The 144,179-nt window shown below is 33.7% G+C and overlaps 5 protein-coding genes across 6 annotated transcripts; 3 read left to right on the forward strand and 2 right to left on the reverse strand.

Annotated features, from left to right (window-relative positions):
* Window positions 1-2,371: 2,371 nt before the first annotated feature.
* On the forward strand, window positions 2,372-21,794 carry LOC105252214. The gene is made up of 6 exons (XM_025406555.1): window positions 2,372-2,741; window positions 6,821-6,965; window positions 11,148-11,329; window positions 13,263-13,352; window positions 19,130-19,217; window positions 21,707-21,794. The coding sequence occupies exons 1-5, from the start codon at window positions 2,372-2,374 to the stop codon at window positions 19,207-19,209; spliced, it is 867 nt and encodes a 288-aa protein (XP_025262340.1). The 3' UTR covers window positions 19,210-19,217; window positions 21,707-21,794.
* Window positions 21,795-49,570: 27,776 nt separating this feature from the next.
* On the forward strand, window positions 49,571-52,281 carry LOC112637260. Of its 2 annotated transcripts, none has more exons than XM_025406557.1 (6): window positions 49,571-49,910; window positions 50,000-50,182; window positions 50,257-50,391; window positions 50,468-50,611; window positions 50,720-50,981; window positions 51,092-52,281. In XM_025406557.1, the coding sequence occupies exons 1-6, from the start codon at window positions 49,846-49,848 to the stop codon at window positions 51,668-51,670; spliced, it is 1,368 nt and encodes a 455-aa protein (XP_025262342.1). In that variant the 5' UTR covers window positions 49,571-49,845; the 3' UTR covers window positions 51,671-52,281. The 2 variants fall into 2 exon arrangements, with proteins under 2 accessions (XP_025262342.1, XP_025262343.1); XM_025406558.1 differs by having other exon boundaries at window positions 50,260-50,391.
* Window positions 52,282-58,887: 6,606 nt separating this feature from the next.
* On the reverse strand, window positions 58,888-70,083 carry LOC105249118 (laccase-15). Its single transcript, XM_025406559.1, has 6 exons — window positions 69,747-70,083; window positions 68,671-68,855; window positions 62,824-63,031; window positions 61,403-61,609; window positions 59,354-59,596; window positions 58,888-59,062 (listed from the first exon to the last, which is right to left on the reverse strand). Exons 1-6 carry the CDS (start codon window positions 70,081-70,083, stop codon window positions 58,923-58,925), a joined length of 1,320 nt encoding a protein of 439 aa, XP_025262344.1. The 3' UTR covers window positions 58,888-58,922.
* A 20,579-nt stretch (window positions 70,084-90,662) lies between these two features.
* Window positions 90,663-91,718, reverse strand: LOC112637261. The gene has a single exon (XM_025406560.1). It carries the CDS (start codon window positions 91,716-91,718, stop codon window positions 90,663-90,665), a length of 1,056 nt encoding a protein of 351 aa, XP_025262345.1.
* A 33,625-nt stretch (window positions 91,719-125,343) lies between these two features.
* On the forward strand, window positions 125,344-126,372 carry LOC105258005 (golgin subfamily A member 6-like protein 2). Its single transcript, XM_011268992.2, has one exon. It carries the CDS (start codon window positions 125,344-125,346, stop codon window positions 126,370-126,372), a length of 1,029 nt encoding a protein of 342 aa, XP_011267294.2.
* The last annotated feature ends 17,807 nt before the right edge of the window (window positions 126,373-144,179 follow it).

Below are 144,179 nucleotides of genomic sequence, written 5' to 3' on the forward strand. Positions count from 1 at the left end.
AAGTAGATTGGCTCAAATTAAGAAGGAAGTCCTATACTATTTTACGACATTTGCAATAATTAACGAAAAATTAATTAAAGAAGATTTCCTGTATAGACATCTTGCATAGATAAAAATATATATTATATATGTGTGTCCTCCTCTACTGTTTTGCGATATTTGCAGTAATTAACGAAAAATTAATTAAAGAAAATCGGCCAATGCGCGTGGCTAGAAGTGCGCAGCGGCGAAGCGGTGATTGGGGAGGGAAGGAGCCTTTGCCATGTGCCTACATTGGGCGTTTTTCAGCAAGCGACACAGAGCATACAGAGTATCACTTTATCCTTGTTGATTGCCGAATGTAAACAAGGATGAAATGATTTACCGTGTTACACTGTTTCCCTCTGTGTTACTTGCTGGAAAACGTCCATACTCATCACTCCTCTCCTCTCCAATCACCACTTCGTCGCGCGCCGCTATTATGTTACAATGAGACCGTCTTTGCCGCCGCGCACTTCTAGTCACATTCGCAGATCTTCTTTAATTAATTTTTCGTTAATTATTGCAAATATCGCAAAACAGAATCTTTTTTCTTAATTTGAGTCAATCTACCTTCATACTTCGGATAAGTGTTCAGTCACCATGTGCGTGCGTGCGTGCGTGCGTGCGTGCGTGCGTGCGTGCGTGCGTGCGTGCGTGCGTGCGTGCGTGCGTGCGTGCGTGCGTGCGTGCGTGCGTGCGTGCGTGCGTGCGTGCGTGCGTGCGTGCGTGCGTGCGTGCGTGCGTGCGTGCGTGCGTGCGTGCGTGCGTGCGTGCGTGCGTGCGTGCGTGCGTGCGTGCGTGCGTGCGTGCGTGCGTGCGTGCGTGCGTGCGTGCGTGCGTGCGTGCGTGCGTGCGTGCGTGCGTGCGTGCGTGCGTGCGTGCGTGCGTGCGTGCGTGCGTGCGTGCGTGCGTGCGTGCGTGCGTGCGTGCGTGCGTGCGTGCGTGCGTGCGTGCGTGCGTGCGTGCGTGCGTGCGTGCGTGCGTGCGTGCGTGCGTGCGTGCGTGCGTGCGTGCGTGCGTGCGTGCGTGCGTGCGTGCGTGCGTGCGTGCGTGGCGTGCGTGCGTGCGTGGCGTGCGTGCGTGCGTGCGTGCGTGCGTGCGTGCGTGCGGTGCGTGCGTGCGTGGCGTGCGTGCGTGCGTGCGTGCGTGCGTGCGTGCGTGGCGTGCGTGCGTGCGTGCGTGCGTGCGTGCGTGCGTGCGTGCGTGCGTGCGTGCGTGCGTGCGTGCGTGTGTGTGTGTACAGGGTGGCAGGGAATTTTTGACCTTAACGAAATAAGGAGATAGATTGGCTCAAATTAAGAAGGAAGGACCTTTATTGTTTTGTGATTATCGCAATAATTAACGAAAAATTAAATAAAGAAGATCGGCCAATGCGTGTGGATAGCAGCACACGACGGCGAAGGCGGTCTGATGAGGGATGAATGTGTAAGCGCATGGCGAAGGCTTCTCCCCTCTCCAATCACCGCTTCGCCGCGCGCCGCCATTATGTTACAGTTAGACTGCCTTCGCCGTCGTGTGCTTCTAGCCACGCGCATTGGCCGATCTTCTTTATTTAATTTTTTGTTAATTATTGCGACAATCACAAAACAATAGAGATCCTTCCTTCTTAATTTGAGCCAATCTACCTTTTTACTTCGTTAAGGTCAAAAATTCCCTGACACCCTGTATATGTATATATACACATTCACATCTTTTTTAATTAAAAATGTATACATAAGCGCAATATATCATGTGATTATTGTTTAATCTAAAATTAATTTATTCTTTTAATAATAGCGAAAAATTTGTTATTTTGTCTTTTAACATATTTTTTTTTATATTTAAGTTTTTTACATCAAACATTTAATATATCAAATACACAGTTTTCGTCAAACACAGATCTTATTCATATAATGCATGTATATATTAATATAATGCATTTAATTTTGAAGTGCCTAGGAAGTTACAAAAGTCTACTAAATCGAGAAAAATAGGATATCTTTTTATATCATTTAACTTTTATTTAAACAAATGGACAATATTTTTTTATATTATAACACAGAAACTATCGCAGACATTTTATTTAGAGCATAAAAAATAAGAGAAAGATTTGTTTTTTTTAATAAATATATTTTTACTATATTTCTATGCAATCGAGCACATGATAAACATAGGCAGAAAGGGAATTAGATAATTGTTAGTATAAAATGATAAATAATAACAAAATTGTCATCGTATACCATTCTTAGACGACATGTCCATTTATATCATTAGAACTTTATCTATTTCTTATAAATAATATAAAGCAATTTAGATAATATAAATAAAATTTCTTGACATTCATTATGATAAATGTTTAGCATGTTTTCATATGTTTACAGAATCTTGGCAACTAATTATCAAGAGTATCAACGTACCAGATATTATAAAAGTCAACAATGATTACATTATTCTTGACTGCGATTATGATCTGGAGAATACATCGAGCCAGGGCCTCGTCGTCAAATGGTTTTTTAATACTAATCGAGTAGTTTACCAATGGATTTATGGCAGACAACCATTAGCAGACGAACCAGCTGCAAAATATGTCGATTTAACATACAAAGCCAGCGATGATCCATATACCGAATACCGAGCCATGAAATTAAATAAACCAGGCATTGACCTTACTGGAGAGTATACATGTGTTATATCTACATTTGAGGATGAAAGAACGGCAAATGCATCAATGATAGTGTACTGTAAGTATATATTAATAACTTTATTTTTAAATACATGTATAATACATAATCATTTATATGAGAGAGAGAGGGGGAGGGAGGGGGAGGGGGGAGGGAGATAGAGGAGGGGGAGGGGAGGGAAGGGATGAGAGGAAGAGGGAGGCTAGGGAGGGAGGGATAAATTTTAGTAAAAGAACAAATAAAAAGTAAATTTTTAATTGTTTTTTAGATAAAATAAAGATGTCAAAGTTATTGTAGTACGATATTTTTAATATTTGTCAGGGCTATCTGTTGCCAAAAAAAAACTCTTGTAGCTTACTTCGAGAGCTTTTCAAAACACTATAATAAAACATTTTTTCATCGAGTACTTTTCGAGTTATGAGCCTTAAAATAATTTCTTAATTTTTACATAAATCATAAAATATCTAATAAAATATTTATTTATTTTTTGATTATCTTACCTTAATACTTTTATGTATAAAATAATGAGAGGAATCAATTTGTCTAATGAAAACACATAATTATTTCGAAAAAAAAATATATAATTGTTAATTGCAAATTACATATTTTTTCTTCGAAACAATTATGTGTTTTCTTTACACCAATTGATTCCTCTCATTATTTTATACATAAAAATATTAAGGTAAGATACTTGATAAAAAAAATTATCTCCAGAAAAGATAGGAAAGAAGTCAGATGTATCTATACGTCCATTTGGTCAACGAGCGACGGAATCCATTTGTTGCAACGACATTGGCGCATATCCTGTGAAGAGAGCATTCACACACTTTTCAGCCCAAGGAATAATTATTAGAAAATAATATTCGTGGACTAGAAAAATATGTGAGGTGCAAGTGACTGGATCGGGAATCGAACCCGAGTCTTTCGCTTTCCGCGCAATTCCTCTAGACCACTGAGCTATCCAGATCTCACACCAAATGCTACTTTTTAACACAATGATATGCAACTCCAGAGCGATGTTGGTATTTTGCTCGATGAATGCAATGCCGATTCTCATGGAGGATCCTTGAAAAGATCGCTCGCTGATCAAATAAGTGCTGGTGAAAGTATTCGCGTATACTGCATACTGACTTCCGACTGGCCTTCCGTAAGAAACGGCACTGACGAGCACAACAAAAGTGACCACATCTTTCAAGATCCCTCTAGTAAATACTAATATCTCCATTGTGCCAATAACAGTGACAGATGGACCTTAAATAGGGTTGTTGCAAACCTCCAAAAATGATAGAATGTATGTGGGAAGCGATCGGACGTGTTTATTTGGTCAACGAGTGACAGAATCACTTTGAAGTGTAACGTTTACAAATACAATTATTTAAACTTTGCAAAAAAACAAACTTTTAGAGAATGAAGATTAACCATATATTAATCGAAAAATTATAAAATTTATACGCTAATTACAAACTTAAAATTTTATTTAAATGTTATTACAACTTTATTATGATAAATATTATAATATTTTATATGAGTAATCAATGACGACGCGTGCGACGGGCATCTAAGTCTCGCGGTAGATGCGCGGCTTGCTAAAAAAGTTTATAATAACGCTACGAATCGAACGTGTGTGTGTGTGCATATTCAGGAAAAAAACATAATATATATTTCAAAAAGTGAAATCTAAGTTCATACTTTAAATATATTGATATTTAAGCTTTTCATAGTCACCTATGAATCTGCTATTTTGAATTTAAATTTTGATCGTAAATTTGGAATCAGCATCCTCCAAAACCTATAAAACTGTCTTCATATGAAACACATCTCTTTTGGGAAAGCTGGAGGTACGAAAGGATTAAACTGGATTCTAAGCATTTGTTTGAATTTAGATTGTATTTAAAAAGATAGAAAAAACTGAAACAATTATTTTATAAAACATTTATTAACTCATAAATTGTTCGAAACTTTGTCCATATTCGATACAGCATTCGACGCGTTTTATAACGTTTCTCATTGTTGTCTGCAGCATTTCTGTTGTAATACCTTCAACAACTCTAATGATCTTATGTCGTAAATCTTCTTCGTTTTCAGGAACAGTTGTAGATAATGTCCTTAATGTAACTTCATCTTTTTTCCATCTTTTCGGATATAATCCAAATTCAAAAATGCTTAAAATCCAGTTTAATACTTATAGATACTAAAGATGCCGATTATCTCGTAAATGATGCGTAGTAGCAATTTTTTACTTGATATGATTTTGATTGCAAATGACTTCTATTATGTAAATATGCTAAAAAGATTATAGATATCTACAAAAAAAACTATGTTGACATTTATTGGGAATATAAATTTACCATGCGACACTAGTGGACGAAACGCAAACTAAAAAATATGGCCGTCGCAAAGGGCGATATAATATATATTATATTACATATTGTTTAGATACGGCAATCAATGTGTTTCTATGAAATAAAAGTGAATAATACATTGAGAAGATTTAGAATAAATAAAAAAATGAAGACACAAGGAAAATAAATAAATTTTTTCACGACTTTGGACCGTTGTAACTTATTACCGCACATGATAATTAAACCAGAATTTATTACAATTTGGCCTTCAATCATATTTCTTGCAGTATTGGTATAGCTACACAAAGTATCTAAACGCAGTGACAACATTTGCGTTTTCTTAACAATTTTTAAAAGTTTATTCTTAAATGTCAAATCGCCCTTTGTGACAGCCATATTTGTTATGCGACACGAGCGCCCCTCTACCCGCGGTTGTAAATTTTTTTTCCCAATAACTCGAAAAGATCACGAGTAAAAGAAAGTTGTTATATACACTTTGTAGTTGACTCAGAGACATGCAAATTTCTCTCGTTAAACTTTTTTGTAACTTCGATCAGTTGCGAGATATTTGGTCGAACATATATGGACAAACACCCCAGTGAGCATTATTGAGAGGAAGAAGTCTTTAAGAGGACTTTTTGAAGACTTCATTAATTTTTTTTTTTTTAATGACATCAGTAAGTTATCTTTTTGTAAGATGTCTTTCAAAAAAGCTCTTTATGATGTCTACTTATAGATGTCTTTAGAGTTCGCTTACTAGAAACTTTAAAGACATCTACACTGAGAAAACGTTTAATTGTACCAACAAGACGTATATGATTGAAGGCATTTTGATTAAATCAAACAAGAATTTCTAGTTATCATGATAAGACTCGATTTTTTATAACTAGAACGTTTAATAGATTTTACTATAAGGATTTAGTTAGTATTTTCTGGTTGGATCTATAAAATTTCTTGTTACATTAATTTCTTTGCTTGCCGCTAGGCGGCGAGTCACTCTTAATTTGACTGGTATTCAATATTTGCCATGAAATGTATACATATAAAGAACTAGTATTAATATTAAATCCAAAGTATATTTTTTTTCTCTTACGGGCAGTAGTGCCAGAAAGAGGACGCTAATTCTCTGATTGTGTGTTTGAGCTGCATCCTCTTCTTGCATCACTGTTTATCAGTTTAATTTCTAACAAACTGAATTTAAAATAAATAATTCTATAAAGACCTAACCTAACCTATAAAGAAAGTCTTAATGTTAACATTTTCTTAACATCTATAATAAGTCAGATTGAAGTATTCTTTTAGATGTCCTGTATGTGATGTCTTTTTTCCTCTAAAATCGACGCATTAGAGGACTTATTGATATCATAATGTTATCATCTAGACAGAGTCGGATGTCTAACTCTTGAATCTGAGTGCTTTAAGAATTCTTTCTGATAGCTTATTGCTCACTCGGACCTTGTATACATATACATATATATATGTATATATATATATATATTTCCTATATATATATATATATATATATACACATATATTCCTAAATATATTTATTACAATTCAATTATGCAATAAAAATTCCTACGTATTAATGTCTTTGCAACTTTTTATAGATAGATATAAATTATGGAGATTTAAAAATACAGTCATTTGATACTTAAATAACCCTATTTTTGGCAATTTAAAAAATAATCTGTACATTATTGTTCAACAAAAATATTATATGTGTATTAATCATAAATACATAAATATTAATCATAAATAAATATTAATCATAAACGTATTTAATTTGTATTGCAGCGACAGAAGAAAAATTCGATCTTTTATACAGGAGAAAGACTGTAGATAACAAAGATGGAGTCGAAATAACATGTCTAGCTGAAGGACTTTACCCCCAACCAACTTTAGATATCTCTATCGAGAATCTATCGACTTACTCTATCGAGTAAGTGCTTTTCGTAATCTATTATATTTTGATATAACATAAAGTCTTATAAATGTCTATTTTTTTTATATATTCACATATAAAATTCACATACAAGAAAAAGCCTTTTTTAAACAAAAGAAAAAGAATAATTTTTTAGATTGTAGTTTTTTTGCTGAATATGATTATAATTTGAAATTGTTCCACCATATCACAGTTTTAAGAAATTTACTATTAAAGTAATTAAAAACTATTTTGATGTATTTAATGATGTTATGTACAACTATGATATATGATGTGTTAGAGGAATTTTGAATAAATGTTGACATTTATGAAGAGTATATAATTTCAAGTAGAATATTAATTTTGCTAGAAAAAAAAACAAGTGATCTTTTAAATTATATAGTTAGTATTTATTAAATTATTTATAAAAGTTTTTAAATAATTTATAGAAAAAACACTTATTATTTTATGATAGTTTTTTTTACAATATTTATTTGTTTACAACATTTATTTACTTACAAATTTTTCTCTAACTATAATTTTGAAAATATTGTAGCTAATTTTTATTAATTTTTTTAATATAGGAAAATAACAAAAATTGGAACATTATTAATTTAACCAGCATTTTGCCTGAATCCAAAAATATTTTACAATTTTTTCTCCAATAAATAATTATCGAGATAACTAGAGAAATTTGACTAGAATTTACAAACTTTAATACGGTATATTAGGTATTTGTCTCGAATGCGTACATTTAGAGGCAGTTTCTTACACACATGTCTTCCTACTATTTCCACCGATAACGAGAACAACTTCTAATAATAAATTTATGTATAAATTTGTAACTTGTATCATTCCGTTATAAAAAAAGTAAAATAACAATAATACAACAACAAAATTAAACCTTGAAAAATTATATTGATAGTATAGTTTTGATAATAGTATAATTTTGTATGAAGCAAAATGCAGCAAGATTATTGCAACAATAAAATCAAATTTTGAAATATCAGTATAGTTTTGTATGAAATATTTTATTATGTTTCATAAATTTATAGATAAAGAAAATGTTCCATAAAAGATGAATAAAATTTATTCATGTATTTCGTCGTTTCAAAAACAGCATGCTCTGAAAAAAATCAATTTGAGAACATAATTAATATTGAAATATTGAATAAAGTTAATTTAAGGCATATAATATTGTAATTAATATTGGAATTTATGGAAAAGCAATTTATCAGTTGCATATCATGTCTAGTTCTGCTCAAAATGTCACTTATCCATTTTAATATAAACCTCACCTCATTATAATAGCTGAATCCACACATTAGCCAATATTTAATCATTACAATTGTCGCAATTCTTACTATCGCTTTTTTTCTAATAAATCTGATCATATAAACAATATCTTTCTAAAGAATCCTAAAAATATTCATCATGATTCTAGATATCTATAAAGAAAGAAAATAGCAAAATATTAAATTAAATAATATTAAAAATTAAAAATTCATTCTAATAATAACAAATTAAAAATTGATAAATAAGAGTCAAGGCGCAGTAATTGAGCGCAAGGAAAAAAACAAAAACACTTTCTTTTTTCTTTTAGTTATTACTAATCAAAATATTTGTTACAACACATGCATTAAACACAAACATTTCGGATCATTTTTTAGTCCATCTTCAGGTTGTAATTATTCAGGAATGTGTTCGCCAGATTACTGAGGTATATAACATTATAGTCTATCTGCATGTTGATTGTGGAATGATTAATAGTTTCATATGTTATTATCTGAGATATTTTGTAACGCTTAATATTAATGTCACGTTGAAAATGGATCAAAAAATCTGAAACGTTTGTGTTTAATGTATATATTGTAACGACTATTTTGAAATTTACTGATAACTAAAAGAAAAAAGATGTTCCTCTTCTTCCTGACGTTCTATTATAGTTACCGTGTTTTGGTCTCTTATTTGTCAATTTGTAATTTTTTAATTAAATAATACTAAATTTGTTATATTCTTTTGATTCGATAATTTCTTTGTCAGAGATAATTTCTTTGCAACATTAATCGTCCATCGTTGATAAAAGATAAAGAAAGTTACATAATAGTTTCTTATATAATAAGACATTTACTAACACGTTTTATAACTCATTAATAAAATATATAAACGTATAATCATAGAATGGAAATGTATACTGATAATCATTCAAATTTCCTTTAATTTCTTCTAAACAAATAGAAATTTTAATGTAAAAGAAGCAATACATCCAAAAATAAAAAAATATCTCTGTCAAACTTTCCTGCGGAAGTAAAAAATAAATATATAAGAAAATTAGCGAAATAATCAGCAAAATTGCCAGTAAATAATCAGTAAACTTGCCAGTAAATAATTAATAATATTGCCAGTGAAATATTTGATTAGCTTTTTATCATCAATAAACAACAAGAATCCAATTACAGCAATAAAAAAATTGCTAAAAGAAGACATTTTTTTTTAAATTTTCCTACAATCTCTGAAAATTTGTTAATTGAATTTTCGAACACCCTGTATATATATTATATATATATATATAAAATATATTAACTTTTCTTGTATAAATAACGATATAAATAACAATATTAATATCATCAACAAAAGAATCCGTAGGAAATAAGTAACTTGCGTAATTATTATTAATCATAAGACGATATTAAAATTACCGATTATTAAAATTACAGATATTAAAATTACCGATATTAAAATTACTGATTATTAAAATTACAGATTATTAAACAAACAAAATTTAATGAAATACAAGAATCGTCAATCATCAAATAAGAACACTTCTAATACATCAACAAAATTTAAAATGAACAGATTCCCATCTCTAAAAAACTAGAATATATCTCCAAAAAAGAAAAACAAAATCTCTATGAAAATTCGACACATTTATTTAATTCTTCAATATAGCTCTATACAGTTATACAGTTTTATCTTGCTTCAGCATTTTGTGAGTATTCTCGCGACTTTTGACCAGACCCAATGTCCAGGCCCAAGCTTCAGATCAAACATCTCATTTATTTCAACTGAATCTTGTTGTCAAAGACCAATTCTTATTGACTCTACTGAAATAGTAACTCAATCGAATTTCTAGTCATCTTAAACAACTCTCAGCTCATTTTTTAGCAAATCAGCACAAGTTTGTACGACATTGCGCCGTTAAAAAATCTCCTTTCATTTAGTAAAAAAAATTAATTTAAAAAAAATTGATACACAAAAATAATAATATATAAAAAAATTATTTTGTAATATATTTATTCTATAAATGGTAAATTGTGTTAATAATTAAAAAGGATAAACTGACAAGGAACCGGAAATTGTAAAGATTGATTAAGAACTTATTTAAAAGAATAAAATTTAAAAAATTTAGTATTTTCGAATTTTTTTACTTGCATTAAATTATGCTAGACAAACATACAACTTTTCTTAATGATAAAATGTCATTAGACCAATTTCTGATATGCAATTAGATAGAAAGTAGGGACTAAGAATTAGGAATTAGATTTTTGAAATAAAAGTTTTGAAATAAAAGTTATAATTTGAAAAGTTTAAGACTAGCACAAATTTCATTTTTCTTCTTCAATTTTTTGAAATACGGTTTGAATTGAGCTTTTTTATTGAGCTGCAATTTGTAAAACATAAACCAGCACAAACATAATACAATGCAATATAATTAATAAAAATAAGAAATTTGAAAAGTATGGAGCTAATTTCTTACACAAGTCTTTCAATTAAATTCTTTAATCTGTAATTTATATTATCTCAATAACTATTTATCGAAGAAAAAATATTTATTCAGCTTAACTTGGTTAAAAAAATACTCTGTTAAAGTACATACGCACGTATACACATATAAATGTACATATATTTTATAGATTTATAATTATTGTTTCAGCAAAATAAATTAAATAAATAGAATTATTGTCCATAATTGTAAATATATTTGTTATAATGATCAAGAAAGATTTATTCTTAATTATTTAAGGAATATATATAATATATATAATATCAAATATATATATAATATATATAATATATATAATATCAAATATATATAATATATTGTATATAATATATATAATATCAAATATATATAATATCAAAAGACATGAAAATTGAATTTTGATTTAATTGTTTATTATTGCATTCGCATCATTACAGAGATACTCTAGAGAAGCAAATTGGGAGCCCCAGCGTAAGACTGCGTGACGATGGATTATATAATATTTTATCACGCGTTGCCTTACTGGATGAAGATTTATTGGAAGCAACGATTGTTAAATGTTTACTCAGCATACCGAAAGCGGCATACAATGTGTCTCGCAAAACTGTCTATTATATTGGTTAGTGATAAATACAAACACGCGCACCATACATAAGATTATTTTATCTAATAAAGATGATTATTTTTATAAATACACTGAGAAAAATCACTTGATTAATTAACAAGACGTATCTGATAGAAGAAGGCATTTTGGTTAAACCAAGCAGAATTTCTAGTTAATCACGATAAGACTCGATTTTTTATAACTAGAACTTTAGTAGACTTTACTATAAGAATTTGATTAGTATTTCGTAGTTGAATCTATAAAACTTCTTGTTATGTTAGTTAAATATAGAAACAGTATAGCATTTTTTGTTTGTAAATTTAATATTATTACTAAGAAAATTTGATAAATTTAAAGGAAGAATTTAATCTCATCTCTTCTGATAATTCCTAAAGAAATTCTGATTTGTCCATTTTCTAACAGATATACTGTGTGATTGAATCCAGATTTCTAATAGATGTAACCAGATTTTTTTCTTGTGTATAAATAATGTATTGTATTAATTAAATTTTTATCGTTTATTTTCAGCATTATCGCTTATTTAGATAAATTACAATATTGGGATTATATATAATAATATACTATATTGGGATCATATACAGAGTGATTCTGAACAAACGTGCGTCTTTAAAATATCAAATTATTGAATGAATTCTAAGACGATTTTTCCTTTACCAAAATTTTCTACGAGGCTTAGTTTTTAAATTATTAAATAAAATAATTTTCGAATTACGGAACAAGTACAAGAGGTAGACAGGGACGGCGCAACTCACCGTCCGATACAGGCGATCATGCGGGGCGCTCAACGCGATCAGCTGATTGCTGCACACGATGAATGTAACAATCTGTGTGTGTGTGTGTGTATGTGTGTGTGTTTGCGTGCGTGTGCGTGCGTGCGTGCGTGCGTGCGTGCGTGCGTGCGTGCGTGCGTGCGTGCGTGCGTGCGTGCGTGTGTGTGTGTGTGTGTGTGTGTGTGTGTGTGTGTGTGCTGTTAACACGTTTCTTTAATCGAGTGTGTAATTAATAATTAAATGTGTTAACCGTTTATTAAATTCGTATCGTAACCGTTGATTCCTCCTTTTATCAATCGTAAGTGATTAAGTGCGCGAGTATTTGTAAAAGTGTCAGACTGCATGTTGAAGAAACGACGTCTCGTCGACGACGATTATTATCATACACTGGGCACTGCTATTTGTCAGCAGTATGAAGAATGTCAAGTATTAAGGTAAGAATAAGTGAATGAGTGAGTGAGTGAGAGTGAGAGAGAAAGAGGGAGAGAGAGAGAACGGTGCATGTGTGGATACGCGTGCATAAATACACCACACGCGCGCGCGCGCGCGCGCACACACACACACACACACACACTGATTGTTACACTCATCGTGTCATCAGCTGATCGCGTCGAGCGCCCCGCATGATCGCTTGTATCGGACGGTGAGTTGCGCCGTCCCTGTCTACCTCTTGTACTCGTTCCGTAATTCGAAAACTATTTTATTTAATAATTTAAAAACTAAGCCTCATAGAAAATTTTGGTAAAAGAAAAATCATCTTAGAATTCATTCAAGAATTTGATATTTTAAAGACGCACGCTTTCAGAATCACCCTGTATAATAATATATATTGAGGTTATATAAGGTGTTTCTGATATTTGCAACAAACTTAAAGGGACGATAAATCATCCCCTTAAGTTTGCAAATGTCCGGAAATATCCTCTATATAATAAGAATAAGATAATGGACAAATTTTCTTTTAAACCCACGTACTGCCATCCGCGTCTGGTTCTTATTAGCTCGAAAAATTTAAATTTGGATTTTATATGAGAGCTTAATTTCTTAGTTGTTAAATTTATAATTTGTTGAGATATTTTTGACTTTATTGATAAAATTATAAAATTATTTAAATTTTAAATTAATAAATATGATATAAAATATTCTTCTTTGTTGTGCAGGGACGTTTACTACTACTTCAACTACTACAACGAAATTGCATCGTAAAATGGAAATCCAGGCCTTAGACAAATCAGAATCTGGTAATAATGGTAAGAGAAAAGATTTTTTAAACATCTTTATAATATAATTTTTAAAGATGGAATCAAGTTCATATATATCCTCCTAAAAAAACTTTATAAAGGTAAAAAAAATACGCCAAGTACATAAAAAATATTCTATTAAATATTTCTATTAAATATTTCCTTGTATGCATTTTTAATAAAAAAATTCCTTCAAAATAATTTACAGTAATTTTCCCTCAAAAATCATTTTTCTAAGAAACAAAACCTCAACAAATAATTTTTATAAAAAAATATTATAAAATAAAATACCAAAACTAAATATGAAATCAATAATTACTAGCCAGGTACTTAAGAGCAATTTCTAAATTTGATATAATATTTACCATAAAATATCAATTTTATACAGTAGAAATATTATACATAAATTCTCCCTAAGAAATTAAAATGCATTTTATATTTATTCAGAGAAAATTGATTTTTAAAATATTTAATGAAAATTAGGATTCTTTTAATTTAGGATTCTTTTAATCTTAAAACATTTTTTATAATATATATAATTTAAAAAAAAAGTTCTACAAGTTCTAAAAGTTCACAAGTTTTAAATTGCAGTCTTTAAATCGAAGTAAGTTATGAAAACTTGGCGTACCCGGATTGTTTATATTATAAACAAATATATCTCCAATAAAATGTAAAATATTAGACATTATGTAATTAAATATTTAATCTGTATTTGATTACGATCCGGGTACGCCAAGTTTTCATAACTTTTGAGGGAAAATTATTGTAAATTATTTTTAGGAATTCTTTTATTAAACATGCATACAAGCTAGAATATTTTTTATGTATTTGGCGTATTTTTTTACCTTTGTAAGGTTTTTTATAGAAAGATTTCACACCTTTATGTAAAATTTTATACTCTTTCTGCAAATTATATTTGTGGAAAAATATTTACATATTATTTTTAAGGATATTTTTTATTTTTAAAAATTGTTACTGCACAGTGAATTAGTCTTTCTATAAGTCTTATCTGACAGCAACCACAGAAATATATTTTATATTTCTGTGGTACACCGTTTCTGAAACATTAGATTTCATTCCCAAGGAGTGGTTTTTAAAAATTGTTATTATACGCTTAACTAGTTTTTCTATATGTCATAACTAACAGTATAGATTTTATATTTTTATGATGTTCGAATTCTGAAATATAAGATTTTATCCTCAAGGGGTGGTTTCTAAAAATTGTTATTATACGATAAATTAGTCTGTTTACAAGTCTTATCTAACGGCATAGATTTTATATTTTTATGATACTCCGTTTCTGAAATATTAGATTTCCCCAAGGGGTTGGTTTTAAAAATTATTATTATACGTTAAATTAGTTTTTCTACAAGTCATAACTAACGGCACAGGTTTTATACTTTTATGATACTCTGTTTCTAAAATATTAAATTTCACCACTAAGGATTGGTTTTTAAAAATTGTTATTATACGCTTATTAGTCTTTCTACAAGTCATAACTAACAGTACAGGTTTTATATTTTTGTGGCACATCGTTTCTGAGATATTAGATTTCACCCCTAACAGGTAGTTTTTAAAAATTATTATTATATGCTAAATTAGTCTTTTTAAGAAACCTTAATTAATGGCGTGAGTCCAATATTTCTACGATGCATCATTTTCGAGATATTATTTTTCATTCTCAAGGGGTGGTTTTGGAAATTTGCTTTTACAAGAGATGGTTTTTGAAAATTGTTATTATACGATAAATTACTTTTTTTTTAAATTTTATTTAACAGCAGAAGTTACGTATTTTTAGCTCCGTTTCTAAGATATTAAATTCCACCCCGAAAGGGTAATTTTGAAAATTATTACTGTACGATAAATTAATCTCTCTCACGTACACACATACATATACATATCAGACGTATGCACGCATATGATTTTGTCTCTTAAAGCATTGTACATATCGAAGCAATAATCGTATACGCACGCTGTGGACGCCGCTTGAGGGACAAACTCGCTTTGCGTGTGTGCATGCGAGCATATGTACGTGAGTCTGAACCTGGAGAAAAATGAAAAATGTCACAATTCTGATATTCGATCATCATTTCTCAGGATTGACTGCATCGATTTTATTCAAACAGGTCGCAATCGAAAGCTTATATTCATATTATATAATAAAAGTGTCCTTAGATTTCTTCTTAAGATCTTAGTTTCCGAAATATCTTAATCGAAAGTTTATATGATGTGAAATTCCGGATAAGTTATTTGGTAGTGCCGTGTCGAGAGCAGTGACTCTCAATAATCGGATTCTGTTTTTTATGTATTTGGCGTCGCGACGCTACCGCGTCGCTTGATATATATATATATATATATATATATATATATATATATATACAGGGTGATTCATTTTAATCTTAACGGGCAAATATTTTGAAAAATATGCGAGATACGAAAAAATGTTTCAGACAAAAGTTATATGGTTTTAAAGGAGACATAAAATGGTATCATTAATTTGATCTTAAATAGTTACATGAAGGTCACCCTCAATTTTTTAAATGGAACTGCCTATTTTTTATTACATATTCTTGTAGCTTATCTCAAGAGCTTTCCAAAATACTATAATTAAGTTAGTTTTCATTAAATACTTTCCAAGTTATGGGGCTTGAAATCGTTTCTTAATTTTACCTAAACCGTAAAATATTTTGGAAAATATTCATTTTTCGGTTACATCACCTTAATATTTTTATGTACAAATAATAAGAGAAATCAATTGTTGTAAAGAAAACATATATTACTACATATTTTAAAAAAAAAATAACTATGTGTTTTCTTTATACCAATTAATTTCTTTCATTATTAATTATTGAAATCGGACGAATGAGAGAAGCGCTCGAGCGCTCGAGCTATAGCACGGCCCACCGTGTCAGACATTGCCTGCCGGCACGCGGCGAGAGGAGGGACAGCGCGCCGCTACCCGTGGTATAGTTCGAAGTTCGATGGGCCGTGCTATAGCTCGAGCGCTCGAGCGCTCCTCTCATTCGTCCGATTTCAATAATTAATATTTCGATTGTTATTACAAAAATCGTTACAAAGAATAGGATATCTTTATTTAATTTACTTATATCTTTATTTAATTTACTGTGTTCTATCTTCTTACAAGTGAGTGAGCACATGCTCACATGGACACCCTGTATATATATATATATATATATATATATATATATATATACATATACAGGGTGTATCTGAAATAATGCAATAAATTTTAGGAGCGTGTTCTAGAGATCAAAATAAGACTTTTTTTTTTATGAACATGGGTCTGCAAATAAACCTTCGCTCCGAGCTAAAAGCCCCTAAAGTTTGGAAAAAAATTGAAAATTGGCTGTTTTAGATGTATGCACAGGGTGTTCCATTTTAAATAATACGCTCAAATATCTCCGAAACGGTGCGTTAAATAAAAAAATGTATCAAACAAAAGTTATATGGCTTGAAGGGGATCTGGAGGTAATGATTTGCAATTAACAATTACATATTTTTTTTTTAAACAACTATATTTTTTCTTCACACCAATTGATTCCTCTCATTATTTTGTACATAAAAGTATTAAGATAATCGAAAATTGAATATTTTACTAGATATTATATGGTTTATGTATTGAAGTCCGTGCGGATTTTTAAGCAAAATTCGAATGAAAAAATTTTGTTGTTAAAAGTTATTTCATTCTGTGATATATGCACCATTATTTTGCACAATACTTTTCCATCTTTCGGGTAATTTCATAATTCCTCTCTCATAGAAGTCTTGGGTTTTTTCGGCGAAGAAGCTGTCCAAGTAGTTTTTGAGGAGTTGCAAAGAAGCAAAGTTCAAACCATTAATTGAGTTTTGTAGCGACCGAAATAAATGAAAATCCGAGGGTGCAATGTCGGGGGAATACGGTGGATGAGGCAAAACATCCCAGCCAAACGCCAATAATTTTTGGCGAATCTGCAAACTTGCATGAGGTCTGGCGTTATCATGATGAAAAACGACGCCTTTCCTATTGATCAATTCCGGACACTTTTTGGCGATTTCTATCTTCAATTTATCCAACTGTGAACAGTACTTGTCCGAATCGATGGTTTCGTTGTCCGGTAGTAGCTCATAATATACTATCCCCTTCCAATTCCACCAAATGCAGAGCATTACCTTTTTCGGATGTAAGCCTGCCTTCGAAGTGGTTAATGGCGGTTCACCTCGCTTGCTCCACGACCTTTTACGCTCGACATTATTATAAATTATCCACTTTTCGTCGCTTGTTATGATGCGTTTTAAAAATGAATCGTATTCATTGCGTTTGTATAGCAAATCGCTGATGGAAATGCGGTCAATACGATTTTTCTCAGTTAAGTCGTGCGGCACCCAAACATCAAGCTTTTTTACCATCTGGAGCTTGTTTAAATGTTCGGAAACAGTTGATTTGCCAATGTTTAACCTCGCTGCGATTTCCCGAACTGTGATCTGCCGCTCGGAATCGATTAAAGCTGTTATTTGGTCGACATCAGTGGTGACTGGCCGACCAGAGCGAGGAGCATCTTCAATATTCATTTCTCCTGAACGAAATTTAGCAAACCACTTCTGACACATGCGATCACTTACGGCATCTTCCCCGTATACGGCACATATTTTTTTTCGAGTTTGTGTCGCGTTCTTTCCTTTACGGAAATAAAAAAGCATTATGCATCGAAAAAACACGTTATTTCCTTCCATCTCTAAACTAATGTCAAGTAAAAAGTTTTTAATTTATTGGGATAATTAATATCACTAAGTATGCGTTGAAATGTCACTAATCAAAACACGAAAGCATTTGACATATCACATCGACATAAACTTGTAAAATTCGCCTTTGAACGACATCTATTGAGAAATCCGCACGAACTTTCCGGACAACCCAATATAATGACCTTCTTGAAATTATGCAACTTTCGTATGAAACATTTTTTTATAAAACATATAATTTACAAATTATTTAAGATATGCAAATTAAAAATGCCTCAATTTGTGTGAATACATATAGTTTGGATATTCTATATGATATAAATTTAATTAGCAATGGGAAATAGAAGCTATTTAACATAGAATTGGAATTATTTAACTCTTCATAAAGTAAGTAATAAAAATAGGTCAATAAAAACCGAGCACAGATCATTATGCAAGATAAGTGCAAAATAATTAATAATTTATCAATTGGAAATATTACTTTTATTGTAATATATATTTATTGTAATATACATTTCAACTTACATTGGATAATCTTTGTTAAAAAAGTGTTAAAAGAACAAATTAAAGGCTTGAAAGCAACAATTATAGTGTTAGAATTATAATTAAAATTATAATATTAGAGTTAGTGCATAAAACACACAATAAACAAATAAAAAATGAAAGTATATACAAAATAAAAAGTTAGTACATTAATTTCTGCGTATAATCACAAACCAAAATTTCTTACATCAGTAACAATCGAAGCTTTACGCTGTGATTTGAATTATAGTAAAAAGATCATTCTCTTTTTACATTTTCTTTAATTATTATAATTCGAGGCATAAGATTTGAACAAGTTACATTTATATATTTTTTTTCTTTTTATTTTAAACTTTATATTTATACCTTCTAAAATACACAATTTAAAAAATCGTTATTATATAATTTAAAAAACTATATAAACAATATATATATATATATATATATATATATATATATATATTTGCTATATTTAATCAATTATTACAAATTAAATCCTAATAAATAATTTTATTTAATTTCAGATAATTCTGCTGGCTACGTGTCAATTAATCTTCCATTATTATTTATACAATTAACAATTTTCAATGCGTTTCATCAATAACTCAATAAGTAAGTTTAATACAATGGAATCTCGAAGTAGCGCACATATGGGATTTTGGCATGCTATAACGAAGTTACTCCCCTTTCGTTAAATTGAGAACCGTATGAGACTTGTAACATATCCTTGAAAACATATCCTTTAAAGTATGCACTGGGAGAGAGCATTGCGTCCACAGAACTGCGTGTTGCTGCACGATTGGATTGTTACTCCTTACACTACTCGGGAGTATCTAGCATGTATGAAAAGGATGTTGCGTGCTCTTTTGAGGTGCTCTATTTCGAAGTTCCATTATACTATATTACGTATTAATTTTATACGTTGTATATTTTATCATAATAAATTGAGTTCTATGTATATATAATATTCTGCAACCATCATACAATACTTTTTCAACGATATATTTTGCAGATTAGATCAGTTAAAAAATCTGAGAAAACATGAAAAACTGAAAGACTAGTTTCTGAATTATAGATGATCAAATTTAATTAAGGATATACACACATGTGAAAAAATTTGTGTTAGGATTTTTAATTGCATTTACTTAAGATCAGAATTATTATAATCATGAACTCTATTTAAAAGAAAGAAATTAATTTGTGTAAGCCTTGTATAGTCTTATATAGTCTTGTAATTTATTACAAAATCGAGAAAAAAAGAGATACTTTTATATAATGCATTTAAAAATGTCATAAATGAAAAATTTGTAAGCGAAGAAGAAGCTCATGAGTTTGCAATTTTTCGTACAAAAAATGTCCAGTTGATATTATTCACAAGTTGAAGAAAATGTTTCAAGCTATTTAATTTATGATTTGAATTCTAAATATCTAAACACGGACTTTGGACCATTCATGACAAAAACGAATAATTATATAATTTCATAGATTTTCAATTTTTGACGTAAAGCGAACTTTACTCCACATCATCTATTCTTAAACAAAACAATATGTATATTGTATAATTGCACGCAAATTGCGAATTTTTGCATAAAAAGGGCTTTATTCCACGCACATTGTTCTATATTTAAAAATCTTTCCTTTTTTATTATTTGACTTTAATCTGAAAGTATTGAACAATATGGGATTATCTTATTTCGTGCAAAAAGTTTGCAAATATATATAAAAACATATAATTATAGATCATATTTTGTATCATAAGTATCAGGCAACTTATAAATGAGAAAATAAAAAAATAAAGAGAAATGAAAATATATAAAGAAAAACAATTGATAAAAAAAGAGTGATAATAGAAGGGAAAAACAGAAACATAAAATCAATTGAAATAAGCGGGGAAAAAAAGAAAGATAATAATGGCGATAATGCGCATTTAAAAAAGCAGGAAGCTAAAAAGATCACCGGAAATGAAGGAGAAAGGAAGGTGAAAAAGATAAAAAAATAATTAGTATGCGAAGTGGCACAATAAAGCCAAAGAATGGAAGAAAAGAAATAGAATATTATTACAATTTACGTTCTTCGTGCGTAAAGACTTGAAAAAAAATAGAGACATGCGCAAAGGAAAGAAGAGTGAAATAAAGTATAATAGTAGGGAACAATTTTAAAGTAAAATAGTATAATAGTAGGGAACAATTTTAAAGTAAAAATGGGAAAGAGAGAGAGAGAGGGAGAGAGAGAGGGAGAGAGAGAGAGAGAGAGAGAGAGAGGGGAGGTAGAGAGAGAGGAATAAAGGGGATAAAGGAGATTACTAGAATGGCGGATTACTAGAGATGGCGAACAAATAAGAAAAAAAATAAAAAGATTAAAAGATAAAATGATAAATAAAAAAGACATATTATTATTGAAAATGCTGAAAGAGGAAAGATGGGCTATGATAAATAATGCGAAAAGAGGCGACAAAAAATATAATTTATACATGCTGAGAGAATTGGTTAGGTTCGGAATATAATCGGAATCGATTATAGATTATGTAATAGAAAATACAATTTAGGAGATTTCTCTTTCGGGGACTTAGCAAGCAATAGAAAGCTAGAGATGAAAATTAAAATAGAAATATCAACTACATATCAATTAAAAGGATAAAGCCAAATAAAAAATAATAGTGAAAGAAAAAGAAATAAGAAGAAAAAAAAATTAGTCGAAAAAAGAAAGGGTACATGATGAGAGGCTAAGGGAAAAAAAGATCATAAAAGAATTGAAAAATTAAGTAGAACAATAGAGAAATCAATAAAAAAAGAAAGGTAGTAAAGAAATGAGACTAAAAGGCAGGTAAAAATTAATGGTAGAATGAAGATATTAATATTTATCTTATATATTATTTATAATTACTTTTCGATTATATTATTAAAGTATTGTCAAATGATTGCAGAATTTTGTATATCCATAGTTCAACAGTTACATTGTTCTAATCTATTTTGTCAACAAATATCTTTAACATCTAATTTTAAGCTCTAATTCTCAACTTAAAGAAGTTCCTTAAAATCGAAAGTTGAAATATTCCATAAAATATTTTTTAATTTATAAATAAAATTTATAAATTATTACAGATTACACCGACATAAGATGCGAGTGCGGCACGTATGAAGAAAATTATATGGATTCTACATTGAACTATTATGAACACATACACACACATACATTTACATGTATATATATATATATATATATATATATATATATATATATATATATATATTAGAGATATGTTTGCAATCATTAGAGCAGATGAAAAATTTATATCATCTCTCATTTTCGTTCTTCATTTATAAGAGAACATCAGAGTTATAAATTGTAATTACATATGATTACTAACAATTGGCGATAGTTAAAGCAATTAATAAATTGTGAATAATAAATGATAAAATAACTATAAATATTTTCTTTTATTTTAAAATATTTTTCTAAATTTTTTGATCAAAATTTTATTGTAATGAAATACGCGTCTTATGATTATGTGTTTTGATTTCATACATTGATTACCTTATTAATTAACAATAAATTTAATTTTAAATTAAGGCTTATACATTATATGAGAAATAAAACTGTATTCAGCATTATTTCTAGCATATATGTTGTTTGTGTGTGTCGTGAGCGTGTGTCATTTTTAATTAATTTAAATCGTTTAATTTCTATTTACATTCAGAAAAAAAAATATGATGCTTATCTTTCTTAATATTTGTTAATAAGAATAATTAAAAATTTTATAATAATTTTAAAAATCTTATATGTAATAATCTGTTTAAAATATTGTTATACATATATCATACAGATTATCAAACAAGTATAGAATATAATATAATATAAATCAATTAAAAATAATAAAAAAGTTATTAGTAAAAATATTAATTTATGGCATTATTTGCAAGCGCGCAGATATGTGTATAAAATGAATATATGTGTATGTACGTACGTGTATGCGTGCGTGCATGCATGCGTGCGTACGTACGTGCGTGCGCGCGTGCGTGCGTATGTATGTGTGTGCGTATGTATGTGTATGCTTACAGTTTGTATAAACAAATATTTTTATTTAAATTTAAAAAATTAAGAAATTATATGCGACATTTTAAAATTTGCTACAAAATTCATATTAATTTATAAATAGTAATATATTACTATATGGCACGTATTTATAGTCCATTCCTATATTTCAGATCAACTTAAATATGGTTCTAAGTCGTTTTAATATTCCATCCAGCCAATAAGATGGCCGTATTACATTTTTAGAGCTTACTTAAAACGATTTTAAATATAATATAAGAATGAACTATGAATATGGATTTATGAGACATTTTTGATATTAAGTAAACGTATAACCAGTAAGCAAATTGCATTCAATCTGTTAACAAATCGACAGTAAATTCAATCAAAAGTTTGTAGTAGATTGGCATCAACTGTTCGCATTAAACTTGTGTTTTGATAACAGAGCCTACTAACATGTTTAACAACAAATTGATAATAGAAATCAAGCGAGAACAATGCATACGCAATTTAATGGTAGACAGCAAAAACCGAGCAGGACTTACAGCTCTTATCCATTTAAATAGAATAATAACATAGATCGATATTCATATGCGAAAACTTAATTTAATTCGATTTCAGTGATATTAAGCTACATTAATATTATAGTAATTATATTAATATCATAATAATATTTAGTACAATAAAATTGAATATTACAAGCTCATAAATATTACAAGAGAATAAACAATAAATTAATTGTAACTTTTCTTTGATAAATATAATATATAATGTATATTATATTTCAATTATATTCCATATCACGAACGGTCGATTCAATTTAAATAAATAATAAAATAATTATAAAAATAATTAAATTAAATTAATAAAAGTCCAGATATATAATTTATATAAAAATTAAACTTCTATTTTGTACTTCAAATAGTATAAATGATTATTTATTTCTACCGTCGATTTTCCAATCAATTTAATATCCTGAATTTTCGATTTATATCAGAAATCAGAAATTAATATAAATATTTAATCTATATTATTAATTAGTGCCTTGTAGACTTTATATTCATTTTTACTACAAAAATTTAAATACGAAAGAATAGAAAGTGCATAGCAAGAAGCAAAGGAATTAAATCAAATATTATAAGCTCTTCAATACAGATCTACATTTATTTTAATGAAAAATAAGAAAATACAAATTCTGTTCGATTTTTGCTACCAATTTGCCATTATATTGCATGCATGCATATCTTGTTTGGTTTTTTACTAATTTAGCGTCAAGTCATATTTTCAAATCCTGCCCGATTTCTGCCAATCTAACATCAGATCATGTTAACAGATCTTGTTCGGTTTCTGCGGCCAATCTTTCCACTTAATGGATAATATAGCTCTTATCAAATGTGTATCAAATGTGTAGCTTATTGGTAACAACAAACACTTGTAATGTAATACTTGTAACAAACAACTACTAAAATCTGTTTGAACAGATTTGACCTACTGGGTAAAAGCTTTTAAATCTCTTATAATAAATATTTAATTTTTCAAATAAAAGTTAATAACTGTTAATAAATGTGAGAATTAAAGTATAATTTAATCATGTATGTATATATAGCATATGTATGCATGTATAAGTATATGCATAAATGTGTATATATTGCGTATGTAGTTTATATAATAAGAGCTAAAACTAAAATTGTATATAATAAATGTACATAATAATTGTATATACAATTAGATATACTAAAATTGTAACTTGTTTGTCTCAAAACCTGCGGTAAGTGACCAAAATTTAGAATAACAGTGTAACAATTATAGCGCATCAATTACTAAGATTAAACTTGTTAAAATATATAAAAGTAATTGATAAAGTTACACTGGAATCTCTTAATAATAATATATTTCAAAAGAAGATATTGCATCCTTTCCATGTGCTAAATAACATAAAAAAAGGGTAATGACAGCGCAACACAGAGTTACGGACGCAATGTCCTCTCTCAATGGCATAGAAAGGACGTATTCATGCAAGTCTAATGATAAATAATGAACCATGTGAAACGATACTTTTTACGGGCCTAAGTAACTTAATGAAGTAAAGATAATCTCGTTATAGTGTATTAGATCTATATATGATCTATTTCCAATAAGTTCCAGTGTATATCTAATGATCATTATAAGCATTTGTCATTTAATGGCAGTAATAAAAAGTATATACTTATTTGATACTAAGAAATCTTCTTTTTTTGTAAAAATATACTATTTGTATCACTAACAATAAATATAAGCGATATAAATGTTTTAATGAAATATGTGACAAATGGATTTAAAATTGCACAAAAAAGAGTAATCTAAGAGTACATTAAATATGTTTTGATAAAGTCAACATCTTTGATGTAATTATAGATGGTTATATATTCTTAAGCCACATGCTTATTTTATAATTAATTATAGCAATAAAAAATAATTATAATAAAACAAAAATAGATTATTTCGTTGCGCCAAATCTTTTACTTTTACAAAGTGTAACTTTGTTACCGTTGTTTTTTCCTATTGGTTTTTTGTGAAAAGATCGTTTAAGAATTAAAAACATTTTAATAAGATAACAAAACTCATCATAAAAACTCATCATATATATTCATATAACTATAATTAATACAACATCCTGTAACATATATTATTGCATATTACTTTTCTATATATTTCTCATATGTATCCAGATATTTTTTCTACTAGTATATCAAAGCATCGGAAAAATCAGGAGCCAAGCATTACGATTTCCTTTCATTACGACATGCTGAGAATTGTGGCATCAATTACATATTGCTTTCCATCAAAGTGTTTTTTTCAGGGATTCAAGAAAATTATTTGATGTAAAATAAGATTTAGATGAATGCATGAAGTGTTGGGACACTGCGATAAGTGCTAGATCATCTGCCCTATATTTTTGACCTTACACTAACAATAAGTGATTTCTATCTTTGAATCTCTAAAGAAGCATTTGATTGAAAAACGATATGAAATAATATGAAATAATTAATACTGCAAATTTAACCATAATGTCTTGGTTCTAGAATCTTAATACTGTTTTCTTTGCTGCTAGAATTAATATCTTAAGTTGCACCAATTGATGAAATAAATGTTTAGATACATACTGGGAATATGTAGAAAATTTTAATATACATAATAATTGTTACAGATTAAGTATAAATGTACATATATGTGAATACATATATTCTCTCAAGCTAAATCTTATTTAATGAAATGTTCTCATATTTCTGAAAAGAAAACAGTTTATATATTTCTTATCATCAAAAGTATAAAAATCATAAAAAATGATATTTCTTTTAAAATTTTTTATATAAGTATATTGTAAAAATCTTTGAAACAAAAATGAAACAATATTTTTATTATAAAGTTTTTTTTCGTAAAGTTTCCGCTCTTATTTTCTAATAACACATCTACAGAATGAAATAAATAATGTGTTGCGCACATTCTCTATAGAATAATTGCGCATATTCTTTATAGAAATTGCAATACTTAATTATATTTATATAGCATGATTATTTAAGTATCCATTTTATATTAATGTGATCAACACACATTAGTATTTAGAAAAACAAAGTAATTTTTTATTAGAACTATTCAATTCTTTTTAAAATTATATAGTATATTTCTTAATCAATTTTTTCTAAAATCACAAATTTTAATATTTTTTTTAAGCATTTTTCTCAAATATATCGATAAATAAGGATATATAATGTACTAATATTGAAATATTAAAAATCATGGCCATATATATATATATATATATATATATATATATATATATATATATGGTCATGATACGAATAATATACGTATATATATATATGTATATATATATATATATATATATATATACATATATATATCATTCGTATGTGTGCATATAAGTTGAACGTACCTGAGAAAAAATAGATTTATGTAATTATGTAAGATCATATATAAATATATATGAATATAATAATTGGCCATATAAAATTTGATCCGAAATTTGGCGCGATATGATCATATATTTATATAATCTTTTTTGGCTAGATCTCATTATCAGATGTAAATCTATATATTATCGGTTATGAAGAGATTTGATTATATACTTTGTATTATATGTCAATAATAAATAATAACATTTAAAATTTGGCATAATATGATATCCCGGGAAAAAAAGTCTATGTGCATTTATATAAAAAAAGTAAAATTATATACAGTCTTATATGATTATATATAATATCACATATGATTTTATCAGAGCATACGTTTTTGTATATGCTTAGATATGATGTCCATCTCTGACCATTTTTAATCATAAAAAATGATATTAGATACCTCATGTCATTTTGTACAATCAGACATAGTCAGATACTGATATCATATCTAAACATGTATAAAACCAAAGCAAAGGTTAGTTTCATGTATGCTTTAATATAAATCATATATGATATTATATATAATCGTTTCCCGATTCAGCGACTTCGCCCCGATATTTTTCTCGTCTACATCTCTTCAGGGGGGTAAAGAGGGTTTATAGAATTCTCAAAAAGGAGAATCTATATCTTGGTAAATGCACCAAGTGAAAAATATGCATATGTTTCGTGCTCGTTTAAATTATCGCGAACAATTAAAATTTACGCGCATTACCATCCGCGGTGGTTCTTATTCACTAGTTTCTTGTCGTGTTGTTTATATATAATCATTTAAGATTATATATGATTTTACTTTTTTTTATATAGACAAATATAATTTTTCCTAATTATAAGAAACATGTCGCGCACACGAAAGTCGAGTTGCGTAGAAGTCGCAAATTAAGAATATATTCTTATTCATTAAGAATTTACAATTTTTTCGGTGTACCATTTAGCTGTTTCTATAATAATATAAATATAACTAATTGTTTTTAAATACTGCATAATAATTAATTAAATATATAATACACGATATAATTTTTAGGAAAAGTTATATTTGTCTATATAAAAAAAGGTAAAATCATATATAATCTTAAATGATTATATATAATATCATATATGATTTATATCAAAGCATACATGAAATTAACCTTTGCTTTGGTTTTATACATGTTTAGATATGATATCAGTATCTGACTATGTCTGATTGTACAAAATGACGTGAGGTATCTAATATTATTTTTTATCATCAGAAATGGTCAAAGATGAACATCATATCTAAGCATACATCATATCTAAGCATACAAAAACGTATGCTCTGAGAAAATCATATGTGATATTATATATAATCATATAAGACTGTATATACTTTTACTTTTTTTTATATAAATAGACATGGACTTTTTTTCCCGGGTATGTAATCATTTAGCTATTAGATCTAATTACATATAAAAACAGATCTGATCGAATATGATCATATAAATATAAAATCATATCGCGCCAATTTTCAGATATTATATATTATATGTAATCATATAAAATTATATACATCATCAGATCTTTTCGTATCTATTTATGCATATTTATATCTGAACATATTATACCCATTTTTTCTCGGATATATATATGTGCGTGCATATAATATAATATTATGGAAATATTTTTATTATAAAAGTTATCTTTACAAAAATCATATATTTTTATTACAAAAATAAATCAATTTTTTACATATTTTTTAAATATCAAGATATATTATGTGCATTATAATTTTTACAGAATAAATATACTTTCCAATTTATCCTATTAAAACTATCAACTTAAAATGACTTATAATACAACTCAAAATGACATATAATAACCGTTACAATTCATATAAATGAAAAACGTTCATTCTGCGTATGTAGTATTAGAAGAAGAGTGAAAACTAGAAAAAAATTAAAAATAGAAATTATTTGGTTTCAGTGATTTAAAAATGCAAAAGTTTAATATAAACCTAAACGAAATATATAAAGAAAATACATATTAAAGTATGCATAGAAAAATACCTTATAGTTATATTAGTCATATATAGAAATGCCTTATGATTGTATTAGCTATATATAATCCTTACAAAAAAGACTAAATTATTAATGTAAAAGTATTAATGTTTATTCTTTACGAATAAAAATGAGTAAGATATACATATATATACAGGGTGAGTCATTTTAATCAATACACTCGAATATCTCGAAAACAGCACTCTTCAGAAAGAAATGTTTCAAACAAAAATTGTAGAGTGTGAAGGGGGACATAAGATGGTAGCATTGGTTTGACCTTGGAAAGTCATTTGAAGGTCACATAAAAGTCACTTTTAATTTCTTAAATTGAACCCACTATTTTTTATTACATATTCTTGTAGCTTATCTCGAGAGCTTTCCAAAACACTACAGACAAATGTTTTTTCATTAAGTACTTTTTGAGTTATAAGGCTTCAAAGTTTGCAGTACTTCGATATAAAATGCAAAATATCTCGTAAAATATTTAGTTTTCGGTAGTCTTACCCTAATACTTTTATGCACAGGATAATGAGACAAAACTATTGGTGCAAAGAAAACGTATGATTGTTTATAATAAAAAATGTGTAATTTGCAATGCACTTTTTGTTATAAACAATCATACGTTTTCTTTGCACCAATAGTTTTGTCTCATTATCCTGTGCATAAAAGTATTAGGGTAAGACTACCGAAAACTAAATATTTTACGAGATATTTTGCATTTTATATCGAAGTACTGCAAACTTTGAAGCCTTATAACTCAAGAAGTATTTAATGAAAAAACATTTGTCTGTAGTGTTTTGGAAAGCTCTCGAGATAAGCTACAAGAATATGTAATGAAAAATAGTGGGTTCAATTTAAGAAATTGAAGGTGACTTTTATGTGACCTTCAAATGACTTTCCAAGGTCAAACCAATGCTACCATCTTATGTCCCCCTTCACATCCTACAATTTTTGTTTGAAACATTTCTTTCTGAAGAGTGCTGTTTTCGAGATATTCGAGTGTATTGATTAAAATGACTCACCCTGTGTATATATATATATATATATATATATATATATATATATATATATATATATATATATAGTTAAACAAAATATTTTCTTAATTTAATAATAATTTTAAAAATTTATTTACATTAATTTCAATTTAAATTATTTCCTGATTTTTATAATATGATTGATGAAAGACAAATTTTTGAAAAGTTTTAAAATTTTCGAAAAATTTTAAACATGAATATGCCTTATATACATGTAATTTACTTGATCGGATTTTATAATAAATAATGATAATACATTTTTAATACTTATTATATTAATTATCATGTAGCAATTTTTTCTAAAATTTTTGAAATACACAAAAATAATAAGATTGTTCTCGAGAATTCAATTCGTTTATTCAACGAAAAGTGTGTGTATCAATTTTTTTATTCATGAGTGTGTGTATGTTTGTATATACTCTCAATATATCAATAAAAAAATTAATGGCACTAAGTGTATTTAATAGCAATTGTATGAAAGATCAAAAATGATGATAATTGTAAGAAAGAATAAAATAGATTTCATGAGATTAATTTGTATCATTTTTTATTAAAAGAGCAGACACAAATAAATCTTCAATTTTATTTTTAACTGAAAATTTACTATTTAATAATAAACTCAATATAAAATATAGAACACATTTAAAATTTGAGAAAATTTTGTGTAAACTTTAAATTAAATCTAAGGTAATTAAACATGATTTTTTTAGACTTATAATTTTTATATTACCTTTATACCTTTATACCTTAAATACCTTTAATTTTATTTTATTTACATTCTGTATTATGTTGTTACATACATATAACATACACACATACACACACATATACATTCACACATAAATATATATCTGTATCTTTTAAGAGTCAAAATTTTTGGCATATATTTTTGGCACACATAATATATTTTCAGTATATTTGTTCTTATATGTATAAACACAACACAGTGATTATATTTTCTTTAATAACATATTGCGATTTAAACAAAAAATTGAACATGTACCTCCTATTTAGAAAGACGTAATGAAATAAATGTAATTATATAAAAAAATCTTTGTAAAAATAATTTCATGCAAATTTTAAACGGTAAAAGTTAAAAATAATCTAATAATTCAGATTAATATAAAATTAAAATAAATCTTTTTATTTTTCATCTAAATACACATTTAAGAAAGTATTTTAAAAATTCTCTGTAATATAAGGATTAAAACATTGTAATATATACAAATATATACAAAATATGCATAAATATATAATTTATTACTATCATTGACTGATATAAGATATAAATGAACATCATTTCTAATTTCCAACATAATACACGAGACGAAAGTACTTTAAATAGTATTTATTAAAAATCTTGAAAATTAGAATTACTGAAAAAAGTTATTAAATGAATAATTATGGAAATTAATTCATTAATATATATATATATATATATATATATATATATATATATGTATAATCTATTTGAAGCAAAATTGTTTTCAGCATATAGCATAGATACTAATATTATTAAATCTAGCTCTATATATAGATCTATACACTATAAGAAAAATAAGATTTTGTTATACAAGTATAATGAAATACAATCTGAAATAAGATTTTATTATACAAGTATAATACAATATAATCTGAAATACAATCTGACCAAATACATAGTTATAATCACAATCACATATAAATGCATTATAACACACATTTACAATGTTATTTATAATTAATTTAATCACTTATATTATTATCAAATTTGTAACATAGCGTGAGTGACTATTTATACAATAAAAAAGAATAATTTTTGGCAACTAAAAAAGAAAAACAGTGCAATAAGATTTGCAAATAAAGTTAAATTGCTAGATTGCTTGGGCTTATTTAGGCAACTCTTTACATACGCATACATACATATGTGTGTGTGTGTGCGCGCGCGCGCGCACGCGCGAGCGTGTGTGTGTGTACACATGTGTGCTTATGCTTGCGTGTGTAGTGGTGATGGTGATAGTGGTGATGGTGGTGGTGGTGGTGGTGGTGGTGGTGGTGGTGATGATGGTGGTGGTGGTGGTAGTAGTGGTAGTGGTGTGTGCGTGTGCGTGCGCGCGCGCGCGTGTGTGTGTGTAGAATATAGCATAATAAGAATAGAAATCTAGCATGAGACTTACGATCTAAAGAATATATAAAAAACGATCTAAAGAATATATAAAAAAGGAGTAAGACCAACCTTTCTTTAATTAAAAAAAATGAAAAAATTTCAGAACATTATTTTGCGAACACCAGATAAGTATAAATAAAAAAGATACAGATGCCATTAATTTTTCTGCTTCTTTTATGTCAGCTTTAACATTAAATCATTTAAATAAAAGTTGTTTGGTCTATTCTTATATATACTATATCTATAATGTGAAACAAACTCAAATTTGCTTTTGAAACGACAATATGTATATGTTAAGAGAGCAACATGTGTGTCTCACATTTTTCGTTTACGAAATATTGTATATATTATCAACTCAATTATACATATATTGTATTACACAAAAAGATTTAAATTTCAATTTGATATTTAACATCGCTTACAATTTGATAAGTAAATTGTAACTATACGTCCTTCGTCATTATTCAAGTCCATATTTTGTCTAACACTATGTCTAATATATATTGTAATTTTATATTAAACAGTAGCCTTTACTACCTCTATAAACATTGTTTAGATACATCGAATTCTCGTTATATATGATTGTGTATGCGTGTGTGTATTAAGCCGCCGTTGAACTAATATAATGATAATTAAAATTTCGTGTCTATAAAAGCCTCTGTATTTTAAATATAAAATAATTATATTTAGAATATGTTTATTAATTCATAGATCATTATTATTATTATTACTATTATTATTATTATCATTATTATTATTATTATTTATAAATTTGTTCATCAAATTCATTTTATAGTCTTTGAATCTATGCAAAAAGTGCAAGCATTTTTTTGACATAATGATGTCAGATAATTAATGATGTTTCAACATAATTTTCCGATTAATTTAATTATAACGAAGAGATAAATTTTGTTTACTTTAATATTTTGCATAACATCTCAAAAACGTGCAGAAAATGCTTCACAATTTTGAAAACTCTCATTTTCTTTTTCTTTTTTTTTCTCTTTTTTTCTCTTTCCCCGTTCTTATTATTTCTTTCTCTTTCTTTTTCTCTGTTTTTCTTTCCTTCTATTTGATTTGTTATTTTCTTAATTGAGAAAAATAAAGAAAAATATGTATTATATACATAATTATTTTATTAAAATATTCGACGTATTTACTGCAATTAATTGCTTTTTTTTGGTACGACGAAGTCGTATATTAATAATTAACATACAACTATAAATAATTCCTTAATTGTTTATTTGTATCCATGCAAATCATATTTTTATTGATCATTAAAAAATTGTATCTACAATGGCAGTACGCCCACTTTTGTAAAACGTCATATGACATGTGATCGTTTTATACGTGTCGTAAATTGATACGATCCTGCTTACAGAAATATCAAATTCAAATATATATTTCAATATTTTAGCATACAATTGACAGAAATACAAACAATCAATATTCAAAATGTCGATAATAAAATATTTTAACAAAATCTTGTTTGCCATAAACCACGTCATCCGAATATAGAAGTGTTTTATTGAATAGGATAATATTGGAGTTGTTGGAAAATATAAAATAATCAATATCTCCCAATTTCATTATTTTTATATTATCAATTATTTCTATTTAAGTTTCATAGCATTTTTTCTAACATGTTATGATCTATCAGAATTTACTCAGTTTTTACTAGGTATTTGTCAAGTTAAAACGACAGATCATGTTTAGCTATCATTAGTCAAAGTTTTGCGAATATAATATGTAACATAATTTACTTGACAGATTTGACTGGAATTTAATCACTAAAATTATAAACAATCTCTTATTACATAAATAAGTATCTTTTACTAATGTGCAATAGTGTATTTTTTAACTTATTATTTATTCACATTTTTGACATATAGTATATACATTTTAAAAATTTGATAAAAAGTTAAAAATTGAATTAACATTAAAAATAAACTTTTATTTAAATCTTTATTCCACTGATAAAATTCAGTAAATTAATTTTATAATGTCCAATTGTAACAGTTTGGAAAATCACGTGACACAAGTGAAAGATCATGTGACGTATTAACATGTACGACGATGTTTTTTTTTAGTTTCATCGGGCCATAAATGACAATCAAGAAGCCACCAGTATAAAAAATAAATATTATTCCTATTTCAATTATTTATTGGAAGTGCAAAAATATAAAGTTTAGTGTAAAATTTGATTTAATTTAAATTTAAAGAGATTTTTATACTTATTTTTTATGTACTGTTTATTCGTAAAAATTATAATTTCAAAATTGTAATTTTCTATTTACGTTTCTATTACGTTTTATAATATAAGATAGGAACCTACTTAAAAATCTTCAGAATTGTTATCTGAGGGCAGTGGTGGAAGCCATGAGAACCACTTGAGATTACACTCTGCCTTTCACTTTTGGACCGCTTCATTATCAGCGTAGCCAGATTTATCGCTTACAGAGTATAAGGGTATACAAGATTTATCGCTTACAGAGTATACAAAAGTATAATAGACGGAGAGCTGGCTACAGAGCGAGCAACATGCCTCTGTTCACGAAATATCTTACCTGGAAAAGGTTCGATTGCAATCGGCAAAGTGAAAGCCCGATCGTCAGAAGGCAGTCTGGAAGCTAAATGCGTGGGCGGGCGACGGAACGTGCAGATTTCCCGACAAAAAAAACTGTCAATACAACTGGTCAATTGGCCTGCTTGTTCGCCAGATCTAAATTTAATCGAAAATGTTAATTTAATCGAAAATGTCTGGGCACAAATGGTTCAACCAATGGGAACTAAAAAGGGAGAGGACGATAGCAGCGTTAGTTAATCATGCGAAAGAAATCTAGGAAGAACTTCGATTCCAATCAAATTTCCTCGCTAACTTGATTGATTCGATACCTAATCGACTCAATCAAGTAATAGACCGGTCCGGATACTGGACGGATTATTGATATACATGTTTCCGCAGCTTGTCCCACGATCGGCCCATTTCAGAGCCAATAAAACTTTCACACCGCGAGAAGCGCCTTCACGCCTAGGCGTTTCACTAGCTCGAATAGTCGAGTAGACAGTGCGAGTGAGACAGCTATAGCGCGCAAATAGCAATGTCCGGCCAGCATAATTGTCTTATTCTCACTCTTTATTCGAATATTGAGTGAGTGAGGCGACTGTAGGATAAAAAGAAAGAATTTATTATCATAAAACTTATTAGAATTATTAGAATTAAGAATTAAAAATATGAAAAATATTAAAGAGATATTAAAGATATTAAAGAGATATTAAAGAGATTAAAGATATTAAAGATATTAATTATTACAAAATTAATTGTTATCAGATTTATTACAACATTAATTATTATAAAAATTAATTATTACAACAATTAGTTATAACAATTTATTGCTCATTAAATTTTCTCTTTATATAATATAATTATTATTTCATTTAATAGAATGAATACGCCGGTGCACGCGATTCAACCGCATTTTAATTGCGTTAAAGAAAGAAATAAAAAATATCGATATTAAAGCGCACAAGACAGCGCGATATCCCGCGCGGTATACAGGGTGATCCCGAAAAACCTTCCGTCTTTAAAATGACATATTCCTGACACTATTCTAAGACAATTTTTTCTTTACCAAAATTTGATTTGAAGCGTAGTTTTTAAGTTATAAGCAAAAATAGTTAGTAAATCACGCGTCGGGTACAGAAGACAGGCAGAAGCGGCCCGGCGCGCCGTGAGCGCGGGCGCAACTGATCACCCGACAGGTGATTACCACTGCATGAGTCACTAACTATTTTATCTTATAACATAAAATTATGCTTTAAATAAAATTTTGGTAAAGAAGATGTCTTAGAATTACATCAGGAATAGATGTTCCTTAAAATAATGTTAATTATTAAAAGTTATTCCGGAACGCCGACCGTCGAACGCTGTAATCAGCTGATTGCTACACGCGATGTGTGTATGGCGGAGTGTGTGCGTAAAAGAGAGAGAGAGAGGGAAAGGGTAAAAGGGGCAGATATTCACACGCACGCACGCACGCACGCACGTACGCATACACTTTTTTCTCTCTCTCTTTCTCTCTTTTACAACACTTATACACTCTGTCATTCAGTCACTCATTCTCTCACTCACTCACTCACTCACCTGCTTACTTATTGCTCACTCACCTTGTAGCAGCGTAGCGAATCTTCATGCTATTGTTGTTAACTGCTGCACGGTTATGATTGTTAGAGATGCGTGACACATCGAAACTTTCTCGGTTCGAAACACTCTTACACTCGATTGACACAGATTACGCGATAACGAGTTTACTGTTTATTCACTCACTCGATTCACATCGTTTTATCGATACCAAAAATTACTTTAAAAGAAACGCGAATACAAAGAGCACATGACTCGACGCGAAGCGACGGACCGCGGAGACTGCGCGACCACAAGGAAACTTCACATTGCGAATGCGGTAGAAAACAGGAAACATATAATGACATACTTTAAAAAATTATTTATTATAAATAATAACTATTTCTAATCATAATAAATAATTATTATTTTAAGAAGATGTGTAAACGTTATTACATTTTCACTATGTATTCGCAATGTGAAGGTTTTAGCCGATCGTTCGTCTTATCTCGCGTCAATTACGCACCACGCGCAAGTCGTTTATTGTTAGATGTCGCGTGTCGCGTTTCTGGCAACATAATCCTTGTGGTCGCGCAGTCTCCGCGGTCCGTCGCTTCGCGTCAAGTCATGTGCTCTTTGCATTCGCGTTTCTTTTAAAGTAATTTTTGGTATCGATAAAACGATATGAATCGAGTGAGTGAATAAACAGTAAATCGTTTTATCGCGTAATCTGTGTCAATCGAGTAAGACTGTTTCGAAGCGAGAAAGTTTCGATGTGTCACGCATCTCTAACAATCATAACCGTGCAGCAGTTAACAACAAGTGAATAAGCAACGGTGAGTGAGCAAGTGAGTAAGCAGGTGAGTGAGTAAGTGAGTGAGAGAATGAGTGACTGAATGACAGAGTGTATGAGGGTTGTAAAAGAGAGAAAGAGAGAGAGAGAGAGAAAAAAGTGTATGCGTACGTGCGTGCGTGTGGGAATGTCCATCCCTCTTACCCTCCCTCCTTCCTCTCTTTCTCTCCCCCCTCCTCTCTCTCTGTCTCTTACGCATACATTCCGCCATACATCGCGTGTAGCAATCAGCTGATTACAGCGTTCGACGGACGGCGATCCGGAATAACTTTTAATAATTAACGTTATTTTAAGGAACACGTATTCCTAATTATAAGACATTTTCTTCTTTACCAAAATTAAAGCATAATTTTATGTTATAAAATAAAATAGTTAGTGACTCATGCAGTGGTAATCACCCGTCGGGCGATCAGCTGCGCCCGCGCTCGCGGCGCGCCGGGCCGCTCCTGCCTGCCTTCTGTACCCGACCCGTGATTTACTAACTATTTTTGCTTATAACTCAAAAACTACGCTTCAAATCAAATTTTGGTAAAGAAAAAATTGTCTTACAAGTAACACTACCCAACTGCCACTCACCGATTCGAACCAAACTTTGCACATCGTTAGAACACTAAAAAATATTAAACTCTTGTTTTTTTATTTTGGCGAAATCCACTTTTTAGGGGTAGAAACCACCCCTACCAAACCACAAGCAGGCTAACCCACCTAACCCTGGGAACAGCGAGTTTAATCGCCCATTTTTCTGGAATAATTGAATTCCACACCACAAGCTAACCCACCTAACCTTCTAACCCCTAACTCAATTTATCTAAACACCCCTAATCCCCATCTAATCCCTAAAGACCACCCCTATCAAGCAGGAATGTTGACCCACCTAACCCTGGGAGTTTAAGGCTTATTTTTGTTCAAGGTGCTGGATTAGCATAAGTCCCCTCACCTCTCACGATCGGGGTGCTGGTTTTACGTGAGTCCCCTCGCCTCTCACGATCGGGGTGCTGATTTTACGTGAGTCCCCTCGCCTCTCACGATCGGGGTGCAGACGTATTTTTTACAATAGTGTGGAGGATTCTCGCCAGTGATTGAAAAAAAATGATGTATACACAAAGGAATAGTACACCAGGCGCATTTCATTACTGCAATAGCATTACATATTTTACAGTGAGCGTCAACATTCTTAAAACAGAACTCAACAGGAGTTTGAACCTTTTCTGGTTTTTCTATTAAGTAGCCACTTTTCCACCATGCATACTTGAACATGTTTACAAATCGCGGTGATAAAAATTGGTTATGGATTAGTGATTGAATTTTTAGGATATTGTTTCTTAAATGTAAGTTTATGTCATAATTATTTAAAATAACTAGATCTGAAAAATGTCTTAAAAAGTTTTTCCATGGTCTGAATCCATACACATTTAGTGGCTGGGAGAATCCAGTGGCTCCAGCAGGTATAGTATACACATTAACTTTTTTAGTCCCTTTGTTAATATTAGTAAAGATTTTTTCTTTTTGTCCGATCCAAGAATCCAGGCACAAGGTACTTTCATTTCCTGCAATGTGTAAAAAAATATCTTCAAACCATTTTATAGTTAGATTAGATGTTGATTTCCCTGACTTCGAAGCAAAGGCAACAATATTTTCAGCTTTATACATTGTTTTTTCTACAACCGGTCCAAACTGTCCGTTAGTTTCTTGCAAAATTATCAGTAAAGGCGATTTTAGAATACCATCAGCAGAAATAATTGGCTGTATTGTATAGCTATGAGTCAATGAATTCAGAGATTGAGCGAGACATTCAATTTTCAAAGTACCTTTAATAGCGAGTGTACGACCAGCGTGGGATTCAAGATTGAATCCCGACTGATCCGAATTATAAACGTTGCCCTATTCGAGAAATTTCTAATTTGACCTGTTCAAGAAAATTGGATGTCGTTTGTAATAATTTTGCTTTATTTGATATTTGCGCTTGTGTAACAAATTTATTTATTTTTCTCGAAATTATACCATTTCTTTTTTTAAAATTATGAATCCATTTAGCTGAACCTGTGAATAATTTAGTGGATAACTTTATTTCTTCTCTAGCTGTCAATGCCCATCTTTTCAAATCTATATCGTGAATAAGTAGATTGTTGTGTGTTGCTCTTTGAAATTGTTGTAAAACCGTATTAGAAATATACTGTAATTTCTCTTTTCTTTCGCCATTATTAACTACTTGTTGTTCCCATCTGTACAACTGTTTTAAATCTGTTACTTTTTTGTATTTACTCTGGACACAGCCTAAACTTCTCCGTGTCTTTTTTGACGAACGCCAGAAGTTAACAGCATTTTTTTTGTACTCTATATCTACATTATCAGCGACTTCAATATCTTTTTTAAATGTCTCGTTAAATTCATCTTCTACTTCGTCATCTTCAACTAATGCAGCCTCATCAGAGACTACACTATTTTCATTGAAAATAAAGTATCATAGGTCTCTAAAAATATGTCGTTATTAATAACATCTTTTATAATATCGACTAAATTCGCTGCAAAAGACGTTTCTGAATTATTGATATTCGACTCTATGTCATACATTGGATGTTCAAAGGCAAAGTTTAATAGTTTTAAAATATTTTTCGGATTCATAATCATTGTGCAGTTTTTTATTAACCGTCGAAATAGGACTTTATCAAAATTTATCAAACAAATTAAAATAAAATACTCTTAAATTGTCTGTACAATAATTAAATACAAAAATAATGATTGTAAATGATTCACCAAACACATACATAAATTAATCACAAAATAAAAGTATAGAATACAAATTCCACGAAAAGGATTCAAATATTTTCCAATATCTCAAAAAATCTTTAAAAAGAAAATTTTAAAGCAAACTGTAGCAAATTATTATTTTGAACACCGTTACTTTTCTATGTAATGCATCAACTTTTAATTCATTTAACTATTTGAGAGGTAGATTTTTCTTCTGAACAAATTTTGAAAATTATATGAGACCTTAAGTTTCCCAAGATCGCTAATTACAATTTTGATGACAAAATCATGAAAAACATTAATCTTGTAATAATTTGTTTACACAAAGTAATAAAACAAATTAGTTTTGCAAAACTAATGGCAAATTTTAATTCAGCGGTGCTTCTAATTCCTAAATCATATGTGATTGCTACTTAACATCTTACGGTCACGAAAGAGATAGAAATATTTAGCCATATTTGAAAACTTGTACGAAAAAACTCGATTTTTAACAATTTAAAATAAATAACTTGTGAAAATTGTGGAAAAAATATATGTTACAACATGAAGTACAAATATAATTTAATTTTTTAAATAAAAATAAGCGATTAAACTCGCTGTTCCCAGGGTTAGGTGGGTTAGCCTGCTTGTGGTTTGGTAGGGGTGGTTTCTACCCCTAAAAAGTGGATTTCGCCAAAATAAAAAAACACGAGTTCAATATTTTTTAGTGTTCTAACGATGTGCAAAGTTTGGTTCGAATCGGTGAGTGGCAGTTGGGTAGTGTTACTTGTTAGAAACGTATCCTCTACAATATATGTGAAAATAAAAATTTTTCGAGCTGTGTGACGTAAAGTAAACATTTATCAAATAATTTTAGTCACGGCTAGTGTCGTGTTAACTTTTTTTCATATGTATTAAAATTTTACAAATTAATTTTCTGAAAGTGGAGCCCCTCGCAGGGGGGGGGGCGGAACACACTGTCTACGCATGTACTTTCCAAGATAAAGTAAAGTTCACTAATTTTAACCTTCATTAAGATTAAATTGTGCTTCATCTTAGGAAATACATGCGTACAGTATGTTTCGCCCCCTGCGGGGAGCTTCACTTTCAGAAGATATAATCTAACTCAACCCGTGTTTGTGATGCGGGATATATTTCACTTTGCATAGAAAGTTACAAATCTGTATAAAATTATGTAACAATTGATTTTTCGGTAAATGTGCATAAAAGGTCAGACCTCGCCTAAATACATTTAATACAATTTAAATTTATGTAAAAGTTAATACAATTTAATACAATTAAAAAATATCACAAATGTATATACACACACACACACACACACACACACGGAGGAGTCCAAGGGAAGAGGCTTCGCCATCTCCCACAACCGCTCCGCCGGTAGGCAAGGTAGACCTCGCTTTACAACTTACAGCATATATCCATTCTGATTGATCTCTTCGCAATGCGTCCCTACCGCCGGGAAAGATGCGAGAAGGAAGCTTCTCTTGCTCCCTCCCGTGTATGTGTATGTGTGTGTTTGCATACACATACGTTTCTGACATTTATATAAGTATCTTATACAAAATATATAAAAACTTCAATTTGTTATATCTTTTAAACCATCCCCCACTTATTTCTTTCATAGAATTAATCAGAAAATTCTTCTCTATAACATATTTAAGTAGCAATAAAATCGATGAGGTCTGACCTTTTATACATATTGAAATTTTAATACATATGAAAAAAAATTAACACGACACTTGCCATGGTCAAAATTATTTTTTGTTTGTTTGTTTTTGATCACTTTTCTTCTTGAGTAAGTAATTGCTCGTACTATTTGCAATACGTTAAAGACTATTTGTATTTATTTACAAAAATGAATGATTTGAAAATTCAAGTTGATAAGCTGACAGGTACCAATAGTTGAATGGAATGAAAGCATCAAGTTTTTTGCTATTTAAATACCACGGGCTTGTAAAAACTATGACAGATAAAGAGACTCAGCTGGTTATGATTATCAAAGGAGAGATGAAGGAACAAAAGAAAAGTTTAAAGGATTTCGAGAAAAAAGATGCACATGTTCAACTATTAATTACGAATGCACTATCAGACGAAGTATATAATATGTTTAATCATCAAATGAAACGTCGCAACAGTTAGTATCTATACAGGGTGTCCGTCAATTTTCGACGAAATAAAGAAGTAGATTGGCTTAACGAAATAAAGAAGTAGATTGGCTCAAATTAAGAAGGAATGACCTGTATTGTTTTGGGATTGTCGCAATAATTAACGAAATATTAAATAAAGAAGATCGACCAATCTGCGTGAGTAGAAGCGCGTGGCGACGAGAGTCGTCCCACTGTAATTCGATACTACGAGCGCAGCGAAGCGGTGGGCGGGTCGCTTTCCGAGACATGATGGTGGTTTGCGATATATCGCAATACCGCGCCGAAAAATAACCCGTCCTTTCAGTGGCGAGAAAATGAATGGCGCTATCATTTCCACATCACCTTGCGGTAGACAGCATGGTGCGTTTTTTTATAGTGGTTTCCCCCATAGGCCTATTCCACTCTCAATTTGAAAATTATTCAAAATGCCATTACTATACGCTGAATATATCATAAATGTAAAAATTAATGGTGACAGTACCTTTACAAAAATTGATCCGTGGTTGAAAATCCCTCGATAAAATGTATTGCACACGTTGATAATGATACGATGATAAAATGCTTCAAGAATCCTTTCTTCATCTCGTACACGAAGGCGCACTGCTGGACCGGTTATCCCGATATTATGCACGACACCCAGTTTCACATAATTATTGCACAATACGTAAAATTGTACGGCCACTTGGTTTTTGTGCACGCCCGAGAAATGATTCCATGAAAATTAAATTGCGGCCGCACGATAAATATTTTCTCCAGCTAGTCCATATTTTACAATCATATCCGTATATTCCTGCAGAGTACATTTCATTTTCTCTGTTAATTTACTACGCAAACACAAGATTTTTATTAAAACGTCTTAGCTCCCGCACGCTGTTACCAGACTGCGTACGCCAGCAGCACGCAACTACTAAATTGAAACGTCGAAACGTAAACGAAGCGTTACACTTCGACGTTTCAATTTACGCTTCTTAGGAGCTTCGTTTACGCTTCTATTACATTTCCTTACATTCGGCTTACGCTCCGAATATTCATTTTCGCTAGGGAATTCTTCAGTAGTAAATCTCGTTTGCTTTTGTTCCAAAATCAGTATGGTTTTGCTTTAGGAGATACGAGTTTTGACAAAAAATAATATGTTTTCTGACTGATTATGATCTGCTGAGCATGATAATGGCACTAATTTTGTCGGTGATGTCAAATTAAGAAGTTACATAATGACGAAGTTTGCACACTTTTTATGATTGATTGATTGCGATTGCAACACAATCGGTTAGATTCCCATATCTCTGGCGCCATAATGTAAAAGTAAATTTCAATAGTATTGTTAGCGAAGAATATAATATGTGAAAAATAATAAAAAAATTGTACAATCAATAGATATTATTAATGAACAATATTAATGCTAATATGATGAATATATAATTTCATGACACTGTATATAGATTACATACGTTTTCTTTTGACTTCGATTGTTTACCATTCTTATATTGAAATAAGATGGAACAATAATTGACTTTTATGTTGTTATGTTCTATGATATTTTTTACGACTTTGAAAATTATTATATTTTTTATGACTTGAAAAAAGATGTTGTTCAAACGTGTCTTTTCAAGAGCTAAATTTTAGTTACAAATAAGAATAGATTTGAGTTAGGTTATATTTTCTGGAAGTGGAACCCCCCCATAGGGGGGGAGCGAAACTCATTATATCCACGCATATATTTTTGCAAGACGAAACGAAGTTCATTCTCAAAGATCAAGATTATCAAAATATAGAATGAATTTTGTTTATTATTGATATCTGTTGTTTATTAATGATATTTATTGGTCATAGAATTTTTAAATATTTTTGCAATATTCTTCGCTAAAAATGCAATTTTAGTAATATTTTGATCATGTCGAATTTTGTTAATAATTTATGTTCCCGACATTAATTTGTAATAAATAATGATTGTATACGATGCAAAACCACGAACCACTTTTATTTTTGTCAAAAATCGTGCCCCTTAAAACAAAGCCATATCTCAAAATCATCTAAGAAAAAATTATTTGAAAAAAGTAATAATTTAAAGAAAAATGTTCTTTGTTATGAGTGTCACAAAACAGGACACATTGCGAAATATATTGTTATGATAAATCAGCTAAGATATCCGATTGGAACTAACTTATTTTCGCAATCTGTATTCCTCTAAAGGGCACAAGTGACACATCATTATTGAAGATGCAAAATGTATGAAAAATGTATATTTAACTGATCATTTGAAAGATGGTTTGACTATTTTGAATATGTAAGCAGAATTATCAAATGCAGCAAAAGTATATGCAGTAAACTCAACGAACACACTGCAGCTGTATCACGAGAGATTTAGTCATCAAAATAAGTTACGAATACATGTTACATGAAGATCTGAAACAACGAAACGATTGATGTGAAAAAAGATTATTGCGAAGGTTGTATATTTGAAAAACAATATAGAAAACAGGAAAAGATCGATCAAAGATCAGATGAAGTAATAAGCGCAGATGTCTGTGGTTTATTGGAAAAGTTATTAGGTAATGCTGTTTATTTTCTTTGTTTTAAAGATAACTTTTCAAAGTTTCGTCGTGTAGTCTTATAGAAAAAGAATGAAGTGACTGAAAAACTGAAGCAATTTTTGATAAAAGCGGAAACAGTAGGACATAAAGTACGATTTTGTCGGATGATGATATCGAAAAGAATTCGATATCAGTTTAGTTCAAAAAATTTTCGAAAAAATGAAAATGAAATGAGATTGACAGTAGCTTATATTGTACATTGCAACAAAATGGTGTTTCTGAGAGAGAGAACCGTACCTTAGTCGAATTTGATCCATGTTATATGCGAAAGAATTACCAACTATAATATGTTGTGGATCGAGGCATTAAACACTTCGGCCTATGTATGAAATCTGACGGATTTAACAACGGAAGGCAAAAATCCTTATCACTTATGGTATGATAAAAATATACCAAATATAAATCACTTACGAATTTTTCAGTCAGCCTGTTACATTCATATTCCTAAACAAAAACGTCAAAATTGGGAAAGATTACCAAAAGATTAATTGGTTACTGCAGCAATAAAGATGGTTATCGTGTATGTTCCATCAAAGAAGAAATTGATACTCAGTCAAGATATTCAGTTTCTCTTAGAAACGACATGCACATCAAGAAAAGTTGAATAGTTAAATAGTTTATCCGTGCCTAGAAATGTTTGTCAATTGAAGATAAACAAAGAGGCTTATGAAGAGGATAAATTCTCGAGTACAGAATCAACACTTGAAGATAATAAATAGAAGACATTCAGTAAAAATAGAAAAGTATATGAGAGGAAGTCAGACGTGTCCATACGCTGGATGAGCGACAGAATCGCTACGATGGATGCAATGCCGATTGCTACGGAAGACCCCTGAAAAGTCGCTTGCTGATCAAATAAGTGCCGATAGAGGTATTCGCGTGCACTGCATGTTGACTTCCGACCTTCCATAAGAAACAGCACCGATGAGTACAACACCATAAAGTCTCTATCTCACCATCTCTCAAGATTCTCTAGTAAATAACAATATTGTCCTCATTGTGCCGATAAAAAACAGTGGCGAATGTACCTCGATAGGGCCGTGGCAAGCCTCCAGTAAAGATGTATGTAGGAGGAAGACAAACATATGTATATATTTTATGTTTATTTGGTTAACGAGCGGCAGAATCCATCTGTAACATAATGAACACAAGAAGACTATAGATATTGACACAAGGAAAAGGATGAATTATTATCTACTGATTGAAGGGCGCTTAAATAGCTAGAATGTCTATAAATTTTGCTCAATCAGAAATTTTGCAATGCTGCAATAAGAGATGAGAATCTAATGAAGAAGATGCTATAAAGACATATAATAGAAGACATTGGAGAAAAGCAATGGAAGAAAAAATAAAATCTCTGCGTGAGAATAATGTCTGGAACCTTACCAAAAGGCAAGAAATTGATAGATAGTATAGATGAAACAAGCTTCATCACTTAGCTGCTGGAATACTTAGTTTGTGATTTTTCTAAAGAAATTCAAAGTTTACGTAAATCTTAGCGACAAATCTGTTTATTATATGGAAAGCAAATGGTTAGAAACTACTATTAACCATTTATGTAGATGATGAATTATGAATCATAAAGTCATAGCTGACTCTCACAATCAAATAAAAACAATTCTTGGAGGAATTTTGACATGAGTTTAAGATCACAGTTGATTCTTTGGACTGCTTTCTGGGTATGAAAATTCAATGTGAAAGAGATAGCTTTATTTTTATTCATCAGTTTTACTAACAATAAGAAGATTTTAGAGCGCTTCAATAAGGCCGAGGCTAACAAAGTATTTCCTGCAATAACAGAGGCTGCATCAGCGAATACAGAGGATGTTGCAATTGAAATTCCATATAGAGAAAGCCGTTGGTTGTCTTATATATTTAATGACAACAACGAGATCAGACATTGCTTTTGCTGTCAGCATAACGGTCCAGAAATTAAATAAATCAAATAAACTGGATATCAGTTAAATATTTACGATGCAATATTGGATTTGATTTGCTATATAAAACAACATGCGAATCAAGCGAATCAAGAATACTTGAGATATGTTAGGGCTTTTCGATAAAATCAGATGTGAATAAATTCGCAAAAGCAGCTTTATTAAGAACGGTTAACAAAACGTGGTGTATCTTGGGTGGTAAGCCATTCTCGTCGTGATCGAGTACATATAGTTTTGAGAAGCTTACGCGAGCTAATAAACGATAACGGAAGTGGTGATAGTAACGCCACCATGTCAGGAAGCGCGGATTGCAAAATGAACTAAATAACTAAATTAAAAGATTAATACCAACAAGATATATAATGATGCAGATTTTATTGGAGATCCTCAAACGAAGAGATCTACATCCACTATGGTGAGCAAGTATCATGGTGGAGCAATTAGCCAAATCAAAAGCAAAGATCCATAGCCCTGTCAATCATTGAAGTTGTTTGTGGCTGCAAACGAAGGCGCTAAGGAATATGCTTATCAAGATTGTTAAACGTTAAATCCTTTCAGGACTTTCAAAGACTCTTACATTGTTTGTAGAAAATACAATAAAATTGATAAAAGTTCAAAATCTTACAAATGTTCCAAGCACATTAAGGTTTGGCATTATTCTATGTGTGAAAGATTTATAAAACGAATATTAAGTATAGAACATCTCGAAAGCGAAAACTAAATTGCTGATTTAATAACTAAATCATTACTGTACGTGCGCTTGGAAAGATTGCCTGATATGATGAGTTTGTGCGTTAAAATAAAGAAAAAAAAAGTGTAACGTTTAAGAGGATGCCGGAGTCGCAGCCGAACTCCGACGGGTAGGCGCACCCATTTTAACATAACTAAAAGTGTCGGTACATTACCAACACTTAATGTTATGTTACCGACAATCTTATCTAATATAAAAAGCATGCATATTTTAAAAAGAGCAATATGAAAACTTTTCTTTATATTGTGTTAATTGTATTTATTGAAACAAAAAATATGTTGCATTTTCACTACTCTATCGTCTCGCATAAGCAATTTAGAGCATAGATCTGTCTTTACTGCGTACATATTTAAACATAATTCTAATATCATTGCTCTCCTTTAGCTATATCTCTTTATATACAGGGTATCCGTCAATTTTCGACCTTAACGAAATAAAGAAGTAGATAGGCTCAAATTAAGAAGGAATGACCTGTATTGTTTTGGGATTGTCGCAATAATTAATGAAATATTAAATAAAGAAGATCGGCCAATTTGCGTGAGTAGAAGCGCGCGGCGACGAGAATCGTCCCACTATAATCCGATACTACGAGCGCGGCGAAGCGGTGGGCGGGTCGCTTTCCGAGACATGATGGTGGTTTGCGATATATCGCAATACCACGCCGAAAAATGACTCGTCCTTTCAGTGGCGAGAAAATGAATGGCGCTATCATTTCCACACCACCTTGCGGTAGATAGCATGGTGCGCTTTTTTTATAGTGGTTTTCCCCATAGGCCTATTCCACTCTCAATTTAAAAGTTATTCAAAATGCCATTACTATACACTGAATATATCGTAAATGTAAAAAATTAATGGTGACAGTACCTTTACAAAAATTGATCCGTGGTTGAAAATCCCTCGATAAAATGTATTGCACACGTTGATAATGATACGATGATAAAATGCTTCAAGAATCCTTTCTTCATCTCGAAGGCGTACTGCTGGACCGGTTATCCCGATATTATGCACGACACCCAGTTTCACATAATTACGGCGTACGTGTGAATTCGACGCCTGCGCACTATAATTACACTCACATGTCCGCTCAGCTGTAGTTGCGTGCTGCTGGCGTACGCAGTCTGGTAACAGCGTGCGAGAGCTAAGACGTTTTAATAAAAATCTATTCAACGTGTGCAATACATTTTATCGAAGGATTTGCAACCACGGATCAATTTTTGTAAAGGTACCGTCACAATTAATTTTTTACATTTACGATATATTCAGCGTATAGTAATGGTATTTTGAATAATTTTCAAATTGAGAGTGGAATAGGCCTATGGGGGAAACCACTATAAAAAAAGCGCACCATGCTATCTACCGCAAGGTGGTGTGGAAATGATAGCGCATCATTTTCTCGCCACTAAAAGGACGGGTTTTTTCATTTTTCGGCGCGGTATTGCGATATATCGCAAACCACCATCATGTCTCGGAGAGCGATCCGCCCACCGCTTCGCCGCGCTCGGATTACAGGGACGACTCTCGTCGCCGCGCGCTTCTACGCACGCAGATTGGCCGATCTTCTTTATTTAATATTTCGTTAATTATTGCGACAATCCCAAAACAATACAGGTCATTCCTTCTTAATTTGAGTCAATCTACTTCTTTATTTCGTTAAGGTCGAAATTTGATGGACACCCTGTATATAGTAAAAATATATTGTGAAAATATTTATAAATATTATGTACTTATAAATTTTACGAATATGATATTACATCAAACAATTTGCATAAACATTTTATATTGTTAGCTTTTGATTATATTGATTTAACAAATGTCGTGCATAAATTATAATTTGTGGAAAGTTATATGCAAATATCCTTTTCATTGTACATACAAAGTGTTGCAGAGTACTATACATATGTAAGTGCTTGTGAGGAGCGCAGTAAATTGAAGAAAAAAGGTCCCATAGCATTTGACGATTTTCGCAATAATAGAAATTATAAAATAAATAAATTATATAATAACATTCAATAAAATCGATCGAATATGTATCTACGCGTGTGTGTGTGTGTGTGTGTGTGTGTGTGTGTGTGTGTGTGAGAGAGAGAGAGAGAGAGAAACGCTCGGCCGTTCGAGCTATTGCATGATCCAACGTGTTAGACATGTCGTCGGCACGTGACAAAAAGAAGAACTGCGAGACATGCCGTTGTCATTCGTTACAACGTCATCGCTGCGCTGTCCTTCCCCTTGCCGCGCGCCGACAAAATGTCTAACACATTGAATCATGCAATAGCTCGAACGGCCGAGCGTTTTTCTCTCTCTCTCTCTCTCTCTCTCTCTCCCTCACACACACACACACACACACACGCGCGCGCGCACGCACACACATATATTGTGTATATATTGTGTATATATATAACTTACACAGAATATTTTTTACGTAACACGTTGTAACGCTGTTTTCTCGCAGTTTGTTACGCCATTGTGTGACAGCAAGTATCTACTACGCGGAATTTGAGAAAGAAAATGCAAGAATTTAATGCTTTAGTGTGCGCGTACATGTATACGCGTATAACGTATCCTATTACACGCAAGATGAAAGAGAAAGATGGTACGAGATTGACTCTCCTTGTCACACAAACCGATTATAGCGCCGTCTGTCGCGATAGCAAGCAACTAATTTACAGGACTGTTTTACTCACATGCATAGACTTATACAAATAGACTGCGCATGCAATGCAAAGCGCTGGGGACAACATAGGAGTGGTGGGGATAGCGCTTGTGGGCTTCCGTCTCTTTCTAACCGCATGCTGTCTCTCTCCATCGTGGAAAGTGGTGGGCTGAAGCAGAAGGGAATACATCAATTTCCTCCAGTCCCTTTTTAGTAAAGCTACATGATGTACATATAGTAAACAACAAAATAAAAACAAAATGGTTTTGTGCTGTTGTATTTGTAAAATAAGTTTTGGTGAAGTTGAACATCTTTCGTTTCATAGGCAAGTATACATTTAAATGCTTTTGTAGGTAAACTAATTTATTCTAATTTGAGGTTATGTATTAACATGTCTTGCTTTTGTAATTTTAGTTTGCCATCTAATGAAAGCTCCAAGGTCGAATGGCTTTCAGCTATTAATAAAACTGTAAGTAAGAGCAGCCGAGTTTGCAGCAGGCATTTCAAGTCTACAGATTTCAAGTACAAAATTCAAAATGGCAAAATCTGTAAGAGTTTGACCTCAGATGCTGTTCCATCATTAATGTTGAATACAAGGTAAAAATGTATTGAATAATCTTTTGTACTCAAAGCAGTTATCCATGTTTGACTAATATTAATTCCCTGTATAGCAGTGAGGCAGAAAATATTGAACCAACTACACCAGATACATTAGATAGTAGTAGTAATATATTATGTGAAAATTTATTACTTGCTACATCTTCTTCAACTGATCTTCAAAATAACCAAGAATGTTTCCAAAGTTGGTACGTACTTTTTTTTGAAAAATCTTTTGAATGTTTGAAGATCATACTATTTTGTAATATATTTATATCATTGCAGCCAAAACATCTGTGATAAAGAGTCGCATAATGAAGACTCGCAAACAGATAATGAAGTAATAACTTTAGAATCAGGATCAGAGAATCCCATTGACATCTCAACAGCTGCTCTCTCTCCAAATGCTAATCCTGTATCATTAAAAAGGTAAAACTTTATTAATTTTTTTTATATTTATATGTACACCAATATTATTTGTAGTAATGCAATGTCTAAAGAAAAATTGTTATTTAAAGTTTTACGTATTATTTGCAGAAGAAACAGTAATTCAGAGTTTAAGCATATCCCAAAGCGTCCTAGACACATTAGATATATTGGAGATGTGATTAGGGATGATTTTACTTCAGATCAAGCTTTTCTAGTCGTTGAAAAATATTACAAAGAAACAAAAAACAAACTGAAATTAAAAGATAAAAACATTAGTCGTTTCAAGAAAAAAGTCAGCACTTTCGAAGATTTTTTGGATCACTTAAAAGAAGTTGGACTTATTTCTAAAGAAGGACTTGATGCTGTAAAAGTAAGATTGTAATTTTTTTTCCTTTATTTAGGATTTTTACAAAATAAAAATAAAAATTTATCAATTGTTTTGTTATTACATAATCTTTGTTTTTCTTTTTTTGTTTTCAGTTACATTCCTCACCCGCTCTTCCTGAAATAATGAAAAACATTCTTTCTACCAAAAAATGTAACTCCTACTCATCAGCACTAAAAGACTTTGCTTGTTCCTTATTATTTTATTCAAGTGCAGCATACAAATTCGTAAGGGATCAATTTTTAAAAGCTTTGCCTTGTCCTCAAACGGTTAGAAGATGGTTTGGGAATATTCATCTTGGTCCTGGCATTAGTAAAAATGTACTAATAAGCTTGAAAAACATGATCGAAGCAGAATGTTTAAATGGGAAAGAGTTGCAATTTGGACTCCAATTGGATGAAATGTCAGTAAAAAAGCTCATTGAATTGAAACATAATGTATGGTATGGATTAGTTGACATTGGAGGTCTGGGAAAAAACAATTCTGAAGAAGCTTCTTATGCTTTGGTGGCTATGCTCGTGTGTCTAAATGGACACTTTAAAACTCCAGTAGCGTATTATTTTATAAAAAGTCTTCGTGGCCAGGCAAGATCAAATATGCTACAGGAAATCCTGTTAACACTCCATGAAAATGGAATAAGTGACGTTCGTTCTGTCACTTTCGATGGTGCATGAAATAATTTGAGTATGGTTTCTGAACTTGGCGCTAATACTACGGACATCGATCAAAAATGTTCATTTGAACACCCAGCGACAAATGAACCAGTTATTGTCATACCCGATGCATGCCATATGATAAAATTAGTTCGAAATCATTAGCTAAATACGACTTCATTGATAGTGACAAGAAAACAATTACTTGGCGTTTTATTGTAAAATTAGTGAATTTTCAAGAGCAAGAAGGTACGCATCCAGGTACAAAAATTAGGCGAAGGCACATTGACTTTTACGGCGAAAAAATGAAGGTCAAATTAGCGGTGCAAACTTTAAGTACGCGAGTATCTGACGCTTTAAGATACTTAGAAATGAAATCACTCGATTTTAGTGAGCAAGTGCAACCGCTTTATTTTGCAAAAATTTTAATGATGCTTTTGATATTCTCAACTCAAGATGTAGGTTTGGAAAAACTGAGTTGAAAAATGGCATATCCAAATTAAATCTTGAACAATTAGAAAAACACATTGATTACTTAGTTGATTACATCAAATATTTAAAAGTAAATGAAAATGGCAAAATCAAAGACGTACTGGCAAGTAGTCGTCGAATTGGATTTTGGGGAATAATTACTGGGCTATAAAACGTATTAAATCTTTCAAGATATTTATTTCAATATAAGCTTATGGATTATTTGTTAACATACAAATTGTCACAGGACCATCTGGAGACATTTTTTTCATGTATTAGAAAAATGGGAGGGTTTAATAACAACCCGACTTGTTATCAATTTCAAGCATCTTATAAAAAACTAGTCAGTCATGTAAATACTATAGAGATTTCTGAAGGCAATTGTAGCGCACAGGACGGCACAGCAATAATTAGAACAAAAAATTTTAAAAGTTTGAATGCTCGTAAATCGGAAAATATTATGGTTGATATTGATCATGATTATGTAGGTAGTAATGGTTGGTCTTGGACTGATTACCATTACGATGTCGTCACTTACATTGCTGGTTATATCGTGTATAGTATTAAAAAAACATTGCATTGTCAGATGTGTCTTGATTGCTTAGAGACACAAGAAACTTCCTGTGATTTAATAAATATAAAAAATAGGCAAACAGAAGATACACCAAAGAGTGGCTTAGTATTTCCTAGTCAAGATGTAGTAAGTATTTGCAAAGTTGCTGAAAAAATCGTAAGAATGACGCCAAACCTTTTTAGTCATAGAAACATTGTTGATATTATGGTGTTGCGTGCCAGGCGATTAGTGTTACCTATGAATATTTTTTCAAATTTACATATCTATGTTGAAAAGGATATTTTATTTAGTCACAAAGCACAATTGGTTGATAATATTTTAAAAAAATATTTTACTGTTAGGTTACATCACGAAGCTAGCTCTGCTCAACAGAAAGTTAAACGCGTAAGGACTTTTCATCACAGGCTAGTCATATACAAAAATCAATAAAATTTGTTTCATTAGTAATATTTGTTTATGTTCAATTCTTTTTTTGATGCTTTTTAGAATTTCGTAACTCTGTTGTATACAGAGCTAAGATTTACCAAAATGATGCATAATTCACATTCTATACAATAAAAAGTTCAATTCTATTCACTCTCGTTTTATTATTTTTCCCTCTTAAAATAATTTGTTTCCTTTAATTTTACTGTATTTCATCCTGGAAAATGTTTCTTGTAGAAATTAATGTGCATAATTTTTGTAAGCTAACAAATTGTTATTGAATTTTATTTGCAATTACAATAAATGTCTTTTATGTATTTTATTATGCTCATACTATCGCATTTAAATAATATTAAATATTACAAAAATTCTATTCAATGTGCTTTATATAAATTGTATGCAATTTTTTGGTACGTAGCAAAATGTTTGATCACATTTTTTGATTAAAAATCTTATTATTAAAGTTAAGAAATATATTTATATAAAATATACAGTTACTGTACCGTGAGTGTATAAAGTATTTTGATAGAATTACTAAAAACTATTTTGATTATATTAGTAGAAACTTAATTATTTAATTAATAAAAATTACGCAAATCTGATTCGACTTCACAGCGAAAATGCTATTTACAACGTAATTCGAATCATTTTATTTTTACAGAATAATAACAATCAAAATAAAAATAATAATAAAACTAATAATAATTATTACAATTATTACAAAAAAAATGTACCTGGGATTCGAACCCGGATTACATGGATGCGAGTGAACACCTTAGTCGACTAGGCTACGATGTTCATCATTAATAGATATATGAAACTTATATTTAAGGTGTATTCGGGAGGGGGGGCTTATGTTCAAGAGTTTAGGTTGGGTTGATTTACATACAGAATATCATTCTAGATTATCTGTATATCAGATCTAATTTTATTCAATTAAAATCGCAAGATAAGAATGGAAAGGGTTTTTAGAAAATTGGCTCTGAGAGGAGGGAGAACATTACTTTCATAGCGTGAGTAGAGCCATGGCCCGGGGCGCGGTGGAGGGTTTGTCCGCCCCACCACTTTCCACGATGAAGAGAGACAGCATGCGGTTAGAAAGAGACGGAAGCCCACAAGCGCTATCCCCACCACTCCTATGTTGCCCCCAGCGCTTTGCATTGCATGCGCAGTCTATTTGTATAAGTCTATGCTCACATGTCTCGATTTCGTACACACACATATGCACGAAATTTTTGTGCACGGAAATTATTTTTACTACGCTTCTAAACGCATTTCTGACTGTTTATTTATATTCCTTCAGGAAATTCCGAGTTGAGTGTGCTCTTATTTTGTACGTACAAACTGCAAAACTTTTATATTCAGCTAATATTGTTACGAGTTGATGTCAGAAGCCGATAAAAAAACTGTTCTATTTTTTCTATTTTCTAAATTTTCTATTTTTTTTTTCATTTTGAACATAAAATGGTTCACTCTCATATTTGTTGCTATGTGTAATTTAATTGTGGAAAAGTATTTATTATTCTGTGCAACTAATAAAAAGTATTCGGTGCACAAAATTTTATCGGTAAAAAAGGAAGTTTCGGCATCCTCTTAAGAGGAAATGTTAAGTAGGTTCAATATTTTACATGATAATTATAATTATTGTAAGCAACTTTTTACTATAACTTTTTCTGTTTAGTTAAATAATAGTGATATCGCCCTAAGCACACACTTGTACGCTCTTTCTTTCGTTATTATTATGTGTAGTACAGTTCTTTGTTCTGTACAACATATTAAAATATTAGTATATCACTGTAAAGCTGTGTTTTATTCGACCTCTATGCATAATATTAATCAACATATTCAAATATATGAAATAAACAGTCAATTAAACAGTCTTAATAAAGATGGACGCACAAATAAGTATGTAATATACGTGTTACAATGAATATAATTTAATCACTAAAATTATAAACAATTTTATTTTACATAAATAACTTTTATGTGCAACATATACATGATGTTATAGCCTCGCAGACTATAATCTATTTAAATATTAATACCTATATATAATTAAATTAAGTGTCAGCATGAAATATTGTTGAGAAATGCGGCAGCCTGATAGAATCGCTGCCTCAGCAATCCAAGCGTAAGAACGTTCACCCGGAAGCGCGAAAACGCTAACGAAGGAATTCAACTTTGAACTTCCTTCGTTAGCACTTGGACTTTGGACGACCCGGAAAAACCTCCATGACCATACATGGTCATGTCGCCGGGCGATCCCCTCCAAAAAATCCCCGAAATTAAGGGAATAAAAGCCGTCCACCGCGGATCCGCGGCGGACAGTCATAAACAGTGAATCTATAGTCAGAATAGTGCGCGAAGACTAACCGTTGATAAGACATAGTGCGAATCCGAGGGCTAGCCGCCAAACCGAGCTACGAAGCCCCCGACATAATAACTAATCACGAAAGGATCCAGGAAAGGATGACATTAAGGCTTGAGAAAACCAACTAAAGATAAGGGTTAAATAAATATATTCTGTGTAATAAATTTCTATTGTTAAACAATTGGAGCGATTATTTTCCTCTCCCGGCTACCCCACACCCTGTGTGTATCTCGAGAGCTTTCCAAAACACTACAGACAAATGTTTTTTCATTAAGTACTTTTTGAGTTATAAGGCTTCAAAGTTTGCAGTACTTCGATATAAAATGCAAAATATCTCGTAAAATATTTAGTTTTCGGTAGTCTTACCCTAATACTTTTATGCACAGGATAATGAGACAAAACTATTGGTGCAAAGAAAACGTATGATTGTTTATAATAAAAAATGTGTAATTTGCAATGCACTTTTTGTTATAAACAATCATGCGTTTTCTTTGTACCAATAGTTTTGTCTCATTATCCTGTGCATAAAAGTATTAGGGTAAGACTACCGAAAACTAAATATTTTACGAGATATTTTGCATTTTATATCGAAGTACTGCAAACTTTGAAGCCTTATAACTCAAAAAGTACTTAATGAAAAAACATTTGTCTGTAGTGTTTTGGAAAGCTCTCGAGATAAGCTACAAGAATATGTAATGAAAAATGGGGATTTCCATTTAAGAAATTAAAGGTGACCTTCACGTGATCTTCAAACGACTATCCAAGGTCAAACCAATGACACCGTCTTATGTCTCCCTTCACACCCTACAATTTTTGTTTGAAACATTTCTTTCTGAAGAATGCTGTTTTCGAGATATTCGAGTGCATCGATTAAAATGGCCCACCGTGTATATATACAGGGTCTACCAAAAGTGTGGAAACCCCTAAATATCTCGGAAAATATACGTTTTACAGAAAAGTGTTTCCAACAAAAGTTGTAGGGTTTAGGAAGATCTATATACTGATTCTATCAGTTTGACCTTGGATGGCGTCGTCAAGGTCAGGTCAAAGTCACATTGACTTTTTTAAATGACACCCCCTACATTTGATTGCATATTCTTATAGCTTAATTCAAGAGCTTTCCAAAACACTATAATAATGTTCATTTTTATTAAGTACTTTGCGAGTTATGAGGGTTGAATGATAGATTAGCGCCGGTATTAACATTATCCAAGGTGTACTACATGGAGGTTACTCGCTCGGATTTGCATCTGTTGTGTGTGTGATCCAGCTAACTAAGGCAAGATCGATTCCTCAACATATCCTCATATTTCGCTGAAGTCAAATTGCCAAAAAATTGCTCCATAAAACGTGTATGAAACGTCTCGTTAGTTCCTTCATTTACCGCTATGTGACGCACTACATGCAGTCTAACTCGCATTTAAAATTCAACTAAGAATGTATAAAGCTATCAAAGAACGAGCACCTTCTAACTTCAGCTTTGAGCAAGCAGAAATTAATTGTTATCGTCCAAATACAACGTACGATTAATTAAAATTAAACGTTTTAAAAATGGCTGGCGACTTGTCGGAACGTGAAAGAATCACTATCCTCATGATGCGTGGATGGGGTGATAACGAAAGATCGTTCTCTGATGTCGTTCGATTATTTAATGACACGTATCCGAACCGTCGAATTAATAAGTCCACTGTGTTAAAAACAATAGAACGTTTTAGACAAACTGGTAGCGTAAGAAATCGCTCTAAGTCAGGAAGACCATTATCTGCAACCAACGAAGAAAAACAACTTGATGTTCTGCAGACATTTATTGAAGATCCCAATTCTAGTGTTCAGAGAGTCGCTCAAACTCACGATATTGCTCCCATGTCGGTTTGGAGAATTTTAAAGAAGAACAAGTTCCATCCATATAAATTGCAATACGTTCAAGAATTGCAAAACGGAGATGAGGAGCGTCGTATACATTTCTGTGAAAGAATGATGGCACTAATAGATGTCCGGCCCATCTTCCCTTATCAAATTGTTTTCACAGACGAGGCAACTTTTACCTTAACGGGAGAAGTTAATAATCAAAATTTTCGTTTCTGGTCAGATGAGAATCCGAATTGGGTGCGGGAAACTCACACACAACATCCACAAAAAATAAATGTATGGTGCGGAATAATAGATGGCTATTTAATAGGGCCGTTTTTTTTTGAAGAATATTTGAACGCTCAAAGGTATGAGAGATTACTTGTTGATCAAATAATTCCAGCCATACAGAATACTTTTCCAAATAATTTCCAAGAAATATGGTTTCAGCATGATGGAGCTCCTGCTCATTTTGGTGCAGGACCACGTCGTATTTTAAATGAGACTTTTCCGCTACGGTGGATAGGAAGAAGGAACGGAAATGAGGGAGGAGAGGATTGGCCACCTCGGTCACCAGATCTAACTCCTCTTGATTATTATCTATGGGGATATCTGAAGAGTAAGGTTTACAGAACAAAACCTAAAACCATTCACGAATTGATACAGCGAATAAGGGATGAAATGGCTTTGATACCTTTTGAAACGAATCGTAAAGTCATTTCTACATTCTACCAAAGATTAGCATATTGTCAGGAAGTAAATGGCAGCCACTTTCAGCATTTACTTTAACACATTGAAACACATTTGCAATCGTTTGGTGCAACCTAACCTGATCTCTGTATACACGCACCGCACGCACGCACACGCACACATTTCGAACAATTATTATGATAAATGAGCATCCACAAATTTATTTACTGTTTACTATGTCGATTGCTTTCCAGGTCTTTAAATGCTCGATTGTAATTTGGTTGGGTCTTTGCTTTTGCTGACTGGATCCACGACCGATCTTGCCTTAGTTAGCTGGATCACACACACAACAGATGCAAATCCGAGCGAGTAACCTCCATGTAGTACACCTTGGATAATGTTAATACCGGCGCTACTCTATCATTCAACCCTCATAACTCGCAAAGTACTTAATAAAAATGAACATTATTATAGTGTTTTGGAAAGCTCTTGAATTAAGCTATAAGAATATGCAATCAAATGTAGGGGGTGTCATTTAAAAAAGTCAATGTGACCTTGACCTGACCTTGACGACGCCATCCAAGGTCAAACTGATAGAATCAGTATATAGATCTTCTTAAACCCTACAACTTTTGTTGGAAACACTTTTCTGTAAAACGTATATTTTCCGAGATATTTAGGGGTTTCCACACTTTTGGTAGACCCTGTATATATATATATGTATATATATATATATATATATATATATATATATATATTTTAACTTATTATTAATTCACATTTCTGACATATAATATATCATACATTTTAAGAAATTGACAAAAAGTTGAAAATTTAGTCAAAATTAAAAATAGACTTTTATTTAAATTTTTGTTTCACTTATAGGACTCAATAAATTAATTTCGTGGTGTCCAATTGCAGCATTTTGGAAAGTCACGTGGTACAGGTGGAAGATCATATGGAGTACCAACATGTAAGATGACATTCATTCCAGTTGCAGTGTGCCATAAAAAATGACAATGAAGAAACCACCAGCCTGAAAGATAAATATTATTCCTATTTCAATTATTTATTGAAAGTGCAAAAATATAAAAATTAGAATAAAAGATGGTTTAATTTAAATTTAAAGCGATTTTTATACTTATATATTTTTATACTTTTTTATGTATTATTCATGAAAATTATAATTTCAAACTTGTAATTTTTTATATGTTTTATAATATAATACACTCTCTTCATAAAATCGTATAAAATATTAAATAATAAAATATATAATTATTATACTAAATATTAATATAAAATATAATTGTAAAAAAATTATTTTAACCTGGATTATCTGCTTTGAAGCGTAAAATGACAAAACCAGTATTTGGTACAATTACAGTATCTTTAGGAGCACAATTTTTATAATCATCATTTCGTAAACGAGTCATATGAGCATTCAGTTCTCTCATTACATCCTTATTTGTTATATCACTCTTATTAAGTGCATTAATAAATTGACCAGTATATATTACACAGAAACTATAACCATGTAAATGAAATGGATGATTCAAATCCTCTAAAGGCCCTGTAATAGATTTTTACAATTAATAAAGATAACAATTCATATATACACTCGTCGACAAAATTATCGCATAGGTAACTTCATGTTAAATTTTCGCATAACTACAAATAAGTGTAACTCCGTCAAAAATGGTCATGGTATTTGGAAAAAATTTTTTTTTTATTCTCAAGCTTAAAGCCTCTATTTTAAAAATCATTTGTCAGATTTAAAATTTACCCCCTCCCCTTCTCGTCGTCTCTTTAAAAGTAAGGACGTCTCCAAAAAATTGCAGAATTTGACGCATTCTATGGATAAAATATGGACTTTTATGTGTGAATTGAAAAGAAAATGAAGTACGATTTTTTTCACAAAGTTACGACACATCAAAGTTATATCTAAACATTTTTGTTCATTTACCACCATTTAACACTAACATTATCTGATTCGCATCACGAGGAAGTTACTAGTCAGATTTAGCTCATCGTGTGTTTCGGAAGACGGGAATATGAAAATGTTCACATTTAAAAATGTGTATTGCCGCCTCGTCTTCGAATAATCTCTTGCAGACGCTCATGCATATTATTGCAGGGTCTAATTATTGCCTGAGGAATTTCATTCCATGTTTGATTTAGCGCTGTGATCATTTCCACATTCCCGTTTTTCAACACACATACACACACACACACACACACACACACACACACACAGAGAGAGAGAGAGAGAGAGAGAGAGAGAGAGAGAGAGAGAGATGTATACAATTCCGCGAAAAAAATCGTACAAACTTCATTTTTTCTTTCAATTCACACATAAAAGTCCATATTTTATGATGATTATCATAAAATTTGCGAAAAAATTTATCCACCCCGTGGAATGCGTCAAATTATGTAACTTTTTGGAGACGTCCTTACTTTTAAAGAGATGACGAGAGAGGGACGGGGTAAATTCTAAATCTGATTGATTTAAATGATTTTTAAAATAGAGACTTAAACTTGAGAATAAAAAAAAGTTTTGTTCAAATACGACCATTTTGGAGTTATACTTATTTGAAATTATGCGAAAAATTTGACATGAAATTACCTTTACGATAATTTTGATGAGTATATTATATCACATATATTGTAATATTTTAATAATTAATATATTTAATTAATATTAGATAATTTTTTTGAATAATATTAATTAGTGTGTCTTTTATACAAATCTTATACAACATGAATATCAGTAATAATACAGACTTACTATATGTTAATAAAAAGAATTTTTCTGATATTAATATTCATTTATTTTATAATTACATTTATGAAAAGAATTTTTATATATTTTTCTAAATATTTATTTTCACATATTTTTATAAAGTTAGCATTATATGTGTACAATAAACTATATTTTTATAAAGCTTTAAACATTAGTATTAATGCATTTACTATGTTTTAAACTTGGACTCTTTCTTTAGTAATTTTAGCATTTTTTATTTACATATATTCTTTTGAAGTGCCATTTTTGTAAAGAACTGTTATAGTTAAAGAGATTCTACGTTTGTTTGAATTTTAAATATACTGAATTGCTTTTATAGTATCAATATTTTTTTCAAATCATTAATTTATATTTATTTTAATGCAATTTTGTAAAGAATTGCATTAAAATAAATATAAATTAATGGTTTGAAAAAATATTGATACTATAAAAGTAATTCAGTATGCTTCAGTTCAATTACTTTTTTAATTCTGAACAGGTTTTATTTTTGTAAAGGAATTTAATTTTGATTATAAAGAAAAATGGATACTTGACGTTTTCCTTTTCATATTTTTGATATCTTTTTTACAAACATACTTTTATCATAGATCATCACATCTACAGTTGCATGAAGCGGGATGTGATAAACGTGAGTGCAAAAACATGGTTCTGTGCATGTAGATGGTACGGAAACATCATCACACATAAATTGATATCCATCACTCTGTGAGATAAGAGGTGCTGATGGATTTTGATATGAAATATTGTTGACCAAACTAATTAAATGAGATCCGGTTACCGCAACTAAAAATTAAAAAAATTTTTATTATAGGTAATAGAATGAGATTAAATTTAAAAAGCATTAAATATTTCATATTTAAAATATCTTATATTCAATTTAAAATATTCCTAGGAGCACATTTTCTTGGAGCAATATTGGCTAACAATATACATATATCCAATATTTCCAACTATTGCAATATTGGTCCAATATTGCAAAGTAGACACGATTTCATTTTGAGCCAGTATTGAATTGTAATATTTGACGAATATATTATTTTCATCTTTAACCAAGATTGGCTAATTATACATACCTAAAATATTTTTACATTGGATATAGATCAGTTTCTAATATATGACGGAATTCGCCATAAAGAAAAAAATTAACCGTCTGTGGTTAATTTATGGAGTTCTGGAGCTCCTCGTAAAAGGTAGAGGAGGTGCGGCTAATAGTCCGCACTCTTTGACTGATAAGTCGTGACTCGTGAGACCTGTGCGGCACAGACTGTGCGGCACAGCCTGTGCCGCGGCTTTATATACTGCTCGGTGTTTTCCCACCTAGTGGCGAACGGGAAAACACCTAACCCGAGAGTGGGACTCCATCTAAAGCAGTATATAAAGCCGTCCCACTCTCGGGTTAGGTGTTTTCCCGTTCGCCACTAGGTTAGGTTAGGTAAGGGAAAACACCTAACCCGAGAGTGGGACGACGCGCGAGGCTCACATATAATGTGTGAACATGCAATATTGGCACACAAATACATTTATTTCATAATCAATATTGGTATTATGATGGATGCAACCATATTGGCAACACATTTATGTTTATTTAGTAGCCAATATTGGTCATCATGGGGACTGCAGTATTGGCAGAACACTTGCATTTTATTAACAATCAATATTAATTTTACATTGGGAAATATTGGCCAAGACATTTCCAATATAACCAATATTAAGCCAAGGTATATACCAATATTTTGCCAATGTTTGTGCTACTAGGGATTAAATACCTCAAATTTAATATTTAAAATATTAAATATCTTTACTTCATATAAATAATAGCAGTACTAAAAGCATTCTTATAACTAATAAATGATAGTTTATTGAAGATTTTCATGTTAGGCTCTTTTTAGAAAAATATTAATATTTCATAGAAATAATAATAAAAAAATATTAGTATTGTAAACTTAAAGATTGTAAACTTAATTAAAACAACTATAATCCTTTTTAACAATTCTTACCAAAAAAAGGTTTATATTCTTGATTTTTGGAGTTAAATAATAACCGTTCTCCATTATTTGTACTGTAGTTAAAAAAATCAAAAGATAGTATAAGCATATAATCTGGATTACGTGTTAATGATATTATATTTTCATCAGCAGAATAGATTTTGTTTAACTCATATACACAAAGACCATTTCCACATTCTGTAGAATTCGGTGGATTAAACTGAAATGTTTACAAAACTAAGTTAATAATTTTTTATAAACGTAATACATGTAATGTGGTTATATAAAATAATTAATACATAATTATATACAGAGTATTAATTTTAAAACTTTCCATCCATTTATTTCACGATTGATTATTTTTTGTGAAAAAAATGCTAAAAGACATCAATTTTGTTTTCAAGGGGGACATTTAAGTACATTAAATGCAACAAGATTTTTTCATCCTCTTTGTCGTAGCTACCTCTTAAAAAATCTTAAATGGCAATAGGCATCAAGTAATATAACACTTTAAAGGTCTTTTGATTCTCTGTACAACGCTTTTTTTTTATTTAAGTGAATATTTTTCGAGAAATTACACTTAGAAGTTTTAGGTGTCAAAAATGTTTTACATAAAAAGATATAATTTGGAGTAGAATTTATTTATTTGTTAATTATTATAACAAATATCAAAATGCTACCTCGACAAAAGGGATGAAAAAAATTTCGTTACATTTAATATATGTACTTAAATTCGTAGCCCCTTCGAATACAAAATTGACACTTTTTGGCATTTTTCACAAAAAATAGTCAATCATGAAATAAACGGAAGAAGAAAGTTTTAAAATGAACACCCTGTACAAAAAAATTATACTATATAATTATCTTATATATATAATTATTAATATATATATATATATATATATATATATATATATATATCACTCTGTATACAATTTCAGGTGTCGCTCGTTATTTATTAAAAAGTTATAAACAAGAAATGTTTCACGAATTTCACGTAATCTTTAAACATATTGTGTACTTAATGGAATTTTTTTTTACATATATGCGGTTATTCAATTATTTATTTTTCATTTTTAATAAGAAATATTTAATAAATTATTTAGAAGTGATATGGATTGAGGTAGAGTAAAGAGGACACGAGGCGGTAACTAAAGAGGAGAAAGGATAGCGAAGATGGTTAGAAGTGGAGGAGTAGTGGAGGAGCTAAGAGAGATAAGGAGAGTGATGGAAGAGTTGGTGGGAGTGATGAAGAGAAATGAGGAGGATATATAGAAGTAGGAGGTGGTGAGGGGGAGGAGATGATGCATTGAGAGGCGGATAGTGAGAGGAGTGCAGGACAATGAAGAAAAAGAAGAGAGTGAGCGGCAGAGGAAGTTAGGAGGAAAGGAAAATTCGTAGGCGGGAGAAGAAAAAGAAGAGAAAGACCAGAGGAGGGATAAGGAGGGGTAAACAGAACAAGAAGATGTAAACAATTTGGCGCAGTGAGCAGAGGTAGGAGAGCGAGGTATCGATCAACGGTGAGTGGTGTCGACGCAGCGGTAAAGGATCGAGGATCGATATATAACGATGCGGCGGAGCGGTAAAGGAGCAAGGAGCGATAAATATCGATATGGAGGATCGGATGGGAAGCACGTGGTGGAAGCAGGGAGTAGTTAATGTGGTGGAGAGACACATGGTAGAAGAGGTTAAGAGCTGTGGAGAGTGACGGGTGGACAGAAGGAAGAGGAAAATAGTGCAGAGAGTGTGCTGGAGAATAGTAGAGACAGCGAGGAGTGAGAGAGCGAAGGGGAAGAGAGTGGTGGCGAAGAATAGAGAGTTATGAGTGAAGGGGATTAGGTGGAAATGGGATAAGGAAGGACAGGAATGGGAAAAGGAGGAGGAGGAATGAAAAGATGAGGGAAGGTAGGAGGGAGAGAGAGGAAGGGGAGTTGGGAATGGTAGTGGCAGCGAGGAGGGAAAGAGCTAGGGGAAAAAAGTGGTTGCAACGAATAGGGAGTTTTGGGATAAGGGGAAGATGAAGATGGGACGAGGAAGGGCAGGGAGGAGAAAGAGAAAGGGGGAAGGAAAATGAGTAATGAAAGGAGAATGGTGAAGAGGGAAGGGGAGGAATAGGGCCTGAGGTTGGGGAGATGAGGAGGAGTAAGGAGGGGAGAGGATCGCATGAGAAGAGGAGTGGAAGGTTCTCGTAGGGAAGGGAGAGGAAACAGAAATAGTAAGGTCATAATAGGCCAGGTTCGGAAGAGATATGTGGAAAGATATGTATATGTAAAAGTGTGTGTGAAGCTGGGTCTTGTAAGGAGAAGGTAAGGAGGAGTTAGGTACGAGGGAGGGGTGGGGGGAAATAAAATTGTAAGACCAAATATGGCCAGGTTCAAAGGGGGTGAGTAGGAGGAGTGATAAAAGGCTGTGTGCTGGTGGTGTGTGTAGGAGGAGTGATAAAAGAGGTTATAGTGAACGTTAATAGCTGAAATTTGTTTATTGTTGTGGTTTGATGTATATATATATATATATATATATATATATATATATATATATATATATACAGGGTCTACCAAAAGTGTGGAAACCCCTAAATATCTCGGAAAATATACGTTTTACAGAAAAGTGTTTCCAACAAAAGTTGTAGGGTTTAAGAAGATCTATATACTGATTCTATCAGTTTGACCTTGGATGGCGTCGTCAAGGTCAGGTCAAGGTCACATTGACTTTTTTAAATGACACCCCCTACATTTGATTGCATATTCTTATAGCTTAATTCAAGAGCTTTCCAAAACACTATAATAATGTTCATTTTTATTAAGTACTTTGCGAGTTATGAGGGTTGAATGATAGAGTAGCGCCGGTATTAACATTATCCAAGGTGTACTACATGGAGGTTACTCGCTCGGATTTGCATCTGTTGTGTGTGTGATCCAGCTAACTAAGGCAAGATCGGTCGTGGATCCAGTCAGCAAAAGCAAAGACCCAACCAAATTACAATCGAGCATTTAAAGACCTGGAAAGCAATCGACATAGTAAACAGTAAATAAATTTGTGGATGCTCATTTATCATAATAATTGTTCGAAATGTGTGCGTGTGCGTGCGTACGGTGCGTGTATACAGAGATCAGGTTAGGTTGCACCAAACGATTGCAAATGTGTTTCAATGTGTTAAAGTAAATGCTGAAAGTGGCTGCCATTTACTTCCTGACAATATGCTAATCTTTGGTAGAATGTAGAAATGACTTTACGATTCGTTTCAAAAGGTATCAAAGCCATTTCATCCCTTATTCGCTGTATCAATTCGTGAATGGTTTTAGGTTTTGTTCTGTAAACCTTACTCTTCAGATATCCCCATAGATAATAATCAAGAGGAGTTAGATCTGGTGACCGAGGTGGCCAATCCTCTCCTCCCTCATTTCCGTTCCTTCTTCCTATCCACCGTAGCGGAAAAGTCTCATTTAAAATACGACGTGGTCCTGCACCAAAATGAGCAGGAGCTCCATCATGCTGAAACCATATTTCTTGGAAATTATTTGGAAAAGTATTCTGTATGGCTGGAATTATTTGATCAACAAGTAATCTCTCATACCTTTGAGCGTTCAAATATTCTTCAAAAAAAAACGGCCCTATTAAATAGCCATCTATTATTCCGCACCATACATTTATTTTTTGTGGATGTTGTGTGTGAGTTTCCCGCACCCAATTCGGATTCTCATCTGACCAGAAACGAAAATTTTGATTATTAACTTCTCCCGTTAAGGTAAAAGTTGCCTCGTCTGTGAAAACAATTTGATAAGGGAAGATGGGCCGGACATCTATTAGTGCCATCATTCTTTCACAGAAATGTATACGACGCTCCTCATCTCCGTTTTGCAATTCTTGAACGTATTGCAATTTATATGGATGGAACTTGTTCTTCTTTAAAATTCTCCAAACCGACATGGGAGCAATATCGTGAGTTTGAGCGACTCTCTGAACACTAGAATTGGGATCTTCAATAAATGTCTGCAGAACATCAAGTTGTTTTTCTTCGTTGGTTGCAGACAATGGTCTTCCTGACTTAGAGCGATTTCTTACGCTACCAGTTTGTCTAAAACGTTCTATTGTTTTTAACACAGTGGACTTATTAATTCGACGGTTCGGATACGTGTCATTAAATAATCGAACGACATCAGAGAACGATCTTTCGTTATCACCCCATCCACGCATCATGAGGATAGTGATTCTTTCACGTTCCGACAAGTCGCCAGCCATTTTTAAAACGTTTAATTTTAATTAATCGTACGTTGTATTTGGACGATAACAATTAATTTCTGCTTGCTCAAAGCTGAAGTTAGAAGGTGCTCGTTCTTTGATAGCTTTATACATTCTTAGTTGAATTTTAAATGCGAGTTAGACTGCATGTAGTGCGTCACATAGCGGTAAATGAAGGAACTAACGAGACGTTTCATACACGTTTTATGGAGCAATTTTTTGGCAATTTGACTTCAGCGAAATATGAGGATATGTTGAGGAATCGATCTTGCCTTAGTTAGCTGGATCACACACACAACAGATGCAAATCCGAGCGAGTAACCTCCATGTAGTACACCTTGGATAATGTTAATACCGGCGCTACTCTATCATTCAACCCTCATAACTCGCAAAGTACTTAATAAAAATGAACATTATTATAGTGTTTTGGAAAGCTCTTGAATTAAGCTATAAGAATATGTAATCAAATGTAGGGGGTGTCATTTAAAAAAGTCAATGTGACCTTGACCTGATCTTGACGACGCCATCCAAGGTCAAACTGATAGAATCAGTATATAGATCTTCTTAAACCCTACAACTTTTGTTGGAAACACTTTTCTGTAAAACGTATATTTTCCGAGATATTTAGGGGTTTCCACACTTTTGGTAGACCCTGTATATATATATATGTAAGAGATTGAAACCCTTAGGGGACCAATAAATCTATACTACTACTACTACTACTGTTTAGAGGTGATATGGAGTGGATCTCATTTTGTATGGACAGTTACAAATCTATGTGGAAGCGTACAATAATGACGTGGAAAGTTACAAACCTATGTAGAAAATGAAACGAGGTCCACCTCACACCACTCTTGAGTCAGTGCGAAGCGAGGTCTATTATTGTACGCTTCCACATAGATTTGCAACTTTTTACACAACATGAAATCCTCAATAATAATCGATATATATGTAAAGATCAAAGAAATTAAAATGTTCTTCAATACGTTTATTCCTTGATAACTTTCAATATAAAAGTTCTATTATTGTACATGGTGTCCAAAAATTCTGTAAAATTTATAAAACTTCTTTTGTTTATAACTTTTTAATAAACAACGAGCAACAGCTAAAACCTTTTAAATGTTACTCAGAGCAGTGACCTTGACAACATATGTCAAGATCAAAGTAATCGAGGCGGGCTCCCTTCATCGACATATTTACCAATATGTTTTCGAAATATTCATAGATTTCGATATATTTTCCGCACTCTATATATAAATGTACTAAATAAGGATGCGAACCTATATAAATACGCGATAAAAATAAGATTAATTTTAGCTTTATGTTATTGTATAATTTATCTTTATTTATCTTTATTTTTTATAGTAGTACGAATGAAAGATCAATAAGTTGAACAGTATGAATGAAAGATCAATAGTATGAGCTATTATTTTATACATGACAGATAATTATCTTGAGATAGAAAATTTATATTTTTTCAGATTTTAAAACATTAAAATTTTTTAAATGTTTTTTTTTGGATAAAAAAAAGAACAGACATTTTTAAGATTTTTATTTCTTCTCATTTAATTTAAACGAAATATTAGAATTTTAGATTTGTAAAATTCTTTATGTACTCACAATATTTTTAGATACACCAAAAGAATATCCTGGTTGCGATGATAATGACGATTTAGAACTATCTTTATAAGCAAGGATTGCTAATTGATATAGTCTTTTTTCTTCACATTCTCCAAGTCCTCGTACGTGTATCCAATATTGAGCCAAAGTTTGATTCGCATTTAAAATAAAATCAATACGTTCACCTAAACATAATTATAAATAATGTTATGTAACACAAATTTGTACTACATATTATATTAAACTTAGGTAGATCTTTGGCAGCAATGAAGCATAATTTTAAATAATTTCTGTTACAAAAATGCGACAACAATTTATGCGTTATATGCTATATAAAATGAAAAAATTAAGCAGAAATTCATTAAATTAATAGAATTTGAAGATCACATGTTGCCACAATATGTCAACAAAAACTAAAGTAAAACTAAACATAACATAACATGATGCTACAGCAGCAAAATGCAGCAGAAATCAAGCATATATTGTTTTTTTTTAAAAGACTACTATTTTTTTAACAGGAGAAACATAACATAAAATACAGCATGATTTCACTTGTCATAAAACAATGGTAAAAACACAGGGACTTATCTTGGCTTTTTATTTGATTGGCAAGGAGCGAGTGAGTCCCGCTCATACTGCATGATTAGGTATAGAGTAGACTATGTTTTAGAATAGAATATGTGTATATTCTTCCAGCAAAGGAAGAATAATGGGGCGACCGTACTAAGACTCTCGGAATCCGTGGCTTAGTAGACAAGCGCTCTGCCATTCAAGTCACTTGCCGCCCCAAAAGCACAACGACATAATAAAATACGAGGTGTGTTCAAAAAAAAGGTGACTTTTTATTTTTCTCGAAAAATATTTATTTATTCATCAATGTCTATTTTGTTCCCTTCAAAGTAATCCCCCTCAGATATTATACACTTGTGCCAGCGCTTTTTCCAATCCTCGAAGCACTTTTGATATGCGCTTTTTGGTATGGTCTCGAGCTCTTCCAGCGATACAGTCTTTATCTCCTCAATCGTGGCAAATCTCCGTCCTTTCATGGGTCTTTTCAGTTACCCATGATTCGTCACCAGTTATGACCCTTTTGAGCAAATCTGGATCGTCGTTGATGGCATTCAACAGCTCCTGAGCAATGTCTACGCGACGTTGTTTTTGGTCGAAATTCAGCAATTTCGAAACAAACTTCGCCGCCACACGTTGCATGCCCAAAACACCCGAAAAAATTGCATAGCATGAGCCAACCGATATGCCGACATCCTCAGCAACTTCTCTAATAGTGATTCGACGATTCTCCATAACAATTTTCTTCACTGCTTCGACGTTGTCATCGATTGTTGACGTGGGGCGTCCAAGGCGGGCATCGTCATTAACGACCTTCTGTGAAGAGCTTGTACCACTTGTAAACATTTTTTTTGCTCAGAGTAGACTCGCCAAATGCCGCAGTCAACATTTCAAGTACGTCAGAGCACTTAATTTTATTTTTCACACAAAATTTAATTTTTCGATAGCAAAAAATCGCCAAGCACACCAAAACACGTTTAACTCTTATATCTGTGAAAAACAAACCAAACATGCAAAACAGCTGATAATGTCAACATATGTTGGGGACATGTGTACCAACATAACAAAAAAAAGAAAAATTCCAAAATCGAATGTACGTAGCCCGCGAAATTTGAAGTCACCTTTTTTTGAACACACCTCGTATACCAAGTTATCGTTCTTGCAGTTAGCATTTTATTTAAGTTTTTGTTACAAATAAATATGGAGAATATAAAATATGCTTGATTAAAAATGCAGGATTAAAAATTTGCTGTATTTATTTCCATCGACTTAATTTTCAATGTAATTTCAACAAACGATTCAGAATATTAAACTGGAAAAATTTAATTATTCAGAATATTAATTGTGAAAATTTAATTATTTTATCAATTATTTGTCATCAACTATGGCGCAATTATATTTATACATGGTGGGGCATTTATAGTGACACAAGCAATTTCTTCGAAAACAAAGCGAATATAAAAAAATGTTTCAGACAAAAGTTGTATCGCTTAAAGGGGAACATAAGATGATGCTATTAGTTTGACCTTGAAGAGTCATGTTAGTTTTTCACTTGAAGGTCACGTGAAAGTCACCTCCAACTTTTTAAATAGGACACCCTATATACTTTTACATATTCTTGTACCTTGCCTCAAGAGCTTTCCAAAACACTATAATAAAGTATTTTTTCATTTACTTTCCGAGTTATAGGGATAAAATAATTTCTCAATTTTATCTAAATCATAAAATATCTAGTAAAATATTAATTTTTTTATTACCTTAATACTTTTATGTACAAAATAATAAGAGGAATCGATTGGTATAAAGGAAACACACAGTTGTTTTTAAGAAAAAATATGTAATTGTTAATTGTAAATTACATATTTTTTCTTCGAAACAACTATGTGTTTTCTTTATACCAATCGATTCTTCCCATTATTTTGTACATAAAAGTATTAAGGTAAGATAATCGAAAAATGAATATTTTATTAGATATTTGATGGTTTATGTAAAAATTAAAAAATTAAAAAATAAAATTAAAAAATTATTTCAAACCTCATAACTCGAAAAGTACTTAATAAAAACTAATTTAATTATAATGTTTTGAAAATCTCTCGAGTTAAGCTACAAGAATATGCAATAAAAAATGGAAGTTTCCATTTAAAAAATTTAATGTACTTTTATATGACCTTGACGGTGCTATTCAAAGGCAAACTAATATGACCATTAAATTATTTTAAGCCCTACAATTTTTGTCTGCCGCGCTTAGTTTTTGAGATATTCGACTGATACGGATGGAAGCTCTTGACATAAGCTATAAAAATATGCAATAAAAAATGAGGAGTTCAAGTTGAGTTTAAAAAATCAACTTGACTTTCATATGATCTTGAATACTTTATCCAAGGTCAAATTCTTATCATCATTAGGTACATTTTATTTAGTCTTACAACTTTGTTCCTTACATATTTTTCATTACAGTTGATCGCTTTCGAGATAGCGTTCCGGGACTTTTAAAACACACACACACACACGCGCGCGCGCGCGCGCGCGCGCGTGTGTGTGTGTGTGTGTGTCCCTGAACACTATCACATATTTGTGAGGCGATAGAGCGCAGTAAATTAAATAAAGAAGTCCTACTGTTTAATGATTTTCGCAATAATAATAGAAGTATATAATTATTAAAATTTGACGAATGAGAGAAGCGCTCGACCGCTCGAGCTATAGCATGGCCCACTGTGTCAGACATTGCCTGCCGGCATGCAACGAAAATGGCGATGGCAATAACTACGAATAGCGACGCGCTATCCCTCCCCTCGCTGCGCGCCGGCAGACATTATGTGATATGGTAGGTCGTGCTGGCTCGAGCGGTCGAGCGTCTCTTATTCGTCTGATTTTCATAATTAATATTTCTATTATTATTGTGAAAATCGTTAAACGGTATATGTTCAGGATTCGCCCTGAATTTCGAGCGAAAATATCACCCCGGTAATACTGGCGCCATCCGTGCGCGCCAAAGCAAACTCACAAATATAATTCCGTACGATATTTTTTCAAAATCAGCCAGGATCCGCGTGGTCGCGGAATAATACATGATCCTGGCCAATTAGGCAATCGGAAAATCACGCGATTCGACGTGCCTTAACCGGATAGATTCAACTCGGATCATGCGTAATGGATTCCTTATATACGGGAGAAAGGCTCTCTCCCGCGAAGTCACTGTTGAATTCTACCTAGTCATTGCGAGAGTCATGAAAAGTTATAGAGCAGTCTTTGTCTAGTTTTTATCAGAGTCATTACGGAATAATTGCGAGGGTCGTGGAAAGTTATAGAGAATTCTTATCAAAGTCATTTTCGGATTATCGAGCGGTGAGAACTGAGATTTTGCAAGCGCGTTTGAAACAGTAAAACGTGTAAATCGCGATTAAATTTCATAGACGAATTTTTGTATCAGATATCGTGACGGATCATTGGACAATTCATTTAAAGATAATCGATTCCGTTCAACACGTAAACGGTATGAGCGCGAGTGCCGGGATTCATCGGAACGCCTCCACTCTAAGTTAGAGGTGGAGCCTGTTTCTCATTGAGCCTCCGCTCATTCGTCGAACAGTGGAGAGCGCTGTCTCACTCAGTTTCGCGTCGAACCGTGAATAGTGTGGTTTCGCTCGCAATCACGCGGACGGCTGAAAGAGCGCCGTCTCGCTCGCTCTCACAGACAGCCCGATAGAGCGCTGTCTCTCTCAAGTTCGTGCGTGCACCCATGAATAGTGCGGTCTTGGTCGATATCGCGAATGGCCGATAGAGCGCCGTCTCGTTCGTTCTCGCAGACAGCTGATGGAACGCTGTCTCTCTCCATCTCGTGCGTGCAACCGTAAATCGTGCTGTTGCGCTCGCTCTCGCGGACAGCTGATAGAGCGCCATCTCGCTCGCTCTCACGCAAACAGCTGATAACGTGTTGCATCGTTTATACCAAGTGAACAATTGTGTAGTGCGATCTCGCTAAACCGAGTCTCGACGTGCTCGAATACTCAAATTAATGTCGCACACGCATCGAAAGCTAAACAAATCTTGTATCGTGTACTTTTACGCAATAAACTTATCGCCACTTGTGTGGATGTCACTGTGTTACAATCAAAGGAACAATTTTACGTTATTTCATCCCGTCACTCATCCAGTGCGAAATCACGCGATTTGCAAATTCGCGATACCCTCTCGGGTGTGTCCCGGCAAAACAAAATCGCAACTCACAGGTGCGATCCCGAACAGTATAGGACTTCTTTATTCAATTTATTGCTCTCTACCTCCTCACAAGTGCGTGATAGAATTTTAGGGACACCTTGTATATATAGTTATCCATCCTAGCTATCAAGATTTTGTCGCTCAATATTACATTCGATATCAGCTGACGAATCAATCGATAATATCGATCGACCGCCTACACAGAAAAAATATAATCTCTCGGGAAATAAATAAATAAGAAAGAGTAGGTTTCGGATTTGAATTTGAAAAGACACATTATGAAAAGACGCATTTGAAAAGACGATTTGATTGCATATTTATGTATATATTCTATACTTATGTATTCTTGTTTATTATAATTATTATGCATGTACAGTGAGTAGATGTAGTAGGCCGGTTCTAACCCAGGTCCTCTGAGGGAGGTGAGGTGCGAGGGGATCTCAGCGGAGCGGGGGTATGACGTCACGCGGGGGTTGGGGGGGGGTCACGTTAATGACAAGCATAAACAAAAGAGCGGTATTCTTTTGAAAAGGATTTTAGGCCTAATCCTTTTTTGGGTCTAATCCTTTTTTGGGTCTAATCCTTTTTATTGTTCTTTTATTTTATTTTATTGTATTTTATTATATTTTATTATATTTTATATTTTATTATATTTTGAAAAAGATTTTGGGGACCTAATCTTTTTTATTGTTCTTTTATTTTATTTTATTGTATTTTATTATATTTTGAAAAAGATTTTGGGGACCTAATCTTTTTTATTGTTCTTTTATTTTATTTTTATTGTATTTTATTATATATTTTTATATATATTTTATATATATTTATATATATTTTTATATTTTTATATATATTTTTATATATATTGTATTTTATTATATATTTTGAAAAAGATTTTGCGGACCTAATCCTTTTTATTGTTCTTTTATTTTATTGTATTTTATTTTATTTTTTAAGGAAAAATTTTATTTTTTAAGGAAAAATTTTAATAGCGCTAATGATCGGCTGCTTTGTCTGGGGATTACTCGATTAGACACAATACAATTGGACACAATTGGCTTTGATTGACTAATCGGAGGTGTCTCCCTCGTTTACATATCAGCGCCGATGTTCGGCTGCTTTGTACTCTCGAGGTACACCCGTAATAGATAATTCCAGGTTTTTTTTCCCGTTCGACGTATAAACAATAGAGATTAAGCGGACAAGCTTTCAGAGATTATCGGCGGACACAAAGAAAATTTTTTCTTGTAAATGGGATACTATAGAAAACCTTTTATACTCTTTTTTTTTTTTTTTACTCTTATACATATTTTTATGACTTTATTTCATAAACTTACATTTTTGAGATATTTCAGTCCAACCTTTTCAAGCAATCTGTGTAATATAATAGCGCATTTTTTCTACGATCCTAGGTACATTTGCAAGAAAATTTTCTTTCGTGTCAACCCCCAACAGTCTCTGAAAGCTTGTTGGTCGAATATAAGAAGGATCGAAGCGCAGCAGATCATAGTACATCATTTGAAAACGCATCGACACGTCGGTAGCAAAAAATAGTGTTCTCTCGGAAAGTGTTTTGTCAGAAAAAAGATAGTGTTCTGTTAGTCTTCTGTGATATATATATTGTGTGATAATACATAAAATGGAAAACATCGAGCAGACTGAAGGCGATCTGATAGAGCGATCTCGCCAAATTACCACCTTGGGCGAGTATTTTGCATGGCTGCAGCGTTGCGAAGAATTGATCAAAGAGCTCGAAAAACGCAGTCGTGTTAAGCGTCCGCGACTCTCGATCGGAAAGAGGCAATCTCTGGCAGCCAAAATCGCGCAGCTCGAAGGTGCAAAAACTCGATTGCAGAGAAGATTTATTCCCAGTGGTGGTGAATACAGCGATGACAATAACGCGGAGAGACTCGTTTGGCGAGAGATCGATACCGCGTTCGAGAGTCGCGTATCGACTGGTGCGGTGATAAATTATAATCACATCGAACCGCGTCAATTTCTCAAGGATGCCGAAGACATTGTGATAGAACATGTGCAGGACGCTCTAGAAAAACACAGCAGTATAAAAGTGAACACAATATTCAATGGTGAATTTGTGGCCGGAGATAAACATGCGAAAATAAAAGTGTAAATACAAGAAACCATGAACTCTTTCGCACATCCAATTTACGCGAGTGGTACGAACAGCGCGTTATCGAGTCCACCCTAGCGTCTCTGGAAGAATTTCAGGAACGCGATAGCGGGTGGGCTTTGTCGCGAATATTGAACTTGACTGTAAATATTAACAAGTTCAATCCCATGCACGCGGGATGTCACATCAAGTTACCGCGGGATATTATGATGAAGAGAGCGGTGATTAATGTGCAATCAAAGGACAATGCATGTTTCGCGTGGGCAGTGGTCGCCGCTCTGTATCCCGCCGAAAGTCACGCGGAACGGAAATCATCGTACCCGCATTACGCGACAGTGTTGAATCTCCGGGACATTGAGTTTCCAGCGACTATGAATCAGATTAAGAAATTTGAACATGCAAATAACATTTCAATCAACGTGTACAGCATCGAGAAAGAGAACAACATTGCCCCGATACATCTTTCACAGCAGAAACGGGACAAGCATGTGAATCTGCTATACGTGGAAGATGGTAACAACAGCGTGGGACATTTCGCGTGGATCAAGAATCTATCCCGACTAGTGAGCTCGCAACTCAGCAAAAAAGATCACAAGAAATATATCTGCGATCGGTTAGTTTATTTTATATTATTTGAATAATTATTATTTGTATAATTATAATATGAATTGTTAAAATCTTAATTAAATTTTTTTCCTTTACAGATGTCTACATTATTTTGGTTCGGACGACAAGTTGCAGTTGCATACGGTCGACTGCGGAAAGCTAAACGACTGCGCTGTCCGATTGCCGAGCGACAAGGACAAGTGGCTCGAGTTCAGCAACCCTAATCGGAAGGAGCGGCTTCCATTCATTGTGTACGCCGACTTGGAATGCGTCCTGGCCAAAAAGGAAGAAGAGAAATTATATCAACATCATCATCAAGTATTTAGCATAGCTTACTATGTACATTGCTCGTTCGACAAATCTTTATCGGCGTATCATTCGCATCGTAGCGCCGATTGTATAGCATGGTTCGTTAAAGATCTTAAAAATTTGGCATTACGCGTAAAAAATATTTTAAAAACAAATGTCCCCATGGTAGATTTAACGTTCGAAGAACAGAAAGAATTTTATCACGTTACTCAATGTCACATATGCAAAAAACCGTTCGCGCAAGACGATACACGCGTTCGCGATCATTGCCATCTGACCGGGCGGTACAGAGGTCCTGCACATTCAAATTGTAATCTAAATTATAAAGATTCTTTTTGCATTCCGATAGTTTTTCACAATTTATCCGGTTACGATTCTCATTTTATTATCGAGGAAATAGCCACAGCGTTCGAAGGGAAAATCGAGTTATTGCCGATAACTAAGGAAAAATATATTTCATTTACTAAAAGTGTTGATTTTAAAGAAGAATCAAAAAATCAAATAAAATTACGTTTCATCGATTCATACAAATTTCTCACATCGAGTCTCGATAAATTGGCATCATTTTTGGACAAAGATAAACTCAAAATTTTAAAATCGGAATTTCAAAATTTATCTGCCGAAAATTTCAATTTGTTAACGCGAAAAGGTGTATTTCCATACGAATACATCGATTCCATTGACAGGTTGCACGATACGTGTTTACCACCGCGCGAATCGTTTTACAGTTCTTTGACCGGTGAAACTGTATCCGAGAGCGATTACGCGCACGCCGAGAACGTCTGGACGCGGTTCTCCATTCGGACGCTGGGTGAATATAGCGACATGTATCTCAAAATCGACGTATTGTTATTAGCAGATATTTTCGAAAATTTTCGCGATAAATGTATCGAAAGTTACGGACTCGACCCCGCGTATTATTATACTCTCCCCGGATACACGTGGGACGCCATGTTAAAGCATACAAAGATCACGTTCGAGTTGCTTACGGATATCGACATGGTTATGTTCATCGAACGCGGTATACGCGGTGGTCTGAGCCAATGTTCCAACAGATACGCTCGCGCTAATAACAAGTACATGGAGTCGTACGATCCATCGAAACCATCGTCGTACTTGATGTATTTTGACGTTAATAATTTATACGGATGGGCAATGTGTCAACCGTTGCCCTATGCCGATTTTCGATGGGTCGACGACGTGTCGAATTTTGATGTATCATCCATCGCGCTAGATTCCCCTACAGGCTATATCCTCGAAGTCGATCTCGAATACCCACGACATCTTCACGATACGCACATTGACCTACCGTTTTGTCCGACGCGCGACAAGCCGCCCGGTAAGCGGGAATTCAAACTACTTGCAACGTTATATGATAAGAAGCGTTACGTGATACACTACCGTAACCTACAGCAGTGTACGCGTCACGGCCTTCGTGTAACAAAAATACATCGCGTATTACAATTTACGCAATTTCCATGGCTTCGCAGTTATATCGAATTAAATACACATTTCAGAACACTCGCGAAAAACGATTTCGAGAAAAATTTATATAAATTAATGAATAATGCTGTGTTTGGTAAAACGATGGAAAATGTGCGGAATCGTGTCGATGTAAAATTATTAACAAAATGGGATGGCCAGTACGGTGCAGAAGCGATGATCGCGAAACCGAATTTCCACAGCAGAAGCGTTTTTTCAGAAAACTTAATCGCTGTGGAATTGCGTAAACTCGAGGTGAAATTCTACAAGCCGATTTATGTGGGTATGTGCATACTCGACATATCCAAGACATGTTTGTATGAATTTCATCACGAGTATATGACGCCAATGTATCGCGATAAATGTAAGATTATGTATACCGATACAGATAGTTTGATATATCACATTGAGTGCGTTGATGTGTATGAGAACATGAAGCGCGATATCGCCAGATTTGACACGAGCGATTATGCGGTAGACAATGCGTACGGTATACCGCTTGAAAATAAAAAAGTACCGGGCCTGATGAAGGATGAAAATAACGGTGCCATAATGACCGAATTCGTCGGACTCAGAGCAAAGATGTACGCATTACGAGTGGATGGAAAGAAAGACACGAAAAAAGTTAAAGGCGTCAAGAGCAACGTTGTCGCGAGAACGATAACGTTTGATGATTACACGCGGTGTTTGAAAGAAGAAATTGAAATGACGCGCCAGCAGTCGTGTATACGATCTAAACTGCACCAAGTATACACGATCTGCGAGACGAAAATTGCTTTGAGTCCGTACGACGATAAGCGATATATCGTACCTGAAACCACAGATACATTACCGTGGGGACATTATAGGATACCATTGTAATATGTAATGTAAAATGTAAAATGTAAAATGTAAAATGTGTGCGATAAACTATCTATTAAAAGAATTATTAATAAAGATATTTATATTGTATATATTTTTATGTAATGTATATTTCATACATCTTATTATCTTATTAAAAAAATACATGTACTATTGAAAGGAATATTAATAAGGATTTTTTTATATTTCATATATTTTTATGTGTATCTCATGCATCTTATTATAACTTATTAAAAATACATATACTATAGAAAGGAATAATGATAAGGATTTTTTATGTATATATATTTTTATGTATATTTTTATTTTTCAAATATTATAATTTTATACATATATATTTTTTCCAGAAAATTAAAAAAAATAAACACTGTATGAAAATTAAATTAATTAATTAAATCACATTGTCTTTATGTATCCAAGAATTGTGCGAATTGTCAAATCCCAGCCATTTCACGTAAACCTCATCATCCCTCCTGCGCAGTACTTTCTCCACGAGATACACGTCCGGATAATTCGCGCGATGCAACTCGTGTTCGTAGAACGCTCCAGCGATAGATTTTTTGCGATCAAGTAGATAGCTTACGGGATTAGTATGCTGCACTTTTATAATTTTAAACACCTCGGTTGTCCAATTTGGCGTGTAACCTTTCTCGAAAACTGTCTTGTACTTGCTAACGCGTACCGAATCACCTACTTTGAATTTCGCCGGACCCGCGATATTTACATGGTTGTATACAGTAGCCAAGAGTCTTTCAGGGATCGCGGGGGTAACGTCGACGGGCCGCATTACCCGGATCCGTGGCTTTATTGATCTCCTCTTTCCCCCCCCNATTATGACGGTACATACATACATACATGTAAAATTTTTTTTGTATAATTATTACAAAATAATTATCACAGTGATACAGATATATTTCCCCAGAATGTTATATGTATAAACACATTGTCCAATATAAATGTAAATTTAATAAATAATTAAAATAAAAATTAACAGATTTTTACATGTATGTACATAAGATACATGTAATATATATATAATACAGTATGCTGAGTTTAAGTATGACATGTTAAGCACTATCTTTTCTGACATATTCATTGAATAGCAGTACAAGTTGTCTTCAAATCTTCTAATCGTCAACAATATAACATTATTAATACTTCAAGAATCTCTGCAGATGAATGAATGGGCATTGATCACTCCATTACATAACACAAGATTCTATTAGCGGAGACTTCAATATTAGCTCTTGCTTAAAAGATTCTCGTGCTTTTTAATGGATTTCCTCTTGACACACGATGCATCTTAGATCTGTGATTTGCAAATTCTTATCACTGTTTTCTGCTAAAATAAACATGACACATTATTAATAAAAAGCATGATGAGAAGATATCTTTTGTGTGAACTGCATCTTACCCATATAATTATCATCCTAATAATTCAGGATTTGTTTAGGTTTTACACACAATAAGAAAATAAAATGCAAGTTATCCCAGTATTTGTATGTGTTGCACAGCATGCATTATTTCTAGCAAAGATTCCACTGCAAATAGAAAAAAATTGATTAATTAAATTATGAAGCATGTGTATCAGAATCTTTATTATTATTTATAAATATAAATCATAATAATTTTAACAATAAAACTCCCTCTTAATTAAATGAGTTTTACACATTTACTTGTCTCAAATTGTTAAAATACTCACGTATTTCAGCAAAAATTATTTATCCATCGTTATATCATAAGAGAAGAAGCAATATTCTGTAAACTTTCAGATGCATGATACTAGAAATACAAAATATGATGTTAAATCAGGGACGAACGCGAGGTTAGGTTAGGTTAGGATTATCTGTCATATCTACAGTAGAGTTCTACCCGAAGTAGGCATAGAAGAACGCTATGTAATATTTTTATTTAAATAATTTATCATTTTTTTGATTTTTATATAAATAATAATTCGTTATTTAAATAATAGAAATATTGTAACAGAACGTTCATCTAGAATGCTTACTCCAGATATGACATATATCCTAACCTCGCGTTCGTTCTTGTTTTAACATTATATTTTGTGTGTTCTTAGTATCAAACTTTTGGAAAAATTTATAGTATATTGGCCTTTTTTACGATGTGACATTGGATAAGCAATCTTACCTAATCTACGCGAGTATTTTAGTAACGTGAGACAAGTGGATGTATATGCAAGACATATTTAATTAAAGATGAGTATTGTTGTTATATTTTCATAGTTTATAGGTAACAATAAAGAATATTTAACATAAATTTAATAATTTTTTAATTCATTAATTTTTTGTATTTACAGTGGAATCTTTGCTAGAAATAATGCATGCTGTGCAATACATATAAGTGCTGGGATAAATACAGTGTAATTACAGCATTGGTGAAATATTTTCATTCTGTTTTCTAATTGTTTGTTGAGTCCAAGAGAAGCCTGAGTTATTATGAGGATTATACAGGTAAGATTGCAATTCAAAAGATATCTTTTCATCACACTGCTTATTAATATTGTATTATGTTTATTTCTATTTTAGCAGAAGACAGTACGAGATAAATGAATATAATTTGCACAGATCCAAAATGCACAGAGTGTCAAGAGGAAATCCATTACAAACCATGAGAATCTGTTAAGCGAGAGCTTAATATTATAGTCTCCGCTAATAGAATCTTGTGTTATGTAATGGAATGATCAACGCCCATTCATTCATCTGCAGAGATTCTTGAAATATAAACGATTTTATATTTTTAACATGTTGGAATATTGAAAGACCACTTGTACTGTTAATTAATTAGTGAATACATCAGAAAAATTAGTGCTTAACATGTCATACTTAAGGCAGCATGTTGTGTTATATGTATTATATGTATCTTTTTTTAAAAATATGAGACAAAAGAGTATTTCTTAAATCTCGTCAAAATAAGTCATTTTAAATCAGTTTAAGTCATTTAAGTTATTTTTAATGAAAAAAAATCATTTTATTATATGTCGAATATTATATTTTCAATTCTTTGTTAAATTGTTTTATTGTCGTCAAAATCGCCAAAAGATAAATATAGTGTCGTCAAAGTATACAATGACATCAAATTAATCTATTCTCCGTTTCGGATTAGTTTGACGACGTCGCCAAAGTATACGATTTATCGGTAAAAATTTTTACTACCGTCGTCAAAATAGCCAAAAGTCGTCGAAATAGCCAATGGTTACGAAAAATCGTCGTCAAAGTATACGATTGATATATATATATATATATATATTTTTATGTATATACATATTTATATATATTTATAACAAACAAACAAAAATATATATATATATATATATGTTACATATATATACACACACGTTTTATAATATATTAAATATAATTAATTTTTTTATACATTTAAAATATGAAATTAAGAAAAATAGTGCGATTTTCCACACCACCCATGAGGTATCACCAATGGCGCGTTAGGTTTTTTATGTGGATCTTCGCCTGGAGCCCTATTATATCACATTACATTATTTCATTATATTTTACAAAAAAGGAAGGAAGAAAATAGAAAGAAGGGAAAGTAAAATATTCTGGATTATTATATTGTTTTTTATTTTTTTTTATTAATAATTTTTTTTTAATTATAATTTTTTTTAATAATAATAATTATTTATAATTATTGGCCTTCCTCGGCCTCGGCCGCCTCCTCGTCCTCGGCCGCCTCCTCGTCCTCGGCCAGCTTCTCGGCCTCCCCTATTTTGGGTGCTGGCGACGCCATTCGTCCCTAGTGCCCCTATTTCGCCATTCGTCCCTAGTGCCCCTATTTCGCCGGGCATACCATCGTCTACGGGACTGTCCGCCTTCTCTTTTTTTTATGTTATCTGAAAATTAAAACATAAATAATAAATAAATTATAAAAATGCATATATATATATATATATATATATATATATAAATAATTGGATAAATAAAATTTAATATAAAGAAATAATTTACCATTTTGCGCCTGTTGTTCCTTCTCTTCTTGCTGCTGCTGCTGTTGCTGTTGTTGTTGTTGTTATTGTTGTTGCTGTTGCTGCTGCTGCTGCTGCTGCTGCTGCTGCTGTATATAAAATTGCAGCTGCTGCTGAAACAATTGTTGTTGATGCAACATTTGTTGCATCAACTGCCGCATATCTAGCTCTTGGAGAGCGAGCGCGCCCATTTCTGCATTGATTTCCTCTAAAATTTAGAAAAATTAAAAAGATGAGTTTCTTAGTATTTTTTTATACAGTAAAACATTTTGTGTTAAATTTAACATATTTCACATGTTCCAATTTATTCACTCTAATTTTAATGTTAATTTAACAGAAGGCAAATATGTAAATAAATAACAAGTAATATGTAAAAAATTAACACAAAAATATAACATTTGAACGTTATTGTGTTGTTTTTAACTCTTAGAAACGTTGAATATTAACTCAATGTAGAAAAGTCAAAATAACACAACAACAATATGTTACATTAACATAAAAGTATGTTAAAAATTTAACACAAAAATTTCTACACAAAAAAAATCTACAGAAATGTTTTTTACCGTGTACAAATATATAATGATTTACTTACGAGCCATTATGTTGACGTTCAGTTCAAATTCGTTTATCGCCGTTCTTTCGTGTACTGAGAATGAGGCACACTCGGCATTTGTTTATATACGTGCCTTGTGAAACCTTGGTGTTCAAGAGACTATCACGATCCCAATTGTGAGTTATTATTTAAAATTTTTATATATCTTTATCCTTTTGACTTTATCTTCTTTTATTCACTCTTCTTTAATTCTTTGTTTCTGCTTATTTTTTATTTCATAATGTGCGATGAATTAAAAAAATCTAAGCGAAGCTTTTCAGAGTATTGGCTCAATGATGAGCGTATTAATTGTTGGATACGTAAAGTACCTTTTAATGAAAACTTATATCATTGCATAATATGCAATAAAAATATTTCGTGCAATACGCATATTTTAAGACATGCAAATTCTGCGACTCATAAAAATAATATTAAAGAAAATAATTCATCTCTATGCACTGATGAAAATAATAATAAAAATGTAGATAAAAAAATATCTGAAAAATACAAGTTTCAACAACAGTGGCTAGAGATAGAATTATTTAAGCCATGGTTGCAAAAAATATCACACGATAGAAATTCATTTTTTTTGTTTATTTTGCGATAAATCTATGAAAACGGATTTATCCAAAATATATCGTCACGCAGAATCAAAAGCACATTTAGAAATATGTAAAATTAAAACAGAAACAAAGAATATAACAAACGAAAACGTAGCAGATGATTCACTTTCGTTTAAAGAACGAAAGAGAATAGCAGAAATTAGATATGCTGCATTAATTGCTGATAAAAATATTTCGCATCAAACGGCAAAAGAAATCCTCAGTTTTTTCCAACATATAGGAGAAGATCCTAATGTGTTAAAAAGCATGAGCATGAGCCGAACAAAATGTAAAAACATTATTACAAATGTTTTGTGCCCGGTCGAAACAGATCGTGTCGTCAACAAACTTCAAAATACAAAATTTACAATTTTTATTGACGAAACATCTGATGTAACAAATAATAAATGGATGACTTTTCTTGTTCGATACGTTGATCCAGAGACATTAGATATTCGCTCACAATTAATCAAATTAATCGATATTGATGCCAAAGATTCAAGCGCAGAAAAGTTGTTTGAGGCATTTAAATGTGAAATGTGGAAATTACAGATACCGTTTTTAAATATCGTAGCCTTATCATGTGATAATGCATCTGCTATGACAGGAAAACATTTATCGTTTCAAAAAAAATTGGAAAAAATGTGTCCACATTTATTAACATTTTCATGCCCATGCCATTCTTCTGCATTAGCAGCGCATGCGGCCTGTTCTAAAATGCCTTCATATTGCGAGGAATTTCTAAAAAAAATTGCTACTTATCTCAATAGCAGTCCAAAACGTACAGCTATTTTTCGTGAATTTTGTGAATGTTTTCAAGAAACAAATCGCAAAATATTGAAATTATGTGATGCGCGCTGGCTTTCGCACTATTTATGCATCGAAAGGCTTCTTGAATCTTGGAATACAATTAAATACTTTCTTACTGAAATGGTTGTAAGTGAAAAAACAAATTCTGGAGAATATCTATTGTCTATGATGGACAACGTAGAGATGAAAGCTTCCTGTTTTTAAAATACGTTTTAAATTACTTTAATGCATTTAATGCATTCTTTCAAGCATTAGAAACAAGGATTCATTTATTACATCCAAAATCTAGAAACTTTCTTTTCCAAATCTGTCGAAATTTTTTAAAAGAAGAATATTTAAAACCATTTTCTACAAATATTATATTCTCACTAAAAGAAAATCAAAAAGTTATAAATGAAATTATTTTGGGATCAGAATGTGAAGAATATCTAAACGAATTAACATTTAAAGGTCACATAAACATAGTTAAAATTGTTCGAGGGAACTGTTTAACATTTTATGTGACTGCTGCGGAAGAAATTCGTAAAAGATTACCCATAAACAACATGTTTTTATCAAAGTTACAAGTTTTTCGACCATACATAACTTTATTTGATAATAATAGAGAAACCTCATTCAATGATGTTTCTTTTATAGCTAAAACTATTGGCGGTTTTGATGAAAATGGTTTAAAAGAAGAATGGATTGCTTTACCATTAGATTTTACAATGGAAGAAAAACAAAACTTTTCTAAATTAAATTTCGACAGTATGTGGAAAAAAATTTTACAAAATCGACACAATAATTTTACTAAGTATCCTAATTTAACAAATGTTATAAGTACTATAAGATCTTTTCCAAATTCAAATGCTGATCCGGAAAGAATGTTTTCTTTTTTAAATAATTTGAAAACGAAAAACTTTTATGCACAGGATAATGAGACAAAACTATTGGTGCAAAGAAAACGTATGATTGTTTATAATAAAAAGTGCATTGCAAATTACACATTTTTTATTATAAACAATCATACGTTTTCTTTGCACCAATAGTTTTGTCTCATTATCCTGTGCATAAAAGTATTAGGGTAAGACTACCGAAAACTAAATATTTTACGAGATATTTTGCATTTTATATCGAAGTACTGCAAACTTTGAAGCCTTATAACTCAAAAAGTACTTAATGAAAAAACATTTGTCTGTAGTGTTTTGGAAAGCTCTCGAGATAAGCTACAAGAATATGTAATGAAAAATAGTGGGTTCAATTTAATAAATTGAAGGTGACTTTTATGTGACCTTCAAATGACTTTCCAAGATCAAACCAATGCTACCAATCTTATGTCCCCCTTCACACCCTACAATTTTTGTTTGAAACATTTCTTTCTGAAGAGTGCTGTTTTCGAGATATTCGAGTGTATTTATTAAAATGACTCACCCTGTATATATATATATATATATATATATATATATATATATGTATATATATTTGTAACAAAAATAAAAAACATAAAGAAAAGCTGTGAAAGAGAAACATTGAAATATCGAAGAGCGAGGCTCGCTCAGCAGCGTTCCGCGTCGCGCATCGCCCGTCGTTTTCGTTGCTTGCTTGATAAGAAGGAGACAGAAAACTGTATTCTGTCCTCTTCTTTTAGCCGAAGCTCGCCGAAGCGCCGAGCTCACACGTACGCTTACGCACACATCTCCGTTACCCTCTCCACTACGCGTGGCATGTTGCTTGCGGAGATAATCTTGCATCCCTGCTTCAGGGCCGCATTTATGCCTGCCGCCTTCTTGTTGCTTTATCCCGTTTTTCTCGGCTCTTTTTAATCTCAGCCTGGTGAGGATTTTTCCGGCAGCCGCTCGCCTTTACTTTATCGATGTCCTGTAGCGCTTAATTCGGCCGAGTTGGCTCCGTTTCGGGATTCCGATGTTTCTAATTGTCGGCTGGCCTTCCCGTGATTATTCCCCGTACCTGTTGAACATAAGGGAATGTACAGGAGCGACAGCGATAGGCTTAGATGGGTGCTTTAATTTATACAGCGGATACAAATACTTAGCTCGGCATTCTCCTTATAGTCGGCGCCTCCGCTTGTCCCGCGCGTCTTCTAATCTGATCTTCTTCGCCGGGTCGAGTCACCGGATGAGATCTCGTCACGTCCTCCCTCACGCATGCTTAACTCTACTCTAATAATTAACGCAAAAAAGGGAGAGGCGAGCCTACCCTCGCCTCCAATATTCGTTCTCTCTCTCCCTAAATCAGAGGAGAACGAGGGCCCAAACATAATACCGGTCAGATCTCACGATCCTTGTGACGGACCGCCAAGTGTCACATCACAATGTATATACATATATTGTAACGTTGCCGTCCTGTGGCGCGTCCATCCGCCCCGATTTTTACGGGACGCGGGCCGAGCGGCCGCGCCAGAATCCACAACGAGAGAACACTATCGAACTCCCTGGAGAGACGAGCAATATTATTATTTTGTTGCGTGTATTAATTTTCTTTGTCATTTTCTTTGTGTATTAATCGACTATCGGGCAACCCGCCGGAGTAAATCCAAAGGACCAGGAGCGCGCCGAGGGATCTTACGTTACGCCTGACGACACGGCGCTCCTCGACAGCCGGCGGGGGGGGCGAAATAGCGCCTGAAAGGTCGAGTGATCAGAAGCCAAAGATGCTACATCACCCCTTTTCGAGAAAGCAGGGCGAAGGTCGGATCGACGTTATCTCCCCCGCAGAGACGAGAACGACAGCTGAGCCTCCATCGGGCCATTGAAAATGGGTCCGCGACAGCAAAATTTTAATCTGAGGCCGTTGCGCGCCAGGCGCCGAAATACCTCGCACCTCGCGAGGCGCCGGGATCGCTCGCAACCTGATTGGCCGCGGGGCTGCGCACCCCTCTACGTGGTCATTGACGCCGCTATCGACCCTGGATGCGGAGATCCACGGATGATTCTGGTGCGGATGCTCGATTGACTTGATTAGTCACTGTTTGTCGTCGTTATCGTTTGTGGTAATTGTTGTCGAAAGCCGTTATAGAGATATCCGCGGATGACGAATCCGAGGACCATCCCCAGCAAGAGGATTCATATCAGTGAGGTTGCCCATCTTTTTTTCACTGTGAGTCATATACGCGATTCGGTCCGCCGGCCGGCCGTTCTGCCGCCGTCGCCATTTTCGTGTTTCGCGACCGCTCAGGTTGGTGTCGAATCGTCGTTTTTTTGTGAATTTTCGGGCGATCGGAGGCAAACGATCGAGGAAAAGCGGACAGTCGTATTGTCGGCAGTAATTGATAAGGCAACGTTCGTCTCTCTCCGGGTCTCGGGGTATTCATTACGCGTAGCTATTGACCGCCTAATATCGACCGCGTGCGCGAAGGAGGATCGCAAAAAGCGTACACCGTCCGTGTTGTCGTATCGCTGTCGTTACCGCGTGGAATATTCCCGTAGATTATCTCAGGGCGATTTTTGTGTCCGATTGCGTAGATGTCGTCGTCGATTGTTAAGTGTGCGTGTGAGCATCCATTGTCTTATACCGAATTGTGTGCGTTAGAGTATTTGCGTCTTTGTCGCGCTTACTACGCCGGCGAATAGAGCGTAGTAAGTAAGAGTTGCCTTTGTCGAATGTGTCGCGGTGCGAAATAATCGCAAGAGTAAGTAAGAATTTGCGTTTGTCGAGTGCGTCGCGGTGCGAAATAATCGCAAAAGTAAGACCGAGAGTGAAATCTGAGCTGCTTGCGCGGAAGAAAGAGGCGGAACGCCGACTGAGAAAAATCTTCGGCCGCCGTCGGCTATTGAATTTCGAACATATCGCTCACCTGTCGCATACAAGACCCGTCTTCGCAAAATTATTCATTATTTTCGATCTCTAGTTAATTATGCTGTCGAACTGTTAAGCTGTCGTTTAGAATTGCGAACTGGGAAAGTGTGAAGAACAGTCCGTAGTGATAAATCGTCGATTTGGTTGTCGAAATTACGGTACGTTTTGGATGAATATCATCCGCGAATATTTCCGTGTCGAAAATCCTTTGTATTCTGAGAAGTATCGTTCAGTCAAGCGAACTCCGGCCATAAAAACGGGCTCGGATAAACAACAGGATTGTCTTAGCGCTCTCGTTTTGATTGTCGATTTCGAGCGGACATTTGCTTTGAATAACGTCTTATTAGTCGTGCCAGGATTAATTTGATTGTGTATTTTGCTTTCTTACCTTTTTTTGAATTTATTGTGAACCGTCGTTTTAATCTGATTTGTTCTTCAATCTCATTTTTACATTTTTCTTTTATATTATTTCTCTATTAATAAATTTGTTATATTTCTTTGTTAAACTCGCGTAATTTATTTGAGTGTTAGTATCTCGTGGTTGTCGATACCCGCTTTTATGTCTGTCGCATATTGAACTAGTGAAGTCTCGCATAATCAATTGACTTTCTCCCAAAACCCCTCCCCTCTACCGTTAGGCGAGCTAGTCGGCCCGTGGCGAAGCAGGTTGTCATTTTTCGCGTTCTCTGACGTTTCGTGGAAAACTGATACGTGAAAGACCGCATCTGGCGCCCAACTTATCAAGATATCGAAACGGCCTCCGCTTCTCGGCTCGCCGCGGATCGCGCGAGAACGTCCTAAAACATACAGTTAAGAAACATACAGTAAAGAAAACATACAGTTGTTTTTAAGAAAAAATATGGAATTGTTAATTGCAAATTACATATTTTTTTTTAGAAACAACTATGTGTTTTCTTTACACCAATTGATTCCTCTCATTATTTTGTACATAAAAGTATGAAGGTAAGATAATCGAAAAATGAATGGTTTACTAGATATTTTATGGTTTATGTAAAATTAAGAAATTATTTCAAGCCTTATAACTCAAAAAGTACTTAATAAAAAGGTACTTAATTATAGTGTTTTGGAAAGCTCTCGAGATAAGCTACAAGAATATGCAATGAAAAGTAGGGGGTTCCATTTAAGAAATTGAAGGTAATCTTTATGTGACCTTCAAATGACTATCCAAGGTAAAATTTTTGCCACCCATCTTCAGTCCCCCTCGAAATCAAGCAACTTTTATTTGAAACATTTTGTTGTACATTCAAATATAAAAAAGTTATTGGGGTGGATCACTTAAAATGGCCCACCCTTATATACAGGGTGTCCCATTTTAATCCCCCACCCGAAATATTTTGAAAAGTAAATGTTTTAGAGAAAAATGTTTCAAACAAAAGTTGTTCAGGACAAAGGGGGCAATAATTGTGCATTATTGGTTCTGACCTTGAAGTCAATGTTCAAGGTTATTTGAAGGTGACATTGATTTTTTTAAATGGAAAGTCCTATTTTCGACACCGGATTTGGAAAGAGCGAGAAATTTTGCGTCCAAAATGGTACTTTATAATTTTTTTATGTGACCTTCAGAAGGTCAAATGTTGAATCGTCTGGAAGCTTTTTAACTTTAGATTCATGGGCAAACAAATACTTGAGTAGGACTTGGTGCCGACGAACTTTTACCATTTTGACCTTGAGGGCAATTTTTAAGGTCAACACGAATACCAATCCGGGATGAAAGGCGTTTAATTCGAAAAGTCTGCATACCGCTGGCGTTAGCGTCATCCAACATGCACCCCGCGGAGGTCGCACAGTCGGATTTGCATGTCTTCGGGGTGCTTTGATCAGGTGGTTCCCCTTGCCGTCACCTGTGTGTATGTGCGTGTGCGTGTATGTAAGTGCGTGCGTGCGTGCGTGCGTGCGCGCGCGTGTGTGTGTGTGTGTGTCCGGCCAACAAAGGCAAGATTAAATAATCAATCCAGTCAACAAAGGCAAGAGCATTTGTGTCGAGACCTTACAGTTCATATTCTATTTGAAATGTTCAAATGCCGCTCCATTAACCTGAATGCACTGGTTAATTCTATTGCTGAACGACTCTCTCACACTTCGAAGAATGTCCGGTGTAATATCCTGGCATGCTCTTCGTATCCTGACTTTCATATCCTCTACCGTTGTCGGTTCTGTTGCATAGACCTTCTCCTTTAGGTAACCCCAAAGAAAAAAGTCTAACGGTGTCAAGTCTGGTGATCGTGGAGGCCAAATCTGAATATGACTGCCCAAGCCAATCCACCTGTTCGGAAATTGCTCATTTAAGTACTCTTTAACTAGTCTTGATCGATGAGCGGGTGCCCCATCCTGCTGAAACCACATTCTTCGACATGTATTGCCCGGTACATACCTTAAAAGGAGTGGCAATTCATTTTGTAGGAAATTTAAATAATTAGCTCCATTTAAATGCTCTTCGAAGAAAAATGGCCCTACAATGTAGTCACCTACAATACCGGCCCAGACGTTAATAGACCATTGTCGTTGAAATTCTCTATTTCGTTTCCAATGAGGATTGATATCAGAATAATAGTGACACTTATGTCTATTAACGTCACCTCTGTTTGTAAATGTGGCTTCATCGCTGAATAGAACCTGTTCATCAAATGCAGGATTTGCATCTATCTGACCTTGCATCCAGTTGCAGAATCCTAGACGACGTGGAAAATCACCCTCTTCCAATTTCTGTGTCATATGGATATGATAAGGGTGAAATTTGTTCGATTTGAAAATTTGGTTCGCCGTTGACTTCGGTATACCGTGGTCTTTTTCAATTTGTCTCGTAGAAATTTGAGGATTTACAGTTGCAGCAGCCAAAACTGTTACCGACTTTCTTTCAGCAGGACCTGTTTTTTTACGCACTCGTTTTAAAATACCTTGCTCGGCTCTTGTGCAAAGTCTTTGCATTGTCCTCCTATCAGGGTGTCGCCTATTTGGAAATTTCTGGGCGTATAGACGCTCGGCTAGAGAATAATTACTCCTAGCTTCTCCAATAATCTTAATCATGTCCACAATTTCATTTGGCAAATAATCAGACATGATTGTATTTACGAAAAAAGAAACTAAAGAAATTTGATTTGCAAAGTTAAGAATACTGGGCGGAACTGTTTCCAATATGTAAAAAAAAAATTATAATAGCTAATGTTATACACAAAACTAACAAACGAAGCGTTAAATACAAATAAATACTTAAAGAAATTAAATTTCTTGGATGAACTATTCCTAATCTTTTTTGAAAGATATGTAAGGAAGAAAACGAAACATATTTAAATTAAAAAAACAATGAGACAAATACGAATGCAGGAATGTAGGACTGGAGAAATGTTGGAATGACCAAATGTACGAATGAAAAATGTACAAATGAAGAAGAGTACGAATGCACATAGGCATGAATGCAGGTATGAACCATTGCAGCAATGCATGAATGTACAAATGAAGTAACGTGTAATTGCAGAAATGTATGAATGCAAAAACGTAGAAAATCAGATATGCACAATCACAGAAAAATACGAATTCAGAAATGTAGGAATGTAGGAATGTCAAAATGTGTGGCTGCACATATGCACGAATGCAGAAATGCACGAACTAACAGATGTACGGATGCAGATTGGATTGATTGGATTGATCGGATTGATCGGATTGGATTGATCGGATTGATCGGAATGGATTGGTCGGATTGATCGGAATGGATTGGTCGGATTGATCGGAATGGATTGGTCGGATTGATCGGAATGGATTGGTCGGATTGATCGGATTGGATTGATCGGATTGATCGGAATGGATTGGTCGGATTGATCGGATTGGATTGATCGGATTGATCGAATTGGATTGATCGGGTTGATCGGATTGATCGGATTGAACAGATCGGATTTGATTGATCGGATTACTGAGATTGATAGGATTGGATTGGATGGATTGGAGAGATTGGATTGATGGGATTGGATTGATGGGATTGGATTGGTGTCAGTCTACATGCGAGGGTAAGAGAAAGCGAATGCTCATTTTCATTTCAGATCATTTCAAATTATGAATCAGGGGGCTGCGCCCTCCCCCCCCGAACCACCCCTCCTCGCCCTACCCTCCCCCTCTCCAGACATACCTTCTCCAAAATGCAAGCACCCCGAAGGCATGCAAATCCGACTGTGCGACCTCCGCGGGGTGCATGTTGGATGACGCTAACGCCAGCGGTATGCAGACTTTTCGAATTAAACGCCTTTCATCCCGGATTGGTATTCGTGTTGACCTTAAAAATTGCCCTCAAGGTCAAAATGGTAAAAGTTCGTCGGCACCAAGTCCTACCCAAGTATTTGTTTGCCCATGAATCTAAAGTTAAAAAGCTTCCAGACGATTCAACATTTGACCTTCTGAAGGTCACATAAAAAAATTATAAAGTACCATTTTGGACGCAAAATTTCTCGCTCTTTCCAAATCCGGTGTCGAAAATAGGACTTTCCATTTAAAAAAATCAATGTCACCTTCAAATAACCTTGAACATTGACTTCAAGGTCAGAACCAATAATGCACAATTATTGCCCCCTTTGTCCTGAACAACTTTTGTTTGAAACATTTTTCTCTAAAACATTTACTTTTCAAAATATTTCGGGTGGGGGATTAAAATGGGACACCCTGTATATATATAAGGGTGGGCCATTTTAAGTGATCCACCCCAATAACTTTTTTATATTTGAATGTACAACAAAATGTTTCAAATAAAAGTTGCTTGATTTCGAGGGGGACTGAAGATGGGTGGCAAAAATTTTACCTTGGATAGTCATTTGAAGGTCACATAAAGATTACCTTCAATTTCTTAAATGGAACCCCCTACTTTTCATTGCATATTCTTGTAGCTTATCTCGAGAGCTTTCCAAAACACTATAATTAAGTACCTTTTTATTAAGTACTTTTTGAGTTATAAGGCTTGAAATAATTTCTTAATTTTACATAAACCATAAAATATCTAGTAAACCATTCATTTTTCGATTATCTTACCTTCATACTTTTATGTACAAAATAATGAGAGGAATCAATTGGTGTAAAGAAAACACATAGTTGTTTCTAAAAAAAAATATGTAATTTGCAATTAACAATTCCATATTTTTTCTTAAAAACAACTGTATGTTTTCTTTACACCAATTGATTCCTCTCATTATTTTGTACATAAAAGTATGAAGGTAAGATAATCGAAAAATGAATGGTTTACTAGATATTTTATGGTTTATGTAAAATTAAGAAATTATTTCAAGCCTTATAACTCAAAAAGTACTTAATAAAAAGGTACTTAATTATAGTGTTTTGGAAAGCTCGCGAGATAAGCTACAAGAATATGCAATGAAAAATAGGGGGTTCCATTTAAGAAATTAAAGGTAATCTTTATGTGACCTTCAAATGACTATCCAAGGTCAAATTTTTGCAACCCATCTTCTGTCCCCCTCGAAGTCAAGCAACTTTTATTTGAAACATTTTGTTGTACATTCAAATATAAAAAAGTTATTAGGGTGGATCACTTAAAATGGCCCACCCTGTATATATGTATATATACAGGATGTCTGCTAAACATGCGGCAAAAATTCAGGGGGTGATTTATTGGGTTATTTTAAGACTTTTTTGTTATCTGATGATTTTCGAAAAAATGCTTTGTTTCGAAAATAAAAGCAATAAAAGTTTTTTGACCAATTTTTTATTCCATAGATAATAGGCGATACAGGTTTTTTTCAAGTATTAACGTAGTCTAAATAAACGTAGCAAGCTAGTGCAGATGTTGAAAACAATAACAAAATTTGTTTATTTGCCATTGATAGTTAAACTTTTGTTCGGCTGTCAATGAGGAGAAGATTAGATTCCTGCATCCTAGCTGGTGGTAGTCATTTTGAACAGTTCTTGTAATTTTCAATAATTTTGTTAAAAAACCTGTATCGCCTGTTATCTATGGAATAAAAAATTGGTCAAAAAACTTTTATTGCTTTTATTTTCGAAACAAAGCATTTTTTCGAAAATTATCAGATAACAAAAAAGTCTTAAAATAACCCAATAAATCACCCCCTGAATTTTTGCCGCATGTTTAGCAGACACCCTGTATATATGCAACGCTAAGCAAATACATTCAATAAAAAAAAGAGGCGTTGACCAAAACTGTCTCTCTTTTAAATTGCATAGGTACGCTAAAAAAGCTATATAATTAATTAGAAAAAAATTATAATATTAAGTAATACCATTTCATTAAAAAGAATAAAGTTTATTCATAATGTGACTTACAAAACTAGTTACAAAAACTGTACAACTATTTATAATATATAAGTACTTTATATTATATTCTTTACTTGCTAAAGTAAATGATGCAGTGTTACATATTGTTTTCCATCAATACCTTTACAAAATAACAAAGGTAAGTAATCTAAAAGATCAGTAATTAGAATTGATATTACATTGGAAGTATTAATAACATTATAAGCATGAAAATGTTCACTGTACAGTGTACATGTAAGAACATTGCATACGAGACAGATATTATCATTACGATTTACTAGAATAGAGGAAATAATACCAAATTGAGGCCCATTATCATTATCGACTCCTATTGCACATTCCCTTTTGATATAAAGTTCCTTTAAAAGTGACAAAAATATGTTGCGTAAAACCATTAGAAAAATTTATTGGAAGAAATGTTGAATTATAATCTAGTTTTTCTTCAGACCCTACTTCTAGTGTAATATGAAGTCCCTTTCGAGTCATAAATCGATAAGCGCATCGAAGTTGTTGTTTTAAAGCTAAAGCAATATTTTTCCTAGAACGAGTAGCTTTAGCATCTTGCACAGCTGGTTGATGATTGGCTTCAAATCGATCACATGCTAAATTAACAAGAGCACCAGACTGAGGTAAAATTGATTGGATAATGAATCATATGATGGTGTTTAGGTTTTAAAGTATTATGGAAAAGAGTAACATACAAACGATGGTGTTCAGCAATTCTTTCTTCTAATATCTTATAGAGTTCTTTTTGTATTTGCCTACACAAAATAATTTCAATAATATCACGAAGAATTAAGTAAAACTTCTATACGGGATCGTTATCAGGAACAAGGTCACCTACGAGTAAAGCAAAGATACGAACAAAAGTGCGCATCTCACTGGCAGTTTTCGCACTGGCATTTTTATTGATTTTTTGCGAAGAGCCTTCTCTTTGAATTCAATAGGTTTATTAATTAGTTTTATCATAATCAAATATAATTAGTCGAAAGTTAAGTGTTTCGATAGTAAAATAACTTTTTATAAAAATGAAGTGATAGAGAATGTGAGCCATATCATAAATACAAACACCCTCAAAAACGTCATGCATATTGTCAACACTTTGATTATCAGTTACTTCAAAAGTCTCAATCTCATTTAGGGCAGATTTATCACTAACTCCAGTTAAAGATACATTACCAATCTTGCAATCTATATCATGCTGTAATTTATTTCTGAGTAAACTTGAATTTTCCTCTGTTTGAAAATGAATTAAAGATTTATGAGCACGGCAAATACGACATGGAAAATTTGCAGTAATCCTTCTAAAAAACCAAGCATTGAATGAAGAGCTAAATTATCAGCTATTAGAAGAGCTATAACAAAATAGACTGTGTGAGTAACATTATTTATAATAATTTGAATACCATTATTCAATAAGAAGTTCAATTTTTTAATAAAAATCCTGAATATTCGCTTATTTCCATAATTAACACGATCAGATGTATTAAAAAGTAAAGCCAAAAAAATATTATCTAAAGAACCTTGAAATTCTGAGAGGGAAGACATGCTATTTTGACATAAACAGCACCAAGTTTTTCACTATGAGATCCAATTTCTTTATCAACTTCAAAGTCATCATAAAATACAAAAAGAGGAATTACAATGTTTTACACCAAATAATTTTCTTTTTTTTTTGCCAATGAAATCCATAAATGTAGTCAGCAAAAAAAATCCTCGCATGAAGTTTTACTTAAAGCATTTGTAATATTGAACACATTTGGTAACTCTAGAAAAACTTTAAGAATTTTTCTCAAACATATAAATTGTCCTTTAACGTTATCAATCTCAACAAGTACTTTGCCATCAATTTTTTTAGAGAACATATCAGTAGCAATTGTATAATATTCAGGTGCAATATAGAATCCTGACTTTTTCGAAAATTGTAATCTCAAGTATTCTGAGTTTAAGCCCTCAAATGGGTTTCTTAATATATTGATTTTACAACAAATGTCATCAATAATATCAGAGTCCACATTTTGACTTTGAAGTATGGTTGAAATATGAGCAGTTAGCAATGAAGGATTGGTAGACAAAAAATCAGTAATATCTTCTACATATTCCTGAATCATTTTATGGGGGCGACCAGATTTATTGTATAGTTTACCTATTAATAATGGAAGCACAAGTCTTGATTTGATCTTTTAAAAAAGTCTCATTGAGTAAAAATTTATCAGAGAAGGAAGTTTCATTGATAGATAGAGAAAACCTATTATTTTTGCACTCATAATTATTCAAATCATTGTCAATAGTCAAAACAGAAGTGTTAAATGATTTTTTATAAATATTTTCATCACTCACAGAATCTGAAGTATTATCAATAGAAACATTATGAAACTTATTAAAATGACGTCTAAAGCTATTCCAATTAGAACATCGTTGGTAACATCCAACTTCGATGCACTTGAAAATAGAACAGTTATCTTATCATTAAGTATTATATATATTAAGCTTATGAATAAATCTTAAGTGTTTGTGTAATTGATTAATATCATGTAACTTAATTGTACATATAAAACAAGACGGCATTTTGACAGATAATTCAACTAATTTAAGTAAGAATAATAAAAAACGAAAATAAAATTTTTTTACTAAATCGAAAGGAAATAGGCTCGTTATATATTAAATAACATGATAAGAAAACTAGCGTCTACGAGCCACAGTGGATGGTAATGCCTGAAAAATTCTTTTTAATTGTACGCGAAATTTTTAAAACGAAAACACGACATATGCTGTTGAGGGCGAATGGAAATAACGATGGCCGATAATATTCGTTTAGACAGAAATTATATTGTTAGTCAAACACTCAAAGAAATAATACAGTAAAGTAAACGTGCTGCCGCGAATAAGTAAGGGCGTCGAGAGAGATAGAACGAGACCACTGACGAGACAGTGTCTCCACACGTCGAACGTTAAAAAATACTATACGCCATATACGCGACTCCAGGCGCAACGCCGACCGCGAGATTCAAATCTCCAACACTTCCCCTCGTTAAGCACGGAGTTGACTCATCCCTAATAATTTTACGCATTTATTATGTTTGTTACTAGGCAGACCTTTAGTTAGTACGTCAGCAGCCATATCATCTGTGGAGACATGCATTATATTGACATATCCTGAATTTAACGTTTCCCGCACAAAGTGATGTCTAATGTCTATATGTTTCGTGCGAGAATGAAACACGGGATTTGTCGCGATCTTCTGAGCTCCGATGTTGTCGCACATAACGGTGATGTTTCCTAGGGGCTCTAATCCAAGCTCTACCAGGAACTTTCATAGATATATAGCTTCCTTGAAGGCATCGCTGATTCCCATGTACTCAGCCTCCGTTGACGATAATGCTACCGTTCTCTGCTTTCTGGACTCCCAGGTGATGCAGCCACCGGCGAGAATGAAAGCATATCCTGTATACGATCTACGATCATCTGGGCAGCTTCCCCAGTCAGCATCGACGAACCCGGTGAGAGGTCGTCCGCCAGTCGATTTGTAGTTGATTGTGTAATCTAGAGTGGCCTTTAAATAACGCAGCACTCGTTTGGCTGCAACCCAATGAGCATGTTTGTGACAATCATTGTAACAACTTAGATAACTTACCGCATGGGCGATGTCTGGCCTTGTACCCATGGCTATATACATCAGAGATCCTATAAGCTCACGGTAGGGTACCTTATTATCTTCTTTATCGCCCAAAGACTTACTTCGACTTAATTTTGTACTGACGTCCATGGGAGTTGAAATGGCTTTGCATTCGGTCATTCCGAAACGCGTCAGAACATCCAGGATAAATCCTCTCTGATGAATGGAGTATCCGTCTTCGTGACGTATGAATTCTATGCCGAGACAGCATTTCACGTCGCCCAGATCGCGTATGTTGAAAATCTTCGAGAGGTTTTCTCCGATTTTCTTGATGTCATTCCTATTCTTCGAGATGATCAAAATATCGTCGACATAGGCAACGACAAGCGTAAAGGCTCCCCCTTGATTTGATGAGTACACACAGGGGTCTGAATTTAAAGGCGTGAATCCGAGTTTTGCATCTCTTGACTTAGCCTCTTGTGCCATTGGCGTCCGGATTGCTTGAGTCCATAGAGTGCTCTGTTCAGTTGACATACTTTGTTTCCGCTTTCTATGCCTTCGAGCATTTTTCTAGCTTTCTTTTCGATTACGCTATTTCTTCGTTCTGTACGTATAATCTGTTTCAAGGCTTCCTCCGTCATTTCGGGGATCTCTATAAATATTTCTTCGTCTAGATGACCGTTGAGATAAGCAGCTGTTACATCAAACTGACGTATAATCATGTTATATTCCGAAATTAAACAATTTTAATTAAAATTTAACAATTTTAATTAAAATTTAATTAAATTTTAATTGCAATAGCCGTTGCGATGCGAACTGAACTTAGTCGAGCTACTGGGACGAAGGTCTCGCCGAAGTCGATTCCCGGACGTTGAGAAAAACCACGGGCGACGACTCTTGCCTTTCTTCGTTCTAGTGATCCGTCCGCTCCATACTTGTTACGCAATACGATTCTGCTTCCGATCACTTTGCGGTCTGTAGGGCGATTCACAATTTTCCATTTATCATTCTCAATGAGATTTCTCATTTCAGATCCTATCGCTTCGTACCACTCGTGAGAATGAGGACTCGTGACTGCCTAATCAATGGGGATTTCGGCTAACAAGGAAAGGGTCGGAAGTGTCCCCCTCCGATTTTAATGAGCTTTGAATATGTTGTAGTCTAGATCAAAATAGGAGACACGTATTTTTTTATAAGTGCTGAGTCGGCCGTTAAGGGGGTGAAACACCTTCTTGAAAAAAATCGATTTTTTCATTTCTCAGCGGATACCGTCGAAGCGATAAGAGATATAAACAAAAGTTTCAAATAAAAGTTTTATGGTCTTTAATGTACTTCAAAATCATGTAATCAGATTTGTCGAAAATGTCATATTTTTCGAAATCCCCCCCCCTCCCTTTTAATGTTTGAAAATTTTTAAATTTGTCTCATAACAAAACTTATAGCTCATTTAACGACAAATTCAATCATATATAATAAAGTTGTATTCCGAAGTCATTATATATATGTATATGGAAATATTACATAAAATACCGTACATAATTATTGCATACAAGAATAACAAATATTCATGGTTGATATCGGTTACAAAGATGATGATCATGAAAGAAATGATTTATACAAAGGGATTTTTTACACCATGCGCAAGAAATTACAGCAATTTCACCGCAAATATCACATGTTGGTTTTAAATTAGTTTTGAAACAAAAATCTACTGGTGTATCAAATTCTTCTGGTTTCTTTTCTAAATAACCACTTTTATACCATGCATATTTGAATAAATTTTTAAACCTTGGTGATGAAAATTGATTATGTGTTAATGATTGTAATTTTAAAATATTGTTTCTTGAATGAAGCTTGACGTCAAGATCTAAAAGCATGATGGTATCTGAAAAATGTCTAACAAAATTTTTCCATAAACGAAAACCGAATACATCTAAAGGTTGTATTTTTCCCGTTGCTCCAGCTGGTATAGTTAACAAATTAATATTGTCTATAAAATCTGGTTTGTTTCTTTGAATTATATCAGGACAATGACCAGTCCAAGAATCTAATAATAACACTGATTTTGGTCCAACATTTGGAAAAAACACTTCTTTTATCCAGATCTCAAAATGATGCGATGTTAATTTTCCAGATTTTGATGCCATGACAAAGATATTATTATCTTTAAACATTGTTTCTTTTACTATTGGACCAAATGTTCCAGTAGGTTCTTTTAAAACAATAAACAGAGGCGATAATAATCTACCATCAGCTGAAACAATAGGTTGTATAGTATAACTATGTGTAGTTGCTGATATGGATTGTACTATGCGCTCTACTTTTTTAATACCAATAGGTGATAGTGAACGACCGGAATGAAATTCTAATTGAAATCCACTTTGGTCCGAATTATATACATTTTCAATTCCATATTGTATAATAGAAGATTTAACATTTTCGATAAATGACTTGCTTCGTGCTTCTAAATCTTTGTCTGACGCTAAATTTTTTTTTGTTATAAATTTTGTAATTTTTCTAGATACGATATTATGTGCAAGCTTAAACCTTTTTACCCATGATAATGATGCTGTAAACCCAAGTAGATTTACTTCCTTCTGTGCGCGAAGAGCCCATCGAGCAATATCAATGTCATGAATAATTATTCCCTTTTCAATACCTTCATGGAATTTATTTAACGTATATGTTGAAATTTCTTTCAGTTTATCAAATCTGTTGCCACCTTGATTTACTTGCTGCTCCCATCTTCTTAATTGACGTAATGACGTGACTTTCCGAAATCTATTTCTTATAGATGCAAGAGTTCTTGACTTTTTTGTTCCACTTCTCCATAACTCTACTGCATTTCTTTTATATTCTATTGGTACAGAATCCGCAACACATTCAATTTCTTTTACAAAATATGTGTCTTCTTCTCTTTCTTCATCAATTACAGGTTCTACTTCAGGTATATCAAATTCGTTTTGAAAATCTAATGATGATTCTTCATAAACTTCAAACGCTTCTTCATACATTGATCGAAGCATATTTTCCATCATGTCTTTTGTTTCATTTTCATCTGTTGTAACAGGACTTTCTGGGAATTCCCCAGTCATATACAGTGCAGTGTATAGCAGTACTGCTACATTTCTTGGATTAAACATTATCTAAAAAAATTATTAACATTATGTATATTTGTTTTATAAATATTAGCAAAAAAATACTTATTAGCAACAAAAATATTTTATTATTTAATGCGTATTAATAATTTGTTACGTTTTCCGAGTTTCATGAAAAATAGAACAGTTTTATCACATAACTTAAATAAAGTAATAAAATATTAATTATAATTTAAATACATTAAAACAAAACAGATAAACCGCAATTTTGAATGAAGTGTAAGTAAAAGCAAAAAACTATAAAAGTTTTAAAAATCGAAAAAGTACATACATACTGTATTGTTGTGTGCGTGGGGCACAATTGTTTTTTCAGGATAACGGCTAGTCTTGTTAATTAACTCGAGCACTTGTTAATTATTTGATAACTGATTTGTGACTGTCCGCCGCTTCTAGGCGGTGGCTTTTAACGCCTCCGATTCTGAACGATTATCGGAGGAGGATCGCGCGGTGGCATGACCAAATAAAATCATTGGTTATTTCTAAAGTGGCGTGATCAAAATGCAAGCGAAGGAAGTCCGAAGACTTCCTCGCATTTTATTGCAATTCAGCGCTATTTCGAGAGTGATTTCTTCCTCTGTTTGATGACTTGGCCGTGTGATACTGGCTGTATCAGCACTTCGGGCAGCTGACTTTCTTATCGCGACGCATTTTTTCGCTCGCTTTATAAGTTATAATCCTTTTAATTATTTTCTTATATATATAAATATATTTACTATCGCGCTCGCGTATATTCGATAGACGCTTTAATAGTAATATGTGTTCCACTGCACGCAGTTGTTAATAAAATAATATATTGCACCAACTCATTTCGCGAATGCGACATCTGTTTATTCATAGAATTGAATCTATTAACATCGGCATCTGATCAATAATTTTCCTTGTCCGACTAGTTTTATTTTTCATGCATTAAAAACATTACTTTTCCATATAAATTATATGTATATTTATTGTCACATAATATAGACATATATTATAATTATAATTATTATATAATTTATAATTATATTTATAAATATAATTTCTATAATTTATAAAAATATATTCTCATAAATTATTTATTGCTAATTTATGGTTGCCTCTGTGAGTTTGCGAAGAAAAATGACTGTCGCTGTGAATAACGAGCGTCATAAGGCGGATAAAGCGGGCGTATAGTAGTGTATAGGGATATTTTTAATTTATTTCTGAAAAATGTGACTTCGGAATACAACTTTATTATATATGATTGAATTTGTCGTTAAATGAGCTATAAGTTTTGTTATGAGACAAATTTAAAAATTTTCAAACATTAAAAGGGAGGGGGGGGGATTTCGAAAAATATGACATTTTCGACAAATCTGATTACATGATTTTGAAGTACATTAAAGACCATAAAACTTTTATTTGAAACTTTTGTTTATATCTCTTATCGCTTCGACGGTATCCGCTGAGAAATGAAAAAATCGATTTTTTTCAAGAAGGTGTTTCACCCCCTTAACGGCCGACTCAGCACTTATAAAAAAATACGTGTCTCCTATTTTGATCTAGACTACAACATATTCAAAGCTCATTAAAATCGGAGGGGGACACTTCCGACCCTTTCCTTGTAAGAACGCTTCTTGACTGCAGTTCGCTTCAGCAATGCAATACTGCTTCGAAGGTCGCCCTCTCCTTCCGGTTTTGATCTTCTGTGGCCTGCCGGGACCTCTTTTCATTATCCTCTGGTCGGTGCATATTTCCTCGGTGTTTTCATCGTCGTCATCATCTGCGTTGGATAATACTATATCTTCTTCTTCGTCGATGTCACCGTCTTCTGGGATCGCCTTAATTAAAGGAATATCGATCTTCGATATGTCGCTCTGTGTTTCTAACGGTTGTGATCTTGAAGACGTGGGTGTCAGGGGCGATGTATCTTCCATGAATTTTACGTCCCTGGCTATTTCGACTTTTCGTTCTTCGGGGATCAATATGTGATATCCCTTAGATTGATCTGAATATCCTAGGAAGATCCCGCTTTTCGTTTTGGAGTCGAACTTTTCTTTGTGAGAAATTCGATCGAGGACGTAAACCTTGCATCCGAATTCCCTGAAGAAGTCCACTCTCGGCCTTTTTCCGTGCCACATCTCATATGGAGTCTTACCATCGAGTGACTTGGAGGGGCACCTGTTTCTAATGAAGTTTGCAGTCATAATCGCCTCAGCTCAAAAAGAATTCGGCAGTCCGGATTGAATGAGTAGACACTTTGCTATTTCTAACACCCTGTTTGAGAGAGGGTTCTATTGCGACGTTCTGCCTTCCCATTTTGCTCAGGATTGTTGGCTACGGTTAATCGTCGTCGAATGCCGTTAGTGTTCATGAAATCATTAAATGCATTATTTAGGTACTCGGTTCCATTGTCGCTTTGTAGACATTTTAAAGACTCACCTGTCTGTTTTTCGAACAATGCTCTTACCTTTTTGAATTCGGTAAATACCTCATTCTTTTTATTCAAGAATCGCACCTCGCACCAGCCGGAATGGTCATCAATGACAAAGTACTTGGCTCTCCCGTGGGATTTGGTGCGCATCGGGCCGCATACATCAGAGTGAACCAGGTCCAATATTTTGGTACTTCGCTCGGAATGCTTGGGAAATGCGGCACGCGACATTTTACCTTGAATGCATACTTTGCAATTGATATCTCCTTTCGATTCGATGACGCCAATGCCTTCTATCGTTTTCCTTTGTGAAGCTAAAACTAAATCCTTCATGTTTAAATGCCCCATTCTACGATGCCATAAGCTCGACGACTCTAAATTTGAAGATTCCTGCTTCTTTGTGTATAAGCTCGCGATACGTGCATTCGTTCTTTCCGCCTTAATGTAGTACAATCCGTCAACCCGATTCGCGATTAGTATAGTGTCGCCGTAAATCGTTGATAACTTCCGCCGAATCTTTCTCGAAAATCACGCGATAACCTTTGTCGGTAATCTTACCGACCGACATGAGATTTGTACGTAAATCGGGAACGTGTAACGTGTCGGTTAATTCGACTCTTTTAGTCTTCGGTCCGAGACTTACTTGAATATGTACATTTCCGCGAGCCTTTACATCCGTCGATGCATTATTCGCTAAATGTAATTTTCCCGATTCGACGTTACAAGTATCATTGAGGTCGTCTATACTTTTACTTAAATGTGACGAACAACCACTATCTAAACACCAAACGGTATCCTGATTCGCGTACGCGGCTTGTGTCAGTTCGAGCGAATATTTATTGTTTTTATATGCTTGCGTTTCGGGTACGCCGTAGAATAAATGATGCTCCGCGCTTTGTGCACTCTGTTCATTTTTTTCGCGAGATTTCCGACACTCAGATCCCTTATGACCGATTTTCTTGCATCGGTAACACTTTATTTTCGTTGTATTCGTATTATCTTTAACCGGCAATCCGTTTTTCTTCCTTTGTGTTCTGCTCTGCTTGTCGAAGCGTTTATTTGCGACCATTGCGTTCGAGATGTCTCCTTGCGTATCATGTTTCCGTGCGTCGCTCTCTTCAATAATTTTTACTCGCCCTAACAGCACACATGTCCGAAAGATATTCAAAGGATATCCATAGGATATCCATAGGAGATCGGGATATTCTATGGATGTCCTTTGGACATCTTTTGGACATGTGTGCTGTTAGGGTAGAGTCTCCGGGCTGAGTAATTCGTCTCTGGACTCTATCGCACAGCGAAAGTTGTCGAACGTCGACGGAAGGCTGTATAACAATAAGATCGCGAGAAGATCCGCGTTTATTTCCACTTCCATTTCAGCGAGTTTGTCGACCGCGTCAAAGAATTTTCGTAAATGTTCGCGCACGTCGTCTTCCTTCTGCATCCGTGTAAGGATCAGCTGTTTCAGTAGCGCGGCCTTTCGTGCGGGTCCTTTGGATTGGTAGATCTCTTCAAGACGTTGCCATACATCCCGGGAAGTTTTGCACCCTTTGATTTGTTTAAGCTCAGTGGAGCTTATCGATAAAATAATGTCGGATCTCGCTTTCCGGTCGTTGATCATCCAGACGTCGTATGCTACTCTGCTCGCGTTGTCATTTGGTATAACCTCCGGTTTGATCTTTGTACCGGAGACGTATCCCCAGGCGTCATTTTTAATTAGGAGCGCCTCCATGTGCATTTTTCAGGTGTCATAATTTTCTCGATTTAGAGTGTCAATCCTTGTGACACCGGATATGGCCATTTTTGCTTTCTTCGATTCAATGAGAAAAGATGGCTGCACTTTCGATGATTTCACGGCGCACTGAGTGTTTTACTTCACTTCGGCTTTTTAACTACTCGATTTATCTCCTGGGCCCATAACCTGTTGAGGGCGAGTGGAAATAACGATGGCCGATAATATTCGTTTAGACAGAAATTATATTGTTAGTCAAACACTCAAAGAAATAATACAGTAAAGTAAACGTGCTGCCGCGAATAAGTAAGGGCGTCGAGAGAGATAGAACGAGACCACTGACGAGACAGTGTCTCCACACGTCGAACGTTAAAAAATACTATACACCATATACGCGACTCCAGGCGCAACGCCGACCGCGAGATTCAAATCTCCAACATATGCATATATTTTACTTGGTGCATTTAACCAAGATATAGATTCTCATTTTTGAGAAATTCTATAAAACCCTCTTTACCCTCCTGAAGAGACGTAGACGAGAAAAATATCGGGGCGAAGTCGCTGAATCGGGAATCGAACCCAAGTCTTTCGCTTGCCGGGCGACTGCTCTTACCACTGAGCTATTCCCACAGTCAGCCCCACACCGATACTACCCTCGTCTATTTGTTTATAACTATGGAAAATGAGTGCATATGTAAGTAAAATATATGCATATGCCGTGTTTTCGTTTTAAAAATTTCGCGTACAATTAAAAAGAATTTTTCAGGCATGACCATCCACTGTGGCTCGTAGACGCTAGTTTTCTTATCATGTTATTTAATATATAACGAGCCTATTTCCTTTCGATTTAGTTTAATTCACGCGCTAGCTGAAATAATCGCGTTTCATTTTCCATAGTTATAAACAAATAGACGAGGGTAGTATCGGTGTGGGGCTGAATAGCTCAGTGGTAAGAGCAGTCGCCCGGCAAGCGAAAGACTCGGGTTCGATTCCCGATTCAACGACTTCGCCCCGATATTTTTCTCGTCTACGTCTCTTCAGGTAAAGAGGGTTTTATAGAATTTCTCAAAAATGAGAATCTATATCTTGGTTAAATGCACCAAGTAAAATATATGCATATGCCGTGTTTTCGTTTTAAAAATTTCGCGTACAATTAAAAAGAATTTTTCAGGCATTACCATCCACTGTGGCTCGTAGACGCTAGTTTTCTTATCATGTTATTTAAAATTTTTTAATTTAGCTTTTTATATTATAGCAACTTATATATAAACTTAAAATTTAATTGATTGCTGTAAAACCTGTAAATATCACAATACTAAATTAAATATTAGTTTTAAATATTAATTATAAATGAAAAATAAATAGAATCGCGCTAACTTGTATTTTTGTTTAAATTAGCATGAAATATAAATAAAAAGTAAATAAAAATTAGAATATATACTTGTATGTTTTATAGAAAAAAATTAAATATTTAAAAACTGTATAAACTGTATCACAAAATGTCTCGTACCTACTTATGAGGAAACTTCTTAAATAATTTTGGAAGCTGAGCATCAGATTTCCATTCATCAAATTCAGTAGTTAATTCATACAATTCTTTTTGAATTAACCTCCACAAACGATAACTCTCGGGAAAATATTCTAAGTGAGCTGCATGAATAATCTTAAAACATAGATCTAAAACTCTTGTTGGGGATTGTACGAGAAATTGTGTCTCCGTATCAATAATTACATAACGAGTGGCACCCGTTTGGCCACGTTAATATTGACCACCGTCCCGATTGATCACGTTGAAATTGACCACGTTGCGATTGACCACGTTGCTATTGACCACGTCCCGATTGACCACTGTCCCGATTGACCACGGTCCCGATTGACCACAGAAAAAAAATTAAAAAATTAAATTAATATAACTAGTTATAAATATAATAATAAAAAAATAATTAAAAAAATAATTTAAATATTCACATAAGGTATGATTGAGTTGTCCACAGTTTTATAAACCTATGTAAAGTCCCAGTTTACATTGCAAAGTACACGCACAGCTGCACACCCCCCGTCCCCACCCCCACTCCCACCCCGTTGCAAACCCATGTGAAATTCGGGACGGTGGTCAATCGGGACCGTAGTCAATCGAGACGGTGGTCAATCGGGACCGTGGTCAATCGGGACTGTGGTCAATCGGGACGTGGTCAATAGCAACGTGGTCAATCGCAACGTGGTCAATTTCAACGTGGTCAATCGGGACGGTGGTCAATATTAACGTGGTCAAACGGGACGCTCCCTTACATAACAAGCATCTATATCATCTACAGATGAACCACAGACAAGAATATATGGCTGTACAGTAATGCCCCAATTGGTTAACTTCTTCTTTCTTTCTTGTATAAATGTTTGAAGTTTTCCAACACTCTATAAATAAAACATTCACTGTCTTAGAAAATCCAAAATAAATTAAAATAAAAATAATTTTTTTAATAATGTTCAGATCCGTAACAAAAAATATCTATATAATATCTCTATAAGATAAATACCTCAATTAGTGAAATTACTCCCTCCTGAATTTCTGTATGAGGCGATCTCCATGATGACCAGAATGGCGGGTAATGGTCATAACAGTGTCTAAATAACAGAGTGACAATGGTGCCACTAAATTCTTGATTTCTGTTAAAAAAAATAAAGTTTTATTTACAGTATAAAAACCAATCTTAAATTTTAAATGTGCTTTGTAATAAAAATAAAATAAATATCCTAAATGTTACCTTCTGAAATCTCATCACTTGTTAGAAGTAGCAAATTATCTTTTAGGGCCTCACATTTACTTCCTTCGTTCTGAAGAGCTTGTATAATACGATCACATAAATTTTGAAAACAATTGTAGGCCTTAAGTTTTTGTTCAGGATATAATAAATCAAAATCTATTTCAAACTAAAACACAAAAAAATATCATATTGTGTTAGCGAGTCTGGCAGTGAATTCTGGGAAGTGGAAGATAGTTTAGTGCAAAGATATTCGCCTCTGGTTCACAGAAGGACAAAACTTTATTAAAGTCAAAATAAAAGTGACAAGTGTTCAGTGCAGTGACGACGATTCACAGTAAAATGAGCGGTGCAACAAAGCGAAGCGGTTACCGTGCGAGATATCGCGAGCGGCGTAGCGAATTGAGCGGTTGAAAGCGTGCGGATATTCAAAGTCCGAGAGAAATAGCGGTCGTCGTGCGGTTTGAGCAGCGAAGTTTGATGAAGAGATAACGGAGATCCGAGAGAATAAGCGGTCGTATAAGAATTTTGCGGTTTTAACAAAGCGGTTGAATAAGCGATACTGAGCGTAAAGTGTAAGACTTGGCCGGGTCCACGCGCGGTGCCCCTTACATCGCGAGCGGAATTTTGAACCCATTGCGACGTGGACCAATTAATTTTATATTTTAGCGGTGACCTCGCCGCGCATTATTGGCCGCCGATGAGATCAGGAGTTAAGGTTTTTACAGTTGCCATGCGCACGATCTTTTTCGATCAGCTGATTGGCGATCAGCTGATCGTCACGTATGGGCGCGCATGCCCGTGTGTTGTTTAGATTTCGTCGACGGTTGACAATGTTATTGTCAACGAGCATGAGAAGCGTTTCTTAGGCGTTGAAAAAATAAGAGATAACTCGACTGGTTGAGTTTTTGTGGAAAATAGGTATTTCGAGAAGTTTCTCGACACCCGTTAATTTTGAATTCTCGTATTTATTAAATCAAAAGATATGGATTTTGGCTACGCGAATTTTTACATCGAAATGACAATTATGAGTTTCGAACATATTGAAAACTTATTAAAATTTATCATGTGCTATAATGCAGAGTAGTAAATAATATTAAATAATAACCAAAGTATATCTAAGTTTTTCTTTGAGTGCTGGGTATTTGTTCATATAAGTTGAGACTTCTTTTTTTTCTCCTATTTCTGTAATTTCTAAAATTGGCTTTTGAGCTTACTTTTAACATTAGTATTCTTTTTGCCTCTATTTATATTTGTAATTCGAGATTGGGCATGTAATTTTACAATTCTTTGTTTAGAAGTATCTGTCCAATACTCTACTACTGTACCCAAGGCTCTATGTTCTCTTCAAGAAAGTTAAGCTTTCCTTGTAGACCATCATCGACTGAAATAAAGTAAAATAAATTACAATACATAAACAATAAGAAAAATTAAAACCAAACACCATTCATTATAAAAGTATCCATTTTACATTATTAGACTAAAGAAAAAAATTGCGAATAAAAAAATAGTACAACTAACTTTCTAAATCATTTTGAGAATCTGAATCTGATTGAGCTTTGTTTCGAGTAATAATGCCAAGAGTTTTGAATTCCTTCCGAATAGAATAGTATTTTGTAATTAATTTGCCTTTAGCTAACAATTTTCTTCCATTTGAATATTTATATGGAATATAATAAAACTCCTGCCAAAATAATATAAATTAATATAATATTAATGTAAATAATATAATATTAATGTAATTAATATAATATTAATGTAAATAATATAAATTAATATAATATTAATGTAAATATAAATCTACACAAAAAAATACAATTTATTATATAATTATTGATAAAAGCCTTCTAATAATGTATACTATCTTACACTATCTTCTTCGGAAAATATATGTTATGGCTCCTACAAGTTCAATAAAACCTGCATTTGAAATTCTGAAAATAAAGAAATATAGAAAAAGGATACAAACATTCTAAAAATAAGACAACGTGAAGCAATTTAAGGAAAAATTATTATAGAAAGATTAATTTAAAATTATAAAATCAATGATAAATAGGTTTACTTTTCAGATTTGCTTAATTCGTCCTCAATAATAATTTCTGTTAATTTATTTCTATCTTTATCCAGCTTCAAATAAGGGCCTTGCTTCGCCAATTGCAATATACATCTACCTGTAGCTGACTTATTAAAAAAAAGTCGAAGTTGCTGCAAAGAAAGATTCAAATCTTAAAAAATATGAACCAATTTTTTTATATACACAAAAAACATTGCAAGAACACTCTCTATGGCATTAAATTATTGATAACTTACCTCGCCACGTGTCACATTAGGATTATTACCCTCTCGATTCCTTTTTTTTGAAGAGATATTTTTTGAGGTTTCTTCTAACAATAAATCGGAAGTACTCTGCACAAATTAAATATTTAAAAATAGAAATTTTTGACAGATTTTTTAAAAATAATGTTAAATATCAAAATATCTCCTTACTGGTTGAGATGAAAGAGAAATAGTGATATCATTATTGTGTACTGTAACATTATTATTATCATTCTGAAAAAAAGGAAAAATTAAAAGTAGATAAATTAAAAGATTTTTAATTATAGATTTCTAATTACATGAATCATTTTCTTTTATACTTCGCATCAAAATTAACTTCTTAACATGTCATATTCATATTTGATAAGCCAAATTAGTAAAACGTATTGAAAATTTTATTTTAAATTTGTACATTAATAAGCAATTATAAATCTTTATCAAATTTTATTTTCAAGCTTTATTTTCACTGAAAATATAAGACTTGTAAAGTATAATGAATAAAATATATATTTTTATTGACAAACACATTTTTATTATTTTACTATTAAATGAAAAAAATAACATGCAGTAAAAACTAATTCATTTTGATATAATTAAAAAAAAATTCATATTATGCTTTTATATTGTGTCATCATCCAATATATTTGCAATGAATAATTAAAATATAAAATCTAAACATTTTTTTAGTGCTTCAAATATTGCTTTTTGTAATTATCAATTATATTAACTAATGATGTAATTCTATTGACACTTCATTTTTTTCTTCCATCAATTTTCTCAAATGTTTGATAAATTTCATTCTGTGGCCAGAGCACAGTATAGAAAAGAACAGTAGACTCACTCTGTCAAAAAGCGTACTAATACTTGACTCTCGCGCATGACTGAATCGCACAACCAACAATATGGCGGATGTAAATATATGTAATAGCTATATTTATAACCTCTATCCGTTACTCTTAAATCAGCAAAACGTGATATTTATTCTGTTAAAACCGAAATAGAATTTAATATGAATGAAAGAGGTGGATATCGTTGTGCCTTCAAAGGATGCCAAAGTGCAAGTAGTGAGAAACGAGGCATAAAAGAAACTTTGTTTCGATTCCCAAAAGATATAGAAAGTTAGTTATTATTATGTTATTATTATATTATATATTATTGTGTTACTTGTTTTACTTTTAAAGCCGATTTCTTAACCTTTGCATTTAAAGTTGAGCTGAATTTAATTTTTAAACTATATTCTATAATTAATTGTTAAACAAATAGAAAAAAAATAATATTTTCCTACTTATTGTTTGAAGGTCAAAATTATCGGTATCAGCCTGTGGTCGAGAAGACTTGTTTTCAAAGACAGCCACACAACTTTATAATAATTATAGAATATGCAAACTTCATTTTGCATCTAATATGTTTTTAAATTATGAGAGAACGAGATTGCAACCACATGCCATTCCAAATTATATTGTAAGACATAATGGTAAGTTATTTTCCAACAATACAATAGCATTAGAATATTAACATTCTAGTAAATACTAATGAATAGAAATATCAGTAATAATTTCTTACTTAACAATGTAACTGTTACGTACAAAGTATGTTGACATACAGTGCAGGTATATTGTTGAGTGAGAAATTATATTTATGTTTCTGTTTGCTTTAGTCTCTATTAGAATTATATATAATATAAAATATTATAGATCCTCTTATAGATGAAGAAACGAGTTCAAATAATTCAAATGTAGAAACACACTGCATAAATATTTTAAATGTCGTAAATGCACAAGAAGAAAATACTGAAAATATCGAAAATACACAAGACAAAGGCATTGCACTAGATATATTTAATGACAAGAACCTAGATGTAATACATGTAGAAAAAATAAAAGTAAAACCATTAGAATCAGGGACACAAACACTTTTGTCATTATCTTTTACATTTCCACGAAAAGTACATCTTTATCAAGAGATAAGAGGCTATAAAAGAAAGATAGCTACTTTGGAATTAGAATTACATAAAGCAAAGAAAATGAAAAAGGAAGATATTCATACATTAGATATGGAGAAGTATTTTTCAAAACAGACATCGGAATTTTAAAAAATGCAAGCACGTTTGTTTCAACAAGATCCAAAAGGTAGAAGATACGGTAACGTTTCATTCAAACAACATTGTTTATTTATATATTTTTTAAGTCCCAAAGTATACAAAAATTTAGCTAATAAATCTATATTGTTTTGTTTGCCTAGCTGTGCAACTCTAAAAAAATTTACACAAAATTGTTATATATGTCCAGGATTACAAGAGAACGTATTTAAAATACTAAAACTTAAAATTGATCATTTGCCAGAAATTAGTAAATACTGCATATTTTGTATAGACAATAGAAATGTCTTTGAAATCACACTTATTTTACAATATAACAACAGACAAAGTCATAGGCTTTGAAGACGTAGGATATTCACAAAATACTTCACAGTTACTAACATGTAATGTAGCAGTGATTATGGTTAAAGACATCTGTCAATCATGGAAGCAACCATGTTATTTTTTTTAAACTCCTCGATGAAGGCATCTGACTTACTGAAAATTATACCAGAAGCAGTAAGAAAGATAAAGAACATTGGTTTGCAAATTGTTGATCTTATTTCAGATATGGGCTCTAACTTTTATCAGTTAACCCGATTACTAGATATTAATGATAAAACACCATATTTCAAAATAGATGAAGAGAAAATATTTTACTTTTTTGATGTGCCTCATTTGATAAAAGCAATTAGGAACTTATTATTACAGTATTATGTACTTGATGGAGATAAAATAGTTTCATGGTTTCAAACATATAGAAAATTTTTATGCAATATAGATAAAAAAGTTCAATTTAGAGCGGCTCCTAGATTGACAGATAGTCATACTTACCCAAATAATTTCGAAAAAATGAAAGTTAAATATGCAGCACAGGTATTAAGTCATTCTGTTTCTGCTGATATAAATACGTTTGTTAGTTTAGGATCTCTACCTACGGAAGCTATTTACACAGCAAAGTTTGTAGAGAGATTTGACAAATTATTCGATATTTTAAATTCTTCCAAACTTCACAGCAGTAATTGTAATAAGCAAGCATTCACACATACAAACGAACAAGTAACTTTTCTAAATGACACAATACAGTTTTTACAACGCATTAAAATAATTAGAAAAGATGGAAAAGATATAACAAATTCTTTTAAGTCAATAAAATGTTTTATTATTTCAATTAATTCAGTACTACAATTATGGAATCATTTGCAACAGGCATCAATTTCTATTCAGTTTTTTTTTATATTTACTATTTACTAGACGGTTGAATCAAGACAGTTTGGAAAACTTTTTTGGAGCCATACGTAAACAAAGTGAGATTGTTAATTGCAAATTCCATATTTTTTCTTAGAAACAACTATGTGTTTTCTTTACACCAATTGATTCCTCTCATTATTTTGTACATAAAAGTATCAAGGTAAGATAATCGAAAAATGAATGGTTTACTAGATATTTTACGGTTTATGTAAAATTAAAAAATAATTTCAAGCCTCATAACTTGGAAAGTACTTAATGAAAACTAACTTAATTATAGTGTTTTGGAAAGCTCTTGAGATGAGCTACAAGAATATGCAAAAGCATATAAGGTGTCCCATTTAAAAAGTTGGAGCTGACCTTCACGTGACCTTCGGTGGCTCTTCAAGATTAAACTAATGACATCATCATATGTCCCCCTTGAAACCATACAACTTTTGTCTGAACAATTATTTTGTATTCGGCTTACCAACGGAGATATTCAGGTGCATCGATTAAAATGGCCCACCGTGTATATACATATATACATATATAAAGAGACACATATATATTATACATATATACAAACACAAAATACAATGTTACTATATACATTTATACAAGTAAAAATATACAATACAAATATATATACATAAATACTTATACACACATTAATAAAATTACTTGTATATAGATGATAGAATAAATTATATATATCATAATAATTTATAATTAAAAATATTATCTTGATATAAAAAATACTATCAATATCATTGTGATTAAAATGTTATTATTACTATATATACTACATATGTATGTGTAGTACTATATATACTACATTATTACTATATATACTACATATGTTTCTTGAATTTCTTGTTTTTTATCTTTGTAAGTTATTTGTTAATATATATGGTTTTTTATATACATTTATTATTGTATTGTATAATTATTGTATTACAGAGAGATTTCAATAAAAAAATATATTTGAATTAAAAAAAAACATTTTAATAAATTTATTTCTTAATAAGAAATAATGTGTATATATGTATTAATTGGTAATTACATAAATATATATTTAATATTGTTATATTAGATATATATATTTCCTTGATTGTATCGATTACGTTTTTTGAATTGTGTTCGCGAGTGAGCGCGGATTGCTGCGACAGCGCAAAGTTTTGAAAACGCGGCAGACGGATGACCGCGAGCAGATTATTTAACGCAAAAAACTTGACACGACACGTAATTCTTTTTTTGGTTTTTTTGAGTTTTATTTTCACCACACAATTATTAACAGTTTACACAAAAAAAAATTAACATATATTTCAGATGCCGGAATAATAGAGAGAAGTCCGAGTGAGAAGCGGTCGTTATATTTGCGGTTAGACAAAGCGGTAAAGCGAAGCGGTTTTCAGAATACTGCGAGCAGCGATAAGTGCGAGACTTGGCTGGTCCACGCGCGGTGCCCATTATAAAGCGAGCGGATTTTTGGGCCCGCTTCGACGTGGACCAATTAATTTAATATTTTAGCGGTGACACTATTGCGGCGTGTGTCATTGGTTGTTAATGACGTCTCACGTTGGATGTCGTTTATTTTCCATGCGCGCAATCTTTTTAGATTAGCTGATTGGCGATCAGCTGATCGTGACGCATGGGCGCGCATGCCCATGAGCGGCGTAAATTTTAACGGCGGTTGACAATAATATTGTCAGCGGTGATAATGAGCGGTTTTTTTGGTGGAGAAAAAATGCGATAACTCGAGCATTCGAGTTTTTTCTAATAAACAGACATTTCGAGAAGATTCTCGACGCCCGTTAATTTTAAATTCTCGAATATTTATTAGCGAAAACATGCGGATTTCGCTATGCGCCTTTTGAACTAGAATGATTGTTTTAATTTTGAACAAATTGAAACCCGCGCACAACCAGCAATATGGCGGTCTTTTAGTTATTTAGATCAATCAAAGGTGCCGACATCGAGTGAGCCTACTGTTCTTTCTTATACTGTGGCCAGGGATTGGAATGAGAGAATCTAATACATCTTTCTATTCAGGTTCTAATAGTAACCCAGATAGCACAGTACATCCTATGGACGTTCATTTTATGTCCGTTTTACGTCCGCACGTCCATGGACATAAAATGGACGTCCATCGTATATCTGATTTCAAACATCTTTTAATGGTCAATATTTGGACGTCTATAGGATGTCCGATAGTGGATGTCAAATTTTCGCAACACGCGATGGTGTCGTTTATATAGTCATCACGCATATTTATATTGTGTGTGTGTGTGTGATGGATACTTCAGTTTAATGAATCTCGCAGAAAACAAGTTAAATAAAGTATATATTATATACGTAAGAAAATAATTATATTAATATAATTTATGCATATTATTTTTATTTTATGTTTTTAATTAATTTTCCAAAAACTTTTAAAAAGGATACATAGGGCAAGTTATTTATATATATATATATATACAGGGTGTCAATTAAGTCCCGGGACGGCTGAATATTTTCTCATGTAAGGTATTTTTGAAAAAGGTCAAGGTCATTTCTGAAGTAATTTTCAACGAGGAATTCAACGGTGACCTTCAATTTGACCTTGAGCTTGACCTTCAAGGTTATTTGAAGGCCAAAGTGTTTTTTTTAAATAGGAACCCCTATTTTTGATTGTATATTCTTATAGCTGACCTCGAGAGCTTTCCAAAACACTATAATAAAATATTTTTCCCTCAAGCATTTATCGAGTTATGATGCTTCAAATCATTTCTTAATTTTACATAAACCGTAAAATATCTTGTAAAATATTCACTTTTCGATTATTTTACCTTAATACTTTTATGTACAAAATAATGAGAGGAATCAATTGGCGTAAAGAAAACATATAGTTGTTTTTAAGAAAAAATATGTAATTTGCAATTAACAATTCCATATTTTTTCTTAAAAACAACTGTATGTTTTCTTTAAACCAATTGATTCCTCTCATTATTTTGTACATAAAAGTATTAAGGTAAAATAATCGAAAAGTGAATATTTTACAAGATATTTTACGGTTTATGTAAAATTAAGAAATGATTTGAAGCATCATAACTCGATAAATGCTTGAGGGAAAAATATTTTATTATAGTGTTTTGGAAAGCTCTCGAGGTCAGCTATAAGAATATACAATCAAAAATAGGGGTTCCTATTTAAAAAAAACACTTTGACCTTCAAATAACCTTGAAGGTCAAGCTCAAGGTCAAATTGAAGGTCACCGTTGAATTCCTCGTTGAAAATTACTTCAGAAATGACCTTGACCTTTTTCAAAAATACCTTACATGAGAAAATATTCAGCCGTCCCGGGACTTAATTGACACCCTGTATATATATATATATATATATATATATATATATATATATATATATAGGATCTTATTTATTTGATTAACATACTTTATCGATACCTCACTCAACGCGCATGCGCGAGAAAAGCTACAAGCTGCGACCCGTCATCCCGCCAAATCGAGGAACTCACAATCTGCTCCTGCTTGTTTTCCATATTTTAATTTCTTGTTTTTTCGAACTAATATAAATGTTCTGTGCGCATTTCGAGGAAAAACGGTAAGTAGATCTTGTTAAAATTGTATATGAATATGGTTTTGATTAAAGATGAGAAATAAAATTGGGTTGATACCGAGTACAAATTATAAGGTTAGATCTTTATTTTGTACGCAGATTATACCGATCTAGTTCTTATTCTTCTATTAAAATTGAGGAACTCGTAATAAAAGGGTAAGTATGTCTTGAATAATAGCTTTGATTAAAGATCCGAAATAGAATCGGATTGACACCAATGGCTACATATAATAAGGTTAGATCTTTATGTTTTGCAGATACAACACAAATTGTACCTGTTCAGTTCTTATTTTTATTTTAATTGGAGTGATTAGATAGAAGCCATTCGTTCAGTGAGTATCATTAATAATAATCATATCAAAAATGCCTAAAGTAAATAGAAAATATTATACACATGCGAAAGAGATAGCTAATGCATCTATTAATATTGTAGAATCTAATCGTAACTTTTCCTTAAATATTAACACACCTTCAGTTTCAAGTACTATTAGTGAATTATCATCATTAGTTCTTGAGAGAGATAAACTCGTAAATACGACTAATTTAAATAAAAAATTGGATAAAAATTTATCGTTAACATCTAACGGTTATAGTGATAATTCTATATTAATAAATAATGATGAAGAGACTCTTAGCAGCGATAATAATAATGTAGATATTAATACCTTTATTAATGAGAATAATTTTTTAGATAATTTTAAACATCGTGAAGATAATGTAAGTTTTACATCACAATTACAAAGGTGGACTATTAGAAATCGAATAAGTCACGTCGCATTAAATGAATTGATTGCAATATTAAAACCGAAATATTCTGAACTTCCTCGAGATGCTCGTACTTTATTAGGTACTATGAGAAAAGTAAATACAAAGGATGTTGAACCAGGACGCTATTATCATTTTGGAATTAATTATTGCGTGGAGAAACTTTTAGAAACATCGCAATATTCTTTTAAAGATTTAGAGATAATCGAAATTATCATAAATATCGACGGTTTGCCTTTATCCAAAAGTTCAGGGAGTCAAGTCTATCCTATTTTATGTAGTTTATCTAATAATTATAATAATATTGGTATTATTGAAATTTATCATGGGTATGAAAAGCCTACAGATGCTAATAAATTTTTAGAATCTTTTGTAAAAGAAGCTCAAAATTTGATTAATCATGGTATAACAGTTAACGGAATAATATATCCATTTAAAATTAAAGCTTTTATTTGTGATGTACCAGCTCTATCTTTTATAAAATATACAAAAGATCATTCAGGTTATTATTCATGTACAAAATGTGAAGTTAAAGGCGAATATTATTTAAATAGAGTGTGCTTTCCATATTTAGAAATTTCAAATGTAAGAACAGATAAAGAATTTAGATTAAAATCACAGTCAGATCATCATACAGGTACATCGATATTAGAATTAATTCCAAATATAGATATGGTGTCTGATTTTCCATCAGATCCAATGCATTTACTTTTTTTAGGAGAAGTTAAAAAAATAGTTTTGTTATGGTGCCATGGAAAATCTCTTTCTCATGCTAAATTATCATCGCAACAACAATCGATAATATCAACATTTTTAGAAAAGCAAAGATATAATATACCATGTGAGTTTAATAGAAAACCAAGATCAATATTAGAAAGCAAAAGGTGGAAAGCTACTGAATATAGAACATTTTTATTATATACTGGGCCAGTTGTATTAAAATCTGTATTAAGTCGCGATAAATATTTAAATTTTTTAACTTTACACATAGCTGCTACTATTTTATCCAATTCAAAGTATATTGAACTGTATTTAGATTACGCTACATTATTATTACGATATTACGTTGAAACATTAATTATTTTATACGGTAAAGAAAATGCATCACATAATACACATAATTTATTACATCTTTGTGACGACGTAAAAAAATTCGGATCATTACAACAATTCAGTGCTTTTCCATTCGAGAATTATATGCAATCAATTTTAAAAATGATTCGTAAAAATGATAAACCTTTGGAGCAAATTGTTTGCCGGATAACTGAACAAAATAATTATATAAATCCTAATATAAACATAAATTGTAATCTAAGACAACATAAACCTCAACTTTTAAATCCGCATTGCAATGGTCCACTTATCAATTGTCAGAATTATAATCAATTTAATAAAATCGTGTTTAAAAAATTTATCTTAACAAATAAAAAACCTGATAATTGTTGTCGTCTATTGGATGGAAGTATTATAGTTATCCTCAATTTTGCTGCGTCTAACGAGAATATTATTGTAGTTGGAAATAAGTATAAGACTCTTAAAGATTTTTATACTAAACCCTGCAAATCTTCTAAATTAAATATTTATGAAGTCTGTAATCTAGGCAATTTACAGACTTGGAATTTGGATCAAATTGCGAATAAGTGTGTTAGATTAAAATATAAAAATACATACGTTATTTTTCCTTTATTACATGCAGAATTATAGATAACAAAGTACATTTATTGCTAATTTACCCGAAATTCAAAGTATTATACAAAATTGGATTATTTTCGTTTATTTTAATTTATATTATTTGTTTATTCTATTTTATTATATATTATAATTTTCACAAAATCATTATAAGAACAACGTAAAGAAAATTTTTTTTTTATTATTAGAAACATTTCTTAATCTGTTTTAAATATTTTATTATTTTAGTACATATTTGTAATTGTTAGCACTTGTTAGTATTATTACATAATTATATTTGGTCAGATTACATATAATAATTTATATAATAATTATATATAATAATATTTTTTCCAGTATTTCATTATTTTTTTAAATATAATCTGTGTATATTATTATCCATGCATAATACTTTACATATAATATTGACGAATTATTAGCTTTTTTTTTGTTGCTGCAAATGTCAATATTTTTAATAATTAATAATTTCACAATTGTCAAAAAAAAATTGCGCGTTTTCGCTTTTATATTTATCCAGGAATGGAGAAACCAACGTGGACGGTAGTTCAGTTTTCAACAGATAACACTGTTGAAGCAGTACCATCGAGCTGGATTGAACACAACAAATGTTATTGGCCTCCATTTAAATATGAACAGATTATCACAGCAATTCGGAAAAACATGGAACGAAATACATGTTGGCCATGTTACGATATTATAACGTTTCGAAATAGCACTTATGGTGAGTAATATTTTATTATTTTTTTTTTATTTGTAAAAAATATTTAAATTAATATTATTTTTCTAAAATTAAAGTAATATATATTATGGCTATTGCTCATTATAATGTAATATTAATTTGCATAATTTTAGATGATTACAATGTAGCGAGATTAAAAACCAAAAAAGCCGAATACACATCCGCATCCGATTTAAATTCAGAGATTGAGAGCACGAAAAGAAAAAGAATAATAAATCGTCTGTACGTGGCAAGTGACAGCGATGACGATTACGATAAAAATAACAACTACTCAACAAAACAAAAACAAATAAAAGGTTTGTTTCAATAAACAAACATTTTCTCTACTTATTGTGTAAATATTAATGTTTTTATACATATATATTAGTATACTCTTTGTCAAATACACCATATATGTATTACCATATATGTATTATAGTATAGTGTATTTGACATAGTATATACTAATTCATACTTAAAATTATTTTCTCAGAGAACGAAATGGTTAAAAAAAAGACCAGAAGAGCTATATATTCTGAACACTCTGAAGATTCTGAAGAGTCTAATAGCATTCTTCCAAAACATCCGCAAATGACAGGTAGATAAATAAAATAAGTATTCAGTTCATTATTTAGATTATATATAGGTGCATTTAATTAGAATATATATATATAGGTGCATTTAATTTATTGTTATATGTAATTAATTTATTATTTAAATAGTAACATTTTAAAAATTCTTTTTATTTTTCTTTCTTTTTTTTGATCTTTTAAATTTCGAAGTATCTATTAAATTAAATTAGACAGTGTTGAAAATCAAGTATATGTATATATTTTTTTCATATCAAAGGATGTAATTATATAATAAAAATATGTATTTTTTCTTGTTAAACATGATGATTAATCATAAATTAATAATAAATTAATTAATTAATTAATTAAACGCCACGATGGATATAAATTATCTTTTATAATGTAGAATTGTAGATATTATATTAATTTTGCAGAATCCATGAAAATTAATTCAAATGCAAGTGGATTCAAAGCAACCAAACAAACATTCAATACACGTGACTCCCTCAATAGTAACATTGACACTTCTTTGAATAATGTTCCTCATTCATTCACTCGAGATGATGGTATGTGTATTTTTTATACAGTTGTAAATTATCGTTATTCAAATGAATAGAGTTGGAACATAATAGTTTAAAAATATATAACATTATTCTTTTACAGATAATACGAAATATTTTAAGGAAATTATTCGCCAACAAAGCTTCTTCAAAACGCAATTGTGGCAAATGGCAGACGATTTAAGAGAAATAAAAGATATCGTAACCGGTAATCTTATGCAACAAAATAAGGATGTCAACAAGCAAAATGAAAAGTCAATTTATTTCTCGTTTGATTTACCGTTAAAGACGGTTGAAGAGATTGAAGGAGCCGTAGAGGAATTTTTAAAAATTTCAGAAAACTTTGAACGTTCGGTAATACATATATGTATATACAAATTATATATACTTTATAAAATACTTTGTAAAACAAGAATTGAATATTAGGTCTGTTTTTTTCAGCTAAATTGGCTGCACTAGTTCAGAGTTTATATCTTTCTTTCCAATGTGGAATAAAAATGATAAACTCTGAACTAGTGCAGTCAATGAACAGAAAAGAACAGATGATCTATTGTAATGTAATATATGAATTTTTGCAGACTATGGAAACACGTATAATAGGAGGCACATGTCCTTATAATTTTATTAAAAGAAATTTAAGCCGATTAATTACGAATGAACTTGCAGTCCAATATAGTTGGCTGGGTGCTAAGTTCAAAAGACAATTTTCCAATCTTCGAATAGCAGATATGTTATTAGGTGCAAAATGCATATTATTTCATATATATTTTTGTAATAGCATATAAATATATATATATATATATATATATATACATATACATATATATATATATATATATATATATATATACACATATATATATTTGTTTCAACTTTTAATGCAAAATTAATTTATTGAAGAAATAAATTCAATGATCTTCGCAAGTATACTAATCACTTATTCTGTTGCAGCTGCAGGTACTGCATATTGTGATTCTTACACTAAATTGGAATTGGAAAAAGCAATCCAAAAATGGTTGAGGAGGGCAAAAGAACGATGTAATACGAAAAAAAAAATTGAAACATGCGAAAGTAATTAATTAGAAAGTAATTATTATAGTCCTTTGTTTCTTATAATTTTATCTGACGTTATTTTTCTTATATTTGACATTGTTTTTTAGAGTTTATTAACATGTTTGTCTTATTATAAAAATAATATATAAACATATATAAAGATATATATAATATAATTTATAAGTTCGAACTGTAATATAATTTATAAGTTCAAACTATAATTTGATTACATATAATTTATAAGTTCAAACTGTATAAGTTTAATGTGATTCTGCGATGTGTGCTTTAAAAGTCCAAACTGACAATTAAATAATATTGGTATTTGTATTTTATAAATATATATAAAAGTATTTTATAAATATATATAAATAATTAATTTTACATTTCAAACTTTTATTACTCATTAATCTCACCTTTATAAAGTTTTAAATATTTATTTCAACAATAATTATAATGGTAAGGGCACTGAAAATGATATCCATTTTAGATCCGTTTTTGGTTTGTTTTTTGGACATCCGAAGTAGTGAATAATGGACGTCTTATGGACGTCCAATGGATATCCGTCGGACTTAATTCAGACATCTTATGGACGTCCACATGTCCAAACTCGAATGTCCATTGGACGTCCATAGGAGTTCCATGTGCTATCTGGGAAGTTCATCAACTTTTATACCATTATCTACAAAATGTAAATATTTAAATGTGCAATAAAATATTTTTTGAGACCCCATAACAAGGTTATCTCTAAAAAAGATTAATATATCAATATAAGTATACGTAGTTAACTTCTATGTAATAAATAGATATATTATTAACTTTATCAATAAATAGATATATTATTAATTTTATCAATAAATAGATTTATTAAATGTCCTATATTTTTTAAATTTATATCTGAAAATGGATTTTATATTTGATAAAGATTTATAATTATTTCAATATACGAGAAATAAAAAATAGAGAAAAAATTTTTGAAAATTTTTCATTAACATAACCGGTTAAATATGTATAATATAACGAATAAGATATGTAAAAAAATACTAATATCAACATAAATTAAATAAACTTATGTAATTGAATCTATCTAATATGATAGATTATATTATATCTATTATATTATATCTATCTAATATGTGATTATAGTAACACTAATCTTAGAAACTTAATGATAATTGCTTTTTTACTTACTGAAACGCCGATCCGTATTGCTCGAGATTCCAGCTTCTTAATACGTCTTTAATAATTTTATTATTATAATTATGTTATTATCTACCATAATTATACGAAAATTTTTCGAATACTTTTTCGAAGAATAATACTTCACAATAATAAACACAATTTCTCCACAATTTCACCACAATTTTATAAAATTACGTGATTTCACCAAACACGTGTTACTGCGTATTGCGTGCTGAACCGACTCGGACTTGCAACGGCACGCGTGACTAGTGAACGCACGATGCGCAATTGTCAAAGGAGATAGACAGATTAGGCGCGTTATACAAACTATATTAAGTATCAGGATTATATATTCATTTGTCTTTTGCTGCTAGTATTTTCTGTGTACTACAGCCAAACTTTATAACAAGTATGATTGATCATAACATGGATAGACACCACAGAAAAACTTTCTTTCTAAATTTCATAAACAGTTCAGATATAAATTCTGTCTCTATCATTCAGATTGATTGCGTGCAACATATATACGATATTACGGACTTCCGTTTCCGGCGCAGTAGAGTATAGACGTGTGGTAGAAAGTGGGAAGGAGATAATAAAGATTGTGCGAGTAAGGAGAGAGGAGAGTGCGAGAGGAGTGTGGGGTGAGAGTGAGAGAGGTCGCAGAGTGCGGGGGAGTGAGGGAAAGAGGAGGGTGCGAAGGTGGAGGAGTAGAGGAGGTATTGAAAATAGTGCTTTGACGGTTGGACACAGAGCATAGAGTAGGGAAGGAGTAGAGGTGCGAACGTGTAGGTATTAGAGTCGAGAATCGAAGCGGGAGTGAGAATCGAGAATCGAGAGTCGAGAGTCGAGAGTTGAGTCTAGGGACCTAGGTGGAGAGATAGGAGATCGTGATTGGTCAGGGGAGTAGAGATCGAAGTATATTTACAATTAGTAACTAATAAATAAATAAATAAATAAATAAATAAATAAACAAATAAATAAGGTAGAATGGAAGGAAGGAAGAGTGTGGGGGGTTTGGAAAGATTTAGGAGCGCGAGTGCAAGTGAGGCTGAGAGCGTAGGGAGTATCGAAGACTGGGTGAAAAAGAGAAAGAGAGAGGAGGAGGGGGAGGAAGGAAAGCAGATAGATATATCGATTAAGAGTAAGAAAACGCCGAGATCACCGGTGGCAGGCAGGAAAGGAAATATAAGGGAAGGGGGGAGTAGTAGCGGAGCAGAAAAAAGGGAGTTGGGGGGAGGGGGGTTAGAGAAAGCAATGTGGGAATGGAAAGAGGAGATGAGGACGATGATGGAAGGGACGATGAGGAAAGTAATGGAGCAAATAGGAGAACAGGGAAGAATTATGGAAGAAATAAGAAAGGAGTTAAGAGAACAGGACAAAAAATGGAGGAATGAGGTAGACAGATGGACAGAACATAGTAAGGGACTGGAGAAGCGAATAATCGAACTAGAGAGGGAAAAGGGAGTGGATAGAAAGGAGGGGGGAAGAGAGGGAAATGTAAAGGGAAAAACGGAAGTAGAGATGAGAGTGAAGGAGTTGGAGAAACAGATAGAAAGGAAAGAGAGGAAGGATAGGAAGAAAAATCTGATAATAAGAGGGATGGAGGTGAGTGAGGGAGGGGGGAGGGAGGCGGTGGAGAAAGTATTCGATAGAATAGGGGTTAAGGCAACGATAGAGGAGGTGAGGAAATTAGGAAGGGGTGAAGGAGCAAACGAGACAATATGGGTGAGACTGAAGGATGAGGAACAGAGAATGGAGATAATGAGCAGAAAGAATAAACTGAGGGGTAGGAAGGAGAGGATCATAGAGGACTGGACATGGAAAGAGAGGAAGATGAGATGGAGGTTAGAGGAGATAGCAGGGAAAGAGATGAGAAGAGGTAGGAAAGTATGGATAGGATATGGAAAAATAAGGATAGAAGAGAAATGGTGGAGGTGGGATGAAGAAGAGGAGGTGTTAGTAGACGGGAGAGGAGCAATTAGAGAAGAAGACGAAGGAGAAAAGGAAAAAATATAGAGGGAAAATAGTGTAGAGAGAGGAAAGAATAATAAAGAAAATAAAAAGGGAAGGAGTAAGAGCAGGGGAGATAATAAGGAGATAAATAGGAAGAAAGAGAGAGAGAAAGAGGCATGGACTGTGGCCTTTTGGAATGTAGCTGGGTTGAAGAATAAAGATAAGGAATTTTGGGAAAAACTAGGAAGGTGGGAGGTCTTGATCTTGATAGAGACGTGGTTAGAGGAAAAGGAGTGGGAGAGGATGAGAGCTAGATTACCAAAGGGTTACAAATGGGGGGGGGGGGCAATGGGCAAGGAAAGAAGGAAAAAGAGGGAGAGCCAAGGGAGAGTTAATTATGGGCGTTAAAAAGGGTCTGGCAGAAGGAGGGGAGATTAGAGTGGAAACAGAGGGGGTGGTTGTGGGAGAGATTAGGCACGGGAATGAGAAATGGAGAATAATAGGGGTGTATGTGGATAACGGAATAGAGGAGATGACGAGGAAGGTAGAGAGGTATAATGATAGAAGAGAGGTTGGGAAGCTGCTGGTAGGAGGAGATTTTAACGCAAGGATAGGAAGGGAAGGTGGGGGAGTGGAGGAGGAAAACGGGGGGAGAAGAGAAAGAAACGCGAAGGATGAAATAATAAATGCGGAGGGTAAGAGACTGGTAGAGTGGATGGAGGAAAATGGATGGGGGGTATTCAATGGTTGTACGAAAGGAGATGAAAACGGGGAATACACTTTTACGGGGGGGAAGGGAAATATGACGATAGATTATGTAATGGGGGGGGAAGAAACTAGGCGGGAAATAGATAGTTTGAGAGTGGGGGACAGGATTGATTCGGATCATCACCCGATAGAGATACAGATAGGAGGGAGAAGAGAAAGAGAAAATAAGGAAAAGATAAAGAAAAAAGAATGGAGGGGTATATGGGATAAGGAAGGAAGGAATGATTTCATACAGAAGATAGGCGAGTTAGAAGAGTTGAAGTCAGGGAACTTGGAGGAGCAATGGGGAGAGATGGAAAGAAAGGTGAAAAGGGCTTTGAGGGAGGTGGAGGAAGGGAGGGAGGAAGAGATGAAGGGGAGGCGTCAAAAAGGATGATGGGACGAAGAGTGTAGAGAGGAGAAAAAGAGAGCAAGAAGGTTGCTGAGGGACTGGAGGAGGAATAAGGTCCAGGAGGAGGAATACAAAAGGGGCAGGAAACGGTATAGAACTCTATGTGAGGAAAAGAGGAAGGAAGAAAATGAGAAATGGGAGAGGAAAGTAATGTCAGCTAGAAGGGAAAAAGATGTGTGGGAGATTGTAAATAGGGAGAGGAGAGGAAAACGAAGGGTAAACGAGAGCATAGAAATGGGGCAATGGAGGGAACATTTTATGAGGTTGTTGGGTGGGGTGGAAAGAAGGGTAGTCAAGGGAGTAGAGGGAGGTAGGGAGGAAGGGGAGGAGGAAAGAGAGATAGGGAGAGAGGAAGTGAGGAAGGCGATAAGAAGGCTAAAGGAAGGAAAAGCGAGCGGTATAGATGGATACCGGGTGAAGTCTGGAAATTCGGAGGGGAGGAGTTAGAGGGATGGATATGGGAATTCTGCAATAAAGTATGGAAGGGAGAAGGATGGCCAGAGGAGTGGAGGGAAGGGATCATAGTGCCACTGGTAAAAAAAGGGGAAGGAGAAAAAGTGGAGGAATATAGAGGGATCACGTTGCTCCCGACATTATACAAAGTGTATGTTATGGTCTTAGCAGAGAGATTAAAAGTAGAAATAGAAAGGAAAGGGATAATACCACAGAACCAAACAGGCTTTAGGAAAGGGATGGGAACAATAGACAACATATATGTTATAAATTACCTGATAAATAGACAATTAGGAAGGAAAGGAGGGAAAATGGTAGGGTTATTTGTTGACTTAAAGGCGGCATTTGACTCAGTAGATAGAGAAGTGTTGATAGAGGCGTTGAGGGAAAGAGGCGTAAGGGAGGGAATAACGAAGAGGGTGGAGCAGTTGTTGAGAGAGACGAAGAGCAGAGTGAGGGTGGGGGGAGAGATAGGAGATTGCTTCTGGACAGCGAGAGGAGTGAGGCAGGGATGTCCGATTAGTCCAACATTATTCAATGTACTTCTGGCGGATATAGAGGAAAGGATGGGAAAGGTTAAATGGGGAGGAATACGGTTAGGAGGGGACAGGGTGTATACGTTATCGTATGCGGATGACATGGTGCTGATGGCGGAAAATGAGGAGGAAATGAGAAGTTTGTTGGATAGGCTGGAGGGATACTTGGAAATGAAAAGGCTAGAGTTAAATCCTGAGAAAACTAAAATAGTAAGGTTTAAAAGAGGAGGGGGTAGGGAGAGGAAAGTAGAGTGGAGGTGGAAGGGAAGGAGGATAGAGGAAGTGAAAGAAATTAAATATCTAGGATATGTGTTACAGAAGAATGGGGGACAGGAGGCGCAAGTTAGAGACAGAAGGAAGAAGGCAGCAGCTATAATGGGGCAGGTATGGGGAATCGGCAAAAGGAGGTTTGGTAAAGACTGGGGGAAGAGACTTTTGTAGGTTGTTTGACAGATTAGTGTGGTCGGTAATGGAATATGGGGTAGAGATATGGGGATGGAAAGAGAGAGAAGAGCATGAGAAATTGGAAGAGAGATATTTGAGGTGGGTACTGGGGGTCGAGAGTGGGACGCCATGGTACCTTATAAGGGAGGAACTACAGAGAGTGAAATTAAAAGTGAGGGCGGGAAGAAGGGCATGGGGGTATGAAAGGAGATTGATGAAAGGAAGGGGCAGTATGATAGCGCGGAAATGTTGGGAGGAGATGAAGGAGAGAAGCATGAAGGGAAGGGAGGAATCGGGATGGGAAAAAGAGAGAAGAATGTTTTTTGAAGGGATAGGGGTAGGTAGAGAAGGAATAGAAGAAAAGATAAGAAAGGTGGAAGAGGGTGAAGAATGGGAAGGGGAATGGGAGAGAGAGGAGAGAGAAAGACAAAGAGAGATAAGATGGGAGGAGATAGGTAAGTCGAGATATAATAAATGGTACAGAGAAATAAAGGAGAAGCAGAAAGGGTTACCGGAGTATTTAAAGAAGGGATGGAGAGAGGAAAGGTGGTCGAGGGTAGCAAGGTTTAGACTGGGGAATGAAGTGGAGGAAAGAAAATATTGGGAGGAGGATAGTAAGAAAATGTGTAGACTATGTGGAGGTGAGGTCGAATCATGGGAACATATTTGGGAGAGATGTAGGAAATGGACAGATAAGGAGGAAAGTTGGCAGGAAGCGGTGAGACGGGTGCTGGGAGAGGAGGGAGAAGGGGAAGGATGGATGAAGCTGATAGAAGAGGAAAGGAAGGGGGGAGCTAGTGGGGGGAGCAAGGACGAGGAGGAATAGAAAAGGGAGTAGAGGAGATGGAGAGAGAGTGCAGGAGTGGGAGTGAGGGAGAGGAATGGTATGAGAGAGAGAAGGAAAGAGTGAGAGGGTGAAAAGGAGAATGAATGTTGTGGTGGGGGCAGGAAGTTGAAGGAGAGGGAGAAGAGAGAGAAAAAAAGGAAAGTAAGGCGAGAGGAAACGGAAGTCGAGGGGGGTTTAATGCGTGTGTGTGTGTGGACGGGGGGGATGAGGAGGAGGGAGGCTGACTCAGCCTCCGCGCCGATTCATCCCCCTTGCGCGATCTGGGGAGATGTTAGGGTGAAGTTAGGGTTGCGTTCTAGCAGTAAGAATTAGTTTTAAGTTGTGTATGTAATAGAGAAATGGTTGTTTTTGAAAGAAATGTGTAAAAGTTTTGGGTACGTTTCTCGAAAAACGCCTTGTAAACCGACAATGGTATACAATAAAGTGTCTATCTAATCTAATCTAATATACGATATTACAATATTTGCTAATCGTTTATCTGCCTCAGTTAATTTTTCGCACGTAGAAAATTTTTGCTATAGTTGCAAGATCATTTTTTTTGAGTGTATGATAAAGAATATTCTTTTAACCTTACCTGGAATATTTCAAACAAAAGTTTAGGACTTTAAGTAAGTAATACGCAATACATAATAATATTAGTATGACCTTGAATAGCGCCATCAATATACGCTATCATATAAAAATCATTTTGAATTTTTTAAATAGATTTTTTAAATAGAACTCCCTATTTCACATATTCTTGTAGCTTATCTCGACAGCTTTCTAAAATACTATAATTAAGTTATTTTTCATTCAGTACTTTTTAAATTATGAGGCTTGAAATAATTTCTCAAATTTACATAAACTATAAAATATCTCGCAAAATTTTCACTGTTTGATGATCTTACCTCGATACTTTTAAGCAAAAAATAATGAAATTCATTAGAATAAAAAAATACATAATCTTTAAGAAAAGATATGTAACTATTAATTACAAATTACTATTTTTTTTAAATAACTATGTATTTTTTTTACATCAATAAATTTCTCTCACTATTTTGTGCGTAAAAATATTGAGGTAAAATCATCGAATAGTGAATAATTTACGAAATATTTTATGGTTTAAATTTGAGAAATTATTTCAAACTTTATAATTCAAAAAATACTAAATGAAAAATAACTTAATTATAGTGTTTTGAAAAGCTCTCGAGGTTATAAGAATGTATAATGAAAAATAGGGGGTTCTATTTAAAAAATTCAAAATGATTTTTATGTGATTTTGACGGTGCTATTTAAGGTCATATTAATATTACTATGCAATGCGTAACTTAAAGTTCTACAACTTTTGTTTGAAACATTTTGAAAGTTTGAAAAATATACATTTTTCACTAAAATGTATATTTTTCGGGGTTCCAACTTTTTTTCTTCACCCTGTATATATTGTTACGCGCGCGCCCGAGTCGTTACGACCCTGCCGTTGTCCGAATCCCGTTGACAGGAAGATTGTTTGTCAACAATAACAGTCAGCTGAGTTTGGAGCCAGCTGTCAAGCTGAGCGGACGCGTATTTCTCACGAGCCGATCCGTGGTCTAATTATTCTGTGTTATCGTTCTGTGTTACCGTTTGTGTTGTTGTGTTGCCCATTAAAGTTCCTTAATTTCTTTCTAGAAAGTGCTTATTTATTTCACGCGTCTCACGAGCGGGCGATTTCTTTATCGCGCGACTTCGATATTATCGAAGTCCTCGTCGCGGGCGTAACAATGTATATATATATATTTTTTTTAAATTATATATTTTAAATTATATATTTTAATTCTTACCTCAACAAATTATTTAATTTTATTATTATGTCTTATTTTATAATGTTGTAGAAGAAAGGTAGGAACAGAGAGGTAAAATTAAATAATTTTTCAAAGTAAAAATTATTTCAAATTTCGTTAATTGTATCAAGAATTATGTATATCTAATACATATTAATTAGTTATTATGAAAACTTAATTCTCATTGAAACTTACGTATCATTATTATTCAAATAAATAATTTTAATTTTTAAGCTGTTAATATAATTTTATTTATAATCTATTTTTCAATCAAATTTTTTATTCAACTTTTATAATCAAATTTCTCATTAGTTTTTTAAAGAAATTAATTTTTTAAATTAAATTTTTAAATTGATTAATGAAAATTTAAAAGACTGTACATTATAACTACTTCTAAGACAAGATATACAATATACAGGATGTCCCATGGCTGAAGGTCCATACTTTAAGGGCGTATTACCATTTACAGTAAAAGAAGTCTAATAAATATATGTCTGCAAATGCTTCCTAACAGAAATACAAGCATTGAAAGTTAATATGAACATGTGAAACATTTTCTATTAGTCTGTTATTGTTTATATTTTTATCAGCCTGATACTGTTTAAATTAAATTAAATGTCTTTCTTTTTTTAAATATTCAACTTTCAATACTTGTATTTCTGTTAGGAAGCATTTGCGGATATATGTTTATTAAACTTTTTTTACTTTAAATAGCAACACGCCCTTAAGGCTCCTGAATACTCACCGTGAAACTCTTGAGTTGACAGTGGCGACAAAAAAAAATACGCGGTAAGAATAAGATTTACCATATAAGTGAAGTGTGTTACTAATTGGTAAGAAATCAATCAGTGTACAACACACATTTACATACATACTTATCCATCATCCACACACGCAAGACGACAAACTATAAGACGTTAAAAATGACATTTTGACAGTCTAAATGTTATGACTAAGAATTCTTGCATGCCATTTCATTATTTTTCACTTTATTCTAGTGCTGTTCCGTGTAACATGTTTGTAAAACCCATAAAATGTTCCGAAAACTATGTTTAGCAAGAAATATATAGTGTAAAAAAACATTTTCCATTCTTTTCAACAGTTGGCAAATCATGCGTTTTATCGCTTACTTTGATACTCATTTTAAGGCAATTAATTAACTGTCAAGGGAAAAACTTAGTTTTCGGAATATTTTACAAGTGTGCTAAAATGATCTGTAGTATTATTCTTTTAAAATCTTTTTTATTTAAAAATGGCACGCAAGAATTCTCAGCGTGTTATTTCTCGCTTCTGACGTCACGATTTCAATATGGCTGCGGTGACTACTCAGGAGCCTTAAAGTCAATCTTCAGTTATAGAACACCTTGTATATACTTTTAAATCTAAATTAAATAAATTAACAATATAAGTTTTTAAATAATATTTGTAATAACTAATAAAAAATAAATAAATTGATGACGTAATTATATTTCTCAAACCGGCAATAGCAGCGGTGTATAACAAAAGAGACTACTGCTGGCGGTGCAAACAAAGAGGGCACACGCGCGCGCAGTACCAAAGACAAGCAAAGAAATTTTGCTCACAATGTGGTCGAGACGAAGTCTTGACGAAAGACTGCAACCCGAAACGCCTCCGGAGCCGAGGAAAGCACGGCCGAACGCAACGCCGAACCCCACATAACGTTCACGCCGCGACCGCACATAATGATAGATATTCAGGGACAAAAATACCACGCCCTGCTAGACGGAGGATCGGAGATCTCCCTGATCAACCATATCACAGCCGAAGCATTGAACGCAAAAGGATTCGAAACCAAAGAAGAAAGGGGGGCGGTAGACCTAGCAAACGGATCCATGCGCGAGACGCAGGGATACATGGAAATCCCGTTTCGAATAGGCAGACGGACGATCAGACACAATTTTGTCATCCTCCCTCATATGGAGGACAAAGTAATCATCGGGATCGATCGCAATACAGATTACGCTTAGGAATTCCCCCACCACCGAGATATGTAAAAAGATTGCTACCAAAATGCAATACGATCGGGGGGCTAGCCGTACAGACTCCGGAGGAAAGGAAACGATTGCACCAGTTCTTAGAGAAAGAATTACAACAATTCGAGGAAATCCGCGGGTCAACCAATAAAGTGGAACACTACATCAGATTAAAGGACGAAACGCCCATCAAGCAAAGATACCAGCCACGCAACCCGGCCAGGCAGGCCATTATCGATAAAGAGGTGGACGAAATGATAGAACAAGGCGTGATCGAACCATCACATATCCCGTGGAGTTCTCCCATCGTAATAGTAAAAAAGAAAGACGGCAAACACCGGTTCTGCATAGATTTCCGCCGCGTAAATGACGAAACACACAAAGACGCGTACCCGCAAATCACCGCAACACTTGACAAACTAAGAGAAGCACGTTACCTGTCCATGCTCGATTTGAAAAGCAGCTACTGGCAAGTTCCGCTCGCGCAAGAAAGCTGACCAATAACCGCATTCACAATTGCTGGGAAAGGACTATATCAATTCACGGTAATGCCATTCGGGCTGCATTCGGCACCGGCCGCATTTCAGAGATTACTAGATGTAGTCCTCGAGCCGGACTTAGAACCTCGTTTTCGTTTATTTAGACGACATTATCGTGATCAGTAAAACATTCCGCGAACACCTCGAGCTGCTCGCCGAGACCTTCCGTTGCCTCCGAAATGCACAACTACTGAACCCTGATAAGTGCAAATTTTGCGTAGATAAATTAAAATATCTAGGGCATATTATAGACCGGGAAGGGATTCGGACAGATCCCGAAAAAGTTAGTGCAGTGGTCGACTGGCCGGAACCGCGAACTGTCAAACAGATTCGGCAGTTTATCGGGATGGCCTCGTGGTATCGGCGATTCATTGCGAGTTTCTCCGAAATAGCTGCACCGCTTACCCGACTAACGAAAAAAGAACGCGCGCTGGACATGGGGAACCGAACAGGCGGAGGCGTTCCGCACATTAAAGGCGAAACTGGTTTCCGCCCCAGTTTTGGCCTGTCCAGATTTCTCGAAACGATTTATACTACAAACCGCAAGCACCTCCGGCCTGGGTGCAGTACTAACACAACAACACGAGGACAGCGAAAGGGTAATAACGTACGCGAGTCGAACTTTAAACGCTTCAGAACGAAACTATATGGCAACCAAACTCAAATGCCTAGCTCGTCTGGGGAATCCGGTGGATGAAAAGTTATCTGGAAGACTACGCCTTCATAATAACCGATCATCAGGCCTTAAAATGGCTACAAAAACTAGAATCTCCGACCGGACGACTCGGACGCTGGGTGTTCGAGTTATAGCAATATGAGTTCGACATAAAGTACCAGTGGGTACAGAACCGCGTGGCAGACGCATTGTCACGCCACCCCGAAATCTGTACCATAAAAAAACAACGCTGCCGATACTACAACCGAACCTTAGAGGAAGTGCGCCAGGATCCAGCAACCAGACTGGAATACAAAATAGAAGGGAAACTATACAGACATATCCTGCACACGTTAAATTTCAAAGAGGAAAACAACGCTCAATGGAAGCTATGCATTCCGACTCCAGTCCGTCAAAAAATGCTCCAGAAATATCACGACGAGCCAACAGCAGGGCATCTCGGCATTGCAAAGACAATTACAAGGATTGCCGAGGGACATTATTGGCCAGGAATGTTCCGAGACATAACAAAATATGTCCGGAACTGCAAGAATTGCCAAAGCCACAAGGCATCACAAGAGAAACCACCAGGGAAATTACACGCCATGGAAATAAAAAAACCTTAGCAGCAAGTCTGCATCGACTTAATCGGTCCATTGCCGAAGTCTGAAAAAGGGCACACATGGCTATTAGTAATGCAAGACCGCTTCTCGAAATGGACCGAGCTAGTACCGCTACGCCGAGCCACGGTCGACACCGTCACACAAACCGTAACAAACAATGTTATCCTGCGACATGGCAAGTCAGAGAGTATCCTATCGGATAATGGAACACAGTTACGATCTCAGCAACTGGAGAAGAGACTGGAAGAATGCAACATCAAGCACGTAACCACCCCAGCATACGCATTGTAATCCGGTAGAGAGGACCAACCGCTCCATAAAAACAATGGTAGGTCAGTACGTCGGCAAAGACCAAAGGACCTGGGATGAGAAAGTGAACGTACTCCAATTCGCGTATAACACGACGTAACGAGATATACGCCAGCGTTCTTAAATTGCGGCCGCGAATTAATCTCACCTGTGGCCGACGAACAATCAACCACCAGCTCCAGAAACAATTAAGATGCAGCTGGAAGAAGCTAACGAGCTCGTCAAGATCAACCTCCAGAGCTTTTGAGAAACAAAAACATTTCTATAATCTAAGAAGAAGAGCCTGGAAACCGCACATTGGCGAGTGGGTATGGAGAAGAGATCACCAACTGTCCAAAAAAGCGGAGAATTTCAATGCAAAGCGCCGAAATATAGGGTCCTACGAGGTGCGGCAGGTGATATCGCCTGTAGATCTTCGGAGCAGGCGAGGAAAGTGGCTGAGACACGTCCAAGATTTAAAATCAGCGAAAACCGACTCAGAGGACGAGAACAACAGTAACTAAAGCCGATAGCGAGGATGACGACAGTTAATTTGAACACCGCAAGTCACTTCCAATCGAATGTCGAGCCAGAAAGATATCTTGAGAGCAATCGAGGAGTACCTCGGCGAGTTCTCCGCCATCAAAACGCAACCCGCGTCTCCGGCTCCGCCATCAGAGTCGCACCAGCAGCCGCCACCACTGCGGCCACCTAGGGTCGGAACGACCATCCAGAGGACCGATCGGGTTAACGAGAGGAAGCGGCAGATCCTTTTGACCTAACCGCCGCTACCACCTCGGCGTAGGCTGATCCGGCCATATGAAAAGCCGCCAGCACCGCCAAAAACCGAGCCTCCATCAGCACCAGAGGAAATCCTGCGACCGATGGAATCCATGATTGCGCCACCCATCAAGGTCGAGGTGGAGCCCGGCATCGTCGTGGAGATACCGCACTTCGCGGTACACGTGAGCCGACGATACAAGCCGCGAACACCGCAGGGACGTTGGATTCTGCGCTTTTCCAGAGACGGAAAGCTCCGCTATAAGCGGAAAATAAAATAGAGCCGTCCACTCCTGAGAGTCCATTCGTCCGACCGACCAACCGTCCGACCGATCGCTCCGAAAAATAGAGCTAATGTGCCTCAAATTCAGGCACAAATATAAGGGGGGGGTAATGTATCGATGCACCCCGTGCACCCCCCTTAGTTGCATCGTCTTTCCCGGCATGCAATCCGCCGGAAGCTGCCGCCCAGCAGAACACCCGCCGAACATAGGCAGGGGCGCGGTGCGCCTACATTTTTTAAATACTTTAAGTCGTTAGGCTAATAAGCCGAATACCGCCGAGCGCCTCGTTGCCGACGTGCCTCGAACCGTCGACCGGCGAAAACTCGCGCTCGGCGCGCACCCCGAACCCCTCCGAACAAGCCACGACCGTACCGCTTTTCGATAACTCATTCGGAAGGGGTAATACCGTCGCGCGCCGACGCGGGCAATTAGCCAGTATAAAACGGGCACGTTCGGCATACTAATAATCTTTTTCCGATTCGCTCACGACAGTGTAGCAGCTCCGAAAACCTAGACCACTCCAGAAAAACGAAAACCTAGATTTGAGGAAAGGAGATAGAGCGAACTCTTCCTCCATCGAGTACTCTCGAGCCTCGATCAGGCTCACTCCATCTGAACCATAATCCGACCAGGAAAGGAATCAGAGTGCACTCTGATTTCATCGAGAGTTCTCGATCACCGGTCCATGATCCGACCGCCAGACGCTAGTGCATTTTCACGAGGCAGAGAGAAGAGTTACCTCGGACGAGTTATTCTCATCAGCACAGCGTTCCTAAGAAATTTCCTTACACTGGGAATTACGACAATAATTCAGCGTAAACACATTCGGCGAAACACAGAAAAAGCAGGCTAGACCGATCGCCCAGACGCGCGTCAATAAAAACCATACGCGCTACGTCAACCGGTCATTGACTGCGCCGAATTAATAACACACGCTTTTAAAGCGAATAATATCCGAAACCGAGTTGCATCTGCAATACGCACTATTATAAAATACTGTACATTTTTATAATTGCGATTCTATTATACGGCACGCTCACGCCGTGCATTTGCGCTGTAATAACTGTATATCGCCCCGAGCAATTACTTCGCATCTCGCGCTGAATATCGCGCTCGGACAATTCACTCTCATTGTATTCACACACGCGCGCGCGCGCACACCCACACCCACACCCGCACACACACACGCGCGCACACACACACACACACACACACACACACACACCCACACACACACCACACACACACACACACACACACACACAGTGTACTACAATACAATAAACACTTTCTCTGATTTCACACACGCTCTCGCTCATTTATTCACCTACCGAACTCTGATTTCCGATTCCTGCTATCTGACGGCAAATCGCGCGGAAATCACCCGTGACAACCTTTTGCTGTCGATTGGAATAGCGAGCTAAGAAATTACGAGGAAAAAGACCGGTACGATAAGACGTCGATTTAGGTGCCAAAATTTCGTTACATTTCGGAAAATACTGTTCGGCCTGGCGAACTCCAGCCGTAAAAACGGGCTCGAGTAAATAACAGAAATGCTTTAGTGCTCTCTTAGGTTGTCGATTTCGAACGAACATTCGATTCGATTGAATTATTATTATTACTACCGCTATCGATTCGATCTGTATATTTCGTTATCTCTTATTTTTGAACTTATTGTGAATGTCCGTTCTTAACTCTTATTTATTTTATATTATTTTCTTATTAATAAATTTGTTATATTTCTCTATTACGTCCGCGTAATTTATTTGAGTATTAGTCTCTCGTGATTGTAGATTTTCGTTTTGTCTGTTGAATGTCGAATTATTATTAGGCGAACTAGTCGGCCCATGGCGAAACAGGCTTACGTTTTTCGCATTCTTTAGCGTTTAGCGAAAATTGATGCATGAAAGACCGCATCTGGCGCCCAACTTCGAGATATCGACGGTCTTCGCTTCGCCACGGCTCGTGCGTGAACACCCTCCATCCCTGTTCTTCCGAGCGCGAGTACACTGTATTCGCTCTGTTTTTGATGGCGTTTTCGCTCCCCTTCGCACTCTCCTCTCTAGCACCTCGAGGAGTGTGGCAAAAATTAATAAAATTTGACTTAAAAACGTCGCAATATATACATGTAATACAAAATATTGTTACTTTATTTTAATTACAGTAAATTAGGAATTACAATTTATATAATATTTTTATCTGATATTTAATTTGTCGAAATCTTCTATTAATATAACCTGGTAACTTACTAAACGTTATAATTTTATTAATACTCTAATTATATAAAGTTCAGTTTGCAAAAACTTTCTTTTTTCAATAAATTTGTTTCTCTCTTTCTTTCTCTCTTAATAAATCCTGTCCTGTTTACATATCAGTTTCTATGGTCATTGACCGGTTTTTTTATATTCATTTTTTAAAACAATTGAAATTTTACATCATTACATTTTCTGAATATATTAACAACATGAAGATGGTAGTACAAATTTTAAAAAAATTTATAAACATATTACATATATTGTGTCCTAAAATTGATAATATCTTAATAAAAGATTTTTATGATTATGTAGAAACAATTATTTTTTAGTGAATATATCGTGATACAAATAATTTAGTTAGAAGTATTAAAAAAGAAGAGAAAAAAATTTTTTACAAACTAATCTTTATGTCTAATTAAAGTATTAATATATAGAATATATAGAATTAGTATATAGAATTAGTTTATTGTTTTTCCTTTCGGATATACAAGGCGATTTTCTAGGGAGCGTTCCCGAACCCTTTTACAACTCTAACCGTTATTTCTCCCCGGCCTGGCCTTTTTGCGACCTCTACATCCTCGTTCCCTCCTCCACCCTTCGGACCTCCCCTCCCCTCTCAACCGGCCCTTCCCCCTTTTCTATTCCTCGATCCTCCTCTTTCTCCTCCTATCTTCTCTTCCTGGCCGTCCTCCGTCCTATCTCCTCTTCTTCTTTCCTTTCCCTCCTGCGCCTGTTCTTCTTCTCCCTCTTCCTTCCTGTTTTTCTTCCAGTCCTCCTGTTTTACCTCTTTTCCTTTTCAGTCCTTCCTACTCGCCAGATCACTGTAAAAGACAATCAAACCGTGCGTAGTTAATCCTCTCCTCTCTTTTCCTCTCGACCTCCTCCATCTCCATCTAATTCCTTTTTCTCCCTCTTCTCCCCTATCCTATCCTCCACCTCCATTCTTATACTCTCCCTCATCCCTACCTTTCCATCTCCCTTTTCTTTCTACCCCTCTATCCTTCTATCCTTCCTCACCTATCCTCTAACTCTATCCCCTCTTCTACCCTCTTCACTCCTAATTCTCACTCTCCTCCTCTTTTCTCCTGTCTTCTCAATCCATTTGTCCCTTTCCACATCCCAACTCCATGCCTTTCCATTCACCCACACCCTCCTATTTGTTGCTACTAAGTAGTAAGACTATGTCAGTTCTAACCCAGGTCCTCTCAGGAGGAGTGAGGCGCGAGGGAAACCGCGGTGCGAGGGGAGTGACGCCATGCGCGAGGAAGAAGGAATTGCGGCGCGCGGTGGGTGACGTCACGCACGGGGAAGGGGAATCCGCGGCGCGAGTGATGGACGAAGGGGTCCCCGCAATGAAGGGGGATCCGCGGCGCGATCGATGGACGAGGGGGTCCGCGCAGTGAAGGGGGATCAGCGGCGCGACCGATGGACGAGGGGGTGCGCGAGATGAAGGGGGACCCGCGGCGCGAGCGATGGACGAGGGGTCGGCGAGGTGAAGGGAGACTCGCGGCGCGAACGATGGACGAGGAGGTCCGCGCAGTGAAAGGGGATCAGCGGAAAGAAGACGGTGGTGCAAGAAGGACGACGCAAAGGTAAGTGAGCAACGAGTATATCAAAAGAAAGAGAGAGAACGACAGCGCAAAGACAACGCGTGCGAGAGAGAGAACAATACCGCGAGACTTACAACTAGCGCGTGCGAGAGAGAGAACAATACCGCGAGACTTACAATTAGCGCAAGAGAGATGTAAAGATGGGGACGCAAGGAGAGACGTGTAAATAATTAGTTTTTTTTTTACAATTACAAATATATATTTATTTTAAAATCTGTTATATATTTTTTTTCTGTGTCATAACGCGAGAGAGAGATTACTTATTCTAATCGCGAGAGAAAGAGATAGCGCGAAAGAACAATGACACGTGCCGAAGAAAATGAGACTTAAGATTAACGCACAAGAGAGAGAACGATATTTATAATTCGCGATACTTATAACTAGCGCGAGAGAGACGCAGGGATGGGAACGCAAGAAGAGGCGCGTAAATAATCACATTTTTTAAAATTAAAATATAAAATTTATTTAAAATGTGTGTGTGTGTATGAATATAATATAATAATAATAGCAATAATGTCGTGTTACGTCCAGGCCCGAGGAAGGATGGGCCGAAGGAAGGGCGTAACACGTGTATCCCGAGAACAGGTGCCTTAAGGGCAAGTGTCTCGGGTCGAGCGAGCTTGCGGGTGAGCCAAAGATAGGTCAACGACCACAAGAGTCGATTTTACGCTATTTCTGGTCCAAATGCCCGCTCGTCGGTCCCCTTTTCGGTAAAGGAACTTAATCCTTTTTATCCGGGACGGGACCAAGTGCGATTCAGGAGCGTGGGTAACGAGGGGGGGAATTGATTAAGTTGAAGTTAAAAGAAATAAAATTAATTAAATTTATTGTACATTACAAAAAGATAAAATTTACATAAACATTTTATTTAGTTATTACTCTAGCACAATATTAAGTGTGATTGTTTGTATGTTTGTGGGTACATTAAGCGTGATTGTGTGTGTATGTGAGACGGGGTGAGGTTGGTCGGAATCTGGAGGATATCTTTCCCTGAAGAATTCTACGGGAATAGCGATGGGGTATCTGGTGAAGGGAGTAAAGCAAGGTATGGGAATGTTGGAAGGAGCGGTGCGGAGAGAGGCCTTGAGAGTTGGAATATGAATAAGGCCAGGGCCCAAGGTGAATTGACCCGGGAGGATGGGGTGAAAGTACAGAGGGTAAGTCAAGCTGAGAATTTCGGAGAGGATCCGATCACTAAGATCGATGTCGGAGTAAACAGGGAGAGGAAGAGGAGGAGGAGACAAGAGATGAGGATCTGGGACTGGCGAGTGGGGTGGAGAAGGAGAAGGTGATAACTGTGGAAAATCAGGTTGTGTGTCATACACTTGGGAATAGCTTGGAGGAAGAGTTCCCGGAGACAGGTACGGGGAGGTAGTTAGGGGAAGGAGTGGGAGGGGGCGGATGTGAGGAGTCTCGCGTGTCTCCTTGAAAATTATTTAAAAAGATCCGCGTAATAGGGAGATAGGGAGGTGTTAATTTGACTTAAATCTAGTGCGAATGAAGAGTCGGCCGCAGCCCGAGCCAGCAGTCGGCGGGTATGTCGATTACGGCGGTATCGAAATCGCTTAGCGTGGGCTCTAGCGGATTTTCTCGTGGGTTCCACTAGGGAAACGATTATTATAAGTAAAGGAAGTAGACGGGGGAGGGGGAGGGACTTTGAAGATAAAAAGAAAAGACTTACTATTTGAAAAACCGTGGACAAATCGATACGAATTATCGCTGGACCCCCTTGGCGTTGAGGATGGCGAGATATTAGCTGAATTGATAGTTGTTGAAGAGGGTGGTTGCTGCTGGACCCCCTTGATGTAGGTTTTTTTTTGCACTGACTCGATATGAAGGTTGATATGTCTCGAAACTTTTGAGTGCGTATATGAACGCGTGAGTCAATGAATGAATTTCTGACTGAACGAATGTTGTTCGAAGTTCGCGCTTATATATCGTTTTGGATTACCCTCTCCTAGCGTGAGGAATAAGGGAGGTTGACGAATAGAAATCTTTGTTAGATTTCCATGGTCTCCTCTCTGCCCCTACTTATGAGCATTTTAGAACAAATGTAGCAAATCAGGATTTTATTACGTTCGTTCGCGAATAGGAGAGCATCTTCCAAAACGGGGGATTTAGGATTCTCAGTATCGCACAAGGGATGACTGTTACTACCCTCTTGCGATATTTGGTCACTCACGTTTTATGATTAGTTTCCTTTATTTTTTGATTTTATGAGTTTTTAAGAAAATATCGAATTTGTTTGACTGAATGCCGCTTTATGTAACCGGATGCTACCTTTATAGCCCATTAACATCCGATTGTTATTTTAGGACATGTACTGAGCATCCCGCTTTAATCTAGCTATTATTATCGGCTCTAGAATACGTGTGCACCGGATACGGGAAAGAAAAGAATCGTAACATCCGATATCCGATCACTCGCGTTTTATGATTAGTTTCCTTTATTTTTTTGATTTTATGAGTTTTAAGAAAATATCAAATTTGTTTGACTGAATCCCGCTTTATTTAGCCGGATGCTACTTTTATTGCCCGTTAATATCTGATTGTTATTTTAGGGCATGTACTGAGAATCCTGCTTTAATTTAGCTATTATTATCGGCTCTGGAAATCGTGCACGTGTGCACCGGATACGGGAAAGAAAAGAATCGTGGATTCCCCTGGACGTAACAGTCGAATGGCTATCAAACGATCATCGAACGGAATTAAACGCCCCGTCGAACGGAAATAAACAGTAATTGAACGGCCATCGAACGGAAATGAACGCCCGTCGAACGGAAATAAACGATTGTTGAACGGTCATCGAATGAAAACGAACGGTAATTGAACGATTATCGAACGGTCATCAAACGGAAACGAACGGAAATGAACGGTCGTCGAAAGAAAATGAATACCCGTTGAACGGCTATCAAACGGTCGTCAAACGGAAACGAACGGTAATTGAACGGAAATGAATAGTCATCGAATGGAAACGAACGATCGTTGAACGGAAATAAACACCCGTTGAACGGCTATCAAACGGTTGTCAAACGGAAACGAACGATAATTGAACGGAAACGAACGACCATCGAACGGAAACGAACGGAAATAAACTCCCCATCGAACGGAAATGAACGGTAATTAAACGGTCATCGAACGGAAACGAACGGTAATTGAACGGTTATCGAACGATAATTGAACGGTTGTCGAACGGAAATAAACGACCGTCGAACAGTCATCGAACGATCATCAAACGGACATCGAACAGAAATGAACGACCGTCGAACGGAAACGAATGGAAATGAACGGTCGTCGAACGAAAATCAAACGCAAAATTATATTCAATTATCGAACAAATATTTAAACGTATTACAATGTATCACAATGTAGTATCGAATACAATAGTATCGAATACAATATATGTGGCAGCTGTGTCACGTACGGAAACACGATACTGTGCACGTACATAGATAGGGATGAGGAAGGAATGGAGAGAATAAGAAAGACGATAAAAATATATCGCATCATCAATTTATTATAAATATGGATTCGAAGAATCATCATCATGATGTTTCAACCACCAATTATAAATCTTAAATACATTTTGTAAAGCGCAATTTTTT

Source organism: Camponotus floridanus, unplaced genomic scaffold (assembly GCF_003227725.1).
Source record: "Camponotus floridanus strain SB8 unplaced genomic scaffold, Cflo_v7.5 scaffold149, whole genome shotgun sequence".
NCBI lineage: Eukaryota > Metazoa > Arthropoda > Insecta > Hymenoptera > Formicidae > Camponotus > Camponotus floridanus.

Coding starts and splice junctions, on each gene's coding strand:
- LOC105258005 (XM_011268992.2), top strand. CDS start 125,344: ATGGAAGGAAGGAAGAGTGTGGGGGGTTTGGAAAGATTTAGGAGCGCG.
- LOC105249118 (XM_025406559.1), bottom strand. CDS start 70,083: ATGTTTACAAGTGGTACAAGCTCTTCACAGAAGGTCGTTAATGACGAT. Junction 68,856..69,746: donor GCTCAAAAGGGTCATAACTG/GTGACGAATCAT, acceptor AATTATGTTTAG/GTGAACGTATTGATTTTATT. Junction 59,597..61,402: donor TGTGATGATCTATGATAAAA/GTATGTTTGTAA, acceptor AATCTATTACAG/GGCCTTTAGAGGATTTGAAT.
- LOC112637261 (XM_025406560.1), bottom strand. CDS start 91,718: ATGTCTGATTATTTGCCAAATGAAATTGTGGACATGATTAAGATTATT.
- LOC112637260 (XM_025406557.1), top strand. CDS start 49,846: ATGGTTTTGTGCTGTTGTATTTGTAAAATAAGTTTTGGTGAAGTTGAA. Junction 49,911..49,999: donor GAACATCTTTCGTTTCATAG/GCAAGTATACAT, acceptor TTGTAATTTTAG/TTTGCCATCTAATGAAAGCT. Junction 50,982..51,091: donor AAGGACTTGATGCTGTAAAA/GTAAGATTGTAA, acceptor TTTTGTTTTCAG/TTACATTCCTCACCCGCTCT.
- LOC105252214 (XM_025406555.1), top strand. CDS start 2,372: ATGTTTACAGAATCTTGGCAACTAATTATCAAGAGTATCAACGTACCA. Junction 2,742..6,820: donor TGCATCAATGATAGTGTACT/GTAAGTATATAT, acceptor TTTGTATTGCAG/CGACAGAAGAAAAATTCGAT. Junction 13,353..19,129: donor ATCAGAATCTGGTAATAATG/GTAAGAGAAAAG, acceptor ATTTAATTTCAG/ATAATTCTGCTGGCTACGTG.